Source organism: Thermobia domestica, chromosome 2 (assembly GCF_964235325.1).
Source record: "Thermobia domestica chromosome 2, izTheDome1.hap1.1, whole genome shotgun sequence".
Lineage (NCBI taxonomy): Eukaryota > Metazoa > Arthropoda > Insecta > Zygentoma > Lepismatidae > Thermobia > Thermobia domestica.
The window spans coordinates 69,780,758-69,924,936 of NC_137455.1; the positions used below are offsets into that span (position 1 = coordinate 69,780,758).

General features: G+C 35.8%; 1 protein-coding gene across 2 annotated transcripts; it reads right to left on the reverse strand.

Annotated features, from left to right (window-relative positions):
- Window positions 1–57,164: 57,164 nt before the first annotated feature.
- On the reverse strand, window positions 57,165–117,497 carry LOC145672614 (protein NipSnap homolog 3A-like). Of its 2 annotated transcripts, none has more exons than XM_081741779.1 (5): window positions 117,211–117,497; window positions 97,619–97,841; window positions 81,848–82,003; window positions 74,432–74,656; window positions 57,165–57,322 (listed from the first exon to the last, which is right to left on the reverse strand). In XM_081741779.1, exons 1-5 carry the CDS (start codon window positions 117,262–117,264, stop codon window positions 57,252–57,254), a joined length of 729 nt encoding a protein of 242 aa, XP_081597905.1. In that variant the 5' UTR covers window positions 117,265–117,497; the 3' UTR covers window positions 57,165–57,251. The 2 variants fall into 2 exon arrangements, with proteins under 2 accessions (XP_081597905.1, XP_081597901.1); XM_081741775.1 differs by having other exon boundaries at window positions 97,619–97,844; window positions 117,211–117,493.
- Window positions 117,498–144,179: the final 26,682 nt, after the last annotated feature.

The following is a 144,179-nucleotide window of genomic DNA, read 5'->3' on the forward strand; positions in this document are numbered from 1 at the left end:
TATCTAATTACGTATTCCTTTGTTTATTACCAAAGTGACGTTACCAGTAATTTCAATTTAGATATGGTAAATCACTGTGAACTGAAATTTGTTTTAACCTGGATATATTTATGTTATTCGCTTTAAGCCATTACTGAATGGAGTTGAGTTGAGTTGATTTTAGTTTAGCGTCCCTTTCAGCAGCGAGGCTATATGAGACGTGGACCTACTGATTAACGTGGAATCCGAACCACATGAGCTCTCACCGGGAACCGAACCCGGGTCTCCCACGCCAAAGGCGCGTATGCATTTACTGAATGGAGATAGAGAAAACACATATGAAAAGATGCCATTGTTTGTTTCTAAGAATATGCCTCATTACTTGATGGATTTTTTTTTTTTTTTTTTTTTTTTTTTTTAAGGAACCCACCGAAGTAAGTGGATGCGATGATACTAATGGAGGAAGAACATCTAGTGCCAAAAATGACAGTTGCTGACAGTTCTGAAATCAGTCTCCAAAATTGGCGGGATCTCCATTGGATCAGTCCTTCACAAATGTAATGAGGCGAAAAAACAATGGTCTGGTACAAAATTAACAATAGTTGCTTCAAGTCCTGCTACATCTTCAGTTCTGAATCTTGGATGGATAACTTCCCATCTTCCTTCAACAAGACGGGAAATATCTATCTTCTGCTACAATTCACGAGTATGTCATTGGCTGAATATTCAGTTCCCCAATCACTAGAGCCGTGGAATGGCCGCTTTGCTTCCGAATGAACAATGACGTTCTCGGGTCACTGGATGGCAGTGTGTTCACTTACAGCGTCGTGTTTTTAGATAGATCCTATATATTCTAAGATCTTTGCACATACGATGAATGAAGTATACAATGAGTAGGACAAGCGAAGTTTCATGCGTATTCATAATAACGTAAGAGACAGCAAAACAAGTATAGTTTCATTGACAAAATGTACAATTGTACATTGAGTTAGGAAGTTTTCGGGAGAGACCGGACCCAATGGACGCACCATTCCCTCCGTGGGTTCACTACTGGTAGACGCTCCAATATCTTTGTCTTTAAATGATCCTACTGAATAGAAATTCTGAGTTCTGGATGTCCATGGTAGCCATACGTATTACTGAGCTTTCTGCTACATTCCGCGTCTCTGTCACACATCGTACAGAACAGTATGTGTAATAATTTTATATCTGTACTTTAAATGTCTGGAACATTTAGAGCTGCTGTTTTTTCTCTTCTTGATGTTGAATTTTAACAATAAAGCAATAAACAATAGTGGACAATAAAGCATTTTTTGTAAGCGATTGTTTTTTTTTTTTCTTACCAACCACGAGATAATACCGGCTAATACTTCTATAATTAATTGTTTTTCAAATACAAGACACTACAATTAAGTGTTCTGGTTGCTTATTTTTTTTTTTAAATACAAAACAATATATACATGTTCAGTCTGTTTGGGATGAACCTATAGTCAAGCTTCATTTATCTTCACTCCTATCATCAACCAGTAACCCAGATGACAAAGTCAGGCTGTTAGCTGTCTCCTCCTCCAAAAACGGAGCATGGCTTCAAGTCCTACCTTCTCACACACTCGGCCTACACCTTTCTAATGAGAGCTTTCGTATTGCTACAGCTTTGCGCTTAGGTACTAATATTTGTGAGCCTCACTTTTGTCCTGCTTGCAACGCATATGTTGATAATAAAGGATTACATGGTCTTTCATGTAAAAAAAAGTGCGGGAAGACAATCTCGACATCATATTGTAAACGACATTATTTGTAGAGCCCTCGTTTCATTAGGAGTTCCTTCAATAAAAGAACCAAATGGTTGTTGCCGCTCTGATGGTAAAAGGCCTGATGGCATGACCTTGGTACCGTGGAAAAATGGAAAGGCACTAGTCTGGGATTTCACATGTTCCGATACGTTTGCTCCTTCCAACTTATCCCATTCTTCAATTCAGGCAGGTCTCGTCGCCGCTCACAGAGAATCAGACAAAAGACTAAAATACTCAAACCTATTGGACAAATATTGGTTTGTAACAGTAGCAATAGAAACTAGTGGGTCTTGGGGTCACGAAGGATCTAATTTCATTAATGAAGTTGGTCATCGAATAGAAATCAAAACTGGTGACCCCCGAGCTACTGCATTCCTTTTCCAACGTATTAGCATCGCCATCCAGCGCAGGAATGTGTCATCGATCTTAGGCACATTACCTCCTGGTAAAAAACTGGACGAGATTTTTATTCTATAACACACAATAAGACGGAAGTAGAGACATCCTAGGAGGCTGACACCCACTTTGACTATGTTCATGAAGAATGTTTTGAATACAGTTTGGATAAATATAAATTCTTGGAAGTCATGGCTAATGCCGGTAACTTTGGGAGTGGTAGCAACATTATCTACAGATTTTACTTTGTTGCTCAAAATCGTTAAAGACTCGAAAGATATTGTTATCAATCTGTTTGATGTTTATTTTGGAACAAATATGCTATAAATGCTATAACTAATGTTTAAGAAAATATGTCATACTTTTTATCATGTAACTTTAGTTTTGGTTAATGGTTGTCAAAATATATATATCATATAATTAAAAAAGAATGAATAAATGTTAATTTCATATATAGTATTTATTGAAAAATTGTATTTTAAAGTTTTTAAGTTTTTTTTTTTTTTTTTTTTTTACAAAAACTGCTACAATTTTTTTAAAAAAGAATGAAAAATACAATATATATCACAATTTCTTTACGTTTTGTTGTGTTCTACTGCTGGAATCTCTTGGTATTTGCTTACAAGATTATTTTTTTCCTACAGGTCGAAAAAGTTATATTACATTTAGAAATTGAACAAACACTGTTGTAATTCTCTCAGGGCAAGTAAGTAGTAAAGCTCAGAAGGAGAGGGAGAGAGAAGAGAAAACCCTCTCCTGTGGGAAAGAGGAAATTTCCATGGCTACAGACCAAAATGAAGAAATGGTCTCTCGGCGTGCAAGTTCGATCTAATCTTACGTATATATTCTCACATTTTTATATCAATATTTGTTTTTCCTTAAGAAAAGAAAGGACAGATAGCGTGTCTTTCTTCGAAAAACCCTACAAAATCAGAGTTCGATCTCCACAGTGGCGTATTTAAGGGGGAAATTCTGAGCTTAAGCCCCCTGAAATTGTATTTACTGTTTTACAGTACATAAAATATCTCGCAGAATTTTCACATTTCCAGGAATAAAGTTAGCAAAGCCTCCCTCCCTCCTCCCGAAACAAAATCGTAAATACGCCACTGGGTGTCCATCTATCTTATTATTTCTAGACAATTTTCCTCAAAAGTCTCTAATTTCTCACAAACGAAGAGACATGTCTACAGTGTTCTGTGTATAAAGATAGTAGCATATGACAGACCGTTTTTATTTCTTTTCTGGAGTCAGAGTTTAACGTCTCTTTCAGCACTGAGGCTATATGAGACGTGAATTTACAATTTAACGTGAGACTTGAAATGTCCAATTTTTTAAAGGCAAAAGCAAACGAAAATATTATCACCAGAAGAATGGAAAACATGAAGAACAAAATTTTCATTCGCAAGATAACAAATATTCTGATTAATCTTTGGGAAATAATTTGTACAAAAGTTACTAAGAAAGATTCAGTCTCAGAGTGTCGTAGTACGTTTTTACGCTTTCCTTTTGCAGCATCATAACTTAAAATATATCGTAAATACAATTCCAATACATAAAATTACACAACTATATACATAAATAGTATATATATTGTATGTATTGTATCTATTATAGTTGTATTTTCAAAATATTTTAACTTATGATGCTGCTGATATATATATATATATATATATATATATATATATATATATATATATATATATATATATATATATATATATATATATATATAAAGTAGCAGTGTCACGTGTACATATACTGAAGGCGTTTGCTGTATAGATATACTGGATATCTAACAACAACAACAATAACAATGGAAAGGATTTGGGAATGTGTCTGCCAGGTAGGTACTATCCCGGCATTTGCCTCTTAGGACTGAGGAAAACCCAGTCAGGATAGTCGGCAGCGGGAATCGAACCCATGACCTCTCGTATGCAAAGCCAACGCTCTACCACTTGAGCTACTTCGTTTGGGTTTTCAATCATTATTGAAACCGGAAGTGGGGGTAATTTCTACGACTTCCGGTTTTAGTATAGAGATTAGCGCTGAGATAAAATATATTCGTGAGATTTTTAATTGATTGTAAAAACACCGCTTCTCGCTCTCTACCACTGTTTTTTTACACTATAACAAATAACATTAAAACCGGAACTGGTTGGGTTACACCACTTCCGGTTTTAATAGAGAGATTAAAGTTGAGACGGACTCCGATTCCTCCCATTTTCTTGATTCCACCAGTTCATTCAGTTTTCACCACCAGTTCATTCAGTTTTCATCACCTTTAGCGTAGCCGGCATAATCGTGGGACGTAAAATTTAAAGATTTCATTTTATTTCTATATAATGAAGCTTTTAGCATCAAGATATACCTTTGGAACTCTAAAACCTTTCTCCACATTTTTTCACAATATTTTTAAGCAAGCTGGTACAGTGTGAACGAAAAATTATATTTAGTTCTGTCTCCTCGTCTAGTGGCTTTGCTGTATAAGATACAGTGTTCGATTCCCGATTTGAGAGACTTAAAATTGGAATGCTTTATATTGGTTAGAATTCCACTTTAAACTGTAGATACACTTGGTGCTGAGAAGGGACGCTAAACTTCAACCAACAACACAACTTTTAAGAAGCTTGGTTTACTAAAACTCCTTTATATGCTTATCCTTCCTAGACCAAGCAATTTATCGTGGACAGTGTCACTTCAGTGGATTTTCTCGAAGCACTCAAGTTTCCTCCTATATTCTCATTTCACTAATTTTTACATCATCGTTTACTTGCCTTAATCATTGTCTCCCTTAGCCCAGAAGGGTATAATCGTTGTACGTAAACTAAAAGATATATGTTTACCTTCTCTGAAGTGGACTGCAGTGACTTAGTGGTGCCTTTCCCGCTCGACTAGTGGCTAGCACGTGCGCCTTTGATGAACGAGGTCCCGGGTTCGATTCCCGGTTGGAGAGTTTTTGGAATTTTAACTGTCTTCGATGTTTTTGTGTTCGTTTTCTGTCGTTGTTGGTTATTCAAGAATCAAGTTAAACAAGTAAAATTAAGTAAAAGCTAGTAATAAGTAGTTAAGCAAGCTAATGAGGCTCCGGTGAATCAGTTAACTTTTGGTAAAAGTGGTAGAGCGTTTACCTCTGGTGTATATGGTCCTTAGTTTGATCCTAGCTCAAGCCAAATGAACTTTGTGCTGAACAAACACAGTATACATGGGTTTTCTTCTGCTTCTCCAGTTATCTTATTCATTCCACCATTTTCTTCATTTCTCATGTTCACTGTCTCCTTTAGCCTAGCTGGCATAACCATGGGACGTAAAACTTAAAGATTTCTATCCACTTTTCATTTCGTACGTCCGGAAGGCACAGAATCTTACCTAGGCTTACCATGAATATTGACAATGATATACAGGGTCATTAGTTATCAGGAATCGCGTTTGTTGATGGAAATGATCCGTTCACCGGATTTCACACGGTGTTTACCACCACAAAACTCAATTGGCGCGAGTTGGGATCGAACCAATGATCCCTGCACCAGAGGGAAACGTTCTACCACTAAGCCACTGCGAACTCTTCATCATTTACTATAAATCCGACAAATATGAGCCCACTGTTCTATTCCTCGACAAGCTCACACTTTACTTGATTTTGTGCCGATAATGTTATAACTTATACATTCCAAACTCACATATGTTTTTAAGTCACTCTTAACAAAAAGTCATTATCCGAAAAAAAAACATACCTCATTATTTTTTTTATTTAATTTTGAAAAATATATTCAAAACGAGAAGCAAAACCATAGACACAGAGAGAAAGGAGAAGAGAAAGAATGACAGAGATATATTTAAAATGTTGATAGAGAAGCGGAAACCCCTTTTTAATGCAAAATTAACGAGCACTCACATGCGCTTCAGAACATACACTGTGTGATCTACAAAGCTGATGAGCGTTGCTGGCTGGCATAACAAACAGGATAATTAGCAGAGTTTAGAGAGTTTGCTTTTTGGATTTGAAAAGCGAGTGATGATGGTGGTGATGATGATGATGTGCTGTTTGCGTTGCGTTTTCTACTGAGCTGACTTCGTACCTGTAAACACTAAAATCTTCCCTGAGCTGATCTCTACAGCTCTTATGTATATAATAAATAAAGTTTTGCCCCCCTCCCACTCGTTTGCACGAATTATGCTAACTGGACTGAAGGAATCGTGTTGAAAGAGACTATCAAAGTTACAATAACATTTCGGAGTGTACCGTCTAGAATAAGAGGATGTTTACGTTCTAAAAGAATATAATAATACTATTATTTCTGTCACATTTAAAATCATAACTACTTATTTTCGTAGTTTAGAGCATTCCATTTCAAGACCTTAATAAAAGTGATGTTTGCAGACAATTTTAATTGGTTTGGATCTTTTTTGGATACTAGAAAAGTATACATATCTTATATACTTATATTTTTCGTCAAAGTTACAGTGCTATATCTAGAATGTAGAGTGGATGCTGAACCTCTTCAAACCCTGTTGTTCACTGCAGCCTAGTCAACAATTGTTGCGTGAACTGTAGCCTTTTCATGGAGTATGTGAGCCCAAATCACAGTGGATGATTAAAATGACTGCTCCGAACAAACTGATGCAGCCAAACAGCTGAAATTGATACATTATTTCTTCAATAGATGGCAGTGTATGCCATAAACAACTTATTACCAGTGAGTGACATTTCAGAATCAGGGGGAAACCTTTGGAAATACCCTCGTAAGCCTATTGCTTTTGTTTGGATGTACGAACATACTTATTGAGTATGGCGATATGTGGAGAAAACATGAATAATAAAAAAAATAATGAGTGTAATAAAAAATGAAAAAGGTAAACGAATGATTATGAAACAATGTTTGGAATGAAAATGCGCAAAGAAATTGAGAAAACCCACAAAGATGATGTTGTCCAACCACAACTCACATGACCTGTGCTCGAATTAGATACTTATCGTACCAGATATGAGCACTCTATCACTGAGCCACAGTGTCAAGATAGATGGACGAAATATCAAATAAAAGTGTATTGGAAGTGGTAGATCAAGAAAGGAGAATACTAACGACTATGTCGAAATGATATATATATATATATATATATATATATATATATATATATATATATATATATATATATATATATATAAAATGATGATTAGACACTGAAATGTACTACGAAGAAACTTCGCTGTTGACAATTGAAGGAATATCAGAAAAAAGTACACGAAAGAAGACCACGATGATATACGGATCCAATAATGAAGAAGTAGAGAAGAAAATCTGTGAAGAAACTAAAAGTGTGGCTGAAGATAGGGGAAAATGCAAAGTTTTGTAAAAACGTATCAAGAAATTACTAACACAAGAAGTAGATATTTTAGCTGAAGAGGGATTTAATGTATTGGTAATATCTTGTCATTCTGTAGACTTTGCGAAAACTCATTTAGCGGTGAGCTCGGGAAAGCTCATTTAAGAGAACGATTATAATGGAATGAAGAAAGTCTACAGCTTTCAAATGCGAGAGAAACAATTCAATATGTATATAGCGTCTTTGGAAAACTCATTTAAGGGACAACTTTGGGAAAGTTAAATTTAGTTTGGTAGAAGGGTAAAGTTTCTCTCAAATATGGTGAATCTATTGCTGTTTGTTGAAGTGTTTTGCCTATGTTACGGTTATGATAAATCAGTAATATTTAATGGTGCCTCATCGAAAAAAATAATTTTCCAGCTAAACTATTGTTTATATGAATCAATGATGGAAACTATCAATGAAGAACTGGAGAAACGATGTATGGTGTGAAATTGAAGAAGCATGATTTAATTAAATTCTCAACAAATCATGTGACGTCAGTTTCATACTTCAAGTTCCTATTGCGAGCCTGAATGTCCTGGAGTAAGTATGGGACATATACAACGTCCAAAGAACATCCCATGGATATGTTATGGTTTCTGGCCGCATCTGGATAGACATTAAAACAAGCTCCTTCTCGAAAGTTCCAGAGATAGATGTTGTTTTATTTAACACTGCTATTTGGAACATGTATTCTAGTCTCTTTCTATAGAGTAGAGTAAATCGGAAATAGAGGATGAATATCTCTGTAGAATAGATGTTTACACATGCAGCATTTAGGACATCTCCGTTAACTATCTGTACTGGAAAGGGTAGGCATAATAACGAAATTCTCGTCACTTGTCCGGAGAACGAATTTTTTTTGCAGGTGCTTTCAATTGTTAAACACTATGTATAGGTATTCGCTAGCAACACTGTATTTCGTAGCACTCAGATGTGTCATTATTACACTTCTCGTTTAATATAGTAATTTTAACGGAATGCTACCAGGTATATTCACAGCAATAATATATCTTTGACTTGATAGAACCTGAATGTATTTTCTAGTAGTTTCTCACATTCGTAGTAAATAGTCTGTTATGGGTAGCTACTTTTGCGATTCACAGGGATAAACACTGCTATTTTTCTGTAGCTACCGGTGAATCTCATTGTACGGTATGCCAATAGTTCTTCTACTGTATGTCCGTAGCACAGAATATATATATTTCAACTGTGTATTCTGATATAAAGATTACAGAGATATCCTGTCCATCTCTAAAATCGCACTTTCCAATGTGTCTCTTTACCAACTCAAACTGACAAAGCACAAAATGCTTAGCTGCGTGGACTCTCTTACGATCCCCAACTCTCTCATGAAACAACCACCAAAAACCATCAATTAATTTACCAATAACCTATGTACTCATCCTCCAGGACGGTTCGTTTCCACCAGATTTTGCAGAAACGATCAAACTCGTTTTTTAGGTAGCGGTTTTCAATGTACACTCATGTCCAAAATGATTGTCGCATATCTATAACTGTCTTCTTGTAAGAATATAATTTGATAATAATTTTGCAGTGTACTTTTAATACTAATACTATGTGTATAATCGGGAAATGTATATTTGTGGTAAATTTCGTAGGAAAAGAATTATAAATACGAAAATTAGAATGAGTAAAACAAAATGTTGCTAAATAGACAAGAAAGTTTTATTTTCGTTTTATTGTTCTTATTTACTGCTCTTTTGACATGAAACGTGCCACATACATGTCTTTGCTGATTTTATACACATACTAACATTGTAAGAAATACCGGGCGAATTCGTCATCAAATTATATTCCTACAACAACATATTTATACATATGCGACAATAATTTTGGACATGAGTGTACATTCCCTAGCCTACCTTACTCGCTCGGTAGTCTGGACTCCGATTACACACATATTGTGCATTTAATGTAACAATTAGAGCAAGATTATGTGCACTAAATCCTTTCATGTACTTGTGAAAACATGTCACACTCTGTATAAGAATTCACGATAAGGACAAGTTAGTAAGATAAACAGACAAACCTTTACAAAAACATGGAATTCAAAGAAATTTACTCCCTCTCTATTCACTGCTGCCATCTGAGAAATCATTGATGGTTGACAGCAAAGTTATTCTGTCATCTTCTCAAACTCACTCCTATTGAAGTGTACATTGTTTTAAACAAATATAGTATAAATATGTAAGAAAAATTACACCAAATATGAATAAACAGAGCTAGTAAAGCCTAAACATAACTGGTTACGTGACAAACTATGTATTTTATGAGTTATAATTAGATGTATTGTGCACTCGCCCCTTGTCGGTCTGAAAGCTCAGATAATGTACTCATAAACAACGTAATTGGGGATGCCAGAACCGACAAGTTGCGCCCAGGAATTTGTATTCATGGAACTTGACAAAATGCGAGGTACGGGACCAGACCTGGTTTGCATTTAAATAAAATGTGACAAGTATAAAAGAAACAGACTGTGATGTAAAAAGGGGTAGGAAGGGAGTAACTTTCAGGAGAGGTTAATCTACTCGCACTTACTTGCTGATCTGATCGTTCTCCTCTCGACGATTCCTCCAACGGGCCGACGTCCGTCCATCCCTCTGTTTGGCTGGCCGTTCATCCAAGTAACCAAGGTTAAGGGTCGGCGAAACCCGGACTGAGAAACCAACTTTACGAGGACCGCGATATTAGTTAAACTTAAAACTTCTGTTCAAAAGCAATACATCGTCGTAGATGGCTATCTGGCGCTAGCCGAAACGAAGGTGCTCTATAAGACAGAGCAAGGCTATCAATCGTAAAGTTCAAAATTAAGCTCGCGGTCTACATTCTAACTCGTCTCTCGCTCCATGTCGACTGTCCCTTCCAATAGTCTCTCAATCCATTTTGTCTGGCGTTCCTTCCGGGTTCATATCCTCGGTTATTCACTCTGATTTGTGTCTCGATGAAAAAAGTGCATGCTCGTAGATTAACCAAGGTAAAGTGATGACAGGAATGCGGACGGGGAAGCAATCTGTTATTTTATTAATTGAAAAATTACAACGTTAGAAATGAATGACAGACAGCAAAGGCAAATGAACTTAGAAAAACAAGTCGATAGGTGATTTAATTTGAAACGAATGATGATGCTTTTGACTGAAATGTTCTTTTAAAATAAAATGTCCCATTGTTCAAAATAAGAAATTTTTCCATATGTCCAAATACACATATCTTCACATCCCCCCCCCCCTGAAATCAAAGTCCCGAATGAAAACATTTCGGAGACAGACAAAAAATTACTTTTTAAAATTTCTGTTTAAAAAAAAAACATTAGCATCTTTGTAGTTCCATTTTGTCTTAATGATAAAAACACAGCAGCAAATATAGTCTGGAAAGAATCATATGATAAGAAATGATGAGTACAGCAGAAATTTTCACACACTAACACAGTTGATAGCAGAACAGTCAATGCCAAATGACGTGAGCACAGCAACGTCGATGTTGTAAACACAGCATCACTAAGCACAAATGTAGGTCTGGAAATCACAGGTACAATGTCCTTACACATCACATAACTGGAAAGTTCATTCAGTACAAGTAGATCATAGGAGTAGGGTAGACAGGTATGTAGTAGTGACATCACAAAATTTAGGGGATACAGTCAATGACTGCCCAAAACACGTAATATATGAGAATAGGAACAATAATTGGAAAAAATAATGGAATGAATAAAAAAAATCGACGAAAAATCTGGGGGGAAAATGCAAAAGTAATAACTAAACCATAATCCATACGTATATATCTATATATAGTAAATAAAAACTCCAATTCCAATAAAATTGTAACTTTATAATCAAAATAATCATTACACGGTAGAAGAAAAATTAATCTAGCTACCCATAGAAAGAACAGATAAAACAACACAAAAGAATGTTGATTTCAGGTTTTAGAAAAACGAATTGTGGAGAATTTAGTTCCACAATGACTGACGTATTGGCAGAGTTATAGCCCTCTGCACTGGCTATTAAAACCTCAAAAGAAATCAACATGACAGACTATCACCAAACATATTCCTAAATCCCTAACTAATTATGCGCTAAAAGAAAAGAAACTTCTTTCTTATTATATGAAAGTAAAAGTACGTATACCCACAGGAAAATGTGGAATCAAGTCAAATCTACAAATATACAAAAGTATATATCAAATAAGTTCAAATCTTCGTCATACATAAATCCCAAGTCATCTTCATGATGAAATACGCAAGTTTACTATATACACTGCAGGCGATGAAAAATTGATCATTCCAAAAGATCACTAAAATCACACAAGAGGTTATAACAGTGTATATTCCTTTGAAAAGAATACATTGACTGAGTATGTTCCCAATAACTAATAACAAATCGTAGTATCGAATCAAAAATCCAGGGAAAGAAAAACTTCATTCTTCTTTACATCCACATTTGGGTTATAAAATGCATCTTGAAAAATGCAAAAAAAAAAAGTAGGAATTCCTTCTTCACTATTATAACATAGATAGTATACAAATATCAATTCATAGTCGCGTCTATCTCCCTAGTTTTCTTCTGCTAAACATAATGTATCAATAAGATGTTGATCTGGCGCCTAGATACTAATTTATACAGTTTATAAGCTGTTGATAAGATGACTAGGAAAAAGAACGTGTTCTACAAGGTTAACCAACAATTCTAAGTAACTGAAAGAACAATGATGTCTATATGAGTACTCCTTTTTCTCCTTATCTTCGTTGTAATTGTTATTGCCGGCAATACTTAGAAATACAAACAAACCAAAACAAATTCCATAATGACATAGCCAGTGTCAAAACAAAATTCGTTACCAACTGCACAGATGTTCCTAATCCATCAAATCTTCCTTTGAGAACCGTCTTCTTTTTTCCTCTTTTTTTTTTAAAAAAAACTTCATTGCAGAGAAACAGCTTCCACTTCTTTTCCTTCTTCCAAGGGAAAATACACAGGTAAAAGACGCTGATAGAGATCCCAATTCTCCTTGTCGAAAATACACAATACAATACGGTCTACGTTGTCCACATGATCCTCTAAAAATTTTCGTGTACTCAACAATGCAATTCTCGCAGCAGGTTCCTTAGGGAAATGAAATGCACCAGCAGCGATGCAAGGAAAAGCCACAGTTGAAAACTGATTTTTCAATACAAAATCAAAACAATTGTTATAACAATTCTCCAAAGTCTTCTTGTTCGCATCTCTAGGACCACACGTCAATAATACATGATCAGCGGGGAGATTATAGCCTGGAGCAATCTTCACTTGTCCTGGTTTTAAAGAACGTATTTTCTCGCAATCTTTACGAAATTCTTCTCCTGCAGCTTCTTGGATACTTCTGTCTGATCCTCCTAATGGAATGAGTAATTCATTCGTGGGGTCGACAACGGCGTCAGCTTTAATCATAGCGATATCTCCTCGAAAAACACTGATTTTCTTGTTGATTGCAGAATTGGCACCAAACTTCGGTTTCAAACCAAAACAATTCTTCCCTGTTTCAGCCCAAGTAGGTAATTGGTTGGCAATCACAACTTCACGAAGATTCACAGATGGAATATTTTCTTCTTTTTCTATCATGTTCACCGCAGGATTAAAAATAATCTCATAGTGTTCTTCTTTTTCTTTCCCTCTCTTCTGTTTTTCTTCCTGTTCTTCGGCACAGCAGGCATTCGCAGTAGCATCCTCAACATCTTGTATATCCAAATCAACGTCATCTTCTTCTTCCTCTTCCTCGTTTTCCTTCTCCTGTTTCTCATAGTACTTCTTCAATCTCTGTACTGCAATGGAATCAACCTTAAATCTTCCTCGCGCAGTCCTGAACTTAACAAAATAGGAATTTGGGTGGTCAATATCTTGAATTATTCCTGGACCAAAATAACGTCCACTGAAAGCTCTGGTGGATCCTTTCTTCATGGTGCTGTCCAAAATCCATACCTTGTCTCGGACTTTGAAATTGGGTTTCGAATGACGTTTGTCATAAAATTTCGTTGCCGTCTTATGTCTCTGGAACCATTTATCATGGGCTTTGTCTCGTATTTCTCCAAGTTGCTGTAAACGTTCAGCATTGTCCTGAAATTGACAAGGGGTGTCCAAAATTGCTTCGTGTAGCATTCTACATCTGAATCCATGCAAAAGTTCAAAGGGGCTGTATTCAGAGGATAAGTTAACAGTTAAATTGTGGGCTAACACAATAGATGGCAGCAGTTCGACCCATTTTCCTTGATCTTTATTACACAACGCAGATTTCAGTCTCTGTTCAATGTTTCGGATAGCTATCTCAGCAGTCCCGTTAGCGTAATGAGCTTGAACATTAACAAATCGAATCTTAGCCCCAATCATTGCACACAACTCCTTGAATAGGTTACTTGTAAAACATGGACCTTTGTCTGTGACTAATTCTTTGAAAATACCGTATTTCAAAATTACATTTTCATAGAGAAAACTACTTACAGAAGACGCTGTTATATCTGCTAATGAACCACAAATAGTATACCGAGTAGCTGCATCGACTACGACAATCAAATACTTGTGTCTCAAAATATTACTCGAGGAGTACACCCCTCCAATGTCTACAAAAATGCGATAGAAGGGCGGCACTTGAGGATACGTTTGCAATGTACCATAAGCAGAACCAGGTTTACTTTTGCTGGACTGGCAAATTAAACATTCTTTGCATTTCTGATAGATATATTGTTTCATATTAGGGAAATACACAGATTTCACTAAAAGATCATATGTCTTGGAAAAACCTCCGTGACTTGAACCAATGGCAGAAGTATGAGCCGCATCAAAAACTTTATAGCGTAATGAAACAGGTACAGCAACTAAAAATTTCATACCACTAGATGTTTTTTGTTTTCTATACAAGATTCCTTCTTTAACCGTGAAATAAAATGCCTGTCTTTCAATTTTTGGATTTTTCTTTTCATTGTTTTCTAACCAATCAAAAATATCCTTATAAAACGGGTCCTTCATTTGTTCATTTCTGAGAGAAGGCTCGTCACTTAGCATATTGTTACACTCTGTAACAGTGGAAGAAAATACTCGAGGGTCTTCCTCATTTTGTTGCTCATCAGAAATGTCCCTGGGGGCACGAGAAAAACGTGAAAGTGTATCGGCTTCTATGTTAGATACCCCAGATATGTGTGTCACAGTAAAGTTATACTGTTCAATAAAACTAAGCCACCTAGCAAATTTGCCTACATTTTTTGTCTGCTTTAAGAACAAAAGACTCTTACAATCGGTTTTCAAAAAAGAAGTGACGTCCTAGTAAAAAATACCGAAAGGATCTAAAGGCATATATGATACTCAAAAGTTCAAGTTCATAAGGGTGTCTAGACTTCTCGCTTTTATTTAAGCTACGGCTACAATAAGCAATGGGTGCTAACTCTGGGTCATCTGGAGAGGATATAGGTTGTTTGAGCACGGCAGCCAGACCGCGAGTTGATGCATCACAGAACAAGTATACAGGGTGTTTCGGATTATAATGCATCAAATATGGCGATTTTATGATAAGATCTTTAATTTTCTCAAAAGCATCTTGTTGTTTTTGTGTCCACTTAAACGGTACATCCTTTCTGAAAAGTGAATTCAAAGGCTCCGCAATTTCAGAAAAATTAGGTAAGAATCGTCTTACAAAGCTAGCTAATCCTAGAAAACTTTTCACATGTTTTTTCGTCTACGGACGTTCATAATTACTAATGGAGTCAGTTATTTTCTTGGAAATTCGCAAGCCATCGTACGAAATATCGTGTCCCAAAACTGTTAATGAAAAATGAGCCAATTTCATTTTTTCTGGTGCAAGTTTAAGACCACGTTCTCTAATTCGTTGAAATAACTTCTTGGTGAGATTGATAACATCCTCAAAAGTGTTCCCACCCCAAAAAAATCATCAAGGTACCCGAAAACTTGTTCAGATTCTAATCCTTTCAATGTCATTTTCACTAATCTGTTTAAACCAGCGGAACTCGTGATAAGGCCTTGTGGTAGTGCTGTGAAACAAAATGAACCAACTGCTGGGATTGAAAAGGCAGTGACGTGTTGGTATTCTTCCGCGATTTTCACTTGGAAGAAACCACTGAGCAAATCGGAGCACCACAGGTAGCGACACTTACTAAGACGCAAAAGAATGTCTTCTATCGGTACAGGAAAACTGTCTGGTGCAATGTGTAGGTTAATAGCTCTACAATCCAAACAAAATCTATAAGATCCAGACTTCTTTTTCACGAGAAGAATAGGCGAGTTATAACTCGAGATGCACCTCCTAATAACCTTTTGTTTGAGCAAAGTATCAATCTGTTTTTTAACTTCTTCTCTTAAGTGGAAGGGTATTGCATACTGATTGGTGTGAACTGGGACGTTATCTAGCATTTTAATTTCATGTACGTATCCCTTGGCCACTCCAAAATCATCCTCTGACCAAGAAAAACAATCCTTATACTCCTCTATAACAGAATAAAACATTTGCTTCTGATCGTCCGAAAGTTGAGGGTTAATGTCCACACGCTTGACATCAAAACCAGCAGGAAAGTTATTGTTGTCTTGTTTACTGGCTAAACCATTATTTTGAACAGTATCTGTATCATTTGGGTAATGAGCACCCGGCCTAATGTCAATGGCTTCACCTAAATGAAGATTTTTCTCTAAACACAACTTTTTGTTGGTTGGGTTGACTACTCTAATGACAGGATTAACAGGATCCACTCTAGACTCATTAACAAAAATTTCGGCTTTAGAACAGATTTTTTCATTGGGTTGCAAAACATTTTTAACTCCCACTAAATCATTAATTTTTCGAACAGGTACTGAAACACTGGAATTTGGTGGCAAAGTAACAGATTTCGCCGTTATGAAATACGCTTGCATAAGGTTCGCTGTTTGTTCGGAAACTGTGCCTATAGCATGACTTTCAGGTAAAGCGTGATCAGTAGGCTTCCCAAACCTAACTATGTGAACTACGTGAATATCCTGGTTAATAGTGACATGCTGAGGAAGCAACCAATCATTCCCCAACAAAACAGAAGATGCAAATTTGTCAACTCTAAAAGTATGCGTAAAAGTAGCCGTCAATTTTGAACTTCAGCACAGCTAACGTGTTAGTTTCAAGTCCTTTACCCGAGATGCCACGGATGATAGTACGTCTTTTAACAAGTCTAGTGTTCGGAGGAAGGAGCTCTCTAGTGCAAATTGAAATTTGACTCCCAGAGTCCAACAACGCTTTATACTCTTTATTTCCAATAGTAATTTTGATACAAGGCAGAATTCTATCCCTAACAATAGGCGTAGTAATCGTGTGGGTCTTAAAAACAGGTCTTTCACCATTCCCTGAACTATTTCCGCTATGTAAAACATTACAATTATTACTTCTCCTGACTTGCGCCATGTTGCACTCTAATGCTTTGGCCGGACAGTGTATTTTATTATTCGCGGGAGACGTACTATGATTCTGTTTGCGCTTGTTCTGTTCGTTCTTAACCATAACAGAGGTATTCGTCGCAGAGCCCATTCTATCATGCATATTATTATTATTCTCGGCACTCTTACATTCAGAGGAACAAAAAGAAAAAAAAGAGTTACATTTCTGTTGATGAGGCGGAATAGAATCTACTGACTGTTCATCACCGCATTCTTTCCCAGCGGATGTGATATGATAATGCAAACGTTCAAGCATTTCTTTATTTTTTCCTGTTGTTCTTCGAGAGGAAATGAAACATGAGAATTATCGCGCAATGAAACATCATCTATCTTAGCGATAAATTCCGGTGTACTATACAGCAAGACTTGTTCTTTCGAATTAGATTTAATGAGCGTCTTATAATTTACTATTAACTCAGCTGACTTTTCTTGTAATAAAAACTCACATAACGCATCAACAGATGGAAACGATTTGTTGCATGTAAGCTTAAAATACTGAGGCAATAACCCTTCAATAAGGAAATTAATTTGTTGTTCAATAGGCATGGCTTTATCAAAACTAAGTATGAGATTTAGCTTCTCATAAATATATGTCATAATAGGTTCCCCCTCTTTTTGATCTTTAGAACGAATGGTATGTTCCGTCACCTTCTTAACTACAAAACCACCAAATAATGTGATCATTCGTCTCTTTATGTCTACATACGACAAGTTCACAAAATCATCTGTCCTAGTTAAAGCTAGAAACCACGCTAAGGCTCCGTCCCTTAATAGATATGGGAGCAAATGACGCTTCTTTACTGCATTGAACTCATAAATGACGCAGTAAGATTCGAAATACTCAAAAAAACGAATAACGTCTTCCCCATACTTGCCGTGAAAAAATGTGGGGCGCACAATAGAATCTAGAGACGTAAGACGAGCTTGTGCCGTAATGTTAGTATTCACCATTTTCTCTTAATATCTCTAAATAATATAACTAAAATGCACATAAAACAAAATAACACAACAAATCGGAGGGTGGAGGGAGGGTGGTAAAACAAATAGAATTTCATTAAATTTTAACGGTGGGCGGCAAACAAACTAATGCAAAATAAATCTTAATTATGTTCAGCTAAATGGGAAAAATCAGAGGCCACAAACATGTGTGCATACACACAAGTTAAAACCACATCTCCGCCATGTGCAGTCGCCCCTTGTCGGTCTGAAAGCTCAGATAATGTACTCATAAACAACGTAATTGGGGATGCCAGAACCGACAAGTTGCGCCCAGGAATTTGTATTCATGGAACTTGACAAAATGCGAGGTACGGGACCAGACCTGGTTTGCATTTAAATAAAATGTGACAAGTATAAAAGAAACAGACTGTGATGTAAAAAGGGGTAGGAAGGGAGTAACTTTCAGGAGAGGTTAATCTACTCGCACTTACTTGCTGATCTGATCGTTGTCCTCTCGACGATTCCTCCAACGGGCCGACGTCCGTCCATCCCTCTGTTTGGCTGGCCGTTCATCCAAGTAACCAAGGTTAAGGGTCGGCGAAACCCGGACTGAGAAACCAACTTTACGAGGACCGCGATATTAGTTAAACTTAAAACTTCTGTTCAAAAGCAATACATCGTCGTAGATGGCTATCTGGCGCTAGCTGAAACGAAGGTGCTCTATAAGACAGAGCAAGGCTATCAATCGTAAAGTTCAAAATTAAGCTCGCGGTCTACATTCTAACTCGTCTCTCGCTCCATGTCGACTGCCCCTTCCAATAGTCTCTCAATCCATTTTGTCTGGCGTTCCTTCCGGGTTCATATCCTCGGTTATTCACTCTGATTTGTGTCTCGATGAAAAAAGTGCATGCTCGTAGATTAACCAAGGTAAAGTGATGACAGGAATGCGGACGGGGAAGCAATCTGTTATTTTATTAATTGAAAAATTACAACGTAAGAAATGAATGACAGACAGCAAAGGCAAATGAACTTAGAAAAACAAGTCGATAGGTGATTTAATTTGAAACGAATGATGATGCTTTTGACTCAAATGTTCTTTTAAAATAAAATGTCCCATTGTTCAAAATAAGAAATTTTTCCATATGTCCAAATACACATATCTTCACAGTATCATCTACATTACCTGTCAGAACTCGGTACAACTGTCGCGAGATGTTATGCTTTAGATAGAAGTACCTCTGACACACGGCAGCAAAGTTCTCGTGCCACAATATTAGTTTCACATTATCATAGGTATTCTGCCATTATTGGCAGATCACTTGCGGCAATTGAGAAACTTATTTGCTCCACGGTCCTCCGCTAACCTATTTATCTTCACGTTCGATTTTTCTGTTTTGATATCGTCCATTAATTGTAGCCTCTTTCGCCTCCTCCTTCTCTTTCCTACCACCATACCCTCTATCACGTCCCTCATGATACAGTTCCTTAGTAGTCAATGTTCCAACCATAATGTCCATGTGTCTGAGGCTTTTTTCTCAACTCTTTATTTAAGGTCCCAGAAAATAGTCTTTTATTTCTTCTAAAGGCCTCTTTCGCTATTCTTATCCTTGCTTCTATTTCACGTTCACATGTCATATGATTACTAATAATACTAGCCAGGTATCGAAAACTGTTTCACAGTAGATACAAAAATTCGGGGTGTTCAAAATCTTTTGATCGGTAATGTATATTTAAAATAATCCTAATCCTAATTAGTCCGCGACGCTTGTCTAGGGGCTAGCATACGCACCTTTGGTGCACGTAATGCCAGATTATATTCTCTGAAAGACAGCATTAACATTTGAACCTATTTAAGTGGTTGGGACATCACTTTTAACTGTAGTTGCGCGTCTCATAGCCGCTATGCTCAAAAAAAAAAAAAAATATAAACTTTAATAAACAAAACTAATCTTAATTCTTAGTCTTCACTCTAGCTAATTCCCAGCTCTCCTACATAATCTTTAGAACCAAAGGAGAAAATAAACTGCCCTATTCCTGCTTTAGTCTGTCTCCTTCTTACACTAGGAAATTGGGCTAACATTCACATTCAGGCGAAGTGCTAGACAAGGTAATATTTAAAATATCACTTTCCATCAAGGCAATGTAGTTACAATATTAATATACAGGGTGAGGCAAACAGATGTTAACATTAAATAGGGGTTTACTTACGTGAAATTACAAAGCAAGTATTTGGTCACAGGTTTTTACTTTGGCACCCATCCCGCACAATACACTCGTGGAGTCTGTTTATTGTCGATTGTATGCCCCCCCCTGGACCATTTGGGCAGGGATAGTAGCGATAACCTGAGTGATGCAGTGCTTCAGGTCGTCCAAGTTGCTAGGTTAGTCTATAGAGAAAGTCTGCACGCGGACTTGGTTGGGCTGGCTACCATCGTTCCTTGGACGAAGATGATATTCTCTTCAGTTCAAACAAATCTCTTTCTACCACTGTTTCCTTTGCAATCGCCTTCAATGGACCCCGTCCTTAAAGACTTCTCGTAGATCCTACCAGTTATCAGGCGCGAAGGTGCATCTCGTCCGGTCCAGGCTGTGAACTTTTCTTGTACAATGCTTGGGGACTGAAAAACCTCCATTCAAGCAGCTATTTTCCTTCGTTCCTTAATGGAATATCGGCATGCCATGGTTTTTAATCTGCAAAACAAAAACAGAAAGAACACCCATTTAATGTTAACATTTTTTCCCCCACCAGGTATTTAATTATATTTAGTATTTTATTGGGCGATAATGGTACGACAAAATTACTAAAATGTTCCTGAAATCAAGGACAACTTGTTAAGAACAGTCTATGTTTCAATAAAACGAGAAGATAACATAAAATAGACCGGAAACTGAACTGAGCAAAATAAACAACCTATGTTCCTTATATAACGTTGTATATGGTTAGAATGCTTTTTGCTCCTTCATAGACATCAAACGTTTCCGACAACATCTGAAGGCCTAATGAGTTCTTGAAGCTTGAGATTGTCACTTCTGTGTAACGTTGTTATTTTTCGCTCGGAGATGGAAAGTAGATGGTAGAAAATTTCTAAGTATTGAGTTTTGTTTTTTCTTTTCTTAATGTAACCTTCTGTTGCCTTGCACGCAAGAATAACTCGTCCTTTTGCTTATGAAGGGAAATTGTGTAACTAATTGTTCGACTAGACCGCATTGTACTTGGAGAACAAAGGGAGGACCTGTAATTAGCAAAGTACCAAAAGACCGTCTTTGTAAAGAAGAAAGTGATAAAGTTGGAAAACTGAACGCGTGAACTAACACAGGCAAATATCATTTTAAGAAATAGGAAAATATTATGACGACTAAAATAAATTAGCTTTGTACATAAACAAAAGGGGGAAACATAATACTAATGATTATATATCGTAATGATGCGTTTCTTTAGTCATTAATGCAGTAATTAAATCATTTTCAATTTGCAAATACCTGTAAGTATAGCTACATCCTACTCATTGTAACCACAAAAACACCTCCGCTACCCAATTTATTATCTTCACTATTCAGAGTCAGCACGAAGTAAATGAATTGAAAATTGCACACAACACAAGTAATGGTTTCACAAGTTTTCACACTAGTAAGTCTATACTTGTTGATATAAAATAATTGAGTTTCGACATCGTGCAGAAATACTCCTCCGAAGGAAATGAGTATGTTACACAGTTCTCTCTGATGTACACTCATTCATTTTAACCGTATGCATGTATTCATAGGTGTAACGATATGGCAACATTGGTCAATATATGTGTGCTTTTTATGTAGAAACCACTTCTACTAGAGCAGTACGATATTAAGTTGAAATAAGAGGCCAATTGTAAAATACTGAATATATGTACAATTTAAATCGTATTCCATTATAAAGAATATTTTTGTGTTGCAGTTCGGAAATAGTTATCAAATATCTGCTGCATATAATTACAAGTTACAGCTATTTGTCAAGAAAAGATGGTGACTTTTCTGCGTACAAGTTAGATAGTGCATTTATTTAAGGATTAAATAAATTGTCAAAAATGGTTATGGTATTGGATGTTTGCTCACACTGTAATGAAATGTTTATGAATACCTTTCTTTACCATATAAGAAAATGTTCAGAGCAGTACAATGAGTTTCTAGTGATGGAATTTCAGAAAAGCAGTTTTTGGTTTCAGTAAGACACAACGTTGCATAACATTTCATGCACAAAATTCGACGAGTACCAGACTTGCAAACCGATACTTTCCTTTAGACGTATCGATAGGCCAGTGGTCTATATCATCTGTTCTAATATCAACATCCAGGCGAACTTTCACTGGTCGATGTTCAATTGTCGATTCTACAGATTGCCGTCCCCTCTTTGGTTTCCCACACCTAGCAAATGCGTAGCCAATACCAAAACGATATACCTTCAACTATTTATATACCATTTTGCAGTTTCTCCTGTATATCATCCAAGTGTTTACTTCAGCCAAATCTAGGATATAGCCGAAGGTTGAGGTACCAATGTTTGGCTTTCATTGGCGTACGATAAATTCCAGTTAGCATGCTTGATTTATCTACTGTCCCCTTATGTTTGTTGTATCATTTGAAACTGGCTGGACACTGAACATGCATTTTCTCTTTGAGACTTCGGAGTCAGCATCATAATGGGTTATGTCATCCGGTATAGATATGAGACCTTCCGGAATGCCATTATTCTGAAAAAAAAAAAAGAAACAAAGATAAAATTATTCTAAATCAGATATTTTTCGATTGACTTTCTATCAAGAAAAACCTTCAAACATGTAATAGATTTTGGTAGAAAGAAATCTCTATTCAAAGAACGTGATTTAGAATTTTATTAGGTTATAGATCTATGGACTGTCTACGGTTGTTCATGGAACAGCACATCAGAATAAACAAACCAATTGTGATAGCATTTCTAGATATAGAAAAAGCCTTTGACAACATAGATTGGAATATCATGTTCAGAGCGTTAAAGAATCTGAAAGCAGATTACAAAGACAGAAGAATAATATACCAACTTTATAGAAACCAGACAGCTGTTATAGGAAGAGATCAAAAGGAAGCAAGAATAAGTAAAGGAGTGAGGCAAGGATGTGGACTTTCACTTTTCATGTTCAACGTCTATATAGAAGTGGCTATGAAAGAATTCTTGGATAAAAACGAGAAAGGCGTAAAAGTAAATGGCCAGGTTTTCAGCACAATAAGGTTTGCTGATGACATAGCATTGGTAGCGGAGAACGATGAGGACATGCAGGAAGCACTTTTAAACTTGAACGCACAGAGAAAAATCCCTTCTCCGGACAGCGGTATATTGTATAAATATACGGTGTCCTCTTGTTTACTATAGAAATCAGAACGGAGCATACGATATCCGTATGCTACATAAACACTGCCCTTAGGTGTTACATAATGTCGTTGCAGGATGTCTGACATCTAACAGTTTTCGGTATATTACATGCATATACTTATGTTACCTTCGTCAGCTATATGTTAAATACGTCCATTTGTATGTAAGATCCTGACCGCCTACATTATTTCATACAGAAAGTACGTATAAATGGAACACTTATACAGAAAGTATTATAAAACATGCGTTTTCAGTTATACGTCTGTTGTACGTTAAGTCCAGAAACTACAGGAATTACGCATGTAACCTATCTTTTTAAGTATGCCACCTACAATTTTTTTTCTCAGTGCGACCAACTGGAAAAAACATGCAAAATGAAGATAAATAAGAAGAAAACGAAAGTGATAAAGTGTACAAGAGCAGGACAGAAAAGGGCAAACGTATGACTGGATAGAGAGAAAATCGAAGACGTTAAGACGTTCCCCTATTTAGGAAGTCTAATATCCTCGGACGGAAGAAGTGAAAAAGACGTAAGTTCCAAACTAGCACTGGCTAAATAAGCATTCAATAGGAAAAGAGGACTACTAACATCAAGAAATGTGTCGCTGGACGTTCGTAAACGATTTATTAAGACACTGGTATGGAGCATGGCGCTTTACGGATCAGAGACGTGGACATTGAGAAAGCTGAAATATCCAAGCTGAAAGCATTCGAAATGTGGTGTTGGCGCAGAATTATGCGCATATCATGGACCGCACGTACTAAAGGAAGCTAATAAAGGATGACAGATCATGAAGATAATAGGAAAAAGAAGAAACAGCATGCTTGACCATCTTATTCGACACTCCGATTGGATCACTGTGCTGATAGAGGGAAAGACAGAAGGAAAACTAGGAAGAGGAAGACCAAGGATACAACATCTAGATGCAGTTACGAAGAGGCCTTATCAAAGTATAAAACAGCTCTCCCAAGCGAGAGAAAAGTTTTAAAATTTCCATGTTGCCCACCAACCTATGGTTGAGGTGAACAAGAAGAAGATATAGAATTAACTGAAAATGCCAGCAGCAAGTTAGAAATATTGTCCCAATGGACAAGACTAAATAGTGAAAAAGTAGGAAACTAAAAGGGAAGAGCTTTTATCCATTTTCTTTCTACTAGTAGTTTTGAAATGTATATTCAATATCAAGCATATAATATACTAGAATTTAGCAGCGACACAAAGAAACTTTGCAACAGCAGAATACTTCGACGGGATGCATAAACATATATACATAAGTGTCTAAATGATTCAACATACCTCTTGTCATGTAAATAATGAGGATCAGAATCCCTGCAACTTAGGTCTTCATCGGATTCGGACGAATCAATGTCAGACAACTTCGACGAATCGGGTATGACAGCTGTTGCTCGTTTTCTTAAGACTTTTTCATAAAACATGTTGACCAAGATACCATCTCCATTCATTTTGAGTGACGACGAACTGAACTCTGAATGAACTCTGAAATGAACAAACTAAAAAAATATAATAGATCACAGCTAAAAATATATTTCTCATAGGTCAGCAGGCTTGGAAGCATTCAGGATAGATTTGGGTAAAAAAAAAAAAAAAAAAAGATACATAAATTGTGCCTAAATCACATTTACATTTACCGATATTCTATATAAAAGTATCATTATAAGTGGTATAATACCACAAAACCTTTACTGACAACACCCCTGATCACAGTTCACTGGATTTACGAAAGCGGAAAATGAAAATGGGCATGCCTTTATGAAACAAAGTCATGGACCTAACCATAATATGTAAAATTTCGCAAAGACACAAAGAATTTCCTTCATATATGAGCATCAACAGTTCAGTAAAAACCTTTGTATATAAAAGCGTGAAAAATGTAACGCAAAAATCAAAATATAATGTTATTTCCTCATTGAAAAATGGTTACGCGAGGTTTAACAACCCAAAACGTGCTCATAAATTGACATAACTGAGAAAATTAGATTTAAAATCGTCCAGTTAGGCTTTATAAACAACTAGACTTCAACAAAATAAAATTTGTGCTACTTACCTAATAACCAGGAATATTTCCTCTTCATCCTCTGTGAAGTCTTGCTTCTACTAACAAACACAACAGATCTTTCCCGCGTAAAGTTATCCGAACTCACAACAAGTTATCAGCACGAGTCAATGTACGAAGCGGAAAGTTGGAGCCGTATGGTAACAATAACCAACAACGGAATGTTGAATTAGCTTTCTCGCTAGACAAGTTCGATTATTTTGTTACCATATGATCACGAAACACAGTAAAGGGTATCAGACACAATCCGCTTTCATATGCGCTCTTACATTAAAACCGTTAAGTTACCACTTTTACGACGCACTATTCTGCACCAGCATCTAAGAAACGAAATCTTTTAAGAGTTTGTTGACATTATTTTGTGTAAAATGATGTGTAGTGTAAATAATGTGGAAAACTGAAGTATTAACTTTGTGAATCTTTCGATCTGCTATAATATTAGAACTTTTTGATGCCACTTCAGTTACCCAAGATCAGCTACATTTCTAGTTAGATGTTCTATATTATAGCTTATACTATGCCCAAAAAGTTATTTGACGTGAAATCCGCATCGCTGTTTCAACGGAGAGTCCTTTTCTGTAAACTTAGATATACTAAAAAACACTTGGAAGATGTACATTCACTTTCTACGGAAAATTCATGTTATTGTAAATTGAATACAATATCTGTTTGCTGATTACCGATAAGATAAATGTATGAATGTTCGTGAAATGTGCATATATTGATGCCCTTATCTACTTTATTTAATTCCTTCGAATATTCTTAGATAACTTGTCGTGACTTATATTTTGTTCCTTATACTCGAAATATATAAGGATTGTGCCAACGACTACTGATGTGATGCTGTTCCATTTGGATCTGTGAATTATGCCTTGCCTGTACAACAAATTCTCTGATGGAAGGTTTCTGTGTAGTCGTATATATCTGTTGGAATGAAGAAAACTGACATAAATTACTTACTTCTGAAGACATCTTTCTTTTATTTTAATTAAGATATCTTGAAGTTAATGGTAATGTTAGCTAGAACAACGTTTGCTCAAATATCGCTGGCTCTGAGCATGGCCGTTCCTTGTCTACAACCGATAAGTCCTATGTCTACAAATAAGTTTATTGTCTCTAGACGCTTTCTCTTTCCTCGAAGACATTAGACGCTCTAAGGGGAGTCCAATTATAGTATTCATAAAACGCAGTCTGACAGTATCAGTAATCAATGGCTGCTCTGACCAGTGGTTTGACTGGCTATAGATATACCACATTGGCTTGACAACTAGTCTTCCGTTCCAAGCACTTCTCTCGGCTGCAGGAATTCCACTTCCTTTTGTCATCCGCTCGCTTAGCAACAGCTGAACTCTTATTGGCTCAACGCGTGCGTGTACCGAGGGTATGAGCTTTAGTTCGCCTTTTTTGCCACGGATCAAGACAATTTGGCAGCAATATACCTTTGAATTTTCTGCTTGAAGTGGCTGCTAGTGTTCCCCACAAGATGAGATGAGACGATTTAAAAAAAATTCTGATGTCCTAAATTTCATAGAAGTGTCGTCTAGTCTTAAATCTAGAAGAATTCTATCTCGAACTCGCTCTCTCGGACTCGGGCTCTAGCTAAACACTAATGTAGAACTTGTACTTACATGGGTTCATGAGTTTGGACATCTGAGTGCCTGGTTTATCACCCCCACAAACAATTCATGTTCTTAATTTATATAAAATTCTTCATTTTGTTTGACTGTGGGCAAAAGGTTATGCAACTCGAGAGAAAATTTTAAACACTGAGTTGATAAAATTGTCCACTGGCGTATGATCAATTATCCATAGGCATTCGTGTATTTTTTTAAGTCAAAATTTAAATATTTACAATAAATCTACAATATAATATTCGAAATGTAAAACTCCAGATATTTTTTCCATGTGTAACCATGAGATCTTCCCTATTCATGTAAAAATCTGTTTCAGCTATTACATATACACATAAAATCTTATATATAAACCAGAATAAATTTTATCTTAAAGAGATCTTCCTCTACATGTGCCTATTTATAATTAAAATTTATAAGAGTAATTTTTCTACCAATGACTTTAGAATATGAGTAATAATTACAATCCTAAAGGTTCAACAAATTTTTAACTAAAATTGTGAAACCAGAATTATATTTGTTTCCACGTTTCTCCGTTTTTACAAATTCACGCCGTTTAACAGCTTAAAATTGATTTGTGAAAATCGTTAGCTCGTGAGTTGATCTTGGATTTTGTCACGTTACTTTGATTAAAGCTCGACCCTTAAGTTAAGCATATGAAACTTCTATATAGATTCATTAGTAACAAGTTGACATACGTTCCAGAGTTTTTGAAAATGCCGTTTTAAAAGTGGAGATAGGGAAGTTCTATATTTTTTATTTATTTATTTATTTATTTTTTACGTTGATATTCGCAAAATGACGAAAAAGAGAAAACGGTCGAGTCAGTTAAAATAAATTGCCAAAGAGCACTTAGAGTAGGCAGGTCTGCGTTTCTATCATTTCAAGTTGATTGACATATCTATCCTTAACGAGAAGAAAGAGCTTGTAAGTTTTTCGTAAAGACTAACAGATTTACCGCTTAAAACGATTAAAAAAAAATATATATATAACTAGCACTTGGATCGATATGTGATTTTGTCATTTCATTTCAATTCAAATACACACAGTACGTGCGGAAAAGGGTTCCAATATACCTTTGAAATACCATAAACCATTCTTTCCGAGCGACTAACGGCTATTTCAGGCAGTATTCTTACACTGCAAAGCGTTAAAATTACAACAGCAAACCTTGTCGTGCAAATTTTATATCAGAAGTGTGTCAACGACGCTGTTATATACTGTAGATACCGATGTTGTAAGGTTCTAGCTGAATTTTGATTTTCTTCCTTTTTGGGTCTTTTTTTCGTTCTTTCTTTACTCATTTTCTCGTAGCCATCATCATGCTTATCTTATTTGCATATTTTCCTTCCTTCCTTCCTTCTTAAGGCTGTATCAGTGTTTAACTTGTAACAAATTACTAAAGTTGATCTTTGTGGAGACAAGGTTAATCTATCCACGCTAAAGACTTTAGTTGTCCTAAGTTCAGAACGCTCTTTCACTCCAACCTCTTCTTTTGCTTCAAGCGACATTTTCAAGATTATATGAGCTCCTTGACTTAAACTTGTAGTAGTGTGTTTCTTATATGATTTTATTCCTGTTTCTCTTTTTGGGGAGCAGTGTTGCTATATAAAGAACAAAGTAAAACTTATATAAAAATATTTCTTAAAAAATCCTATTTTTCTTTCTTATAAGTATGCTGGAAGACTTATATGAGTCAGTCCAGATTAAGGAAAAAATCCATCTTCGTTGGTTTTCAGAAAATCTTAATTTTGAATACGCATTACATTTACTTAATGTTTAGCAGGTTCAAATTCACGTTTTACAAATTTGTTTCATATGTTTCATATGGTTTTCATAGTAATTAACTAACTAACTAACTCTATGGCCTATGAAACCCGGAGGTTCAATACTGCGTTCACAAAACCTCTCCTTTTACTTCTGTTCTTAGCCAACTGGATGGAGTTTATACTTTGTATTCCTATTTCTGCGAGATTTATCTTAATATTGTCGTCTCATCTGCACCTAGGTCTTCCTAATGGTCGTTTTCCAATTGCACTTCCAGTTAAAACTTTGAAAGCATTCCTACTTTCTTCCATTCTGTCTACCTGACCTGCCCACCTGAGCATCCTAGATTTGATGGCTCTAACAATGTTTGGTAAACGGTACAAATTATGTACTGTAGTTCCTCGTTATGAAGTTTTCATCATTCCCCATTCCCGTTTCACTTGGGTAAGAACACTCGACTCAGGATCTTGTTCTCAAATATCTTCTGTCTACGTTCTTCCCTCAGAGTAAGCCACCGTCTTTCGCAACCATAACATATAGTTAGTATTATCATTACTATATTGTGAAAAGCCCAAATCCCATATATGATGGTACATTACTTGGGAAACAGTATAGGATTAGCATATATTATCTCTTAATCGGAGTCCTGCTTTTTTTTTTTTTTTTGAAAAATGGGGAATTGTGGAAAATGAGCTCTGCTTTGGGGGTTCAGACAATGATCTTCATGATTTGTGTGTACATATATGCTTAAAATTTCCGTAATCGGCATTATAAGAAGTTTAGTTATATAAATTATATTATTTGCTATGCAATTGAGCACCTAAGGGGAAGACAATGGTGACTTTTCCGATTTTCGAAAAAAAAATCTTTGACTTTTACGTCTCACGATTATGCCGGCTACGCTAAAGGAGACGGTGATGAAGAGAAATGAATGAAATGGTAGAATGAAGAAAGTGGGAGGAAACAGAAGAACCCCGAGGAAACCCATGCATACGGTATTTGTCTACCACAGAGTTCACTCGGCGCGAGTTGGGATCGAGCCAGGGAACCATGCACCAGAGGTAAACGCTCTACTACTGAGCCACCGCGACCCCCCTAAATTTCGAGTAAACTGGAAAAGAATGTTTTACATATCCATACAATGCAATGCAACGATACTTTGCAAAAGAAACTTCTCGTCATTTTGCAGTACATTTCGGAAATTAAACTATCTACATACGTTTCAGTGTTTTGAACTTAACCCATTCCATCTAATAACCGGAACTGGTGCTTAGCATTGTTTCCTCCCGACCAGTAACTCTCACTAAGACCAGTGTTGCTCGGAGGGAGTCAAGACTCTCCGATAGAAGTAGAGATTCGCGTTTCTAATTGGTATATTATTATACTAGTATATTAATATTAGCCCGCGATCAGTCGCGCCTTATGGAGTAACGCAATCGGTCGCGTGTATAGACTTTTTCTAACGCCAAAAAAAAAAAAAAAATTAAAAAATGCAAGAATTTCATCGGTATTAGTCAGCGGACAGTCTCTTAATCCACAACTGTGTATAGTAGCCATTCTATCCAACATTATATTTGTAAACTGAACGATTTCTTGCATTGCATTATCGGGAAAGGTAGTTTCGGTAGTATCGCAGCACCTTTTACATCAGGTAATTGCATCACTAAATTTTGATGGTGCGTTTTAGTTGCAACTGGCTTATGGACATTCCATTTAGTAGTTTTATCCCAACCAACATACTTTGGTTCCTCTCTGTTTCTGGGGGCCGCGGTGGCTCAGTGGTAGAGCGTTCACCACTGGGGTTCGATCCCAGCCCCCGCCAAGTGAACTTTGTGGTGGACAAACACCGTGTGCGTGGGTTTTCTCGTGATTCTCCCGTTTCCTCCCACTTTCTTCATTCCACCATTTCATTCATTACTCATCATCACCGTCTTCTTTAGCCTAATCGGCATAACCGTGGGACGTAAAACTCAAAGATCTCATTTTTTTCTCTCTGTTTCTGGTTAAAGATTATGTAGATCACTTTCGTCAGAACTTGCATTAGATTGCTCCGTGTACGAATTAATGTTCTCTGTGTTCAGAAACAGCGTCATTTTCCATAAAATCTCACTGAAGATAAAAATCTAACTGCACCAGACAATTCCTTATCTAACCACACCCTAATAATATCATTCCGTGAAATAACTTCCGTGAAAAATAACTTCCGTGAAAAAAAGAGAACAATAAAGTTATAGCTAAAAATGTATTATTGTTAGATATTTTTCTAACGGCGGGACCGATCGCGGGTCAAAACCAGAGGGACAATTGTCCCTTTGCACTCCAAAATGACGCATCTGATTAAAAGATTTGTCCAATAATATTAATAGTTATGTGAATTCTAAAAATGTCCAGTTTCTTAAAGTCCGTGATATGGTAATCCTAAATTAGAGGTTTGAACAAAGTAGTATGTCACATACGAACTAAGCAAGATACTATCTATTTCCATTGCAAATTTAGTTAAAACCAATGAGTTTAGTAGACCGCGTATGATAAATGCATATTGGGACTCTATATTTCAAATAGCTATAATGGACTCTTTATTTATTTATTTTTGAGTATTACGGGTATCAATAGCCTTAAGCTCGTTAAGTATGAGGGATGACTTCATTCGGTGAGCACATTATCCGTAGAAGCGGTGAAAGAAGGTAGCAGTCTGAAACGTGTACGTTAGATATCAACCCAACATTTGCCTGATGTAAGTGAGGAAATCACAGGAAAAACTTCACTCAGAATAGCTGGATAGAAAAAACTGTAACATACTTTCTGTCTAGTGTCCCCACCCGCAATCGAACCCGGGAGCACTCTCACCAAATGTGTGAACTATAACTAAAATTACAATTTACCACTTTCAATCGTACTCTCACAAAATCTAGTTCGATCTCAAACTCGTGCCAAGTGAGCTTTGTGGTGGACAAACATCGTTTGCTTGGGTTTTCTTGGGTTTCTCCCGTTCCCTTCCACTTTCTTCATTCCACCATTTCGTTTATTTCTAATCATCTTCTCCTTTAGCCTAGCCAGCATAATCGCAGGACATTTTTCATTTTCTCACAAAATCTGTTGCTATATTTATAATTGAGCGTAAGGCAAGAAATACGGTCAAAAACAACATATTGATTGGTTTGAAAATTATAATTAGCTATTATTTATTTTAATAAAAGTCATATTTTTCGTGTTGTTCTTGATTGTAATTTAACAATTATTACATGACAGTAAAATTGTCGCTGGAGTGTTATAATTTAACGAAAGGTTTAAAAGTTGTCTTTAATAAGGGATGATAACTATTTAACTTGCTCACATGCAGGTATAATTAATCAGAGATTCGGAGGCAAAGCAGAGATTATATATGCATATAAAGTTAAACTGTGATAACATTTAAGAGAACAACGCCCTAGTTTAAACAAGATTAATGATTACGATTAGACATCAGTACGTGTTCTCTGTTTCACTCATTGTTGTATGTGATGTAAATAACTGTGCTCTACTTTCCTCTGAAACTTTTTTCTTCATCTAGTTTTTCGAAGTTTCTCACTTTTGTGTTACTTTCATTGTAATAACAAATTTAAAAAGCCCAAAAAATTTCCGCTTTATTTGATTATCAGTTGCACCCTCATGGTTTGCTGGACAAAAAGCCAGTGGCGGTTCTAGAAGGTATATAAACTGGGAGGCAGCCAGACCCCAGACCATGATAGGTATATCATGAGTTTACTATACACTTTCAAAAATACAGGGTGGCCCAAAAGTAGATATACACCCATGCATTGATCAAGTATAACATTCTAGTTTATGGGTTTATGTGCTTCCGCCCGTCCAAGCTTAAGATATAAGTAAAATCACATTAAGAACAAATAATAAAGAAACTAAATTTACCTAATGGATAACAATTAGAAATTATATAAAATGCAATGAGCTGATCAGTACGGTACTTTATACCTACTTTTGGGCCACCCTGTATATAAATAATAGTTTAAATTATTTTTATCACTCAAAAACTGGGGGTCCCAGACCCCCGGCTCCGGGCTAGAACAGCCACTGCAAAAAAAAAAAAAAAAAAATGTTTTTAACCAAAAATGTTTTCGTAACGTAAGATATACACCAATCAATATTTAATTGAGCAGAACAAAATGGTATCGATTAAATTCTCATGAGCAATTTTTGAGATATAAGATTTGAGATAATTTTTTAAACCAAGAATTGATGTTGTACGGCAGTAATTCCCAACTCTTTCCTTGTGGCGACATCCTCTCAATACACATAGCTTTACACAACATCCATTCACTGATTTTTTTTTTCCTCCACACACCAAGCACTCTGGTTAGTGGCGGATCTAGTCTTGTCAAGGGGTGACCTAGCCTCCCAATTTTTTGAGTGACAAAAGTAATTTAAGTTACTATTTATATATTTTTGAAAATGTATAGTTAACTCATGATATACCTATCATTGTCTAGGTTCTGGTTGCCACCTTCCTCATTTTAACTTCTAGATCTGCCACTAACTCTGATATAGGACATCCTTCATTATATCATGGCAAACACATTTTTAGATGTTTCTCATTATACAATCTCATTTTCGTGTTCTTACAACATTAAGAACAGGGACATCTAGTGTCACCATTGAAAGTCACTTGCACACAATTGTAGAAATTCACATCTCCATCACGTACTTAATACACTGAATGAAAAGAAGGAAATTTTAGCATAATTTTATTAGGTGTTCTTGATTGGTTTAAGAACAATTTATTACAACAAATTTCACAATCTACTTCATGCTACCATGCGACAGCTCAAGGTGTCGCGATCAGAATTGGGCAATTTTGCAAACCCTCACTCACACTCACCCTCAATCTACTTTCTTACACTCATACTAACTCGCTCACACACTCAAATATTACTGATGGCATCACCCTCACCCACACTCACCCCTCAATCAACTGGGTCACATTCACACTCACATTTAGATTTCTGGGCCTTCGGCATCTATGGCCATTTGAGGGATGACGTCCCTCGGCGAGCACACTATCCGGGGAAAGGGAAGGAAGAAAGGATTGGGGAAGCGGCCTGGGACCTATAAGTTAGGTACCACCCCGGCATTTGCCTGGTGTGGATGAGAAAAACCCAGGAAAACCTCATTCAAGGTGGCTGGCCTGAAAAAGCGTGTTACACTTTTTCGACCGAGTGATCCCACCGGGAATCGAACCCGGGACCGCTCGCACCGAAGGCGAGAGCGTTAGCGACTACGCTACGCGGGGCCACACTCACACTCACATATAATTTGTGCCCTCACCCTTACTCACACTCATCCTCAATCGAGTCTGACACACTCATCCTCACTCACGCTCACCCTCATCTACCAAAATCAGGATGAGTGAGGGTAATGGTTGCTTTCTTGAGGGCCAACATGAGTGAGGATTCCCATCTCTGGTAGTGAAACCCAAGTTGGAAAGATCTGCTCTACGGTATCCATACCAGTTAGTAATATTTAACTGATACCGAAGAATACTCCAGACAAGCTACTACTCTTTATGACACTAGGAAGTCGTCAGAACATAGTATGGCTAATATATGATATAACTGTCAATTTTAATTAACTCTTAAACATTCATGTTTGTATAATTATAATATCATCCATTGATTAGGCATTTATCAATCAGTAGATGTCATTAAGCTATACATAGAGAGATGCTTGACGGTAAATCCTCATTAAATCGAATAGTATAATACAAAAGACTTTCTATAATCCGATGTGTCCATTATTGCGACATTTTCTGGGCGACTACTCCAATTTTGAAATGCACTATGCAACTACTTTATTTCAATAGGCTTTTGAAATTTAGAATACATTGTATTTCCATGCTCATATTCAGGGGTGCCCATCTCCCCAAAGCTGATGGCGCACTCCCCCCCAAAAAATAATAATCTCTTACCTCCTCAAAACTCAAGTCCTCTAAAAACAATTGCCCAGTATAGCAGTAGTTTTTATAGTACTAGTAATTGTTATTTTTGTTGTTTATTTCCTGTAGTAGTATTATAGAATGCTTGTAGTAGTAGTAGGGGCAGTAGTAATTATAAAAATGGCATTACTTTTATTAGTAGTCTTGGTAGTATACAATACTAAATATGTTCTATAAGGATATTGAAGGGTATAAAAACTTCTACGCACTGTGTATGGCACAGGTATTCTTTTTTTACAATTAGTAGTATTATTTTTTTCTTTACAAAATATTGATATAATTCCCTTGTACATGAAAAGTAAGACGCAAGTTACAAGTTATTGAGTTTGATACCAAAAGAAAATGTTTTCCTCGAAATTAGCCTACAAAAAGAAGTGATATCCAACAAAAACATTCCTGTAAAAGAGCCAAGTACGAGTGGCCTTAAAAAGAATTGAAATCACAAAAATAGGCGCCAAGTTCTGGTGGACAACAGTTACAAACACTCACTGGCTCACTTCAAATTTAGATTTGAAACTTGGCTGTTGTCTGTATGGTTACCACTAGCTCACAATTATGTCAAACTACTTTATAATTTTCAACAGACAACATAGGCAAGTTTCAAATCTAAATTTGAAAGTGATTCCTTGAGTGTTTGTAACTGTTGTTCACCAGAACTTGGCGCCATCCTTTCATATAGCAACTTGCGCGGTACTTCATTCATAGAGTTTCTAAGCAGGGGGTAGGGGGATTCATTCTCGAGATTTTAAAAAAAATCGCATCGTGTTCCAATGTTATTCTGACGACAGCAAAATTACTTATTCGACATTAGAGTAAAATTCTTCCCCAATTTTTTTCTCGATGGCACAACTTGCGCCATTCATCCCTCCTGTGGGCGGCCCTTCTCTCTTAAAACGAACCAATCTTTCCTTTCATACGGCTACTTGTGCGGTACTTCATTCATCGAGTATTAAAGCAGGAGGTACGGGGGTTCACTCCGGAAAATTTTTGAAAATTAGCTTCTCAAAATCGTGTTTTAATGCTATTTCGACAGTAAAATTGCTAGTTCGAAAGTAGAGTAAAATCCCCCCCCAAATTTTTCTCAATGGCGCAGCTTGCGCCATACATCCCCCCTGTGGGCGGCCCTGCTCATATTTCAGTTTTATTTGTTTCTTCGCACAGGCAGAATACGTTTCATTTTGGACATAAAATAATAAAGTAATGAATTTGGATTAAAATGGCATAGGAAGTGTCACTGTTTTTTTCAGTGACCCCAAAAGCTATGGATTCGACACTACCCCCAAGTTGCGGGACTGAATTTGGATTTTAATGACATCAGAAATGTCACTATTCATCTTAGCGATCCCAGAAACTATGGATTCGACACTAATATGAGTCATTTTCGATCATTTTTAAATATCTTTCTCCACTAAGTTGTATCGTGAAAGTGATACGATAAAAAAAAAAAAAAGAACATCCCAGGTCCGAACCTCATCTACGTGGAAAATTTGATCGAGATCAGTCGGGCGGTTCACGAGTTAAGTTTTTTATTTATTTTAATATACCTCCTCCCCTACTCTCACTCCTAAGTTCTAGCATGAAAGTAAAATGACAAATACTTCCCAGGCCCGAAACCCATCTATGTTGAAAATTTGATCGAGATCGGTCGGGTGGTTCAAGAGATTAAGAGTTGCAAACATAGTCAGTCACCTTCAATATCATAATATAGATTTTATTTCTAATTTTGTAATAAAAGTACGTACCGTACAGTACACTCTCATTAGTTTGCGCACTACACAGTATGTATATAGCAATGTTATTTGTTTCTTCCTTTATACATACAAAAAGTGCTAATTATATTTTATTTTCTAACTTCTTTCCTATTTCTAAAATCTCCGTTATTATCACTGTGAGTAAATTCTTATCAATCCTACACACACATATATATATATATAACTAATATAATTTCAGTCTATTTCCCAATAAATCTTGAGCAGACCATACAAGCTCGTTACCCACTTGAGTTCTTGCGAATTGAATTGAGGTTATATACAACACTTCTCGTTCTTCAACTGGGATATTTTGAATAGAGGCTCACTTTGCGCCCTCATCCATCTTTCTTGACACACACAAACACACAGAGACACACATAAGGGCGAAAACTGAGAGCTAAAACGAAAACGACAGAAATGAGAAAAGAAATGATCCGGTTTCCATATTCAAATATATATCTCTTCTTCCTTCTTTCTTTCTTAAACTTTAGAGGAGATGTTCTAGTTTTTTTCTTTGTGTCTCTTTTAAAAGCCGAAATTTCAAAAAAAAAAGAAAAGAAAAAAGAAAAAGAAAAAATAAATAAAAATGAAAAGTTCAGGTTCTACTTTGGCCCTTGAAGATTCTGTTAATAAAAGCAAAAATGTTGGTCTCTCTGTTTGCAAGCATTTTCCATCTCAAAAACTCTTCCCATATATATATATGAGCACCCTCATGGAAAAAGGATTTCCCTCCTCAAAGCCAAAAAAGGGACCGTTCAGAGTAGAGAATTTGTGATTTAATCTCATCTCATCCAATAATATTAACCAGTGTGTGTGTGTGTGTGTATTTATATATGTCTATATATATACATATGTATTTCTTCAGGCACCTTCTATCTCTCTATATATAACGCTCTCTTCACGTTCATACTGTAAATGGTACAAAGCGTAAACCAGGACCACTAGAGAGAGAGGCTTTTGTACAAAATTTTCTTCCAAAGGAACACCATACACTGAGAGATGCAACACGATGTTCCTTTGAGTTCTTTTCGTTCTTATTTTTAATGGTTTCAAAAGCTACTTTTGTTAATTCATTTACTTTGGCTAACCAAAAATGTCGAAATTGCTATCACAGAGAAAAGTGCTCTCACACACACTTATACTCTCTCTCTCTCTGTCTCTCTCTCTCTCTCTCTTTCGATATATATATATAAAGAGAGAAAAAATATAGATACTAAATGGCACTCTATCCTCTTTCTTTCGACACATAAAGTAAATTTAACTCTTTATGGAAGTTAAAAGGAGATGCAAGAATTTCACAAAGATAAAAATAAAGCAAACAGCACTCCTCACAAAACACGAACTTGCTCATTACAAACTACAAGTTACTTAATGTATTTTTATATGCCGTTCATGAAACTTTATACTTTGAAATAATATAAATACTTTATTTTGTTATTGTTGTGTCTTTACCATTGCCTCTTTCATCCATTATTTGATTTTTCTTTCCTTTTTTGAAAGAATCAACTCACATGGAAAGTGTATATATATTCAAGCTACGCCATGTGTCACCTCAACACATTATTCTTTTTTATCTTATTGTTACGGGCCTCCCGGTACATCTCGATTTCAGCCGAAAGCTCGGTTGAACTCAAGCGGTCGAATCGCACTTCGAGAGAACCCGAAGTGTATAGGATTCTTTACTGGAGCCGGCGTCCATCATGTACCATCGATACCCAGAAATGGTAGAGCATTAAAGTTAATCACTAAACTTGGCACCTACGAGAGATGGGCGATCGAAACACTGGTATTTGAGGATTGCACCTTCATACAGCATGTCTTCCACCATAGGAAAGAAATTGGCCTCCTTACTGCATATAATTTCCCAAGGGATTCTCTGGAAATTAAATTCATCCCCTCAATTAAATAGCTTTATTAAAGAAATTGAAAAATAAAAAAAAATACAAAAATATATTAACAACATACCACTCGGCTATGGCCGAGAATGATACCTCGATTTTAAATTTCTAGACTAGTACTGGCTAATTTCAGATATATATGAGTGGTCATGAGTTTCCCTGAAACACTAGAAATAATCACAGAACCAGCTGTTTAGCTTTTCCATTGATGTTTGCTAGTCGCGCACAAGTTGAGTTTGTAAGAAAGCAGGAAAAATTGAAGTAAATCTCAAAATGAACCAAATTTGCTCTGAACAAAGGGAAAATTACACGTTCGTCGGGCGTTATTAATATTGGTGCTAATAGTTCTAATTCTAGCTGTCAACAAGGGACGAGTACGTTCAGCTCGTTCCGAGACTAGCTCATTACAACAACATGAAAATTTATAAAGTTGTTAAAATTATTCTTAAATTCTTAAATTTTCGAGAAATCTAATTAAAACACATTACAGCATCAATTCAGACTATTTCTGCCTACTACAGTTTGAGTCTACAGTGCATAGACTTTTATACGATGCCCAGCTCGGCTGGGTTCAGTTTATGCTTGTTAACAGCCGACCAACGCGGCCAAAATAATAGGAAAAAACTTTAGATTTCTTTGGGGCAAACAGAGACTAAGTTCGCTTTAAAAATCGCTTAACTGTTAATAATTGCTAACTTGGACAAAATTCACCTTAGAACTCCCGTTTTTGGGACGGGGGAGGTTGCTTACTCTCGGTCTTGTTCCTAAGCTGGCGGACATGGGTGTATGTCGACTACCTTACTGGCTTTAACCACCGAACGCGAGTTTTTATTATTTTCCCATGTTTTTGATTACATACTCACCGCGTGGAGTCTACACGCGTAGCGAGTCCAGATAAACACTGCGAGAAAACTCCTGTCGGCCCCCGCGGGACTCCAAACTCGCGTTTATATACTTGGGAAGTAAGGTAAACCTAACCTTGGGTCGGCCCACAAAAGGAGGGATAGGATTTCTGTAACCTTGGACACTCTTTAGAGTGAGATGGAAGAAGACACAACAATAGAGAGAAAAGATATTATTTCCGTATTTGTCTGAATACCGGAAATAGTATCTGTTTATGAATTTCTGCAAAATCCAATTTTTTCATCAACACAAAGTTTTATATGAGAAAATAAAAGTAACTTGTTGAAGAGAACAACAATTTAGTTGAATGTATTAAAATAAATTTAATGAGAAAGAATATTCTCCATGTCGCGTAATTATTGTTCACAACAGCATTTTTTCTCCCTATCTCTGTTAAACATCAGAGATCGCCGTTAATTCTGCTTGCCATCACTCACATACCAATCTCTCTTTACCTGACTCATCCTCTATTTATCTTCTGTATTACATTCATTGCACTCCTAACGCAAAATCCAGGAATCCAGGTTCCGACCGATTCAAAGCAAGTTTACGGCCTTTTACGGCTTCGCCAGTGACTTACTTCGAATCTAGGATAGAACTTTCACACATTAGGTATGATCGTGCGTACAGTCGGCCAAGATTCCTGTTGCGTTCAGCCAACCAAGTACACTCAGTGCCATACTTCGTCCTCCTATTGTTTTATTACATAACATTTTAATGTGTACCGAGCTCGACTGGGAGTCGAACCCGGACACCTCTCATTCATGTTCCAACCCAGCAGAAAACGCTGTATTTCTGTCCTGGTGTCACTGAGATTTTAAGGTGAACATAAAATCTATCCACATTATCGACTCATTATTATGTTTTACATTTTAATTTTTTTTAATTATTCTTTTCTGTTGCTTATAAGCACTGCTTAAACTTAAAAAGAAGTGAATTTCTTATCTGTCCGCGCTTCCGGTGCTAAACTCGACTACAATTTCCGACAACACTCTATGTTAATGTTTATCGTTTATGGTTCCCTCAACTTCAATTATCCGTGGTACGTGTGTTTGGTACCCGTTTGCGAATCTAGACAGGGCCGTATCCTGACAGTATAAGGCCCAAAACTTGTATCGTAATATATATATATATATATATATATATATATCGATCGGGTGATGCAAAATAAGTGTTACAACTCTTGGGATGTGACTCCTGCCACTAAGACAAGAAAAAAGTTCTCCTAAACTTTCGGTTATCGGACATAGTTTCAGATCTACAAGGTGCCGAAAGCGTGGGAAAATGACTTTCGGACGACAATAGTTCGGAAACTGTCCAACGTAAAGAGGGCGGGTAAAAAATTCACTGAAAAAGTCATACCTGCTGTATTGAATTGTGAATGTTTCACAATCCTACCATCCACGCGCAAGGGATTCCCCAAAGGAACGTAGGGAGTCCCGGATTATCTGCCAAATGAAAATTGGTCTAAGTGGATATGAATTGATAGGATTTCTACCAGGTAACAATAATTCGTTTGTATTAATTCGATATCTGGAACAAATACAAAATGGCGGACACTTTCATGCCCGTTGTGTGTGGTTGCATAATCGCCAGATACGGATGCTGGCCAACAATGACGGTCTGATTATTAAGTGTACTGAATTTATACTCAAATGCTCTAGAAAGACATCTGGAGAGTCGGTAGAGCACAATAGATGAAGCAGGGTGATTCACATTTATGAAAACACGTAACAAAAAATGCCCAGAACTGCACTCATAGGCTACTCAGTACACGTAAGTTCGAAGCGTCGTAAATGTAAGGAATAATATTTTAATAACAAATAATTTTAACGTTCGGAGGTTACCTAATAAACGCTAATAGGAGCAGAGAATCTCAGCGATCCGAGGTTAATTAACAGAAGCTTATAATAATAGGCAATTTCAATGGTCCAGGGCTAGCTAATAATAAATAATCTCAACAGTTCAGGGTTACAAATATACACTAATAATTACAGACAATTTTAACGGTTCTTCATTAGCTAATAAACACTAACAATAACAGACAATCTCAATGGTTCCGATTAGTTAACAGAAGCTAATAATAGCAGACAATATTAACGGTAAGGTATTAGTTACGAGATGCTAATAATAACATACAATCTCAGCGGTCCTTGGTTAGTTAATAGACGCTAATAAAAACAATATCAATTAACAATCCAGGATTCAAAGCTAGTAATAGCAGGCAATCTCAAGGGCACGGGACTAGTTAATACACGCAAATAATAACAGAAGTATTAACTATACCTGATTCGTTAATAGTCGCCAATAATAGCATACAACCTCGATGGTTTGGGGCCTTCTCACTTTAGAAGAACCGAATTTTTGTGTTTCCTGCAAGATCTATGTTTTTGACATATTACCTGTTGAAAGTAAATGTCTCTCATATTTTTTATAAACATTCAGGAATTGCAACACTCTCTAGATAACAGACTTGCAGCAAAAGTGGCTCTCATTAAAAATATTTTTTCCTTTATCATGGAATTCAGTCACCTTAAACTAAGAATATATTTAACATCTGAAACAAAATATATCTAATGCCTATTTTTTCGAACATGATGGTAAAAATATGTTTAGAAACAGCCAACAAATAGCTCAATTCTTCATCTGCTCTCTTCTCGCTAAGAAGCAAGGTTATTTTTTAAAATCTAATTTAATGTTTATACTGATCATACTAAATATTTGATGTCTTAAAAAGTTGATATAGAATATGTAACTTGTATAGGATATATATCAAAATATGCAGACTTCATAAAGGTTTGTCTTCAATTTGATTCTAGAGAAGTAGGATCCAAATATTATACATCTAATCTTATTCTGAATCTGAACTTTTTATATTACCGAGTATGGAGAAGACGTAAACCTAGCAAGGCCTGCTTTTCTTTGGAACGAAAGTACTTTAAAAGAATCTATGAATTTATGAAGACAGCGGATAAAGCAGCGTAGTTTAATAACGGAAAACAGCAAGAAATTATTTTAATATCGTTTTGAGTGTTCAATATGATCTCTTCTAGTTGAAATCGGAAGTCTAGTCATGCAAAATACAATAGTACATACCACTTCCTTATTTATACGTAACTCCAATGCTATCAGGATGGAATGAAACTAAAATTCTTAGAACATTGTGGATCAACACATATAAGTTTGAAAGTGTTAGGTCAGGAGACCAAAGGGACCAGGGCAGAGGGTTATCTTTATGCTTTCAACCATCGACCAGTGATGGTCGTCCCAAAAATTTGTTCTTGCACATGAGCCTTTACTAACATATTTCTCATACCAATGCTCAATAGGGCTTGCGTTTCTAGGTCTTTATCATTTTTTGGTACCAAAATGACTGGTACAACTACCAACATGAAACAGCTCTCTATGATGGTCGCCAGTCTTGCAATGACGGGTCATCTAGTTGCAATAGGTGGAATTGCGCTGGACCATGATATCACAAAGTAAGCATATAAAGATGCTTTTGTTTTTATCTAATCAGTATCAGCTACCATGCGTACCGACTAGGTGGGTGCTCCGAGACTACAACACCCATATAAACAATCTTGTGGGTGCGCCGCACCCACAAGATTTTTAGTTTGATAGAAACAAAATAAAATATTTCTTACTTGCCATTATCAGCAAATAATAAACAATAAAAACATTGAGATGGAAGTTACTTTGTAGTTTATGTTCACAACAAAATCCTTGCAAGTTCTTTCTACAATACTATTAAAATTATTTTTATGAAGATTTTTTTTTTCATTTTAATTTGTATAAATGTGGCATTTTCTTTTAGTAACGTGTTCATAATATCATTGCCTCGTGCAATCATTGTGCATCATGCTGTTTAAAGTATACACTTGATGTTACGATTACATATGCTGAGAATATTCATTACAGTAATTATTCTTAAGCATGGACCCGAGTTTGAACCCGTTTATCTTACGTTTAAGTCAGCCGCGTTACCGACTGAGCCAGGGCAGCCCCAACGAATCCTTATAGTACCTATATATTTTACTGTATCACAGCACAGGCATTTATGACAGTATTCATAGAAGATTTTAACTAAATGGAAATCAATCAGAAAGGAAAGTATCGAAACTCCGCTGAAAATACCGGTATATAACACGTCTCGTCATTGATATGTATCCACATAAATTTTGGAAAGTCGGCGCCGTTGTCAGCTGCATCATTCATACATTGACTTTAAAAGATTTTTTAAGGCAAGATTATGGTTTTGATACATCGTGTGTACAAAAATAGATTTGTGTTGAGTAATTTATATCAAATACCATAAGAAAAGTTAATTAATATTAATAGCTCACTACCAACTTTGAAATCTGAGAAATAGCCGTACACTTGGTGAAGTTAGGTAATATTTATCTTATCCTACATCTTAGGTATGTACCTACAAATATTGTTCATTTGTTAGTACAGTCTTGTTAAAAAAACAAAACTTGCAACCTACCTCTTTCTTTCTCTCTCTCTCTCTCTCTCTCTCTCTCTCTCTCTGAAAAGCCCTGCATACGTGTCTACAGTTGAAATTAACTCACACAAGAGTAGGTTTTATGGGGCTAGATAAGAGATTCATTTAGAATGAAAGTATTATAATTTCTTACGTACGATTGTCAGAATGTAACTTTAAGTAAGGTGGATGGCCAAGTTTTATAAAGTAAGACTGCACATATTCTTTTATCAACAATTTCGTAGTGAATAAAGCAATTAGACTGAATTATTTATTTTTTTTGTAAACTGTAAACCAATATTACGCTTATCTTAAACGAAAAAAACACCTTATCAATACAGTTTTCCTCAAATTCAACACAGAACATATGTTTAATTCTGACAAATCTATTAATATTCTCATGATGCAAATAATTAAAAAGTTAAAACAATATGAATAAAAGATACATACTGCTGTATTAAACTTTCTTGTTCGAATTTCAAAACTAAGTATGCTATGCTTTAGTTAGGAACATACGCAAGGGGAGGGTTCTGGGGGACCTCATCCCGTCAAAATCACGAGTTTTCTGTAAATTTCTTCTAATTTTAGGGGTGATTTACGAATTTTAAAATAATTTATTTTTACATTGAACTTAGATCTTCCGAAAAGCTTGGGTCCATCCAGAAATACATTTCTGTGTACGTTCCTGGCGCAATTATTACTGAAATATTTATTTATGAAATACAAACAAAACTATGTTTTCAGAAGATTTCATTCCAAGGAAACTCAGCCTCAAAATAAACTATCCTTTTTGAACTTTTCCACAAAGTTACCTCTGTCGTATTTGATATAAATAAGGGCCACTGTGGCTCAGTGCTGGAGCGTTCACCTCTTGTACGTGGTGTCCCTCGTTCGACCCCAGCTTGCATCAAATGGACTTTGTGGTGGACAAACACGGTGTGCGTGGGTTTTCTTGGGGCTCTCCCGTTTCCTACCACTTTTTCATTCCACCATTCCATTTATTTCTTATCACCACCTCTTTTAACCTTCCCGGCATAATGACGTAAAACTCAAAGATTTCATTTCATTTCGTTTTATGAATGCAAGAAAAGTCAATTGTGCTACCAAATCAGGCAACTCTTAATTTTAAAATTATACATGTAACAATTTACGATCGAGCATTTATCTTAGTACAGTTTGGCTTTTCCAGTAACAAACGAAACACAGTGAGTGATGATGAATTGTGGGTCAGAGTAGGTCATGATGGGTCAGTGTGAGAAACGGTGGGATGTGAATCAGGCTGGGTTACGGGGGATGGCAGGGGGTCACAGTAGGTCACGAAGGTTAATCCACGACCCACTCTCAAGATTTGAACTATATTTTCGAATTCAATTACGACTCAATGACCCTTTCCATATCTGATACCGTAACATCACCTTTTGCTACCTGGGTAACCCTAATGGAAAATAAAGCTGTAAAAATGAAAATGGTTCTTCCTTGTAAATATTGGTAAAATAACATACATGACGACAAAAAAGTTTGCAATATTGTAAATTGTAGCTTGTATCGTTTATTTGGAATCGTATTTGAAGTTTATACTAAATCAGCACATACCTTAAATAGACTGGAAAAATTCGTTGCTCGGAAATCTAGCAAACCGGAAAAATACACACGATTTCTGTAAATGTTCATATTAAATTATTAATCATGTATTGAATAATCAAGTACAATATGCAGTATGTATTCAGTAGAGAAACCTATTCCAACATTCATAACACCAGAGTCCAACACAAATAGTTAAGTTCATGTGTTATGCGTTGTGTTTATTAGGGTGTATACGTGTTTAGTTCCATACCAAAACACACACACACATACCAATGAATTCAGATATGTTATACTTGCCCATCCCTTCTCTATTCACATATCGCTCTTATATACATATGTACTCACACGCACGAATGTACGTGCACGCTTGCAAACATGAATTTTTTATTACCTTCCGCAGATTGAGTTGCCTGCGAGGTCTCGTCGTCCTCTCTTTCTGTATATATATATATATATATATATATATATATATATATATATATATATATATATATATATATATATATATGTGTGTGTGTGTGTGTGTGTGTGTGTGTGTGTGTGTGTCAATCATTTAGAACGCTAGTGCTTTTTCTTCTTTTCAGTCTTTGCAAAATACAAGCTTATTGCCCTTTATAAATTGCTTATAATCAAATAGCAAAAATCTAATTCTTTATGGTACTACGCACTTAATAAGGTTTACAACGTTGTTAAGCTCGTCCCATAAACACAATTTAGTAATGTTTGTGGAATTTTGCACGTACGCTTAAAAAAGTAAGATTTGTGATTGAATCTATCAATTAAGGGTGGATTGAATTGATTAAAACTGATTTCTCCTTTCAACATCCTCCTGTCTAATCTGAGATCAAAAGCACTACTCTAGTTACAGTGTCCGAGGCAAGTATTTGAACCCACCAGTATTTGAACCCAGAACAAAGCGCACAGAAAACATAAACTTTAACCACTTAGCCACGAGGAGACAATTTAATAGTATTAAAGGTTATTGATCTATACTAATCTTCTTCAGGAAATCCAATATTTTAAATATTATTAAGTTCATAGAGCGCGCATAGCAAAGCTTCTTTCATTATGTTCGTTGATAACAGCAGTATAATTAGAACCGGTCACGAACTTCGTGACCCGTGTGACGCAAAAGCAGTCAGACCTATGGCACGCTTACTTGGTATGATCTGGACAGATCTGGTGTGACCCGCAGCCACAGAAAATATGTATAAGATGCTAATGTAATTTGAGAAACACGATTTTCTTTTCTTGCTAAATCTGTAATTTTCTTTATCTCTCTTGTTGTGTGCGTCTGTCTGTGTCAAAACATTGCACTTAAAGATAACTACAATATCTATCAGATTATAAACGTGTAAAAATCACGGCAAAGAAAAGGTAAATGATTTTCTTATGAGAGATTATAAAAATTTAATCGGGCGCTTGTTACGTAGAATCAACTGCCACTGAGACCATTTAGTGTTTTGTTAAACTTTTTTTGTACACTCTATGTTTGAAACAATTGGATTAATTTTTCAGTGTGGTAAGACGAATAAACATGAAACTATATTTAAGTTTCTCAAGTTATTGTAATTTGATGAAAAGCATCTCAATAAGGATCACACTAGGGTAAGTCTTTACTTTGACTCCAACTGTGACTTTAATCGGTTCTTATAGGTTCAGTTACTTCCTGGAACTGTTTGTGCGTGAGTCACTTGTTAGAACTGTTCGTGCCTTTGGTGTGACGTCTTAGTTCATATTTTTCCCACTAGGTGTTTGTGTAGTCATATGGTAGTTGGTTAGTAGTCACATGTTCTGTGTGCATGTATGTGTGTGCAGCTGTTTGTGGCATGCGGGAGCGCGTAATTGAATTGGTTGAATTGAGTTAGAGAAAACCTATCATAGTTGTGGTCTAAACTGAAGATATTTTCGACGTATTCTAAAAGTGGACGTTTATTGGTTTCTTGTTTGTAATAATAGCAAGTGTGCTCGGTTTAATAAAACGACGTGTGTGCGGAAAGGAACATTTTTCAGTAATGTTGAGTATTGTGCATGAGTTCTTGGTATCTTATTTTTTCGTGTGTGGAATCAGCAGTTATGAGTTCATTATTCATGAGATTTCTCCTATGGCGAAATGGTGAGTGTTTTCTTTTTTTAATTCATATTATTTTTATTCTTGATTTGTTTTGCATTTGAGTATTAGGCAAAGTATTTGGTTTGCTGCTGCTTGTCCTATTGTCTTGTTGAGATGTAATTTTTTTTTCTTTGTCATGCACTGATTTATGATTAGAGACGAGTGTTTTTTTTTAATTTTTCCCTTCTTATCTTAGCTTTATAGTAGTGGTGTGATTATTTATTATTATTTTGGATGTTTTTATGGTACTTGAGCGGGGGGGTTGGGGGGCAGTAGCCCCCCATTTAAATCTCAAAATTCATAGTCACCGCTTCACCTGAATTGATGTTTAGTAACATTGTGGCCCTTGTACTTATAGTATAATTCTTAACTTCGTATAGTAACATTGTGGCCCTTGTACTTATAGTATAATTCTTAACATCGTATAGTAACATTGTGGCCCTTGTACTTATAGTATAATTCTTAACATCGTATAGTAACATTGTGGCCCTTGTACTTATAGTATAATTCTTAACATCGTACATTACTTTCACTGTGTTAGTAATTGTAATCGATTCATGTGATCCGGTTCCGGGAGCAGTTTAGGAATGATTCCTAAACTGCTCCGGGAACCGGATCACATGAATCGGTTGAAGTCACAGTTGGAGTCAAAGTAAAAATTTGCCCACACTAGGACTCGCAGTAGTGCGAACTTGGATATGCTATAACTACAGGGTTGTTGCTCTGATAAGAAAGACAGCTTTCATTGTAAATGTGAGAGGGCAAGTGCTCTTATCCTTTAAGGTAATGCAAGGTTACTGGTCTCAGCAAGACTAGAGATAAGTTTAGGCAATCCACATATACAAAATATGAAAATATTTACTAAATACAAGGTGTTTCAGTCAATTGGTTTCTCTTTCATTTTATTTCTTTGATCAAACGAATTAACGTACACAAATAATCAAAGCATCACTGTAAAGAGTACTGTTAGGATTAGGATTTAGATTTCTGGGCTTTCAGCATCTAAGGCCATTTAGCCCTTCACGTTTGAGAGATGATGTCCCTCGACAAGCACACAATCCGGGAAAAGGGAAGGAAACAGCCTGGAACCTATAAGTTAGGTACCACCCCGGCATTTGCTTGCTGTGAATGAGGAAAATCGAGGAAAACTTCATTCAGAGTGGCTGGCCTGAAAAAGTGTTTTACACTTTTTCGGCATAGTGCCCACACCGGGAATCGAACCCGGGACCGCTTGCACTGAAGGCGATAGCGTTAGCGACTACGCTACGCGGGGCCACTTGTAAAGAGTACTGTTCTAAGTTCAGTTGAGTTGATTTTAGTTTAGCGTCCCTTTCAGCAGCGAGGCTATATGAGACGTGGACCTACTGATTAACGTGGAATCCGAACCACATGAGCTCCCGCCGGGAATCGAACCCGGGTCTCCCACGCCAAAGGCCCGTACGCTAACCGCTTAGCCACGAGGGAGCTCAGTACTGTTCTAAGTTTCATTACTAGTGAAGAGAATATATGTTCAATGTATCCCCAACGCCTGTTGCAAAACCTCCCGCATGTAAATCATGAAGTTCTGCAAAATATTCTACAGATACCTCTATCGACAAGTATGCAGCAATCAATGATTGCTGTCCACAAATCTTGTAGTGTACGAGAAGCCCTAACGAACATTTTCCTCTTCAGGAATCTCCATACGAAAAAATCTCAGGGGTTCAAGTTAGGCTAGTGGGTGGCCATGAATATCCGCAATCACAGAGGGCAGGAAATCGATTTGACACCACTCAATATTAGAACTTGGAATGGAGATGACTGAGCACTTCTGCAGTCGTGAGAGATATAAACCCGTCCTGTTGGAACCACTATCGACGTAATAGGAACCTTTTCCGTCGCAATTTAGGGAGAAAAAAAGGTCGCCAACATTTCCTGGTAATTTTCCGCAGTCACGTGTTCATCGAAAAAGACGGGACCAATCAACCCGTTTGGTTGACAGTGTACACCACGTTCACAGTAAGATCGGGTTAAGGCTGGTCTCCTCGATTACGTGTGAATTTTGCAGTCCCAAGAAACACACATTTTGTCTGTTTACGTCTCCTGTGAGTGGAAAGTTCGCTTGATCTGTCATCCACAGTTTAGCAAACACATTTGGGTTTTCTTCCATATGATCTCCGAATTCGCGTCCGAACGTCTCCTTCTTAACACGGTTAACGTTTGTTAGTCTTTGGAATACATGCATTTTGTAGGGAAACTTCTGCAGACCTTTCCGGAGAATGTGCCAGGTGCTGGTCAACGATACATTATTTTCCATAGACAAACATTTAAATGATTTCTTCGTTGCAGAGTCTACAACACTTCGACGAATGGCATCGATGTTTGCAGATGTACGAATGCGAGGTTTGTTCTCTTCCTTTTTCTTTCCCCTCACATTTCTTGTGACACGGAATTGCTTCACATTTTTTTTGATTGCAGTTTTATCCAGAGGACATGAATACTTATACTCTGAACATACTCTGCACGGTAGTGGACGATTTCGTTTCAAGATAGCACTTGTACAACACGCGATTTGTGTTCAATTATTAAGGGCGGCGCCATTTTGAAGTATGTATAGATTACAAGTGTTGCCAGGTGCCAGAACAAACTTTGAACTGCAGTGCACACAACAATATCACTAATAGCGCTTGATATTTCGTTTAATCAAAATAATAAAATGAAAAAGTTACAAATTGACTGAAACACCTCGTATGAAAATAATCAAAGCGTTATGAAATATGAATATTTTAAAAGACGCCATTCTAATTGAACATATTGTGAAACATTGAAACATTCTTGTTGATCTGTGCGACTTGGTTTAAGATATGAAATTTCATATTCTGTCTTTACTATTTCTACTTATAAAAATAATATTGAATGAACTAATAATTGTTTCATATGATAATTTTGGAAGGTATGTGTTTTAATACTTATACAATAATAATCAATAAACTGATAGCTGCTTTCAAGAGCTTCCTAAGTACGAATATGTGAAAACCTGAATATTATAATGTCAGAAATTAACAAAAACGTACAACAGCCTAATAATATATTTAAAAACATTTTGGATACACTATATTTTTTATTCTCTAGATTTCCAATTGTCTTTATAATACTAGTATTTATTTTGTACTACTATTCATGAAGCATTTTAACCATCTAAGCTTTTAGAAGAGATCTGCAATTTTAAATTAATTTCCAACCAGTTCTTTCTAAGTAATCTTGCCGAGTATTAAACCTGTGTCTACTGAACAAAAATATCACACATACCATCTACTTGTCTGCAAGACAGTTTTATTTTCTGACTATTCAAAGAAATAATCTATTATATAAAAGAGAACGCACAAATCCTTTGTTAGCTCATCACGCTAATACGGCTGAACCAATTTCTTTCATTTTTGGGGGGATATTAGGATTTGGACCCTAGATGGTTTTTATCATATCACTTTAATTTTTAATTACCAGTGTCTTGAGATAATTGACCATTCAAGTGTCCATACGTACAAATCCTTTGTTATTAGTTCATCATAGGTATAAAAATAAACGTATTTATATGCAACCCGCATGACCGTGTCACTCGGCGGGTTAACATAAATGACAGGCGCTATAATGTTAACATTTACTGCAATTTGAAAGCGAAAAAGTAAAAATTATCTAAGTAACAAAGTTTATTGCGTTCCGGGGTGACCGCAGCGAAGCGGGGTGAACGCTGCTATCACTCGGCGGGTTAACATAAATGACAGGCGCTATAATGTTAACATTTACTGCAATTTGAAAGCGAAAAAGTAAAAATTATCTAAGTAACAAAGTTTATTGCGTTCCGGGGTGACCGCAGCGAAGCGGGGTGAACGCTGCTAGTTAGAAATAATAAATTGACGTTGTATTTGTCTCTTCAAGAATTATCAACATAAGGAGAGCACAATGTCATTTTTTTTTTTAAACTTTTATCCTTTCTATGCTGGCATTGCTTCTCTTTGACTATCTAATCAAGCAAGAGCCCAACAATATGAAAATCATTTAAAATCTCAAGGGAGGAATCTGTATACCGGTATATTTCCTATTTATTTTATTTATTTATTTACTTTTGTTCTTGCAGGTCAGAGATATCAAGCTATTTGAAAACAAGTATATTGAGAATGCAGACCCTCAAATATAATAATTTCGATACGTTTTGTCTCTTTTGTATCGTTGTGGTCCTTTTAGCAGATGACAATAATATTTATGTAGTACTTGAATCAAAGCCACAGTCCGCTAGACACATAGGCGATGGTCAAAGCACGCTTTACATTACCACCTCCAATTCTATGTAGCAAAATCAATGAAACTGCCAACTACGAGGGTTTAAAAATTGACCGCCGCATTGAAATGAGACAAAAATTGGAAAGGGAGTAAATTTTAAACAATCCCGCCGTTAAACAACAGGAAATTTTCGTTGTTTTCCAATGCTCTTTGGGGCGTCTAAAAACTATTTAAGGAACTGTTTTTCTCTTCTTTGAGAGAAGGAACACTGACACACACTTGCAAGGTAAATTGAGGTTAACATGTTCAATTTCGAAAAACGGAATATTACTGTTATGGTCGCAGAATGCCCATGAAGAATTTTTGGAAAGAATGTTTGAAAAGAATTTTTTAGTGTATCCATTTCGCATGGATTTTGATTTTAATAAAAGGTTCAGTTTTAATCGTTACGTACTTTCTTAGATGGTGATTAATTTTTAAAAAATAACCGCTAAAAACTTAATTGATTAAATTAAAAATTAACAAAAATATTAATTGATTAATTTAATCGTTTCTTAATGGATTAATTATAAGTCTGCAGATTAATAAATAAATGAATTACTGCTGTCAACGAAACACTTGTATTTTGAAAAAACTAAAAAAATTACTACATCATCCCTCCTTTAGTGATGCACGGAATTGATGTCTAGTCAATAGAGACACCTTTGAAGAAAGAAATATATTCATGAAATATAAACAAAAGTCGTTAGAACAGTTTTCAAGAAATTTGTATTGTTTGCCTTCCCTGAAATTACCCTTATTTTTAGGATAGGAAGAAAATTTAACACCTCCCCAAATCCTCAACTGAAGCAGCTTATAAAAAGCTGAAGTTTAAAATTAGGTTACGGTGCGTTAAACAGTATGATCTCTAGATAAGTGTGCATAACATTGTTATAGACGAACAGATAGACAAATATGAAAAATCACTTTTTCGGCATGTTGGGCCATCATACCTGTTTTCTCTCTTTTCAAGATTATCGCACTTTTTCTTTTCTATCAGGGTTGCTGGCAAAGAAAAATTGAGGTAATTTGACTGGGAAGTGTCTGCCAATTGAAAATAAAAATATTTTTACTATAAATTTTCAATGTATTTACAGGAGAATATATAATTCGCTGAAATTTTATGGTAAAAACCTGACGTTTTCAAATGTCAAACATTCCATCGTAAAATAGAACATTGTTTTAAGGATGTACTGTAAGTTGTCACAAAAATCTCTAATAGTAGGGAAGTTATACCAAATATTGAAAACAGTCTCCATTATCTCTAACTCTCACATCCTGATTGTGATTCCAATCCATTAATACTCGATAGGTGTTGATACGACAAATGTCTAATTTTGAATGCCAATAGCCGTAAATCAACAGTTCTAGGCACACTATTGTTTCAATTTTTCCTCTTTCTTTTTCTTTTTTTTGGGGGGGGACAACTCTAGTAGACCAGTTCCCATACGTAGTTCACAAAGGTATCCGAAATATAAACAAATGTTTAGTATTTCATTAATGAACGTTATTTCTAGTCTTCTATCTGTCATTTCTTTTTCGGAATTAGATTAATTATTTTGTTATTTCACGTACACAAAGTGTTACAAACAAAACTGTAACTTATGAAGCGTGTAATATGATATCGCTTTCCTGCATGAAATGGAATAATGTTTCCATTTTAATTTTAATTTCAATGAACTGAATAACATTAAGGAATAACACAACTGTGTTGGGAAACAGATTTTGCAAGGAAAAAAAATGGATAAGATAATTTAATATGTGCTAAGAAAAAGAACTATTATAATGTTTTTTTTTTTTTTTTGAGAAAACAACCTTGCCTAAGGGATAAGAGAGACTTCGTAATTATCAGAAATATAATTTAAGTGTGATAAAGAGGGAAGATATAAGGAAGATACAGGCTGGCAAAAGGAGGAAGGACGGAAGCAGCCAAAGACGAGGGGAAAATTCAGTCATGTGGGTGAGAGGACACCTTACATTCATGTAAGACCTTTTTCTGTCTGTAAAATCTTAGTTGGAGAAGAATCTGAGCCAAGTAAGGTCTCACGTGTATAATATTTTATAATTACAAAATTTACTTTATTTCAATATAATTTTATTATATTCTTGCATTTTCATATAATCTCTCTCAGTGCTAATAAACTTTGCTTACTTAAATATTCCTCCCGGTTCTTTTACTTACTTCCACAAAATAAATAAATAAATAAAATAAAATAAAATAAAATAAAAACCAATATTTTTAAATTAACAGCGGTAAATAAAAACCAATATTTTTAAATTAACAGCGGTAAATTCTCAACACTGCCGATACTATAACATTCTTACTTTTTTTATTAATCACAACGTAATGTGGCTAAATCAAATGAAAGATCAGATAAAAAGTTTCTCTGTGCTTTGCTAAACATCATGCACTTGCAATGCTGTCTACTAATGTTTAAATTTCAGAACATTGAACATTTCTAAAAGCAGAAGTAATTTTACAAAACACTTAGTTAAGATCAACTTATTTCTTGAAGTATTCAAGTGTCTAGAAGCTGTTGAAACATTATATTAGCTAAAACTTTTGTGAAGCGTTTATTTAGCTAAAAATTTTGAGAAATTTTTAATTTCTGGTACTGTGAAACATTAATTATACAAAAAATATGAAGCGTTTATTAGTAAGACTTTTGTGAAACTTTTAAATTAGCTAAACTTCTTCTGAAACATTAATTTAGCTGAAAATTTTGTGTGGTGCTTAATTAGCGAAACGTTTCGTAGAGCTTATATTTAGCTAAAGTCTAGTTATAGTTAAAACTTTATTTAGCTAAAAGTTTCTTCAAGCAGTTAATTAGGGCTTTGTGAAATATTTAAGTACCCAAAAGTTTTACAAAATGATAAATTAACTAAATATCTTGGGAAATGTTTAAATTGTTAAACTTTTTCTGAAGGTTTTAGTTTGCTAAAAGCTAAAACTTACTGAAAAACTACTCGCCACTCATTTAGTTGGTGAGTACTTCAAACTATATGCCCGTAACCAAACTTCTTTAAAAATGTTTGCGTGAGTGCCGCAGGATTCTAAAACATGTATTTTTGGATAGCACACATTTTAGTTCCTTAGTGAAGTCTTGACCCGACTACGGTAGGTCCCGTAGTATTGGAGCTATGAACCTCTAAAGTTGATTGTGTGTGTGTGTGTGTGTGTGTGTGTTTGTGTTTTGGGCAGTCTATAACTCCGAAATGACACATTTCTGCACCTAGGTTGTTCTATACTTTCTGTCTTATCTTGGTGTCAATAATCATCTCCCAAAAGTTGTCATTGTTGTTTTGAAACACCATGTTTATATTTTGGAGTAGAAAAAAACTCGGAAAACAACAATAGAAAATTTTATAAAAACTTAAAAAATTTCATACGGATAAGTTGAACAATGTGCCTTCTGGGCTGGTGTGCATACATCGAAACGAACAGACAGATATATTCAAAAACAACTTTTTTGGCATGTAGGAGCTATGAAATGTGTAAATCCATAGAATTATCCAATTCATTTTTTTTTTCGCGATCTCCCATCACTTCTATCCTATAATCGCTCGAAAGCAAGTAGTGTTTCACTGAAGAAAATGCTTATATTTAAGGAATTAAGAGTAATCGTTACTTCTTAGCAAGGAAAGAGTGTGGTTCCTGAGTTTACTATGAGTTGAACGTTGTTTGTATGATTAGATGTAATATATATACTTTCGTACTCCATAATTTCATTTACGTAACTCCGTAGTACAGAATAACATGCTTACATAACTCCATAAAGTCAATTAGGTCATGAATTTAAAATTCTGCGAGACCACAGTTAGAACTTGTCTCCCAAAATAATTTAAATCTCATCTCTCAAAAATTAAATCTCATATTCTGTTTTGAGAGATGAGAAGAGACTTCCCGAATATTTTGCATATTTCTATTTTCTTTTAGTTTTGTATGATCGTCATTTTCAAGCTAAGATTGACAATCAACTTTTATACTATTCTTACTTCACGTGACTGCCACAGATCAGCACAAGTTGCGAGGGTAGAGTGAACAGACACTGTTGTCTGGTCTCATAGGTTCTACACAGATATACATTTACGAGATGCAGTCAAAACGTTCCAGAAATTTTGTTTTAACTCGTTATTACCACGCCTTCAAAGTTGACACCTTCGGAACACACACACACAAACACATTTGTTCCCTCGGTCCTGCCATTGCTGAAAACACCGACGGTATCTTCCAAAGTTCAGCCGTTGCGTTAGTTTTGATCTCTTCTACGTTGGCAAAACGGAAAAGGTACAACTCTAGCTTTGGGAAGAACGAAACATCCGATGGTGATAAACTGTTTTTAAGGCTTTCAAACTCTCTGAGTCTGATTTTTTTCCCATTTGCACATGAACTTGATGTTTCCGTGTTGCTCGATCTATGAAATTGTGTCAACTGGTAACTGATCATCGCACACTCCTGCGTTCAGTTACACTACTCGTACACAGAGTCGGATTTAGGTTTGGTGGGTCCCTAAGCTATTGAAGGTAATGGGGCCCTTTAAGTATCAAGATGAACGTAGGCACACTATACAGAAGTGAAGAAACCAGTGATTTTTAGAAAGCAGGCTAGCAGAACGAACCCCATCACTTACGTCATATGAGTCTACACAACACGAAGCGCTGTCGCTATTTATATAGATTTTATTTTATTTATTATTTTTCTTATATTTTGAAGATATACAACCAGTTGTTTTCTTTAATTTTTGGGGCCTCCAAGAGAGTGGGGTCCTAAGCTATAGCTTGTTTAGCTTATACGTAAATCCGGCACTGCTCGTACACTGCCTGTTATGACGTATTCACACTTGTTAAATTCATAATTAGGAAACCTAGAGACGGTATTGCCCAAGATTTATTGTGATCGTATGACAAATGCCAGAACTACAACATTTCGGGAACTTTTTTACTGCTGCTCGTATGTTTGTGTGTGCTCTTCTTCACAATAACCCTATAAGCACTTTCCGTGTTGTTGAGAAATATTAAACTTAGATCAAAATGAGACTGAAAGGGCTAAAATTATATGGATTAGTCGGAAGCAATATTGGTGGTATTGATGTTCTGTATATTATATTGAGCGCTAAGCAATCCCATGGAAAGCATACCGTCGATGTTGTCAAGTTTTCAACTTCGCACACTACTGACGGAGGACGATGTTCAGTACATAATTCACGAAAGACAGCTCACAAAGCTAAACGTGGAAACAATAAAAACAGAGTAGCTATGCATTTCTGAATCTTCGTGATCCTTCGTTCCTGGCATATATTAAAACCTTATATCACACATGGAACAAAGGGTGAAATAATAATAATATAAATAAAAACACAATAGTTAAAAATAAAACGAGTTTCTTTTACAAAAATGAAACATTATTTTACAAAGAAGTTTACTATAAAATGAAAACTAGAGGCTTGATGTTTTATTATTGTAGTGGTGAGAATGAAGCAGGGATAAGCGCCTTACTAGTGGACGTTGTTACATCTTTCCAGAAAGCTGTAAAATATAGAAATAATTTATAAAATGTAATAGAAGTAAAACACACAAGTATGTAACTACAGCATTAAATAAACATATTGAAATATTCTTGTTAATATTTTATTAGAAACATGTAATAATTCCGAAGGATACATAAGATAAACTTTACCGGCGTTATGCAGAGTCGTAATGACGCATGATTAGTGTGATACTAACGAGTTTGATTAACAAATATTTCCTGCACTGGTGAGTCCTTTAGTATGATGCTAATCAATACGTCAAAACGACTCTGCATAAGGCGGTACTTGTTTAACTAGAGACGCTAAAACGGTGGATGTAGTGTATGGATGGCTTGCAGAATTTTCACATGTTTGTTTCCGTCAATCACTATTCTTTTGTCAATCAAATGCTATGAGTAAAGTTTCTCCATTATCATTACAACCAGGGATAAAAGTGTGGGGGAACAGGTGGACGTCGTCACCCCACCTCGACAAAATACGTACGTCGTCCCCCAGTTCCTAAAACATTACAATGGGCAAAGATAGGCAGGGGGAACGGCGTGCCGCTACCTACCGTCCTCCACCTTTTCAGATCCACTTTTATCCCTGCTTACAACTGTCATAAGTAATTCTTGTCCATGGTACCCCACAGTGGTTCTTAATTTTCTCCAAGCCAGTTTGTTTGAGGTCGCTTCCTGTCTTCTCATATCCACTCAAGGATTGATTTTGCGCACTGACCATCAGTCAAGGATTACGTTTCTGTGTCTGTGTTTTCCTGTCAATATCTATCATTCTTTCCATCTTTCTTACACGCGTAATTCTCTTCCAATCTTCGTTGGGAACGCTAGAATATATCTCTCCATACTCAGTGGTGTAGTCTGAAGATCGTGAATGTCAAATTGCTACTGTCCAGGTCCCCAATTTATATATTAAAACAAGTAGAATACTTATTTATACGTTAATGATATGGACATTTTTCTTTCCAATACTATATATTGGTAAAACCACTACTTCAAAATGTGCTTTACAGGCTAGCTAAATGCGCGTGTAAATATATTCTTTAATATCTTTTATTCATGGATATTTTCTGCCCAAAAAAATATGTAGTAGATATTTAACTTTTCTACTTCCGTATATTCAATTTGTATGCTTGACCTTCTAGTGAAAATGAATAACATTTCCTTTTTCTACTTCTGGTAGAGTCATACAAACTTGACCTAATGTGCATTGAGAGGGTGGCGAATTACTGAAAATGTCAAGTTTTACATAATAAAGTATGTGTTATTCATAAACTCATAATATTCTAATGCATATTACTCTAATGAAAGTTCTATGAGAAATGGGGGTGAATTGAAATTTCCACGAAAAGAACAAAATCTGTCATCAAATTCGTCAACAATTCCAGAAATAGGAAAAAGGGACAACCGTAATAAAACTCTGAACAGAGCAGAAAAATCATGTGGACATTCATAGGCATAAATATACACGGTAATTACGATAATACAGTAAATAAAATGTAACTACACTGTTTGGATCGTACAGGCAATTTTAAAAATTATTACAGTTTAGCTATTAATAAACCAGAACATTATTTCACAGATAATGTTCTTCTTGACCTCCAGAAATCATTTAGCGGTTGAAAAAGAAGTAATTATTTAGTTGTATGGAATGTAGAAATATCAGGAATCGAGTTAGCGTAATTATATTATATTGACTAGAACCTGACTTATTTCCTATTGATAGTTCTCGGTAGGGTTAGCAGCACCATTACTTAGGATCTGAATGTGAACGGAAAACATAAAGAAGGATAGAAGAATAACGGTAGAAACCTTTAGGAAGAAGGGGGAGTTTCGTATTTTGTGAGTTGTTAAATAAAGAGTGACAGAAAAGACCAATAAAATGTTTCGAGTGAAGAGTTGATTGTGAGTTTAACGTCTCTTTCAGCAGCGAGGCTATATGAGACGGAACCTACAGATTAACATGGAACCCGAACTGATTAACATGAAGAATTGTAGTGAATATTTGGACATTATGGAATATCGATAAACAATTACTCTAAGCGTTTGAATTATGAACGGTAAGAAGAATGGGAAAAGCTGGATAGAATGCAAAATCCATTCAATGATATTGGTTAAACTGGAGCAAAGAGCAATACTGAAAATAGTTAGAAAGACGAAAAGAAACTGATTATAGCATTAGCTATGATGAAAATATATATATATATATATATTTTAGAAAATGAAGGTATAGCGAAAAGGAACAGACAGAAGAGAAGACGATGACTATGATTGATGGACAATATTAAATAGGTAATTTTTAGGTCAAAACTAAAATATTAGAGCAGGAGCGTATTGGATGGCCGGTTAGCAGCTTAATAGTGATTTCACATTTTAATAATAAGGAACTTTACTTGTTGGAACTCTTTTACAAGGTAATACTATGTTTATCCATGTGTATGAGACAAGAGAATCTCAAAAACTACTTGATGGATCACAATGAATTTTGATCAAGACATACACCGCCTTATTCAGAGTCGTTTTGATGTATGATTAGCGTCATACTAAATGCCTGACTACTGCAGGAAACTTATGTTAGTTGAACGCATTAGTATGGCACTAATCACGCATCAAAACGACTCTGCATAAGGCCCACGAGGTCGTTGATTTAGATGATATTCAAACCGGAAGTGATAGAAATCAATTCTTGCTGCTATGCTATAAGTTATCTGTGATTAACATAGTTTAGAGAAATGTGCGAGAGGTATTGTAGTCATAGCAATAACCAACGTTTTATTAGAAATCTATGTCTATAATTTCTACACCAATATTCAACAACATTCTGTTTATGGTAAAATGGAAAGAATTGAGTTTCGGAGAATTATTTTTAATCCGTGTAATTTATGTTTATTCATCTCTGTAGAAATGTCCTAACTGTAACTGTAATGCACAGGTCGGATTCGAGATTGGATACAAAATCCTTCTCTTACTGTAGTACGTTATAACGTCGCAATGCCACGACTTGGGGAATCCAAGTCGTTTTGTTCTTCGACTAACTCTGAGGTCATGCACTTACTGTACTCGTGGTGAAAATAGTAGATACGTGCAGGCCCGTATCCACGATGGGGGGGGGGCAAGAGGGGGTCGGCTCCCCCTAAATTTTGGCTGCCCCCATAAAATTTCATGGTAGGCTTGCAAATGAACTATAATATGGTGATGAAGTATAATATGATTGGGTCGGGCCCCCCTTACTTCTACCGGGACACCCCTAAATTTTGGGGCTGGCTACGGGCCTGGATAGTGCATCTACAGAAATATACTTCCATCATCATATTTGTCAATGTATGAACTTACACGGTGGCGTTGTGCAAGATAGTTGACTTCGGTACGTGGAAATAAATTCAAAGACAGAATTAAAGCTTTTTTTTTTTGTTTTGTTTTTTGTTTACAGGTAAACATATCCAAAGTTTCCTTTCACCATCCTTTGTAAGTCATTTTGAAAGAGTAATGAACTGAAAATACAATAATGTACAAAAGTTTAATAAACGAGTTTAGCGTAGTCTGTGCGATTTTTTCCTGCTTTTTATGTTGGCCTAGTTAAAACGATAATTTTCTGCAATCGTTTAAGCGTCCCAAGAATAATTATATTTCATTTCAATTCCCACTCTACTAAAAACCGGAAGTCATGGAAGGCCACTACAATTTTAAATTTCAATTGACCTACATAAAGCAAAAATAATAGATAACGAGAACTGGTGTCCTGGAATCGCTTTAGCGTCCTAAGAATAGGTAGTAGCATCTTCTCTCTTAGCGCTGTACCCAAACCAGAAATAACAGAAATCAACCTCTTCTGGTTTTATGTTCATCGCTATAGCGTAAAAATGAAATAAAATATTTCAGTTTAAAGTCATCAATATTATGTTCTTTAGGATAAGGAAGATGGGTGTTTAAGGCAAGAAGAATCGGAGGAATGAGAAGGTGGGAGGAAAAGGGGGTACACCGAGAAAACTCAAGGAGAAAACGTTGCTTACCACAAAGTTACTTCGCCGGGTATCGAACCAGGGATCCCATGCACCAGAGGTAAGCGTTCTACGACTGAGCCACCATACCCCCTCGCTATAGAATAAAAACTGATACATGGCGAGAAGCAATTTTCTGCAATCAACCAAGCGTCCCAAGAATATATTTCATCTCTACTCTAATATCGGTACTAAAATCAGAAATAGTAGAAATTGACAATCACTTCGAGTTTCAACATTGAGAAAATATCATGCCAAAGAAATGAAACTTTTTTGCGTGGTGTACACGTGATATTGTTTCTTGTTTCTTTATTGCAAAAACTGTATATCATTATGTGATCTAGTACCGAATGCATACTTCTTTTCCAAGGGAAACTAGAAAATATCTCATTTTTTAGAATCAAACAACCGAAAATCATCAGAGGATAATTTACTAGATGTTAGATCGAAGTTTTCATTAAGTAATGATGATTCTGTATGAAAAAATAAATGTGGACATTTAAACATTGAACAGCAATATTAAATTCAGGAATAATGTCGCTGTGCGGGCCTGAGAAAACTACGCATATATATTGTAAGGTTCCGCATGTCTCCATAATATGCGATAACAATGTGTGTACTACACGTGCCAATAGTAAACATAAAAAACAACGAAGACGACGGACCCGAAGAGGAGTCGCTCACATTCGCCAGCAGTCGGCATGACGAAGATCACCGAGGATAGCCGACACTCCAGGATAAAAGAGAGGAGCACGCATCAACAAGCATCAATCTATCCAGGTTGATCAAACCACCTAAAACCCTAAGGCGCCCGGCCATTGGGTTTACCTTACCCTCTCAGGACGCTTGGTCACCAAGAGATACCTATCCTTAAGCTCTAAGACGCACGGTCATTGGGTTCCTTTCCTTTCCTCTCTCACGACGCCCGGTCACCGAGAGAGACACCAAATCGCAGTAATCCCTCTTACGACGCCTGGTCAGCGAGAGAAAACCTTACCTATAAAAGCCCTAAGACGCTTGGTCATTGGGTTCCTTTCATTATCTTACCCTAATATATTAGAGGAACTACTTATTGTATACATTTTGTATTTAAGATCTTTTATAATAAAAGGTGATGGAAAAGTCCAAATTCCCGTGTACAGTAATTTGCTCTACCTGAAAGAGTTTTACAATATTATATCTATATAACATATTAAAACTACCCTCTGTATTTTTAAAAGCTTCCTCTGGAAGAAGAAATGTCTTTATTCAACATTGTGCGAATATACTGTACATATTGATATAGAGCTATTGCGATAAAGAAAGTAATGCAAATTTAAATAAAATGAAATCTTTTAGTTTAACGTTTCACGTAACCCTTTAGGCTAGGAACATGTTGATTAAGGCAATTGAACGATGATGAAAAAATTGGTGGAATGAAAAACTGGGAGGAAACGAGTACCCCGAGAAAAACCACGATGTTGTCCATCACTAATTTACTTTGCCGGGATCGAACCAGCGATTTCACGCACCAGAGATAAGGGCTCTAATACTGAACCATCGTGTCCTCTAATGTAAATTTAGAAAGTAGTTTTGTCTACATATAAAATTGAAGTAACTAAGGTTTAATTTTTTCATATATAAATGATTGCTTTTGGACGATACGCCATTGTTATTCACCTGACGTGTTTCTTAAAGGAAGTATTACCTGCTTTCAAAATTATTCAAAGGGTCTGACTTCCAATAACCTAAAAGAACCCCCAACCCTGGTTCAGCCCTGATTTAAATTACAAAATTTTTGCATAAATTACACACTATTTATTCAATATGTTCAGTTTCTCATTATTTTTATCTCCCCCTACTTTGCGTCAGGAATAATTCTTATTGTGGGTACCTCTGTTATACGTAATATTTCTTTCCACAATCTTAGTGATTTAGAATTTCTTGAAGTACAGTATGTTTTCACCGAGGGAAATTAAGCGTCTGCAAATGAAAATGTTCTCTGTAGACAACTCCCTTTTCGAGTTAACACATTTTACCATCTGATGGCAAGGGATCAGAAAAGAGAAGAAGAAAAAAAGACCTTCCACATTCCAGCCAAAGCGATTACGTCACATGACACTCAAGTGATGTAAAAATTTTAAACCCATGCGGTCATCGTGATACGGAACAACTTCGTTTTAGCCTAAACCACACTAACGAACAACTTGGGTTTCGTGAATACACCAACAACTTCCAACAAGATTCTCTACCACAACCATACGCATTTGTTTCCCCTGAGGTTTCCCCCCTAATGGCTGTTACGTCAGAAATCTTTAGTAGAGGGCGGTTTAGTTAAAAGGCAGCGGGGAGATGCAGTTCCATGTAGCCTATAGGGTTTATATATACACGTATCGCGGGGATTTGCTCTTTTCACACAAGAATTCCAGTTCCCACATGTTCTGTACTTAAAGGGTAACAGATAAATTAATCTTTGAGTGGCAGAATGCGGAATGAAGGGCAATTATACTTGTTTACTGCCATGTTTATCTTGCTTTTGTTGTCAATACCCAGTGGTTTGGCAGGAAATTGCCTTTAGCGAGGTTTCAAAGAAACATGTGTCTAGGCTCATGTGACCTTTATACAATGTAATAATATTTTGAAACCAAGTGAGCTTCGTTTCACGGTGTGAACTTACACTAGATTTCCAAATTATGGGAATTCAAATACTCAAATTTGAATTAGTACACCTATTAATACTGGTTACAATAGATCAATAATATCAAAGATAGAATCGGTTCCTCGGAACCTGAATTTACATCCAAAAGCCATTACTCGATATGTTCCTTAATATTTTTTGTTCTATGGTGATAAAAGTTGAAACTGGAAATCGTTAATTTGAACCAGTTCCAGATTGAATAGATGGTTAAGGGAGGAAATAGAACCCACTCTTGGGAAGCTGAATCAATTGCAAAAAGCTGTATCTTGATGTCTCTCACCATATTTCCTCTACGAAAATCAGTATTGAAACCAGAAGTAAGTAGTAAATTTTAACCACTTCCATTCTTGGTAGATTGTTCCCAGTTGTGATGGTATGATCTTTTGACACCCTCAATAGATTCCAGAAAACCGTTTGTCGCTATAGGGTATATATTACCATTTTTGTTCTATGGCGATAAATGTCGAAACCGTAAAACGTTAATTTGAACCACTTCCAGTTTAAATACAGGGTTAATTGAGACGTTGGAACCTATTCTTGAGAAGCTGAATCAATTACAGAGAAACACACCTTGATATCTCTTATCATGTTTGCTCTACGGAAATCAGTATTCAAACCGAAAGTAATAGTAAATTAAAATCACTTTAGATTTTAGTAGAATGTTGGGAGTTGTAATGATATGTTTTCTTGAGACCTGAATTGTTTGGACTAAACCAATTTTTCGCTATCAAATATCATTTAATTCTATGGTGATGAAAGTTGAAACCGGAAATGATTAAATTGAACCCCTTCCGGTTTAATAGAGGATTGCCGGAGGAGATGGAACCTATTCTTGGGACGCTGCGCCAGTAGCAAAAAATCGGTTCTCACAATTTTTGCTCTATGAAAATCAGTATTTAAACCAGAGTAGTAGTAAATTTCAAAACAAGTGTTGTGGGTTGTGATGATATGTTTTTCTCGAAACAATGAATCGATTAAAGGAAGAATACCATTTACCGCTAATACCAGTTTTGTTCTATGGAAACAAATGTTGAAACCGGAGATGACTAATTTGAATCGCTTCCGGTTTGAGTGCAGGGTTGACGGACGAGATGGAACCTATTCTTGGAACAATGGCTCGATTGCAGAAAGCCGCATTTCGATACGTATTACCGTTTTTTGTTCTGTGGAAATCAGTATTGAAACCGGAAGTAATAGTAAATTTATACCACTTCCGGTTTTGGTAGACTTCTCACGATAGTCATGTTACGTTTCCTCGAGACGGTGAATCGTTTGCAGAAAACCGTTTCTCGCTAACTGTTCTTGTTTTCATTCTATGGCGTTGAAACATTGAAACTAGAAGTGTCTAATTTGAACCACTTCCGGTTTGAATAGGGTTAACGAAGGAGCTGGAACCTATTATTGGGACGCTGAATCGTTTTATAAAAGCCGCATCTCGACACCTCCTACCGTTTTTTCTCTGATATCTGTCGAAAGACGGATGGACGGACGGACTACAAAGCTGGTCTATAAGACTTCCGACACTTATGCGTAGCATACTTTTTAAGTCTAAAAACTGAACATAATTATTATTGTTTTGAAAATTTTATGTACACATCTATTTATAAGTAATACTAAAAATATATAGCAATATTTGGAGTGACAGTTAAGTGTTCTACAACATAGCTGCTTTTCTGTTTTGAATTATGCATTCAATTACATATTAAAGCAGTTCCTGAATAGATGTCTCAGTTGCTGTAGCTCCTCAACAACACAAACTGATGATGTGAACGTGTCACTTGTTTTGAGCATTTACTGGGTTAAATCTGGTGTTGTATTACTCCGTTTCCATTCTATTTGAATAATCCCGTGAGTGACTATGCAATCATTTAATAAAAATGTTCTTGGTAATGCGACATAAATGTAAGGTAATGTCCTCTCTGGCTCGGGTGTCTCTGTACAGAGTTATTCAAAAGGAATGGTACAAAATTAAAGCGTATTTATCTTGTATTGAAATGACATACAAAAGCAAAATTAATGAGAAAGAAGAAAACAAAGTTTTAAGTTTTAGTAAATGTTACAAGCGTTGGATACAGAAGGGTAACACAAAATAGGCATCTAGTTCTTAACAGATGCGTCCGAATGTATCCTCCGTTATCTGCCCTACTCCACTAGATACGCATTTCTTCAAATCTTCCAGATTATGTGGTTTGTGGCACACAGTGGCAATACACCATACCATAGTTTGTGGCACATTCAGTTCTCTACTAGCTCAGATTGTTGCTTTTCTTGGACTTCGTTCTAATGGAATACAGATACTGTCCACTATTGTTCTTGATGTTTCTGGTCGATCAAAACTTTTCATGGAACACAAACACCCAGTGAATTTAAACTTCTGTATATAGCGTGAAATGTAGTTCCTATGTGGTACTTGCAGGCAGGTTTCCATGACATGAAATACTGTAATTGTCACACTAGGGGCTCGATCATTCTAAACTATTTTACAGGCAACATATATTGGTTCGTTTAGCCAGGATTTCGTAATGGGGGGCGTGACATGAAATACTGTGGTTATCACACCAAGATGTAGATCAATCTAAACTATTTTGCTGGCAACATATAGTGGTTTGACAGGACAATAAAATTAGGATATGTTAGTAAGTATTTTAATTACAAACTATGAAGAAATCTAGAGTATAAGAATATAAAAAGTACTGAAAAAGATTTTACAATATCTGCGTTCTTTCCTCTGTTCAATTTTCCTTTCATTATGACCTCAACTATTATAAAAAGTACATATCCACTATTAAAAAAAAAAAGTACAAATATTTTACAATATCTGCGTTCCTCTCTCTGCTGAATCAAATGTTAACATAACTTTCTTTCCACACAACTTTTTGTTTTCACTATTCTGCAGACTACTGTCTGTTCCAAATGAGAAATTAAAAGGAGCAGTCGAAAATTGTTTCTGAAATAACGTTTGATACTGCAGAGAAGCGATGACGAAAAATTATGATAAAAAATGTCCACACTATTACAGAACGGCACTATATTTTCGAAAGCTTGAAATTTTCCTGACTAGTAGCAGAAATTTCTGAGAATTCCGTAACTTTTCTCGAAACTTCAAATTTCCTGACTTTTCCAGGATATTCCGCTCATCCGACACTATGTGTTTCAAGTAATTCGGCTAATGCATTCCTCGTAAGGCTGGAGAAGAAAGGAAACTATGAGAAAGGCACATCCCGACAACTTGTTTCTTTTTGTTTCTCCTTTTTTATTTTATTTTCGTTTCTGGTTTCGAAGTGGGTCCGGATCCCCTGAACCCCCCTGGCTACGTGCCTGGTATTTGTTTCTTGAATTTTTAAAATGAAAATATCTATGCACTGTTACGACAGAGCCTGTTAGTACAAATTCCATCATACAATACGAACACATTACCTTCGTGGTTGCCATTTGCAATGTTAACTGTTTACACAACAACTAGTACCTCTGGTGGCTTTCGTGCAATCTACAAACACAGACTACATATTTACAACCTTCCTTTCTTCTTTCCGCCAAATTTTGCTCTTGTACGTTTCAGCACAAAATAAATACGCGTTAGTTTTGCACCAGTCTTTTTTGAATAATCCTGTATTGACAATGAGTCAACAAGGTAACTAAACTAAACTACGTGGTTGCCTAATTTATGTTTGAAGAGAATCACTGGGCTTAAGATGCACTATTGCTAAATCTCCAGCAAGAAGTTTGCTTTTAGCGGACAGATATTTGAACATGTAAAGGAGATTCTAGTCTTACTAACAACATAAAGCAGAATGTCTTGAGAATCAGTCTCCCGCATCACACCGTTGCCAACATAAATGTAAGCGGGTTGGTCCACGTGAGAGCAGCAGTAAAGGTCGAACGTCTATTCGGCTGCTTCGCACAATAGTTCATAAATACCCACCAAAAGGAATAATGCAACCATGTGCAATAACATGCATTTTAAAAATTTAGTAGACGGCCTGTTGTTTCTGTTTTGACCGTATTTGTATTTTCGGGAAGAAAGACAGCTTTGGCTTTCGCTTCTAATCGACTAATACAATTTATCCAGTATAATCGAAAAAATAAGTGAAGATATATATATATTTTCACAAATTATTTTGTAATGTTTCATATATAGTATATATGAATATATCTCCCCTTTAGGTCTAATAAGTGTCTATCTCGTATGTAAAAATAAAAACCGCGATACTTGGTGCCGACTTTCTAGACTCCTACGACGACTTTGATGATTTGTGATACATAAGTGGACCATGGTCTAACTTAAAATTTTATTATGTTACTTTAATTAAAGTGCGTATCCTAAGGGGAAGCGAAATCGTCACAATATTTACGAAACATTTAGTTTCTTACGACCCTGACTGGTTAGAAAGATGAAACTTGGTATATAAACTCCTGATTAAAAGTAAAGGAAAATAGGTCAGAGCGTTACACAAAATTTCCATTTAAAGGAGGAGTTTTCCACCATCTAAATTTTTTAAAAAAAATCGGAAATAACTTATAATGAAAAATCAATTAAATTATGGAGTAACGAAGTTTTTTAAGCTAGTTTAAAGAATAAAGAAGTATTTAATCGACATGAAATTATTTCTCAAAATTCCCAACATTACATTACTAAACTAACTAACACTATGGCCTATGGAACCCGAAGGTTCAATGCCGCGTTCACAAAAGCTCTCCACTGACATCTATCCTTAGCTAATTGGATCCAATTTCTACTTTGTATTCATATCTTTGCGAGATCCATCTTAACATTGTCCTCCCATCTGCGCCTAGGTCTTCCTAATGGTAACATTACATTACACACTACTATATAGTACTTTTACCTAGGTATATTAATGCGATCTGTACAACTTCTGCACATCACTGTTTAAATATACGGTGCTTTTCTGGAGTTATCTCTGGTATGATTCGCCAAACCATTAAATCATATTCCTATGAAACAGAGTTAATGGAGGGCCTATCAGAGATTATTATGACCGCACTGAAAAAAAAAAAAAAAAAAAGGTGTAAATGGCGTACTTAAAAAGATAGGCTACATGCGTAATTCCTGTAGTTTTTGGACTTAACGTACAGCAGACGTGTAACTGAAAACGCATGTTTTATAATACTTCCTGTATAAGTGTTCCATCTATATGTACTTTCCGTATGAAACAATGTAGGCGGTCAGGATCTCACATACAAATGGACGTATATAATATATAGCTGACGAAGGTAACATAAGTATTATGCATGTGATATACGGAAAACTGTTAGAAGTCAGATATCCTGGAACGGCATGATGTAACATCTAAGGGCAGTGCCTACGTAGCATACGGATAGCGTATGCTCCGTACTGATTTCTACAGTAAGCAAGAGGATACCGTATATTTGTACAATATACCGCTGCCCGGAGAACGGATTTTTCTCTGTGTGACACGTTCAATTCTACGAATGACTACAATGTCAACTTGGTACAACATATTTTGACATTGATATTCGCTTTTCCGACAAGACTTATTATTACGTCGTCTCAAAGAACAAATTAAAAGTTAACATATGCATTACTGGATTAAAACAAATTTCCATTGGCTGCTAGATTTGAAGTGCTGGAGAGTGAATGGTGCGGTGCACCCTGTAAAAAATTAAAGCTAATTGACCGTAATATTGCATCTTCATTAACGCAGCTTGGAATGGGGAACGATACGCTTTGATATGTTACAGGAACACATTATACTTTTTGAACTGAACAAGAATTGATACTGCTTATGTTTTTTAAGCAAGACTATTCCGTACGTCACAGATTGAGCCGTTAGTCTCAATCATTACATCTCTAGGTGAGAACTCTTCCAAATTTCTTCAGATCTCACAACCCTTCAATTCATTTCTAACATAGTCTTAAATGACTGTTCCATTATGAGAAAATCAGAAACTTGTATAGTTTGCAAGCTTGCCTAGTTGCCATGTGAAACTCGATAGCTTAGTGCATGTGAATGGAGACTGGCGCAAGCATATTTACATATACCTGTCTCCTCCAACACACCCTGAGACATCATTATTTTAAATTGACATTTACTGTGTTCAAAAGTCTCTCGAGAATAGTTTACATTACTCAGTTTCACTTCAGAGAAGTGGCACTTCAAAGAGAGATATTATCAAGTAATTCTCAAGGTATATTACATTACATGTAAATTCATCAAACATTTTAGTTCATTTGCGCGTGCAAACTTTTAACGTAGCAGAAACTGAAAATTATTGTCAACAGATAACATGCTCAATTATAATTAAGGTGCCGTTATCCTTGAAATGAAATGAAATGAAATCTTTGAGTTTTACGTCCCACGGTTATGCCGGTTAGGCTAAAGGAGACGGTGATGATGAGTAATGAATGAAATGGTGGAATGAAGAAAGTGGGAGGAAACGGGGGAACCCCGAGAAAACCCACGCACACGGTGTTTGTCCACCACAAAGTTCACTTGGCGGGGGCTGGGATCGAACCCGGGACCCCTAGCACCAGAGGTGAACGCTCTACCAGTAAGCCACCGCGGCCCTGCCGTTATCCTTGTACGTACTTGTTACCTAATTAGAATGTCTTTATATTAACAACTTGGATATTCTTTTCAGAAAAAAAAAACTATATCTCATGTCGAAGGGATAAAATTATGACATCTGCTCTCGACTAATTTTGCTTTCAATGTAACATAACAGGACATCTTTAGTTTAAGTGACTCGATTATATCCTTTAAGTTAAAGGGGATGAACGATTAATGAAAGAAAATTATTATGGAAGAATTTTTATAATAAGAACATGGTGGAAATAATAGAATATTGAGAAAATTCACTAACATGTAGTCAGAGCTGATGTTACTGATAGGCCAGATGGTCACGTGTTCGACCCCCCTCCCCCCAACAGAATTACATATATAATATGTATTATTATTTTCTTCCCATGTTGCTTTTAGTGACTGAGAAAGGTGGTGGTGTCCTAAGTGCTTCCACCTCGTAGTGAAACAGGCATAGAAGACATTCTGTCCCTGCCTGTTTTAGTCCACATCTGAGACTTACTGATTCAGTTACGAAGAAGAGACCTTATCAAAATATAAAACAATTCTCTGAAGGGAGAGAAAATTCCCAGGTCCTGTTTGTTTGTTTGTTTGTTTGTTGTTGTTGTTGTTTTTAGATTTTAGATTTGGGCCTGGAAATGTGTCTCCCATATTTCTTGATCTTCAGTTTCCTCTTTTAACTCCCGATACTTTCTTCTATTTTTCAAACCATCAATCAGTTGTGTTCTTTTTCTTCCTATTCCTCGCTTTCCTTCATCTTTCCTTCTATGGCAGTATAAAGAAGACAATTTCTTCGCAAGATGTGTCCAATACAATTTGCCTTCCTACGAATGATACTGGCTAGGAGTGCCCTCTTCTTTCCTATCCGTTCTAAAACATCTTCGTTTGTTATTGCCTCTGTCCATTTTATCTCTTCCATTTTCCTCCAACATCACATTTCGAAGCTCTCTAAATATTTCTTCTTTAACTTCTGTAACGTCCAAGTCTCTGAACCATACAGTCTAATCCTCCATATACATAGCAATGTGCTAACAAAAGACATCATCCAATTGTCCGATTTCAATGTTGTTTTTTTTAAGCTGATAGAGGACATGTATGTAGTATTTCTTATGACAGAAATTTTTGCCATGGCGCATGTTTTCTATTTTTCTATAATTTTTAAGAGTTGTGATCTGGTTATTAGGAATTACTGCAGAAGTCCCTTATTACCCTTTGTTAACGAAGTGTTAATGAAAGAATAACCATGTGAATACATATAAAGCCTAGGGGAAAGTCGTATGGTAGGTATGACCTTGACGTATGGTAGGTATGAAATCCGCCATTTTGAATTAAGGTCAAGTTTTTAAAATGGGAATAGGGTAATATGATACATAATTTCGGGCTAGAATTTAATTAGAAAGACAATGGTAAAATTAGTTTTAAGATACGCCCATTTGGGGAAAAGTTACAGGCATATTAATTGTTTATACTTACTATGTGCGTAAGACCCTTACCTCCTCTTCTAACCCGCGCATTAATGATAATAAGTGGATATAAAAGCTTCGGTAATATATATTATTCCTAGAGAGAAGTGATACGGTAAGGGTATCCTTGACGACAGCCATCTTGAAATCCGCCATTTTGAATTAAAGTGAAGTTTGAAAAATGAAAACCATAGCATGTGACACCGCATTTTAATAGCAAATTTTCCCAAAAAGCCAATGGTATGCTTATTTTTGTTCTATAGTTAACCAGTATGAATTTAGGACTGCTTCTAATGTGCACCAAACGTCCATTATTCGATCTTTCAAATTGGCAACACTCCTAATTTTTACCGCATGTTTTAAGATTCCAACTGGCACATTGCAATTGTTGCCATGACTCATGTTTTCCAAATTTATTACATTTTTAAGAGTTGCGATTTGTCAGTTCGTGAATAGTGTTGGGATAAGCATCCAACAATCTTTCTGAATTTTGAAGACTTGTAATGTAATTTAAACCAGAATACATGAGTAATCTATGGACCTATGTGACGTAAAGAAATAGAAATGAAATTATTACAAATTGGTGTTATACGAACACAAAATTATCAGGAAATTATCCTATATGTTGCGCAAACGACAAACAATAACATATTTTTAATAAATACAACTTTAAAGGAACAGCAGCAGTGATAGAAAATATCAAAGAGGCATAGACCCTGTTTGTACCATGAACATGATATGAAAACAGGTAACTTGTTTATAAAGAGGTGTAACTTAATCGAGTTCCCGATCAATACTGATTATACATCTTACAAACATGAACCATCGACAACAATCGCTGGAAAACAAATGACTTTTGTCTGACTAGCTAAAAAATTACCATAGAAAATAAATAAGTAAATAAATAAATAAATATACAATAAAGAAATAAATATAAAGCAAAACTAAAGACCATTGATTTACACAACAATCATATTTCGATTTCCTTTTTGAAGTGAATTTTTATTTGATTTCTCGTCTCATCTACTGTCCATTACAAGCTACGTCTTCGGTATTAGCTGAATGTAAAATTGGAGTTGTTTCGTTGTGCGATGATTCATGTCAGTAAACGAATTTTTGAAGGGCAGGTATAGGAAGTAAATAATTACAAGCCAAGTCTTCAAAATTCAGAAAGATTGTTGGATGCTTATCCCAACACTATTCATGAACTGACAAATCGCAACTCTTCTAAAAATGTAATAAATTTGGAAAACATGAGCCATGGTAACAATTGCAAAGTGCGAGTTGGAATCTTAAAACATGCGGTGAAAATTAGGAGTGTTGTCATTTGAAAGATCGAATAATGGACGTTTGGTGCACATTAGAAGCAGTCCTAAATTCATACTGGTTAACTATAGAACAAAAATAAGCATATCATTGGCTTTTTGGGAAAATTTGCTATTAAAATGCGCTGTCACATGCTATGGTTTTCATTTTTCAAACTTCACTTTAATTCAAAATGGCGGATTTCAAGATGGCTGTCGTCAAGGATACCCTTACCGTATCATTTCTCTCTAGGCATAATATATACATTACCGAAGCTTTTATTCACTTATTATCATTAATGCGCGGGTTAGAAGAGGAGGTAAGGGTCTTACGCACATAGTAAGTATAGACAATTAACATGCCTGTAACTTTTCCCCAAATGGGCGTATCTTAAAACTAACTTCACAATTGTCTTTCTAATTAAATTTTAGCCCGAAATTGTGTATCATATTACCCTATTCCCATTTAAAAAACTTGACCTTAATCCAAAATGGCGGATTTCATACCAACCATACGTCAAGGTGATACCTATCATACGACTTCCTCCTAGGCTTTATATGTATCTACATGGTTATTCTTTCATTAACACTCCGTTAACAAAGGGTGATAAGGGACTTCTGCAGTAATTTCTAATAACCAGATCACAACTCTTAAAAATTATAGAAAAATAGAAAACATGCACCATGGCAAAAATTTCTATCATCACAAATACTACATACATGTCCTCTATCAGCAAAAAAAAAAAAAAAAAAATCATTGAAATCAGAGCCGGACAATTGGGTGATGTCCCTTGTAAGTGTGAAATTTAGTTTCAGAGACTCAAGCACGTTGACTTGCCCAGGAACACATAATGCTGTTAAAGATGACACTGGTTGTAATCCTCAGCAACTTTAAATGATCTGGAATGAAATTAGGAACCGCTCTACTCGTGATGAGTTCTTACTTACCCTAATCCTGCCGCTTAGCTCTTCTTACTAATTGTATCTATACATAAGAATGTGCACGATAGCTTCGTTTCTAACTTACGTTAAACCCGGTTGAATATTGCTATTTATAAAATATTTATTGAGTAAATACGAACTTAAATAGTGCTAAAAACAATACTTACGTAACGGTTGATGCTTGTGAAAATGTTCTCTTGCTCTGTGTGCCTCATCCAAATTTGAATGCCACCAAAGAGCAATCAGGCAACTCAAAGGTCCAAATTCTGTACTGAATGCGCCAACAACTTGAGATGATTTTAGTTTTTTGCTAGACTCAACTAGTGTTTCTGCGTACCTATGCCATAATAAAGGTGGTGTGCTTAGTGTAAACTGTTGCAGTTCATACACTCCTGAAAAAAATGTCATACAAAAATCATTGTGAGATACAATTAGTATCTTAAATTTTGGTATATTATAGTTATATATGATAAAATCTGTTTAGTAGAATCAATGATATTCATCTCTTCCAAAAGCAAAGTGATAATAATAATAATAATAATAATAATAATAATAATAATAATAATAATAATAATAATAATAATAATAATAATAATAATAATAATAAATACTGTTTGATAAATAAAATAATACGACTTACTTCAACTTTCTAATAATCTAATTATGTGAGTGTATATTGCTGAAAGAATGATTTGTATTTATGTTCATTGCTAACGCCAAGGCTATATAAGACGAAATCTACAAAGGAGGATCTGAATCAAACAGTACATTCGACGCTCTTCCATCGGTAATTGAACGAGCGACTTTCAGCACCAAATGCACGTACTGTAGCCATTAGACTAAGAACGAGGACTTGCATGAATATAAAATAAAGCTTGACTATACTGTGTTGCTGAAATAAAATCCTGATGGTTGGTACGCATACTTATATTACACGTCTTCTTCGTACCATATCAAATAATTCCAAAGCAGTATTTTGATTCAAACCAAATACACAACTGCTGATTTCATTTCTACAACATTTCTAAACTAAAGTAACAAATGGATGAGAAGCTATTGTGTTTCTGACATATTAGTTCACCTCTTATCATCGGCACAAATCTGTCTTTAACATTGGAGGAGACGAGTAAAACTGTTCCCATAATCTTTTTTTTAAGCGATATTCAAAATATTTATAAAGTTGAAAAACAATTCTGTGGAGGATCAAGGAAGCAGAGTTGTCCTCAGCATTGGGAGACGCATAGCTTTGAGACTTATTCTGGAGGGGAGATGAGATTCGTATTACGGTAGATGAATCTCGTTTCTGAGGTGAACCTGTTGTATATTATGCCGCAAGGGACATCAATTTCACCTTACTTTCCTTTGTGGTAGTCAGACACAAATCATCACATTTCTCTCCAAAAATTGTATTTCAAATCGGATTATTGGGGGTTACAGTCCCCCAGCTCCTCGATTGGGGGAGGACATGTCCCTTTCATACCCCAGGGATTTCCACCAGTGCCTCTGACAATATCTAGATCAATAGGTTTGTATAGTCTTGATCAAAAAAATTCTGGACATGTATTTATAAAAATTGTATACAGCTATCCATGAGCGAAGATTGTGAATGTTCCTTCGATGATAAGATTTTTGTCTCAAGCCAGCCGGTATTTTATTAGCAAAACTGTATGAAATCCTGTCTGTGTTCATACGCAAATCAAAACTGCTCCACGTATTTCGTAACGTACAGTACAAGGAAGCTTTGTATGTGTGAGGGTGTGTGTGTGTGCAGAAGGCAGTTTCTACAGCGTCACATACAGTAGTTGTTTGTTTATGGTGCACAAATAATTTATGATCCCTTGATCATTTCCCAAGAAGGAAATGTTCCGATATGAGAGGGGCACACAGCTCCTTGGTGAACATAACAAGTGGACAGATATTGCTAGAACACTGGAACTAAACTAACAACCTCGAAATTTGGCATTCAAGAAAGTGCGAAAGAAAACTAGATATGTGTACGACGGAGACTTCATCCTGTTGCCCACATTTTCTTATATTACTTACGTGTTCAACATCGCTAAATCAGAAATGTGCATGTTTCAAATGCTTTTCATTAACATTACCTCTTACAAGGCGAGTAACGAATAGCTCACTTAGTACGAATGGAAATCATAATTTTAGCCCACGAATCGCCAGTATTCTAGTTTACTAACAGAATTAAATTCCTGGCTGCAAACAATTAAACAAACAAAATATTCCTAATTTCATGATTGCTTCATAAATTGACATAACTATATCTACTCTTTTAATACAGTTCTTGATATTGGCTCTTAGTATATATTGTTCTATTCGTGCATGCAGCCACGTAGCCAGGATTTCGTAAAGAGGGGGTCCGTGACACGAAATACTGTGATCTCACACCAGGGGCTCGATCATTCTAAACTATTTTACTAGCAACATATATTGGTTTGTTTAGGCATGATTTCGTAACCGGGGGGGGGGGGGGAGTGACATGAAATATTGTGGTTATCGCAAAAGGATCAATATAAACTATTTTACTGGCAATATATAGGGGTCTATTGGTTTGTTAGGACAATAAAATACGGATATGTTAGTAAGTATTTTAGTAACAAACTATGAAGAAATCTTGAGTGAAAAAAAAATATATAAAAAAGGATTTTACAATATTTATGTTCCTTCCTTTGTTCATTCAAATATAACAATTTTCCTTCCATTATGACCTCAATAATTATAGAAAGTACATATCCACTATTATAAAAATTACACATTCAATAATGTCTTGCAAAATATTTTACAATATCTCCGTTCCTTTCTCTGCTGAATCAAATGTTAACATAACTTTCTATCCATATAACTTTTTTGTTGTCATTATTTCGTCAACTACTGTCTGCTCCAAAGGACAGGTTATACCAGCAGTGGAAAACTGTTTCTGAAAATACATGTTTGATACTGCAGAGAAGCGACGACGAAAAATTATGATAAAAAATGTCCACACTGTTACAGAACGGCACTAAGCTTGAAATTTCCCTGACTAGTAGCAGAAATTCTGAGAACTCCGTAACTTTTCTCGAAATTTCAAATTCCCTGACTTTCCAGAATACCCCGTTCATTCCCCACTATTTATTGCAAGTAATACAGATCCCTAATAAGAAAGAGTAACCTAATGCATGCTATAGCTTTTTATTTTTAACACTGATTCTTCTTTTTCTCGTTTGTTTTATCCTTCCTTAATTTTTTTCATTTCTGGTTTCGAAGGGGAGTCCGCACCCCCCTCCCTTGGTTACGTGCATGGTACGTGACTCAAAGAACCTGGTTTTATGTTAGAAAATGTATCGACAATATATCTTGTTGAAAGAGGAGTGACAAGTTACAAAAAGAGACTCCTAACTCTATTACGTTTCTAATGTCCTGCAGCAGTCTATCTGAAGGTATAAGAAAAGTCATCGGTGGAACAATTCCAAAAAGTTATAAGAATAGTTCTTACGATATGCTTATATTCAACGTTAGTTACACATTCAAGCACCTGAAAATTATACGCCATATCTACTTGGAACGCATGTGGAAAGGTTTGAAGCACACAAATAATTATCTTTGAGTGATTAAATTCAACTTGAACAAATTTAGCTATGGTATTAGCTGCAAGGCAACGCAGTGAACCGATATCATGCTTCAAATGGCACTGTTTGTATCTACTCTGTGTATATGTATATACGTATGTACGATAGTAATCCTTTTGTGATCTAGAAGTTGCGTATTTTCGATCGCAGAATCCGAATTTGCAATAAAAATAGGGGTTTTCCATTTGCAATTTTTAGTTTCCCTCTCCTCGTTATTTAAGGACGGGAAGAACAACTTCATTTTATGTTAGTTGAATAGATATTTTAAAATCATTGGAATTGGAATTACAAATGCATTTCTCGAGATATTAATTTATTATCAACCTTAGGTGACGTATAATGATATTCATTTTTTTGCGATTATAGCGTCATGTAGATAAAAAAAGAAAGGACTTCAAGTAAAAGTTGCGTATTTTCGGACGCAGAATGCGAATCTCTCAATAAAAATAAGGGGATTCCATTTGAAATTTTGAAGTTGCCTCTTCCTCCCCACTTAGGGAAGGGAAGAGCAACTTGGTTTTATGTCAGTTGAATTGATCTTTTAAAATTATTGGACACGTTTCGTGACTTTTGAATCGAAAATGTAAGTATATCTCGAAATATTTCACTCTCTTAGCCTTCATATACAAAGGATTTGGCTCTTGTACTCTTGTAGTGTAATCGTCTGGAAATCCTTCGTTTCTGCGTCAATTATGTGAAGATCTTCGTGATAATGAGTAAGATAAATTAGCAATAACAATGCTGTGAAGAACTGGACCAAAACTGAATTGTGGCAAAAAGCATGTATTCGTTGTAAAGACGAAAAGACACTAAGTAATCGAAGGTTGCCACGTACACTGCAATGAGAGAGAGAGAGATAGAAGATATAACTATGATGTTTAAGCTTTATTTTCTCGAGGGTGCAAGTAACTAGATAAGTATCGTCGCTATGGACAATAAAGAGAAAAAGTGAAAGTAGAACAAGCGTTTATGAATAGTAGCGCCATGAGATAAAATAAGTCGAGGGATAGATTGTGGGTTTCTTTCTAATATAAGTTACGTTCATCACGTCCAAGTATCCCAATACTTTCTAACCCGAATTCTAGAGTCCGCCAGTATAGCCTTCGATCTCGTGGTTGGGAGTCTTTTCTTGAAGTGGAGGCTTAACACAATCTTTTCATTACTAATGATCTATATCGAAGATTACATCCTGCAGGAGAGATGAGGTTCGTCCTACTCCTAAGTGAACAGATTGCAGCTGTAATCCGAGGTTAGCAAAGTTGGAATAGCAAGCAAATCCCTGTTTTCCAGGTTGATCTTTTCCAGAAATTGGATCAACTTTGCCGGGCTGCGAGATTCAGTATGTCGGTACCAGTGACATCTGGATGCCTTCTCATATTATTGAGGAGATGTGAGCTTCGATTAACGCTTCTGTGTCAGTAGACTCTACTGCGTAGGGAATCTCCTTCCACCAATGAATATAGCAGGCAGACAGACTTTGGTCCATCACTCAGTGGGCGTATCTGTGACAGTCCTAAAAATAGAGGGAGAAATCTATTGCTGAGCTTTAGGCAGGGGTTTCGCTAGTGATCGTTCCATTCAGTGTAGATGAAGCATTTTGGAATCCTTTACGTATCAAGCACGTCCTGATTATCCACTCTATCTTCAGATGACTGGCGATGAGAAAATAAGCTCTTAAAGTTGTCACCGTAGTCAAATTTTTAAGTTTTACTAGGCTAAAGAAGACGGTAATGCTGAGAAATGAATGAAAAGTGTGGAAATGGGAGAACTCTTAGAAAACCCATGCACACGGTGTTTGCCCACCACAAAGTTTACTTGGGATCGAACCAAGGATCATTTATCATCGCCTTCGTATCACCTTATGTATAATTCTCTACATTTAACGGAAACGTACAGCAGTGTTTGTGGAGTACACGAAGAACATCACTGTTAATACTGCTGTGCAACAAACTCCTACTCATAAATGAATGATTTCAGAGAAGAAAGAGAAGTTCCTCATGCTTAATATACATCTCCTGATATTCTAAAAGAAACATATATAAACTTTGTTGTTAGGTTCTATAGTATGGCATTATTAACTTGAGAGAAGTGAAACCTTGAGCAAAATCTTCTTCACATTGACCCTTTAAGGTGGATCACCACCCGGAAGTTAGTACATCTTTCAGCTCGTTCCCTTAACTACTGCGCAATGAAACGTTACATATTTTAAATATTGTACTATAAGATAAAGTTATGTTTCAGCTACAACACAAGTCACTGATTCATTTGGTTGTGTCTTCTGATATCGAAAAAGATAACAAATAAAAGAAAAATATTTGATTCGTTTTACAATGAGTACACAAGATGGCACTTGATGTTTGATCATAGAAGAAGTGCTCAATTTTATGAAATATTTATTTGAATGTGTAAAGTACTTTAAAGTAACGACCTTATTACAAAATAGATATATTGTTTTACCGTTTTTCGTGTTATGTTTCACATTTTATTTAAATACTAATTTACACTTAAGGAAATAGATTTTGAGAAGAAACTTGCACAGAACGCTATAATGCGTTGTTGCCAAATTTGTATGCTTAATTCCTGGATTCTAGCGTTGGAGTTCGAGAAGCGGAACTTAGCTGTGAATTGTAAGGGTCAAAAACTAATTTCTCCAGTAAGTACCCAAGCAGAATCCCATGATTACTTCCTTTATTATCTGACACCAGTAAACATTCGACACTACCTGGCAACGCCGCACTATTCAAGCAGTTTTTATCATAGCACCGAGAACACCTAGTGATCCACCTTAATTACGAAACATATTGCCTGTAAAGAAATAGCACAGAAAAATACCTGGGATGTTTTTCAAAGCCAGTATAGAGTGTCTAGACCAGGGATGTAAATAACCACTCGCCCACTCGACCGGGGCGAGTGGTTCATCGGTGTGGGTGAGTATTTAATATCATACCGAAGGGAAGTAAATTATTTCTATTGTGGGATGTAGGCAAGTAGCTTTTTCTCTTGGGCGAGTAAAATTTTGTTTATTTGCATCTCTGGTCTAGACTATCCAGAATGTGGAAAATTCTTTACAAGTCTCATCTGTGTTTTTTGTAATAATCTTATGTAACAAAGAGAATAGACGGTGTTTTCTTTCCACGTTATTCGAGACGATTCCACACAACCTATCTTTCCCTCACAATGTTATTGAGCTATTAGTGAGCGGACTTCGACCTTTTTAGACATTCCTGGAAACTGGACAAGGAAAGCAGTCACTTTAAGCAACAAATGACGAAAGAAAGAAAGAGAAGGAAAGGAAAGGAAATAATGCAGCGTCTAACAAAGTAAATCAAAACAGAAAGAAAGAATATTAAACTAAAGGGAAGTCGCCTCAAAACCAAGAGAAAACAAGTACAACAACTGACAATTTCAGAACCAAAGAAGACCATAAATGAAGATCGCCGCTGGAAAGAACAAATAAGTACCGGTACATAACTTCACAAACAAAGTAGGATACAAAACATTATCACAATCATAATGATACCCCTTCACTTTCTACACAAGAATTACATCAAATCATCCCCACCAATCACAGACAAACTGTTGCACAGTTTGCAACAGTTTGTCCTTTGCCTGCGTTATTGAAGGACGTGCCATATGAAATACAATTTTAAAGATTTATAACTTCTGTTTAATTTGAAACGGCACAGGTATGAGTTTTGCTCCCCGTTGCTAGTCTGAGAGTGTGCAAAACAACGATTACAAGTATGAAAAAAATATATTAAGTAAGCTAAAACCTTAATGCAAAGCGTTGAAATTACCGCGCTGGTGAAAGAAACTGAATAAAACTAAGCAGACGACACAAGACAGGAAGCATAAATTAAAAGTAATGTGTGTCTGGAGCATAAGTGAAGAAATTAAGTGTATAAAAGCTGAGGACGTATTGTATTCAGTGAGACGACTGAATAACAGAGACGTATAATTCCTTACCATTGTTCTCCGGAGGTCTGAATTCAGTTCCAGGGATTGGTCTCATTGTAAGGTTTTCTACATGAGAGAGCAGTGGATAGCCTTGTTTCAAGAATTCCTGCCAGTCGGTGTCATTTGCAAGTCCTCGGCGGGCTGCAGCTCTTTGTTCTAACGAGTCTGGAAAGATAAAGAAAATATTCATGCACTGGTAACGCTTGAAATACAGAAATATTAAACAATCAAGTACATATATGGAGCAGGCATATGGAAATAAATGGAAGGCCGTTTTCTCATGAATTTAATTTATTAATATCAAAATTAAAGGAATAATCTTAAGATGATACTAATAACATGACAACAATTACTAATAGTGGAAGTTTTACCTTTCTGCGCAAACCGAAAAATGAAATAAGCATATAGACCCTACTGTAGTTCTAGATAGCTACCAAATAAATATTCATTCACTGGAAGAGATAGCTTTTCATTAGTTGTAAAGTTTTACTTCAGTTGACGTAAGCAAAAGAAATTAAATATACTGTTAACTTATTTTCTATAGAAGGGGTATGGTGGCTCAGTGGTAGAGCGTTCACCTCTGATGTGTGGGATTCCTGGTTCGATCGCAGCTCGCGCCAAGTGGACTTTGTGATGAACAAACACTGTGTTCGTGGGTTTTCTCCGAGTTCTTCTGTTTCCTTCCACTTTATTCATTCCATCTTTGCATTCATTTCTCGTCATCACCGTCTCCTTTAGCCTAGCTGTCATAATCGTGGGACGTAAAATTCAAAGATTTTTCTTTCCTATGGAATAGTACCTACATTATCTAAAGTTGTATTTACTTCCTTGTAAGTAGATGTTAGCATATGCCTTTTTGACACAGGAGACCGGATTCGATTCCCGGTGGGAACTCATGAGGTTCGAATTCCATGTTAAGCTGTAGGCCAACGTTTCATATAGCCTCGATGGTGAACAAGACTCTAATAAATCAACCAATCAATCAAGTTCACTCGCGATGGTATGGTTAGCAGCGTTCCTTAGGTGGAGGAGACCCGTGTTCGGTATCTGGTGAGAGCTCGTGTTGCTGGAATCCTCTATTAAGCTGTTCTATATTGCCTTGGCGCTAAAAATGGAATTTCAAATCAAGCAACCTTATGATCTGAAGTTGTAAATGAACGGGAAAACACACCATCTTCAGGCGAATTGAAGAAGAGCATTTAAACACTTCTTGGTGAAGCCCATTATTCTTTATCACATATTTCACTACAATATTTTCTCTTCATATAACGACCTGCAAGAGACATTTTACTTATTTACTAAAATTTTCTTTTATCTCCCTCTGTCTCTGATATTATTTATCCTTTAAATTAAACCGATAAATTTCCAGTACGTACCAAAAACTAGCCACGTGTCACACGTCTTTTTCTATAACTAACAAAAATCTTTTTCTTCCAATCTTCGTCTATAATATATATATATATATATATATATATATATATATATATATATATATATATATATATATATATATATATATATATATATATATATATATATATATATATATATATATATATATATATATATATATATATATATATATATATATATATAAAGTGTCATCGTATATTCTTGATACGTTTTCCTCATGGTTTCCTTAACATCATGTTAATTTTTGATTCAGAGTCCGAGTAGAATAGCCGTAAGTTCCTTGACGATTAAACACTGAAAACCCTCATTTCACTTCTAATAGACTTTCAATGCACGGCATAATGCTTGAAACGGTACTTTACAATTAAAATGAAATGAAATCTTTGAGTTTTACGTCCCACGATTATGCCGGCTAGGCTAAAGGAGACGATGATGATGAGAAATGAATGAAATAGTAGAATGAAGGAAGTGGGAGGAAACGGTAGAACCCCGAGAAAACCCACGCACACGGTGTTTAGCCACCACAAAGTTCACTTGGTGCGAGCTGGGATCGAAGGTACTTTACAGTTAACCCATATTGTTCACAAATCTATCGATTTACATTTTCCAGTAATAATAATAGGCCTAATAATAATAATAATAATAATAATAATAATAATAATAATAATAATAATAATAATAATAATAATAAAAGATGTTTATGATTTTTGACTAACATGTTCAGTTTGTGTATGTTTGCAGTAGAAGTAATATGTACCTAAAAGAGTGTGTGTGTGTCAGTGGCGTATCTAGCCCGGGGCTGGAGGGGTCTAGGCTCTCAAGTTCTTTTTTATTATAATTGAAGCTATTATTTATAAAATATTTTTTAAAAGTTTATTGTAAACTCATGATATATCCATCATAGTCTCGGTTCTAGCTGCCCCTCCCCCGTCCCTCAGGTTTTATCTTCTAGATCTGCCTCTGGTGTGTGTGAATGTCACTGTTAGGAAAACAGCCAATAATAGATACAATGTGTTACTTAATGGAGGATATTTTGTATTATCCTATAGTACTTCAATAATAAAAAAAATGTTTCTCAAAACAAAACTGTCCACTAAATAAAATATTATTGACAAGTAACGACAACATACCTTTCAGAGCCACGAAAGTTTGATTTTATTAATTATCTCGAAAATTAAGCATTATAATTAATCTCCAAGCATGCAATTTTGTTTAGCTTAATGTTAGCTTTGACTGGTGTATGTCTTATATTAGGGTATCATTTAAAGAATAAATGATAATTAAAGGTTATAACTTATTAATTGGAGGCGTGATGGCTCAGTGGTAGAGCGCTCCCCTCTAGTGCCTGGGGGTCTTTTGGTTCGATCACTGACCACATGAATTTTTGGTGGAGAATTTTCGTGTCCGTTGAGAGCTTTCTCGACAAGATTTTGCCATTTCCTCCCAAATTTTCATTCCACCAAGTCTTCCAGAATGATTCAATGTCATCCCCCCTCTTCCTCAGCCTCAAGAACATAATAGTGGATCGTAAAACTTAGAAATTTAACTTCATTTTTCTATGCGTATCTTACCAACCATACACTATGTACTAAAGTCTTCCTAACGTTATGAAAAAGAGCTCAATCAGAATATAATTCAATGTCGATTTCACTTCAATAAGTGGTACGATTCTCGTACAGCTTTTTTTGTTTGTTTGTTTGTTTGTTTACAAAGAAATAGTTATTGTCAATTTTTTTTTTCGAGAATTACGCACGAGCTTTCGAAATTACACACTTATCATTTTGATCAGCTCAACAAGGTATATCGATTACTATATAGAATAGAATATTTTCCGTTAATAATGGTTTCTCTCTTTACAATATTGAGTCTTTCTAACGTGTAGATATACTGTACAACATAATGTGGAACCCACACGTTTACACTCGGATGCAATCTCATTGTATGGAAATTAACCAGCATACCCTTATCCATAGCACACAATGGCCAGAGCCTATTTATCTGTGAGACTGATGCTTTTACTCCCTGATTGAAAGGCCCGATTATATTGAATTTATAGGTGCTTTATATTAATCTATGATATGAAGTGCAAACGTGAAATACAAGAAATTTCAGCAATGCCGAAAGAAGCCTTTAGGAGGAAGAAAACACTATTTTGTGGAACCTTGAATAAAGAGTTGAGAAATTCTTCAAGTTGAGTATTGTATGTACTGTATGGGCTAGAAACATGAACGTTATGCAAAATTATGAAAAAACGACTGGAAGTTTCGAAATGTGGATGTAGAGAATAATTGAGATAATTAGTAAGATCCAACGGAAAATGAATGAGAGGGTGTTAGAAATGGTTGGGGAGAAAAGAACAGTTTTTGATATTATTGAGAATAGGAAGAGAAGATGATTGTTACATTTGCTAAGAAGGAACTATATCATGAGGGGCGTGCTGAACATGGTGGCAGGAAACAGAGGGAGGGGCGAAGGAGGCTACAATTCATGGACGACATCAAGAGAGAAAAATCATACGTGAAGACGAAGAGGTTAGCAAAAGACCGTGGGATACGGAAGTTTCTCAGTTGCTGCAAGTGACCTGCCAATAATGGCAGAATATATGATGATGATTATGTATTAATCAATATTTGTGGAAGTAGAAAATGTATCTTGATACTTCTTACATTTTTACTGTTATCAATACAATGCTATCATCTTGTTCTTTTTTTTTTCGGCGACCATATCATTTACCTTAAACTTAGCATCATTTGCAAAATACGTGAATATAGTAGATTTTTCAATAAGCCAATACATTTAAGATAATCGTAACTTACTGTTTCATAAAATGATTTTCCACGCTTGAGACTACTAACGTTTCTTACTATTGACGCTATAGTAACAAGCTGCCAATCCATTTCCCATATAGCATCGATGCTTAGAAAGAACGTAAATAAAAATTGCAATAAACAAAAGGGTTTATTCAGTTCCATTGCCAAAGCTCCCAGAAGGTAGACGTTCACCAATAGGTGTAATACGAAGTACTCGTCAAGCCCTATCTAGAGGTACTTTTATTTTGGCCTTAAACCTCAGGAAGTTGGTAAAAAAAAAAAAAAAAAAAAAAACAGGGGGGGGGGCAGCAAAGGGTCATTGGTGATTTAGAGAAATAGAGGTTTTAGGAATGAAATCAATATAGGAATAAGATCAGTATGCAACCGTATTTAGCATATGTGAGAAGCATCCATAGAGGATAGCTCTAAGCTGAGATATAGGTAACGGGCCGAAGATTGTTTCAAAACTATAGAGGATATCTTTTTTTTTTTTAAAGATATATCGACAGAAAACAAAGGTAGACAAAGAAAAGTATGTCTAATATAGAATCTTCCATGAGCTTGTATATGGCATGCAATTTGTTTAAGGAAACTTCAGGAACAGGGTGAACTTAGTGAGACTAGTGGTTCGATTTTGACTAATTGGGAAGTTTGCCCAATTTGAAAGCTATCAAACAAAGATTTGGTTAGTGAGCTTTTAAAGGGAACTTTTACCTATACTAACCTATGCAAACAAGTGTAAACAAACTGCTATCCTCTATGGATGCTTCTCACATATGCTAAATGCGGTTGCATACTGATCTGATTCCTAAAGTGATTTCATTCCTAAAACCTCTGTTTCTCTAAACCAAAGACTTCCTTAATTTAGCTGCCCTTTTTGACCAACTTCCTGAGGCTTTAGGTCCAACATAACAGTATATCTAGATAGGCCTTGACGAGAACTTCCTATTACACCTATTGGACACTGTTTACTTTCTGGAACCCTTGGCAATGGAACTGTGAATAAAACCCCTTTCGTCAGGTAGATAGAGAAAGCTTGGGGGAAATTTTCAGTCAAAAATGGCGATTTATATCCCTTTAAATCCAATTGAATTTCTTAAATTTATTTCAAAGACACTGACAAAAGGATAGAGAAATAGGATTGTAGAAAAACAACTTTTGAACCTGACTAAAATATATTTTAAAGTATGAAGACCTTTCTTCATTATTTCGAAAATGAATAACAAATAAGCCTATGCATAAGAACATAAACATTTGGATGTTTACATAATTTAATTAGAATTACTTACTCTGTGTCCTGTAAGCTTACTTTTAGTAAACTGGTAAATTTTATTTAATAAGGAATTCACATGTAGTTCCATAACAAGGATAAATTCCACCAGGAATTAAAAGTTTCTGTAATCATTCTCGTAGCGGCAGAAGATAAATGTATGAACCTTGTTCTGTTATTAATTTCCATTCAAGGCAGAAAATATCAGCAAAACAGAAGAGGGCATTTGTTCACACAGCCAAATTAGTTTATAATGCAAACAAATGTAGTCGTCGAAAATAGATGCCGTCTATTTATCTTGGAAAATTCTTTCGAGTCTTTACAAGCCAGTTTAAACAAAAGCGTCTGACCTACCCAACTTGTGAGAAGTTGGAATTCAGCCACAAACACCATCTAAAAGATGTCTCTATAACGTATGCTTATTGCATTTCTAGTTTTCGCTTTTTTGTTCCCAAAGATTTATAGAAATAGTTTGTTCGTTTGAAAGAAAGTTTGCACAGACAACTATCGTCTGTACATGCTAATTTTTTTCTTTCTTTGTTCAAAAGAGATAAATGCGACTAATGATAGTAGTCCTTCACCAGGTTACCGTCTTAAGTTGAAAGTTAAAATTAAATGGTTTGGAAGAAAATGAGGGTTGGGACCAGTTATGAAAATCGTATTTTGCATATTTCAAATGATAAATCGTTCTATCTTTCCTATTATAAGAGTGATATTTCTTTCCCCGTTTAAGCCTGTTTTTAAATTTATACAGTTCTTTCAGAATAAATCGAATTTTCTTCAATTAAGTTGATTTTTTTTTAAAAAATGAAATGAAATCTTTGTTTTACGTCCAACGGTTATGCTGGTTAGGCTAAAGGAGATGGTGATGATGAGAAATGAATGAAATGGTGGAATGAAGAAAGTGGGATGAAACGAGAGAACCCCGAGGAAACCCGCGCACACAGTGTTCGTCCAACACAAACTTCACTTAGCGGGGGATGGAATCGAACCCAGGACCCCGAGCACCAGAGGTAAAATTTCTACCACTGAGCCACCGCGGCCCTAAGTTGAAATTAAAAAAAACAAAACAATTAACGGTATCACGTGCACACCACGTGAATATGTTTGGTTTGTATTGCGTGATGTATTCTTTTCAATTATTTCTGAAAACGGAAGTTGTAGTATATTTCTATCATTAATGGTTTTAATAGAGATATTAGAGTGGAGGTGGAATATATTCTCGAGGCGCTTAATTCATTGCAGAAAACCGGATTTCGCTACCGTTTTTACTCTATAGCGATCAACATTAAAGCCGCATAGTGGTTGATTTTCTCAACTTCCGATTTGAACAGAAACTTAAGAGAAAAGATAGTACTCATTTTTCAAATTTAAAAGAAGAAAGTACTCTTCTCGTTATCTCTTATCATTTTTGCTTTATGTAGATTGATATTGAAACCGCAAGTTATAATAGATTTCTACAACTTTTCAGTTTAGTAGAGAATTAAGAATGGAAGTGAACTGTGCTCTTGGGACGCTTAATCGATTGCAAGAAACCTTTTCTCTCTATCTATTACTCTTTATGCTGTATAATGATCAACGTTAAAACCGGAAATGGTTGACACATAGGCAGACATAGTTTTCTATCCCAGACAGACAGACACATAAGCAGACATGTTTTTTTGTCTCCCAGACAGACAGACACATAGGCAGACATGTTTTTTTGTCTCCCAGACAGACAGACACATAGGCAGACATGGCTTTGTTTCCCAGACAGACAGACACATAGGCAGACATGGCTTTGTCTCCCAGACAGACAGACACATAGGCAGACATGGTTTTGTCTCCCAGACAGACAGACACATAGGCAGACATGGTTTTGTTTCCCAGACAGACAGACACATAGGCAGACATGGTTTTGTTTCCCAGACGAACGGACACATGGGTAAGCATGGTTTTGTTTCCCAGACGACCAGATATATGGGCAGACATGGTGTTTTGTCTCCCAGACGAACGGACACATAGGCAAGCATGGTTTTGTTTCGCAGACAAACGGGCACATGGGCAGGCATGGTTTTCTCTCTCAGACAAATGGACATATGGGTAACTATGGTTTTGTCTCCCAGACGAACGGATACCTGAGTAGGCATAGTTTTGTCTTCCGGACGATCGGACGGACACACAATGGTCATGGTACGTGTAAATATACTAATAACACCATTATAAATTATCTCAAATGATTCAAGATAAAAGTACAATAATAAATTAAATTTTGGTAAACTAAAGTTCTTGAAAAATGTAGTTACGTCTCCCACTTCCAAAATCTAGATATCAAATCGAAACGTGAGGTGGTATATCCAGTCCTTCTAGCTTCAATAAAAGAACAAAGGCAGAGATGAAATAATATATTCTTGGGAGGCTGAATTCAATGAAAAAAAGTTATTTCTCGCTATATTTCACAGTTTTTGGTCTAGTGTCTGCCGACGGACAGTGCGAATAGACAGTGCGATATTGTGACCGGGTTGTTGTTCACTGTTCTAGTTATATTCTCCTGCAGATCCTGGATTGTCCTTAGATTGTTTCTGTACTTTATGATTTTACGATAGGCCTACAAATAAAAGTCTAGAGGGCTTTAAATCTGGCGAGCGAAACGGTCACAAGTTTTTTTTTTTTTTTTCAAATCAATCAATTCCTGAAGAAGTGTCTGGGTATCTCCATTGACTCATTTGATGTATGGATCGTTGCTCCATCCAGTTCAAATCAATAGTAACGTTTATATTCCTCAAGCAAAGCTACAAATTGAGTGATGATGTTATTCTACACTTCTGAATCAACAGTCATGTTTCAAGAAATGGATCCACAATTCTTCTTCTTCAAATTGCGCATCATACTCCCACTTTCTCAGAATGAAGAGTTCACACTCATATTAATTTATACGTTTCTGTAAATCCAACAGGCGCGGCTCGTGAATTGTTTGCACCCAGTATGATCGAAACTTCAGACGTTTCAAACCCAATGACAAGATGATGAAGATTTTTCTACCTCTTGTAAAAGTCATCTCAGACTTCCTAGGGAAATTCTCCAATTTTTGACAAACATCCAGAAACAAAGTCTTGTGTGAAAATTGATACTAGTCCGCTCCTGCCTTACATGGAACGTTTCCTGTTTCGCGAGACCATTTTTTTAATCAAATCATACTGTGCTATTTCTTCAGATGAAGGAGTGTTAGAATATTTTTTATGAAAGATCTCTGTACGATGTTCATACGATTTAAATTCAAAGTAAGCTTCTAAAACAGCAATCCTATTCTCCCGTGAACTAGTAGTGGTGTTCAGAATAGTGGTGAACTGAATTCGTGTGCGTTTTCAACTGAACTTTTGGTTTTTCATTCTTGCTGTTTACTGCGCATGCATCTTTGTTCATTGTCGTCTAATGTGTTATTTATATGTTCCAAAAACATCAACAAACAATCACAATCAACGGCGCCGACTCTTCAAAATTTCTGCGGGTGCATATCAATGGCGGGACGTGTTAGCGTGTGTTTTCAGGAAAGTCTCGATATTTAATTGATTTATTTTTAGTTAAAATCTTTTATGAACACTGTCATAAAGGGCTGAGCTGTGATAAAGTAAAATATGCCGATACTATAAGGATAAGTTGGAGCTGCCTTAGGTCAGTCGGTAACACGGCTGATTTAAACGCAAGAGAAACGGGTTCAAACCTGGGTCCAAACTAAAAATCTTATGGGTGCCGGAGCACCCACGTAGTTGGCGCGCATGATCACAAGCAAAAGTTTTTGAAAGCTTTCTGTTCTTGTTCAACAACGTTCTTTTTAAAGTCAGTTTGAAAACTAAAGCTGCTATCGATAGTCTTGAGATTTGGAATCACCATCCTAAATCTCCCTTACCATTTCCAATGTCATGACCTCTCCGTCAGTAATGACGTTGAATATCTACTTTGGAGGATTTTGACTATATGTTGAGAAAAAAAAAAGATTGATCGAAAATAAACTTTAGATTCAAAATGAGAATCTGAAAATTATCAAGTACTTTTTAAACGTTATGATCTTTCTGCCAGTGTGATAGTCTATTGTTTGAGGGTAGAGTGTAGAGTGTTCGAATGTACCAGAAGAAAACTGTCAAAGAACAGACTTCAAATTGAGCTCCTTTGTGGCTAAGCGATTAGTGTACGTGCCTTTGGCGTGGGAGATCCGGATTTGATTCCCAGCAGGAGCTCATGTGGTTCGGATTCCACGTTAATCAGTAGATCCTGTCTCATATAGCCTCGCTAATGAAAGAGACGTTAAACTCCAATCAACTCAACTGATCTCAGACTTCAAATTACAACTAGCACACTTGATTTATCAGACTGGCTAACTATTGGTTTGGTTCAGTTTGAGTTTAGCGTCCTTTTCAGAAGCAAGGCTATATAAGACCTTCAGCTTAACGTTGGATTTAAACCACGTGAGCTCTCGCCGGGAATCGAACTGAGTCTCTCGCGCCAAAGGCGCGTACCATGCTCTCAAACAGTTTAGAATGTCACGATATGTTGGCAGTATAACAGGAATCTACTAATTTGGGGAGTCGAGAGTAGGTATTCTTGTATGTAAGATCTATTCGCATTTATAAAATTACATGTAAGTGAGTATGTTTATTTATTTGTTCTATCTAATGCACCGTCTTTACATGTACAGCATATTTATTTTATTCTATGTTATTTTTGAAATTGTATTAAGTTACACGTAATTATCCAGAGTTCTTCAACAAGGATCGATCTTTCAGTCAAATATTAAAATGTATTTGATACATTATGTCACTTCAAAGAAAATTTCCGAAATTTTCCTTTTAAAGAAGTAAATGTAATGAGAGGACCTGTTTTGGAATTTCAATGCTGTAGGAAATTTAACTCATCGTGAAGATACTAAAGAAGTTTTGAAAATATGAAACTTCTAAAAAGAGAAAGAACAATATTATGTATTTAACTATTAATTAGTAAACTTTCTTGTTGAGTTAAATTTACGCAAAAAGCGTTATTGATCAATAAGAACAACCGTGGGGAAGGGAAGTGAAAGGTGTTTTAATGACACTTATTTAAAGGTATTATCTTGGTATTCGTTTGGTGGAACTGAAAGAAGTATCTGGGAAAATTCAATGAAAATAACCGCACATCCGAATCGAACACGGAATCTTCTGAATGCGAAGCGAGAATCATAACACTTTCTTCATATACGTCGTGTAGAAAGCACAATACGGCATAGGTAAAACGTAAATTTAATATGGCTGTGCAACATACCTATCCGTGTATACAAAGTGATGTTTCTAGATCATAGGAGGCAGGCCGGTAGCCAGCCCAAATATGTAGGGGAGGGGGGCGATCCAACCATATTATAGTTCATTTGCAAGCCTACCGTGAAATTTTTAGGGGGGGACCCGGCCCCCTAGGTCCCCCTGGATACGGGCCTGCAGGAGGTTGATGTTGTGACTGACGATAGGAGAACAATAGTTACGTATAAGCGTTACCTGGAATGTAGAGTAATAACGTGATAGTATTAAATTGAGGTTTTCGATCAATTCGTACTCCAGTTATTGGAATAAACGCTAAACCCCATGGAGGTGGATTGTTTGCTTATTTGCATGACACGTACTTGGACACAGCACATGTGATTAATCATCTTCACAATGCATAATTTGAAGTGGATTTGTCGACTACTAAAATTAGCTTCTGTTTTAATCTATGATTTGAATTTAGTTATTGGATTTTCAGCAAGAGATTGTTGGCTTATTTAAATTGCCCTCACTAATATTTTTCGGAGAGATTTTTTGTTTTTATCATCGATGCGTGGTCTGCAAGGCTTGAATTGGAAACAATAAAGGCATTTTGTACTCTTGATAATTCAGGACTCCGAGAGAGCTCCCATCTCCTAATAATATATAACTAATTTCTCAGTCTGTGCGTCACGCTGGCTAATAATGACCAATCATCCTAATAGATGGCACTACCTGCATTAACGAGGTTTAAGCTATGCTGGTAATTCTCCACACTAAAACTATTGTGATATTTTAATTGCAGCTTAAAAACTATTGTGATATTCTAATTGCAATTTAAAAACTATTGTGATATTGAATTACAATTTGAAAACTATTGTGATATTGCAAATGTATATAATTTTAAAACTATTGTGTAATTTTAATTGCAATTTAACAACTATTGTGATATTTTAATTGCAATTTAAAACTATTATGATATTTTAATTGCTATTTAAAAACTATTGCGATATTTTAATTGCAATTTAGAAACAGTATTGTTTCAATTTAATTATTTCGAAGGAGGACCACGGCCATAACTATACGTGTATTTAGATTTAGCATTAATACTTGAATAATCATACGTTTTTCATTTAATAATTTTGTCATTTAATAATCTAACAGTATGTATGAGGTACAAATATGGTTTAGTTACAACCTCTCTGTTTATGGATGCAGGACAAAAATAATATATTTGAATTCGCTCCTATTTTGGATGTGTCGCCCTTTGATGACATAGTGGGCCGAATGCTCCTTTTGCTTAACTGAAAATATCATTTAGCCTCCTTGTTTCTAAATGGTTAACATTCTCGCGTTTTTTTTTTTTTTTTTTTTTTACTGGAGATTCCGGCTCGATTCCTTATTAGCAGGCAGTAGTTTATTTTCTTTTAAAAATAAATAAATTAATAAATAAATAAATAAATATAGATAAAAATCTGACTATCTTTTCTTTGGTCAGTGTATTGACTTCTAATGCATTACTTCTAGCTTCCTAGGTACAGGGTGGTCCGGAATTTAGCGTACCCCCCTTTAGTTTCAACAGTATAGTGTTAGTTATGGTAGAATGTCTGCACACAGTTACCTTGAAGTCTTTGGACTCTTAAGAGTCATAAACATCGGTATGATCACTATTCGTAACACAGCTGAATTCTGCGCCAAGTTCTCGCAGATGTTTTGCGAAGATACTCCGGGGTCACGAGGATGAAGGCGTGTTCCACAGCTTCTCGTAATTCCTGCGTTGTGTGATATCGAGTGTTTCTTACTTGTTGCTTTATGAAACCCCAGAAAGCATTGTCTGGTGTCGTCAGATCGGGACTTCTTGGAGGCCAGGCAAAGGGAGTTGGTGAAGATGCACAACCTCTTCCAATCCAGTGGCCAGAAAACGTCTGATTCAGGTAATTGCGCACGTGAATTGCGAAGTGCGCTGGTGCTCCATCCTGCTGTATCACAACAGTGCCTTTGATACTATTGACTCTTAAGACTTCAAGGTAACTGTGTACAGACATTCTATCATAACTAACACTATACTGTTCAAACTAAAGAAAGGAGTACGTGCACTTTCGAACCACCCTGTAGAGTAGAGTTCGCTACTTGTAAAATTCAAGTGTATCTCCACTTTCTTGATGATAGTGCAACACAGAAAAATTAGGTATTCCCAATGGATAGCGAATCTATATTCATGATCTCAAAGTTATGACACGGAACAAATTTTTTCAAACCCACTCATAGCAAATGCGAATTTTCCTTTAGTGATATCTTGATTATAACCCAAAACATGTTGATAGTGCCACAAATGCAAGCGAAAAATCTTTAATATACAAGGTGGTGCGAAACTGCCTACAAAGTATGAAAGTAATTTTATCTGTTATTAAGTTGTAAAATTTTATAAAATTTATCTGATAATTATGTATATCTACCAGGGATTTATAAGTCGTGATTTTTCGCTTATTTATTTTAGAATTTTGAAATTGAAGTCAGCTACAGAATGAAATTTTTGGTATTGTAACGAATGTCACAAACTGATACCAAATTTTTAGAAAAGATTGCGTAAAACCGTTGAAGTTAAGGAAAGACGTATTTAATATCTTGCAATATAGTAAATGGTGGCATATGTGGTCATTTCTAAAATTTCAATGAAGACTTGATATATTTTCATTCAGTAGTTATTTACAATTTAAGTTGGTAGGTAAACCTAAGTTTCGCGCCATTCTGTACACTCAAGCATTATAAAGGCAGCAAAATGGCGCTAATTTGGAAATGCACGAAAGCCGATTTTTTTTAAGAATAGAGGGTTTTCCCCACATCTTTTCTGGGAAAACCGGATTTTTTCACTTTTTCGACTTTTTATGATTTTCTTACTCAAGTATCAACTTCGTTTTCCTGTAGTGGGTTCTACGATTTAAAAAACGTGTCTTTACAATATTCACTACTAATGAGTAAAATGTCTAGAAAAGAATTCATTATCGTTATTAGTTTTCGAAGTGGCAATTCATTAGTAGCCGGCAAGAGTAAGTTATGGAACACAGCATATCTCAAGGGTCTTGTTGCTTGCCTAACAACCTTATCAATATCAAGAAAGTTATACATGTGTGTTGTACGGGTTGCCTAAATTCAAACTGGCAGACAAAAATCATATCGTAAATCAATTTGATTGATTGGTTTGATTTTAGCATCAGTTTCATCAGCGAGACTATATGAAACGTGGACTTATAGCTTAACTTCAAATTCGAACCATGTATCATAAATCAGGAAACAACTAGAAATCCATATTTGTCTTCGTATACAATTTTGCTTACTGTTCGAGAAAGACTTTATTGTGAACTTTAAATATTCTATTGGAACACAGTATAAGTTCAATGTTCAAAATTAAAGCCATTAACGATCATTTTGGTTATAATGTTATTTTAACATCAAGTGAAAGTTAATTATTTCCAGAATTTATTCTTTCTTTAATATTACATTGTGTCAATATATTTGAAATGGAGAAATTGGGTATAACATCTTAACCTTCTCCCCCTCAAATGTTAACGGCTTCAATAAACGCTATGTATATAGATACTAGATAGATAACACTTGTTCTGCGTAACCTCCTACATAAAAGTTGTCCTCAGTTCCAAAAAAGCAGAAGTTCCAAATGATAAATTTGTTCCATTAAGTCTAAATATTATATTTTCGATACCATTATTGCTAACACTACTAAATTTTCACTAAAATACTTTTGTCCTAGTACATTACTCCAATAGCTCCAAGAAGGAATTAAGTATTATTGGGTTTGCGGCTTCTATGGCTATTTTAGCCCGACACATATGAAGGATGGCGTCCCACTGTAATCATATTACCAGGGAAAGTGGGGAAAGAAGGAAGTAGCCTGGTACCTTTACATTAGGTACCTGGTGTGAACGAGAAAAATCCAAGAAAAACCTCACCCAGGGTGACTGGCCTGGAAAGACTCTTACACCTTTCCAACCTGGCGTCTCTTCACAAGAAATTAAACCTAATAAAACTCCAACTGACCAAAGCAGTATATATACAGTATTTTAAGATTATATATTTGTCTTACAGTTTCGGTTATGTAACATAGCCTTATTCAGACACATTATGAGAGAAATATCCAATTTTGACAGCTTATATACAATCCGGATGCAAGACATGTCCACTTTCTCTTTACAAAACGTAAACTTTTAATTGGCTCTAAAAGTAAAATTTTAATTACTGTAGTCACTTTCTCCTTTTGTGCACCTGTTATGACTCTCTCAATTAGGTGTTTGTCACTAATTTTTAATTACGTTTACAGTAATTAAAAAATTTCTTTTTACAGCCAATTAAAAGTTTACGTTTTGTGAAGAGAAAGTGGGTGTGTCTTGCATCCATATTGTATATAAGCTGTCAAAATTGGATATTTCTCTCATAATGTGTCTGAGGAAGGCTATGTTACATAGCCGAAACTGTAACACAAATATATAATTTTAAAATATATATATATATATATATATATATATATATATATATATATATATATATATATATATATATATATATATATACTGCTTTGGTCAGTTGGAGTTTTATTAGTAATCTTGAATTTTCCAAAGCTACAACGAATAATTTACAAATTAAACCTGAGACTATGCTACACCGGCTACTTCTATTAACTCCAAAAATAATGAGTTCGAGATAGAAAAGCAATTGTATCCACTTATTGGCTATTTTTCTTTCGCATCAAGTGATTAATTTGTTTTATTATTGAACTTCTTATATTTCACCCCTCAAAATGCAGTAATTAAATGTTTTTTCGTGTTATACTGGTGGAAGATTGGTGGAACGTACTGTTATTTCTTTAGTAAAGTTCAAACGTTCAAGAAAGCCCAACATTTTGTAGGCAATAAAGTCGTAGAAAACAAGCTGTTTTCTCCAAGCCCTTCCATCTTTAGCGAATTATTTTTAAACACTCAAAATCATTATTTCAAACTGTTAAAAAACACATAACAACCAGTTTGTAACTTACCATATGACCACATATGATAAACTTCAAATATGCCTCCTAATTCGGCAGTCCAAAATCCCAACATAGGTGAGTATTTGGTACGATAATGTAAATTTTTCTCAAACAGTGTCATGAACTCTTTGTATCTTTCAGGAATAACATTGTAATGCCGTAATTCGTAGACTTTGTTGTGACCATTCTCGTTTTGTGTGGTTACAGAGTAACTTGCAACTGGACTGAGCTGCTTCTGAAAATAAACAGTATAGTAAAAATTAAAATTAATACGTAATAATAAATTTCTATAGCTACAAACAGTAGAACATCCAATTCAATATTAAATAGAAATTAATGAAAACTAAGATTTTTAAATGTCTCTTTGAGCCAAAGGAACAAGGTTATAAATGAAATAATAACGAAAAAGCTGATATGAGATCCGGGATTTTCTAAGGGGGTGCACCAATAACTACCACTACATTTGAATTGAATTTGAATTTTTTAAATGCTTTTAAACATTTGTGATGTGAATGAGGAAACGCCCTGAAAATGCCAAGTGTCTGTTCTCGGTGAATCCCTTTCTTTCAACTTTTAGAAAAGTTACTCAAAGTATCGATTTTGCAAAACTTCCCTTTGTTTTAAGCCCAAAGGGAAACATGACAGCAGAAATTTTCGGAAAGTGTTTCTATTTTCACTTCTAGCTTCTCACTTTAGGTAGTGTATATATATTTACAACGAAGAAGGGGGGTTCACGTGTGCCTTTGCACCCCCCTAGATCCGGCCCTGTATATATATCTATATCTATCTATCTATCTATATATATATATATATATATATATATATATATATATATATATATATATATATATATATATATATCGGATATATTCAGCTGTCTGTCGAAAACTATTAGAGTAAAAGTGGTAATAAGAGATATTGAGAAGTTATTTATTTGAATCTATTTGGTACCCCAACTACAGGTACCATCTTCTTCATTAAACTGGGATCCCTCGTAGCTAATTGGATTACGTACGCGCCTTTGGCACGGGAGACCCGGGTTCAAATCCCGTCGGCAGTTCATATTGTTCAGATCCCACGTTAAGCTGTAGGTCCACGTCTCCTATAGCCCTCGCTGGTGAAAGGGACGCTAAACTCAAATCAAGCCCAAGCAAATCCCTCATTAACCCTCTACTGAAACTAGTTGTGGTAGAAAATCTAGAAATCCACTATCACTTTTAGTTTCTATATCGATCTCCATAGAGCAAAATGATGAGAGATAGAAAGAAATTGCTTTTTGATAGGGATTCAGCGTTCCAAGAACAAGTTTTATCTCAATTTTATCGCTCTATTCAACTGTAATGCACTATCACTTCTAGTTTTTATATTGATCTCCATAGAGCAAAATGATAAGAGATAGAAAGAAATTGCTTTTTGATAGGAATTCAGCGTTCCAAGAACAAGTTTTATCTCAATTTTATCACTCTATTCAACTGTAATGCACTATCACTTCTAGTTTTTGTATTGATCTCCATAGAGCAAAATGATAAGAGATAGAAAGAAATTGCTTTTTGATATGGATTCAATGTCCCAAGAACAAGTTTTATCTCAATTTTATCTCTCTATTCAATTCGAAACCAGTATCAATTCTATATTGATCTCCATCTCCGATTTCTGATTCAACACTGATCGCTATAATAAAAAACAATAATAGATAATGATAAGTAGACTTTTTTTCTTATATCACTGGTTGGATTCAATTTTAGTGTCCTTTTCAAACGCCGGGGCAATATGGGACCTGAACTTACAGCTTAAATATAGGATCCGAATCACATGAATTTCCACCGGAGATCGAACGAGGGTCTCACCCTTTTTTATATATGTATTTAGTTCGTCAAGCATAGGTTACATTTCCGATTTTATTGCTCTATTGCAAGCGGAAGTGGTAGAAACCTACTAATACTTCCGATTCCAATATATCTCTACACAGCAAAAGTGGTAAGAGATAACGAGAATCGACTTTCTGATATACATTGAATGTATACAGAAAAACTGGAAAGAGATAACGAGAATTGGCTTTCAGATATAGATTGAGCGTATACTGCAAAACCGGTAGGAGATAAAAAGAATCGGCTTTCAATTTAGGTTGAGCGTATACAGCAAAACCGGTAAGAGATAACGAGAATCGGCTCTCTGATATAGATAGAGCGTATACAGCAAAACCGATGAGACATAAAAAGAATCGGCTTTCAATTTAGGATCATAGGATGAGCGTATACAGCAAAACCGGTAAGAGATAATGAGAATCGGCTCTCTGATAAAGATTGAGCGTATACAGCAAAACCGACGAGAGATAAAAAGAATCGGCTTTCAATTTAGGTTGAGCGTATACAGCAAAACCGGTAAGAGATAACGAGAATCGGCTCTCTGATATAAATTGAGCATATACAGCAAAACCGATGAAAGATAATGAGAATCGGCTCTCTAATAGAGATTGAGCGTACCGGTATCAGCAAAACCGATAAGAGACAACGAGAATCGGCTTCCTGATATAGATTGAGTGAAACGTAGTACAATTTTTGACTGCAATATTGATTCTTGTATAGTAAAAATTGTAAGAGAAAGCGCAAGAAGCTGTTTTTGATATGGATTCAGCTTTCGAAGAACGAATTCCATCTGTGACTAGTGTTGCATACAAGACAAGATTTGATATTTTCTGATCTCGGAAAGGTGTCCTAAAAGTGCAGTTTCGTCTCAAAAAGAATATATGTATGTAGCTCTTGTCTCGTCTCGTGAGCAACACTTTACCCTTCTATAGCAACCGGAAGTTACAGATTTATTACGTACTTCCGGTTTGAATATTGAATCAGCGCCGTTTTGAAGACTACCGTAATTTCATAAGTAAAATAAATCTCACCTGTCTTAAAAATGTAATCAAGCATTCATATCTCAAGAACAGCTCTATGAGACACACTAAGGACTATAATGTTCGCTTGGGGTCAAATCACTCATTAATGTGCTGATACCCTTCAAAAGCCACATTGAAAACTTAGTTCAAATAGTCTGAAATCATTTCAGTCTTCAGTTCCAACAATCTGAAAGCCTACGGATATATGATCCAATCTGAAGAAATTGGGAAGAACCACCATTGTATTTCATGAGCACTAGAAACTAAAATGCTTTTGATCTGATAGACTAAACGTATGAGAGTTAATACGTTTATGTGGCCTAGGGTCAAGTTTGAAGCTTTCAGTTCAAGAAACAATCATTCTACTACTGAATTTTCGTACTGTTTTGCACGATACGAGAAGTAAGGTTTATCTCGTCTCATTTCATAAATATGGTAAAGTTTCGTCACGTCCAAGTTCTCGAAGAATTCGTATTCGTCTCGTCTCGTCTCGAATTTGTAAGGTCTGGCTTTGTAAATTTATGTACAAAATTTGTGGCCTGATTTTTATTATTATTATTATTATTATTATTATTATTATTATTATTATTATTATTATTATTAATAATAATAATAATATTAATATCATTTATAAGTTATAAGAATGCTTTCGTATCTCGTTAGGTCCAAGGAAGTATATGATTTAACAGTATTTAATCTGAATTTATTATTGAAGTACGGTATATTTTGTAATGACTTGGGTATTTTTAAACATTGATAAATTGTGTTCCCATAACCACATTATCCAGGTATTTGTACTTTTCATACTAAAGAAAAAATACTGAAGAAACTAAATCAGTGTTTGAAATCTAAGATATGAGTGAACTACGTTACCCTCGAGATTGGTGAAATTCATCGTCTCCTCTTTGTTATTAGCACCAAAACGAGGTGAACATTGCCTTGTTGTTTCCTGTTTCGTCTAGAATTTAAAAAAAAAATGTACTTCCTGTCTCGTTTTCGAGACAATAATTGAGACGAGATTAGAAAATTTCCCAACTCATGGGTAACACTAGTTGTATTTCATTTATGAACATTTTTTTTCACTGTTCACTCAGATATCAATACGAAAGCAAGAGAAGACAAAAAGTTTTGATATCCTACTAATATATTTAATAAAATAATTCAAATAGATTACATTCATGTTTCTATAGAACGATTCAAATTTAAGAGTTTCGTACGTTGAAATTGAAAGTCTATGTACCCTCATGACTAGGGCCAGCCCTCCGCCCCTCTTTCTACACAAAGAACAAAAGTTAAAAGCCATGATTTTCAGTATGCTACCCTATCATGAACAACGAAGAGGAAGGAAAGTGTACTCGCACTCAGAAAGACTTAAATACTACAAATCCAATCTTGTTTTATCTGTTCTTTCTTTAAATAAAAATCTATTATGTTAGTGAAAGATAAAGCAAACACATCTGTTCAGGAAAGATGGTAATCCTTTTTATGGAATTCAATATCGAGCTTCAATCTCAAAATATCAGTTTGCAATACCAGATCAACTAGCGTCTTTATCTTTATTTCTTGATTTTCCTTCTACATGTGGTAAATTAAAAAAAAAAAAAAACTTCTTTCCACCTTCAATGTTAAGGAACTTGTTTGTGACAAAGACAAGACTAGTTTTCATGTTTAAACTGGGATAACTTACTAAGTGGAAAAGGTATTTGCTACTGTTCGAAAATTAAGTTCTTGTTTTTGAGAAAAATGAAGCAATTCATGCTGGGATTTGCTTGACCATTTGCTTTAGTACTGTCCATGTGACCTTAAACTAATGCAATCTAAACATGATTTATGAATGTAGTATTCAAATAGAAGATTAGCAACTAAATTTAACTACCATCATCATAATGACTATGGCTATTTGAGAATGCGTTTTCGATTCGTTATTTCCCGCAGCGAACACAACCTACATGGCTAGTCGGTAATTTTGCTTTCGCCAGAGTTATAAAGCATACTATGAGCAAGTCAGGGTGTCCAGGCCTTACTGCCACACCCTTATTCTCATTTATGCGAATCGTGACAAATAACCCTCTTGCGTTACATAGATTTTTCTGTAATTAGCCATTTTTTTTCCGAGTTTTCTTGTGTTTTTATGAATTTTCTTTTGTTATACACGCACATACTTTAATAATAACAAAGTGCCAATATTCTGCACAAAGCACCTTACAAGCAGCTGTTTCTTGCTAAAAATCCCCTTTGCCTAACCACACGTCTTTTCTTTCTTCCTTTAGACATCTTTTACTGATTTCGAAATAGCAGGGGGTCTATTGGTCAGAAACGCACCAAATACGTTCAAGCCGACGTATTCTGCGCGTGCTATTTTTGCTTCCACATTGTGATTGTAGCACATTGTGATTAGTCATGCACATATAAATACATGGTCAGAGTATTCCAAGCATACGCATTAGCCATAGAAACGCGTTGCGAACGCAGCGAATAGCCATGCACTTAACCTTATAGGTTGTTGCAGGTAGAAAACTTTTTAAAAAAAAGAAGTCAATAAAATAACCAGTCCTTTTAACACTTTGAAAACAAAATTACGAAAATATTTTTTCGTGCTGTGAACGATCAATAACTTACGAGTAACAAGAAAATGTAAACTCAATTATATATGTATGCAAGAGGCGGGAGGATCCTTGATTACGTAGTATGCTTTTAAGTAGTTTGTTTACAACATTATGAGATTTCTAAAATGTGAGAAGACAAGCACAAGAGAAATCCCTTTTTAAGTAAAAGAAAACAAAGTTCTTTTATGAAGAGAACAAAATGGGGGCAAGACATACGAGATATCTGACAACATACTTAAGTAGCTCGTTATTTTCTTACGACACGCTCGAGACAACGTTTTACTTCAAGTTTCTTCCATCTTAAAAAAAATACATAGCTATTATTACGCCTCTAGCTCATATACACGAATTACTGAGGGCGAAAAAATACATTGCTTAAAGTTTTAACTTTTTTTTTTTCATGGGATATGTAGGTATCCTTATACAGTGCAACTCAAGCAATATAAAGCTATATAACTTCCATGATATATATATTTATTAGATAGCTTAAAATTTCATGCAACTACGGCATGAAAAAAAAAGAATAATATACAAACTTTTAATCGTCTGATTTCTACCATGCGTAAATCACATTGAAGAAAAAGAAAGAAAGAAAATAGTGTTCTTCTGATTTATCATTCGTGCGATTGTATATGTTTGAAAAACTCAAAATGCTGAACATATTTCAAAGAGCTTAGAATCCCACAAAATCCAGCTTAAATTTAATCCAGCACTTAGTTTCCTTAAATAATGCTTTAAAGCATTACTTCATATTACTTTACTGGTTATGTAGGTAAACTAGAATTATGTCCCTTTTCTTTTTTTCATTTCTTTTTCTTTCTTTCCTCTTTTTTTTCCCCTAATAAGTGATTTTGTTGGAAGGGTTCGTATAAAACATGACATAAGTAAGAAAGTTTTTTTGTAAGCTTGTAAGCTTTCTTTTATACGAGGGCCAATAAAAATGTTCCCAGAATGCCATTGTGGTTTTGGCATCACAATGATTCTTAGGTTTGCTAATTGTGAAATGAACAAGTGTAAAACAGGTCATAACAGGCAATGTACGAGTGGTGTGGCTGCACGGAGGAGTTGTGTAGTGATTAGTAGGCGCAATTTCACAGTTCGAGCAACGCGCAAACATCAAGTTCATATGCGAAATTGGGGGAAATTCTGATTGCAGAGACTTTGATAGTCTTAAAAACAGTTTAGGACCATCGAATGTTTAGCTCTCTCCACAAAGCTAAAAACGGGCCTTTTCCGTTTCGCCAACGTAGAAGAGATCAAAACTAACGCGACGCCTGACCTTCAGAAAATACCAAAAGGAGGGGTGGAACAAGTATGTTTGTATTTTGAAAGTCCCAACTTTGAAGGCGATTAAGAGTCTTCATCCCGGCGAAATTAAAATACCGCTAATTTTACAGTAACTATGTGATATCTTCAAATACATAAAAGATAATCGAAATGTGGAACAAGAGCGCCCTAGACAATATTATTTTACATGAGAAACCGTTATCACGACTCACTTATCTGCTTTCGATTTCGAGCCATTTTGAAAATTTGGCATTTATTTTCGCGTTTCTAAACAGCTGAAAACGGAAAGCCACTAGGTGACTTATGATAACGGTACCTCACGCAAAATAATATTGTCTAGTGCGCTCTTGTTCCATATTTCAATTATCTTTTATCTATTTGAAGATATCACATAATTACTGTAACATTAGCGGTATTTTAATATCGGCGGGATGAAGACTCTTAAGGTGTGGTAATGAAAAGCTACAACAGAATTCTGGGAAATTTTTGACTGCTCCTCGTATAATGATCCCAATATAATATATTTTTAAAAATCTTTAGAGCGACGTGCGTCTTAGTTGAAGGACCTCATAAAATGTTTGCTGTGGAGTATTGTACTAGATGTAGAAAAAACATGGAGATTCACAAAAGGAATTTTAAAAGTGGAAGCTTTCCAAATGTTAGTACGGAGAAGAATGGAAGGAATTAGCTGGTTCGAACAGAAGACTAATGAGAAGGTGTTAGAAGCAGTGACAGAGAAAAGAATAATTTTAGATGTAATTGCAAAGAAAAAGAGAAACTGGTTGAGGACATTGGCTGAGAAGAAACTGTATCATAGGGACGCGCTAGAAGGTACGGTAGAAAGAAAAAGAGGGAGAGGCGAAAGAGGTTACAATAGTTTAACGGTATTGAAACAAAAAAGAAAGTCATACGTGAAGAGTTACATGGAAACTTCTTGGTTGGGGAAAGTGACCTTCCAGAATACCTATGATGATGATATTGACACTTTATCTCAAAAGTATATACACTATTTGAGACGAGGGATCTACAGGTGAGAGCACATTTTCTTGACTTCAGCACGTTACAAAAAGCGATATAGTCAGGATACCGGCCACTCCGGCCGCATTTATCCCTAAGGTTTTTCATTCTAACAAATTTTAAAATGAAAAAAGGAAATCATGTTTGCTGTCCATATTTGTGTCCTATAGCCAAAAGGAGAGAGATGGTTCATGAAATTGACTGATTGTGCAAGAATTCGTAAAATGAGAGTGTGGAAGGAAACTGGGAGAACCCCGAGCAAGTTCACAGACATCATGTTGTTCACCACAATCTCCCATGATCTGGGATCCAACCAGGAATCCCTGGCACCTTAGGTGAGCGCTCAACCACTGAGCCATCGTTCTTTCCGTCCTCCAGATACAGATGGTGTAACATATTAAACATATAAACTATCAAAAGTGTTTATTTAAAGGGAGAAAACGTGTCATTAAACTTGTTTCAGCTATTTTTTTTAATGAAATAGGAAACAGTGTAAAAATGTTCCAAAAATCTAGTTACTATAATTATTTTTTCTTTTCTTTTTTCTTTTTTTTCTTTTTTTTCTTTTTTTGAAAAAATCCTTGTTAGTAAGCATCTGTGGATAAGAACTTACGTATATTTTTCCAATATCTTAACTTTTTAGCTCCGCCACACAGAGAAAAGAAAACGTATGTGGCATACGTAAAAACGTAGGTTACATGCGTAAATCTTGTAACTTTTAGACTTAACGTATGATTATAGGTAAGATCCTGCAGGAAATGTGTAACTGAAAACGTGTGTTTTATAATACTTTCCGTATAAGTGTTCCATCTATACATACTTTCCGTATGAAACAAAGAAATGTATATATAAATGGTCAGGATCTCATATACAGATAAACGTATATAACATACAGCTGACATATGTGACATACGTATATGCATGTAATATACGGAAGAGTGTTAGATATCCTGCAGCAGCATAATGTAACATCTAAGCAGGAAAAAGACAATAGGCCCCTATGTATTTAGAATATGGATAGCGTATGCTCCATACAGACTTCCGTAGTAAACATAAGGATACATACATCTGTACAATATTAGGGTGACTAGACGTACTGTTTTGTGCAGTACAGTACTGTTTTTTTTTTTAAAAAAAAAAAAAAAAGATCTATCCTGCGTGTTGCGAAGACGAATAGAAAATCGTGAAATGTCCTTTTTTGAAATGTCCTGTGAGATGTTCTGAGTTACAATAACTTATTTGCAATATTTTAATGTTTCATTCTTTATTCACAACATTTTGAATCACAGGTACTCTTTTCCTGAATGATGAAGAGCTGTATTTTATAACACTCATCAAAAGATTAGGGAAGGAGAACAATCAACAAACCATTGTTTTCCAATACATTATTTTTACTGAGAAGGGCTTGTTGAGATATCGGAAAGGTACGAAAGGTTTCTACTTCAAGTTACGACAATGATACTAATGAAATGAAATGAAATCTTTGACTTTTACGTCCCACGTTTATGCCGGTTAGGCTAAAGGAGACGGTGATTATGAATGAAATGGTGGAATGAGGAAAGTGGGAAGGAACGGGAGTACCCGGAGAAAACCCACAAGCACGGTGTTTGTCCACCACAAAATCCACATCAACGACCAAAGGATTGAACCAACGACCCAAGCACCGGAGGTGAACGCTCTACCACTGAGCCACCGCGCCCCCTTGATACTAATCAAGTTCAGTAGAAGTTCCCTCGTGCCGGTCTAAATTTTCCCTCATTCCTTAAAATAATCCCACGCTCCGAAAATCGATTTTAATCTTCAGCCTTACACGAAGTTTCACTGTATGTTCATAAAAATTAACTAGTTTGTCACTCGTCAAAGCATTTGGGGTTGTGGTTAATTCCCTAAACACTTTTGTTCACTACTTTTCCTTTTAACAAAAATGAATGATTAACTTGAGGTTAACGTTAAATGAAATAAAAACATGTGTATTGCCGACACAGTAAACTATCATATACTATTATTATATCTGTGTCTTACTTTTCGCTTGCCAGAATCTGGTCACCCTATACAATATACCGCTGTCCGGATAACGGACTTTTCTCAGTGCATTCAAAGAAATATTTTCTGCCCTCTAGCTAACGACCCTCCACCTAAAATTTGCCTGTCACCTCCGAAAAGACAGTTTAGGTTCTGCATACATTCCCTACTATTATCACTACAATTTACTTATATAATGTAGATGTGATATATGTCTACGAATTAGGCAGGGACGTACGCAGGGGGTGGGTTCTGGGGGTCCAGACCCCCTCCGAAATTTCTACTTTTGTGTAAATTTAGCCTAATTTTAGGGGCAATTTTAGTAATTTTAATATAAAATACCCTCATATTGAATTTGGACCCCTCCCGAAATAAATTCCTGCGTACGCTACTGGAATTAGGAATACAAGGGGTGCTCATCCATCCTATGATCCCTGATCGTCCCAAAATCTTCTGATCTTGCCTGTTCCAGATCAATCCAAATTAGAATACGATCTTACTTTAAAAGTACGAGTAGTACCTTTTTCCGGTACCTTTCCGCATGTTGGTGCTCGTAGATTTCTACAACTTCCGGTTTCAGTAGGTAGATTAGAGTGGGTATGAATATACTGGTATTATCGGGACAATTGATTACAGAAAGCCGCTTCTCGCTATTGTTTTAATTTTTTTTATCATTTTTACTCTATAGCTCTCAACTGGAAATGATTTTCTGCCCCTTTCAGTTTGAATAGAGAGTTAAATGAAACGAAATGATTTTTTAAAAATTTGCGTCTAATGTTTACTAAGGATAAAGGAGACGATGATTCAGGCAAGTGAATATTGATGGACGAATTGGTGGAATGATAATGAGGAAGAAAACGGAAGTACCGCGAGAAGACCCATGCACACAATGTTGTCCATCACAAACTTATTTGGTCGGGGATTGAACCAGGGACGTCACGCACCAGAGATAAGCGGTCTACTACTGAGCCACCAAGCTCCTTGTCTGATTATAGGAACCAATGTAATTTAAACTCAATTAATAATGAATTACAAATCACTAGGAATTTTTAGTACATCCGCAGAGAATTTGCAGTGAAAAAAGAGTTTATGTAACGAAAAAAATCCCAATGTTAGGTTGCTCCCAAATATGTATATACAGTAAGTGCAGATTGAAATAAAAACCTTTATACTCTGCAGCCATTTAATAGGTGTTTTGTGTAATAAAATATAATAAATATAAGCATTGTTGTTCATTCAGAATGACTGTAAGCTAAGGTTGCCAGATCATACATTTTTATAGTAAGATGTTATGTTTTTATGGCACGCTTTTTTTTTTTGTTATAGTTATTATTTTTCTCCGTCAAACGATTTCTTGCTTTTTTCTTTTTTAAAAACTAAAACCAATTACAGTCCTGGACACTTTGAAAATGTGTTTACAAGTTAATGTGATGAAAAATAAAGTAACTTATTTCTCCACACTAACAATGCAACCCAACGAAGTAACTTTGTATTCAGAGAGAAAATACATCAGGTTAAGTTCCTAACTCCTATGCAGCCGGCACTCCAACCTTATGTTTAAAATTAAATTAGTGTTATTATCTTACCCTGCTTCTGTCAACATTGTCTCGATCATATCGCAGTTTCGATCTATCAAGATATACTGATGTCAGAAACAGATGCAACTGTCAACTAATAAAAGCACTAATGCCAGTAACAGAAACTACTGTGAACTAATAAAAGCACTAATGTCAATAACAAACTATTATGAACTAATAAAGAGACTAATGTCAGGAACAGAAGCTAATGTGAACTAATAAAAGTACTAATGACAGGAAGAGAAGCTACTGTGAACTAATAAAAGCACTAATGACAGGAAAAGAAGCTACTGTGAACTAATAAAAGCACTAATATGACGAACAGAAGCTACTGTAAAATTAATAGAAGCACTAATGTCAGGAACAGGAGGTACTGTGAACTAACAAAAAGCAATAATGTCAGAAAGAGAAACTACTGTGAACTAATAAAAGCACTAGTTATGACCAGAAGCTACAGTGAATTAATAAAAAGCACTAATGTCACGAACAGAAACTTCTGTAAACTGAGTAAAACAGAACTTCAAGTCTGTTGTGAATCTTAATGCGCAAGGATTGTTTGAATATAGCTATATTTTGAAAGAAAGGACGTGAAACTCTTATATAGATGGAAAGTTTTCATTAAAATATAATTAAAAGGCAATAAAGATTCGGTAATATACTTGGTTGGTTAAATTTCAGCTCCGAGACTATATGAGACATGGACCTGCAGCATAAGGTGCTATTCGAACCACATGAGCTAGGAGAATTCTAATACGTCTGCGTGTTTTATGTGTTTCAAATTGTTTTTAATGACACTATCCCAGTTTACAACTAAAAATATTATACATTACTACATGAAACCTTGTGTGTGTTTGAAGGGATACGGTGGTTCAGTGGTAGAACCCTTAGCACTGGTGCGTAGGGTTCCTAGTTCAATCCCCGGACGAGTAAGCTAGTGATGGACAATATCGTGTCCGTTAATTTTCTTGGGATATTCTCGTTTCCTCCCACTTTCTCATTCCACCATTTTTTCCATTATTATTCATTTGCCTTAATCATCGCCTCCCTTAGCTTCAAAGGCATAATTATGAGACATTCAGTTGAAAGATTTCATTTTTTCTTTTTTGTGTGTTTGCTATATGTAAATACTGATTATCAGATATCTTCCTTTCTTCTCTCTAAAAAATTGTAAAAATCTTCATTCTCTCTCTCTGAGACTACAGTGAGACTACAGTTGAAGTCGGAATGAGAAAATTAAAGAAAAAACGAAAAAAGAAAAAAATACTGTAAAATGTTGATATTTAGGTGCTAGGTAGTGGCTAATATTCTTCAACATTTACCTTAGGAGAGAATGTGTGTTTCATAGTGTGTATGTGAGAGTGTATACGTGATGACTGAACCTAATAATAATGGCGTCTTGCGTTGTTTGCCTGTCACGTAATTCCGCGTGACCTGAGTGTTGAAGTCGCGATGTGGAAAAAGGGCGTCGGAAGGGTTTTTAGAGCCCTTTTGTTAAAGGCTTTCGTTTCTTGTGCTGATAAATTGCAAGAGAAAACAAGTTAGCGGTCTCTTTATCTAACCTCCTCCGTACGATGTTGGTGGCTCTTGAGGAAGAAGCAGGCTTTTAAATACAATACAATAAATAAAAAAAGGAAATATCTTTTTCTATTCCCTGCCTCTATTCTTCTATTTCTTTCAAAGAGTAGGCAAGACGTGTCTATTTGTCTTTGTCGACTTGTGGAATTATAAGCTTTTCTTTCTCCCATGGTGTTAGTTTTTTTTTTTTTTTTTTTCGAAGCTACTCCAAACAGATCAACGTGAAAGTTCGCGTGTCTGTTTTATACTAGGAACATCATGGCTCTTATCACTTCTGATGTCCACTTTGATTAAGTCTTTGCTTAGTAAATAATATATAGGTTGTTCATGTGAAATTAAGTGATTTTTTGTTTTTAGATTTAATGTCCCACAATAATACACCGAGGCTAAGGGATACGGTGATGATGATAATGGATGAAATGAAGAATAAAGAAAGTGGGAAGAAACGCGAGAATATCGAGAAAATCCAAGTACACGGTGTTCATCGGCCATGAAACATATTTGGCACGAGCTCCCGCCAAGTGAACTTTGTGGTGGACAAACACCGTGTGCGTGGGTTTTCTCGGGGTTCTCCCGTTTCCTCCCACTTTCTTCATTCCACCATTTCATTCATTACTCATTATCACCGTCTCCTTTAGCCTAACCGGCATAACCGTGGGACGTAAAACTCAAAATTTCATTTCATTTCATATTTGGCACGAAGCGAACTGGACTTCTACCAGGGATTCCGCACATCAATTATGAAAGCTCTACCGTTGGGTTCCGAGAACCTAAAGGTGTTCCATACAGAACGCTTGCGGAATAATGACCCAAAGTTACTTTCCCATCACCATTTAGTTAAGTGAACACCTATGGGAGCAGATGTGCTGATCATAGATGGCCATTTTGTAATTGAAACTCGCACGGGCATAGAATCAGGATAGTTTAAACTTGTCCTTGATTAGTTTCGGGTCTTTATCACCAATGAGGCTCGAATTTGTTCCATTTCGCGATCAGGAACTTCACTGGGATCGCGCTTACTGAATATTCGCACTAGCTATTCGTAATGGTGCTCACACTGTTCTGGCTCGCTATCCATTTGCGGGTCTCGCAGTTACAGATATGTTCCCTACGAGACGAGACGAGAAACAAGACTGTCCCGTCTCGAAAATTTTGTAGAAGTCTCGTCTTGATTCTCTAAAGTTTTTTCGTCTCATTTCCGTCATCCGAAAGCTTCTCTCATCTCGTCTTAAAATATTCTAGTATTGTTTTGTAAATTTATGAACAAAAGTTTTCTCTTGACTTAATTTCATATAGAAGTTATTAGAATCCTTCTGTGTCATGGAAAGTCCACGAAAAGGTGTGGTATGAGAACATTTAGGTCGCCTTCACACTAGGATCTTGTGACTCGCTCGCGTGAGCAGCTCATGTGAACCTGTAGTTTGAAAGCACTGAATACTTCTGAGCCCCTCAAAAGATCATGATAACAAAATGGCAGCCATGTTAGAGTCAGAAGAAGCTTGCAGCTTAATCTTTGCGATAAATTGCAAGAAAAAAGGAAAAGAAGATATAGAACAATGTATATTAATTCTATAAATCGATCAAGACTGGAAGAATGCTCATTTTACAGTATAACGAACGTTATATTTTGCCTTAATTGTGAAGTATAACTTATATGTAAAAATATGACTGCTACTCACTACGATAAGTATATGTTGATTATATACTATTTGCAATCATTTAAATGCACTATATTTCAGAATATTTGTTATTTGTTTCACAACGATTCAGTACACTTCTGCATAATAACATGGCATCCTCTTACGTTATATTTTTAGCAAGCATACATAAACACTGGCAACGGAACTACCGTACTATTGTCCTTAACAACAAACCAACAAACACTTATATAATTCTACTGAAAATATAACATCTACAAAATAATGTTATTCACAAGGATGTTATAAATAGAGGTTTTGCCCATATGTATCTTCATCCTATTAAATCGATGAAGCCAAAAACAACCGAGCATCGGCATGTCTGATTGGCTACTCCCGTTTCTGCCATTGTCTGATTGGATACTTTCGTTTCCGCCATGATTGTTGGCTCAAAACATTGCGATCCTATTGGGCGGAGGGGGCAAAGTAGGGGTGGCGAAACTGTGATGCATGGCTTCAAGATTTTGTAGTAAGAGCAGATCCTCTATTTTATAAGATCCTCGGTTATTCATGACAATATATCATTTTCTTCTTCTTTTTATATTGTATAGCAAATGCATACGTTAAAGCACTTTTGCCCTACATATTAAATGAAATAACGTAAATACAGGTTATCGTTGTAACAGGCTGTTTCCTAAATTGAGAATGGATGAAAGAAAATTTGTCAGTTACTTCAGGATGTTTATATCTTCGTTTAACGAACTGTATAATAGTATAAAATGTGCACTGTATTAGAGTAGCACCAGAGTGAGAAACTTTTTAATATAGGCCTATGTCGAGTTTTCTTTATTCTGAAAAGGCTGCGTGTTATTTTCTTCTCCGACAGCAGTCCGCTCGAGCTGGCTACTGGCGGGGTCATCGCAGCAGCTTAGAGCCGCGGCTCACTTGCACCGAAGCGCGTGTGTGAAGGTGTAGATTTAGGCCTAAGACAATGTAAAGCTAGCAACTGCAGCTCACTGAGGGGCTCACAGAATCCTACTGTGAAGACTACCGTAAATTATATTCATTATTGGTAGAGAGAGACAAAATATGAAATAATGGCAGAATACCTATTATATTCCCGTTCAAGACCAGCGTGATTTTCGCATGTGTATCTTAATACTGTATATTAAATGCTACTTTTCCATAATATATAACTAAAGAACAGTTAAAATCCCAATGCCCCTTGCTATGCCGCTGTTGTTTCAACACAACACCTACAACGTTTAAGTAAGTGATTCCGGACACCAAGATAAGACAAAAATATAGACCAACCTGGGTGCACAAATGCTTCCTTTCGGAGCTATAGGCTGCCGAAAACATGAAGAAAATGAATTTTAAAGGTCCATAGCTCCAAAACTATGGAACCTACCGTGGTCGGCTCAAGACTACTTAGGAATTAATAGTGCGCTATCCAAAAATACGTTTCAGTATCCTAAGGTACTCACGCTACAATTTTTATAAAGGCAGTTTAGCTGCGCGCATATAATTTGAGTTGAGTTGATTTTGAGTTTAACGTCCCGTTCAGTTGCGAGGCTATATGAGACGTGGACCTCTGATTAACGTGGAATCCGAACCACATGAGCTTCCGCCGGGAATCGAACCCGGGTCTCCCACGCCAAAGGCGCGCACACTAACCGCTTAGCCACGGAGGAGCTCGGCATATAATTTGAAGTACTCGCCAACTACCTCTATAAAAATTGTTGCGGAAGTATCTCAAGATTCTGAAACATAGATTTTTGGATAGGGCACATACTAGTTCCTAAATAAAGTCTTGACCCGACTACAGTAGATCCCATAGTATTGGAGTTATGGACCTTTAAATTTCATCCGAAAGAAAGCAGTTGTGCACCCAATATGGTCTATACTTTTTTAAAATCTTATCTTGGTGTCAGGAATCATCTCCCAAACATTGTCGATGTTGTTTTGAAACAGCCTGTATATATCATTCATTTTAATTAAGCATTTGATTTATTTCCTTTAGGCTGCAAAACATAAAATATTTCATAAAGGACGAGAGGCGTTAATTTTAATTAACCGAAAATTACATTTTAATTCGAAAATTAAAAAAAGAATGCACTGAAATCTCTTACATACGCCTTAAAAAGCTTCCTTCTGGTAATATGGTAAGCGTAAGCGCTAGAGACCCGGTTTCGACTTCTGGTGAGGGATTATCTTTGTAGGTACACGTCTCAAATATAACTTCGGTGATTAAAGAAACTTTAAACTGAACACCAACCTACAAATTAATTTTAAATAATTCAAACAAAATACCTCTGGTGCACAAAATATTATGCGCTCATGAAAAATGTAGTAATTACTGAATTGTCAACGATGAGTATTTTTAGTAGTTTGTTATGTGTATTACCTACTTTTCTATACACAAATGTTTTTAATGTTACAAAAACTAACGCATAAATGTAGTCAAAACATGTATGTTGAAAGGCAAAGTGACATTGAAGAATATTTACATAATCATGCAACTGATAAAACAAGTATGATGCACTTACGTAGGTTATCAAGCTATAAATGATTTGGATTCTCAAGAACGTTAGACGGAAAAAGTATTCAGAAGTCAATTGAGTATATTATCCCTTATATCAGTGAAATTTATTTAAGGACTATAGTTTCTCTCTCTCTCGCTCGCTCTGGTTTTTCGAGGAAGAATAATGGAAACTAATTTCTATCAAAATGGGGTACGGTGGCTGAGTGATCGAGCGCTTACCTCTGCTGCGTGCGGTCCTTGGTTCGATCCCGGGACCAGTGTTTCTTCCAGACATATTTTTGGGGAGCACTGTCCCCCGGAGCTCTGAGAATGCCCCCCGTAGGAGGAGACCAAAATAATATGTCTATAATATAATAATAAATAGAATAGTACCATCAGTGCCCCCCGGAACATTTTTTCTGAAAGAACGACTGCCCTGGACAGTAAGTTTGTGGTGGACAACATCGTGCCCGTGGTTTTTCGCGGGATACTACAGTTTCCTCCCATATTCTCATTCTCCCAATTCTACCACCATCATTCACTTTCCTTGGCTCATCGTCTCCCTTAGCCTGGAAGTCGTGGGACGTTAAACTAATTCCGAAGATTTCATTTCGTTTAATTTTTTATGTATCAAAATTAATGGATAATACATTATCACATTATGTATAAAACAAAAGATGAATGGAGAGGAGCTAGTTGCATGAATCTTAGAGAGCTAACCTCTACGTACTTTGAAGACTTCCTGATTCGAATTTGAACCACCTAACTTTCTAGATGACAAAATTATATTCTACTTATTAATTATCTCTCCTTCACTCTCACTTTTTTTTCTAATTCCGAAGACCTTTCAAAATAAAAATAAAACTTTTATTTTCCACAATCAAGGTTAGAGCATCAGCGCCGTAACTTAGATTTTTTTCTGGAGGGGCAAGCATTAATAAGCGTATTTGGGCCCCCTAGAAAAAGTTTTTCCTAATTCTTGGGCCCTGTCTTTCCATCTTTCTCTTACTCTTTATGGGCTCCTCGGAGCCTGTGGGCACTTCAGCACAGCAAAGTCTACGGGGCGTTGGATAAATAAAAAAATAAATAAAGATGTAACCATCTTTCATGTCTAATAAAAAAATATTTTTGTATGCTTATATAATATATACATGTTGAGATTCCAAGATTTTTATAAAGCCTTAAAAATAATTTTGGAAGTCCTATATTACAATATTAATGCCATTATTATAATACGGAACGGGATCCTTCAATTTATAAAATAGGAGACCAAAAATCTACATTTTTCAGTGTCAGTATGCTTTATGATTTAGATATCTCTCACGACTCTTCATGTGGCAGACCAGGATTTGATTCGCGGTTTGGACTTTACGTTGAACTGTGAGACCACATCTCATATGAAGAGAGACACTAAACTTCAAACGAATAAACAAGCTTTCGACCCTCAAAAGCAGTTTAGTATATTATCGCATGCTATTTTACGAAGATCATTGGGATTAAGCTTTAGTTCGATTTCCAGGTATTACTAGATTAAGAAGAAATTAACTCCTTTTGAATATATTTAATAATAACTTCTACAATTTCAGTGCAACAGACTTTTTTGCAGAAAATTTCTATTAATGTATTAATGCATATATTGTTGTAACCTATTGGAGTAAGGGATAATTGCTCCCCTAAGTTTGAGACATACGTATATTTTAATCAATACGAATATAGGCCCTGCTATTGAAAACCGTAAATTTTTATTCATATTAGTAGAGAAGTTTGACTTTTCCTCCACGAGCTTCGTCGTCTCTAAGCAGTTAGAGTACGCGTCTTTCCGGTGGAAGACCCGAGTTCGATTCCCGGTGGGAGCTCATATGGTTCGGATCCCACGTTAAGCTGTAGGTTTACGTCTCATATAGCCTGACTGCTGAAAGGGACGCTAAACTGAATTCAAACCAATTTTAACCAAGCCTTTCCCACCAAGTAAAATTTGAAATGACGCTCCTAAACTATGAAATGAAATATTTCAGTTTAACGTCCTACGATTATGTTCTTTAGACTAAAAAAGACGGATGATTAAGACAAGTGAATGATGATAGAAGGATTGGTGGAATGAGAATATAGGAGGAAACAGGAGTACCCCCGAGAAAACCCACGGACACGATATTGTCCACCACAAAATAACTTGGTCGGGGATCGAATGTGAAATCTAAAAATGTTCTTTCTGTCATATGGGCTGATCGTGATGAAACAGATGGGTCACGACCCACTAAAGTATGCTTCGGCTCTCTAGAATTTGGATATATTTGCTTAAACTTCCCTCCTTCCTTTCCCCCCCCCCCCCACACACACAAAGAAATATGTAGAAATCACCGTCGATGGTAACTCTAGCAGTTGTGGTATAGCAGTGACACTGCAATTTTGATGCCTTCACAGGCAGGAATTGAAAAAATCTATTCAAAATAATTGTACTAAACCACTCACCGGTGTCTTTCTGAACGCTTGACCGATGATTTTTCTTCCTATGTTGAGCAACATTAGATATGCGTTAAATATAACAATATTACAACAAAACAGACACTTTCACACTCACACACTCCTCTTCACCTACACAATGCACGTACGCGTAATATCAACACTTGTTTACAACCAAGATATGAAAAGTATAGATTTCCTATCGGATCTGCTTTCCTTTGCAGTCACAAACAATCTGTTGCTTCATTGAAAACTTAAAAATACCACAAAACCACTGAATTATACTTAAAGCGCTGGCACTGTGCCAACGTACGTATATTCAAGTACTAACTTACAAAAGGTTAATCTGTGACGTAAGAGCTTGCTTCCCGCTTCTCCTCTCTTCCCCTCGTAAATATTTATATTGCCCTTCTCACTCTGTTTTAAATCGCCCTCTGTGATATCAAGCAATTTACAGTTAGATGTTACGTCACAAACTGGATGGAGGCGTGCGATCTCAAGCAAATGAAGATGTTTGTTCTTTGCTTAAGTTAGTTCTTAGTTGTTAGTCCACAGCAAATACTTGCTGTATATGGAATGTCATTAAGCTATTATACCGTTAAAAAGAAAGCAAAAGCACTTGAATAAATTCTCCACTTCCACACGCCTCTAGTTTCCTTACGAGATATCGAAATGTTTTATGACAAGACAAACAGGCCTCTTAACTGAAATGCATAAATAGATGCAGTTGGACCCGATAACTCGAACTACGATAACTCGAATTCCTCGATAACTCGATTTTTTTTCACATTCCCTTGAAGTCTCCATAACAGTCAATATTAACCTCTGTAACTTGAATGTTTAAAAATTACAACTTCGATAAGTCGAATTTTAAAGGTTTCATAATCATATTTAAAATCCTCGGTAACTCGAATTTTCGTATCTGCGAGCTTCTACGAGTGGAAGTTTAACTCTATAAACGAATTTTTCTATTGATGTTCGATTTCCGGAGGGAGCTCAAGTGGTTCGGACCCCACATTAAACTGTAGGTCTATCTATCATACAACGTCAATGCTGAATGGGACGCTAATCTACAAATCAAATCAAATCAAACCAATTTTCAATTAAAAAAATATATCAAAATATTCTCATCGGTGCAACCTGCGCCTTAAAACCCACCTGTGGGCACCCCTGTATACGTGGTATACTGGTATTACGGTATGCGTATGCCGTAACAAGCAGTGGAGTACGCAGATGGGTTTTCCAAGTTAAATCCCCCTCCTTCAACAAGATATTATGAAAAAATATACATTTACAAAAAATATACATATTAAGACTATTTATTATATACATATATAAAATTCCTGAAAAGATGTGAACTAAGAAGGTTTCAATTCCTTGACGGAATTGTATGTACACTCATGTCCAAAATGATTGTCGCATATCGATAACTGTCTTGTAAGAATATAATTTGATAATGATTATGCAGGGTACTTTTAATACTGATGCTATGTGTATATAATCGAGAAATGTAAATTTGTGGTAAATTTCATAGGAAAAAATTACAAATACAAAAATTAGAGTGAGTAAAACAAAATGTTGCTAAATTGATAAGAAAGTTTTATTTTCGTTGTATTGTTCATATTTACTACTCTTTGGACATGAAATTTCCCACATACGTGTCTTTGGCTATTGTACACATACTAACAATTTAAGAAATACCGGGTGAATTCGTTATCAAATTATATTCCTAGAACAACATATTTATAGACATGCGACAATAATTTTGGACATGAGTGTACGTCACTGCTAGAATGAACACGTAATATAAACTTCCACAATATCGATTATCGTAAATATTAAGTATCTTTTCTTTCTTATAGAAATATGAAGTTTCTTTCCTTTCTTACTGAAATATTAGGGTTCTGTCCTTTCTTACAGAAATATGAAGTTTCAGCTGGGTGGCATTTCCTCGGAAACTGAATATTGGAACAATATTAAAATTAACATATCTCTCTCTCTCTCTACAGTGGCGGATCCATATATATACAGTGGCGGATCCAAGGGGGGCTATAGGGGCTACAGCCCCCCCCCTTGACGCTCAGGTATACACTGGATAAAATGGGCTTCAATCCTGCTTTACACTGGATAAAACGGCAAAATTATGGTTTAGCCCCTCCCTTGATCATATCCTGGATCCGCCCCTATATATATATATATATATATATATATATATATATATATATATATATATATATATATATATATATATATATATATATATATATATATATATATACATAAAGTCCTGAGTAAGTGACTGACTGGCTGATAAACGTCTAGGTCAAATCGTTTAATCTAGAAACTTTGAAATTTGGCCAGCCTTTATAATTTTTGTCATAAGGTTCCATTAAGGAAAAATCCTTGGAAGTTCAACGGGAAATTGGGGAGAATAGGGGTGGCAATTATTATACTATGTTAAAATACCTCGTCTCATTAAATGTTCAAAAATAGAGGAGAAATTATGTAACAAAACTATTATCTTATGGTTACGAAACTCATGTCAGGATTGTTGTATTAAATGTAAACTAACATTAACATAACAGGATTACTAGCAAACAAATGAATTAGGATGAGCCCACTGTTTCAGGACTCCATCTATCAAACACCTGACAAAACAATGAATCATCAAAGCAGAATATTGTATGGAGAATAAATTAGTTTATAGGTAAACAATAAGAAGAATCGACTGTAAAATGTATCCTATGAAAGATTAATGTGGTGAAATTTTGCAGATGATTGCAGTTATCGCTCCCAAAATGTATTGCCAAAGGATACAGGATGTCAGAGAGAGAGACAGGACCTTTAACAAAATGTTCATAATAAAAATAGTTACCTTTCGTCCATTATGTTCTGAGTGAAGGTTATTATGCCATGGTTAAATTTGGCTTCTCCATTAAAACTGAAGGACAAAGGACTACAATAGAGTATGATGAATTGCGTGACAAAGGGCGTGAATTTGATGACGAAACCCTGTCAAGCGCTTCCCAATTATACATAGTTATCCCCCCTTTTTTGCTTTACTACGTAAATCAAGATTATCATAGCATTGAAATTTTCCAAGCTTTTGTATTGCTGTAGATACATATATACGTGATTACTGGTTAGTCTCGCTTATATCCTTAAATTGTTTTCTCTTTCCGCGTTTTCGTAAAACAGAATATTTCCGTTTTGTAATATAGAATGGAAAAATTTTAAAACTTATTATTCAAGTTCTGTTGCTAGTAAATAGACTTTGAATCGATATGCACTGGAAAACAGCAAAATATGCATGCAAATATACGCTAAAAATTACGAAAATGTGCACTGAAAATATGCAAACATCGACTAAAAAGGGTAAATATACAACTAGGGGGATCTATGCATTTTCGACATTTTCTGGCAAAAAACTTCTGCGTTTGTCGATCAAAACATTTCTGTACAACGAAAATATTCATTTTTATGTCATTTTAAGCGACAGTATTTCAAAGAAGCAACGTTACTTGCCGATAAATGTGCAAATTCGTGAGTCATTATTTTCAGGAATATTTTTTTTTTTTACATCAAACAAGAACTTTCGCGACTATTGATTGTGCTTTTCGAACAAATGTTTGTTCGACTGGTTCTAGTAGAATCTGTTTCGTTATTGACTCAAACAGTTTAAATGTACGAGAAAGTTCTAACCCCGCTCTTCTAACCTCGTTATCATTGGAATTGAACTAAAATGAAAATTGATAAACGCAAGTTAGCTTTTAATGTTTTCAGCTCCACAAACGTCTATAACTTCTTGAATACATTTGACTTCTTCGAGTTTCAATATTCTGTATATGTACAAAAAAAAAAAAAAAAAAAAAAAAAAAGATTAGAATGCTTGAAATATCTATGAATAAAAAATATATATACTGATAGAAATAAATAAGCATTTCTGGCGTAAGCATATAGTAAAACTTGTCCAGCGAAATTGAACGATAAAGACAGATTTTTGGTTAACGAGATTAACGAGACAGACTTTTGGTTAACGTTTGGTTAACGAAGGTAGATCTATGCTTAAAAAATAAATAATCCACATGTTGAGATAAAATAAAATACTGTATTTAAAGTATTCAATTATAATTTATTTCTGCTAAAAATTAATATATATATAAAACTTATAGTAAAAACAAAACATACATTTTCCAAGGCCAAACCAAAAAAAAAGAAAAAAAATAGATGCTATGTCATTCCCCGCACTTTCCCGTCTACTTTTGGCTCCTTTTTGATCTATTTTCTATATTGTGCTTCTTGTTCCATGTCTCTAGACAAACTAATCAAGTTACTGATTTTTGAAAATAACTCTACGAAAATTGCACATCATTCATAAACTCACGCGCTATTTAGGAACAGGCGTTCCGTTACATGGTGGAACGGGGTTGGTCAACTCAAGGTTAAATGTGTAAGTAAGGTAACAAGAACACGAAAATCTTTGGTTCATATACCTAACCTCTCACAGAATGTTCGAGGTCTAGTATCTAAAATAGCTAAAATCCAAAGACCAGTAAGAACTTTAGGTTAAAGATCTCTAATAATTGCTCGTAGTTATAATAATAGAGATACGAATGTAGATGAAAATAAACATATTTTACAAACATTTTTTGAGCCCATTCTATTTGTTCATTGTTTGTTCGTTTTTGATGTTTAACCAAAGCACACTTATAAATTCTATTTTCGATTATTGTGTATTGTACTTGTTGAAATTTGATTGTCTTTGAAATATATTGCAAATTATTATGGTTACTTGTTTAGTTATTTATATCAATCTCATGATTATTAAATGTAAATTGAGAATTAATTGTTGCTTCGATGTCCCGTACTGCTTCAACTTTTCTCCGTAGTTTTACTATTAATGTTATAATGAATTTCTCTGTTGTACATAATATGTTTATAATGATGCCATTATCAGAAACCCATTTATAGATACTGTCTAATGCCTTTTGAATATATGTAATATCATTTACATTATTTACAATTTTAAGTAGGTTTCATATCGTTACACTATAATAGAACGTTTACATTTTCGAGATTGTAAATTATATCATTAATCAAAACTGTGAATAACAATGGTTCTAATATGGAACCTTCAGGAACGCAATTTTGAATATTTTCTTCTTCTGATAAAACATTATAAGCTTTTACCCTGAAAGATTTATTGAGCTAAAGTAATATTTGAGCGACGATAAAAATAATTGAGATAAATTATATTGATATTTGCATAATAAAGAGTGCTGTATCATTAAAAATACTTTTGATAACTCTTTTTTCATTTTATGCATATGTAATTCTTCTGACATATATATAATCCAAAATTTCAACCTTACTTAGTCTTCAAGATTCGTTTTTGGCAAATCCATTGTATTGTTCTTTTATAATGGATTTAGGCAGAATTTAAGGTTATTCATAACAGAGGCGGATCTAGAAGTTAAAAACTTGGGGACCTGCCAGAACTCAGACTATGATAGGTATATTATGAGTTTACTATAAACTTTCAAAAATATATATATAAATAATAGATTAAATTATATATGTCACTCAAAAAACCGGGAGGTCTAGGCCCCCGGCCCCCGGCTAAATCCGGCACCGATTCATTAAATAATTTTTCCGATTTAAATATCCGATTTTTCAAATATCTCTGCAAGCAGTCAGAATAGATATAGGTTTATTGTTGTTGATATTCATTTTGTCTTTCTCCTTGAATATTGTACTGAAGTATACTTTTCAAAGAGTTCTGAAAAATAATTTTGTAAATATAAGGTACTTGAGGCAAATAAAGCTCAGTGCAAAATTTCATAGGTTAGAATCACTGTAAGAGAAATCTGACAACATCACAAGTATTATCGGGAACTAGCTTGTTTACCAGCGGGGCCTGAGGTAGAGGGGAAAAGTTTTCAACATTTTTTCTGACTGACTCTTGCGACACTCCCTTGCCCTCCTTCTGTATGTCAGTGTTGCCAGTCGTAAAAAAAATGTCACATGAATGTCATTCTGAAGAGTTAGTTGATTATTTGTTGGGTGTTGTTGTGGTCGCGTTTTGCTGCTTATTATTCATTTGACAATGGTTTCACAGCGTAAGAGAGGGCAAACTATACACAGCGAAGCTAGAGAAGTAATAAGGAAGGTCATAGTGCAGTGCGACGAAGAAGCGAGAGAGAAACAACTTAAGCATCTTTTATCACAGTCTAATTTGCGTGTGTTCACGTATACACGTTTCTATATTCTTTCAACATTATTTATGACTTAATTTTTTAAAATTGTATTAAGTATTTATCTTCATTGTTTTCTGTTACATTTTAGTGTCTATTTTACTACCTATTTTGTAAATTTTAAGTGCCTATTTGCCCACCTATTTTCCGGGTTTTTAATGCCTAAACATCTGGTCTCTAGTGATAATGATTAATCGAACTTAAACATAACACATAGATATATTCTTCATTGCACTTCTAAACTGTTAATAGGAAATTGTGTATATAATTTATATATTTCAAGTATTATGTATAAGCTCTGTAATTAGATTGTAAATAAATGTATTATACGAAGACAATGCTATTTTTAGAGCCAACAAAATTTCTTCGAAATAGCGGAATATTCTTAGATATAATTATTATAATAAGAATTAATATTTATTATTATTATTATTATTATTATTATTATTATTATTATTATTATTATTATTATTATTATTATTATTATTATTATATTAATAAGAATTAACGCTCTAAACAAGCTTAGAAGCTTCTAAATGTAGGACCTACATTTTTCTTGCATAAAGCGGGGTTTGAACCATCGCATTCACCCATCCCCAGCAGAATTGACCCTTTATGTTGCAATCGAAGACTCAAATGCTAGACCGCTCCGCCATTCGGTTGGTTATAAAATATAGAAGGTGAGTAATATGCAAAATATATTCAAATACGGTAACTGCTTATGAAAATTAAAAAAAAATATATTTCAATAGGGATTGCACAGTTTGCATAAACTCGAGAATTAAATGAGTATTAGGTGATTTTTTACAGCGCACTGGCAACCCCGCCCAGGACCATCGAGTGGCCGTTTCTTGATGACGGGGGTGGGGCACCTGTCAATCAAATCTGAATTCCTCAGCCTCGCATTAAAGTCAGCTCCCAGTAATAGCGAATACTCACACAATGCTTGCTTGAGAGAGTTCGTCTTCTTGTTCATGGTTAGGCGGAACACTGGCAGTGTTGAAGCATCGACATGCCAGTTTCCATGTGTAGATATATATTTTTTTTGGGGGGGGGGGCAAAATAGGTTAATTTTTTTCTGTGTATAATAAAGCTATCCCGAAACATCTTCTATATTTGTGAAGATCATAGTGTTTAGTATTTGAGATAGTAGTTACTTCGTTTTAGTTCGAAACATGTTTTGTAGATGATGATTTATAAAATGACGAATACATGGTCCGTAAATAATGCCCATCAAAAATCTACTGGCCCTTATTACCCTACAAAACTTGTATGCATTGTTAAATACGTAGAAACTGGCAATTTGAATGTGCGTTAGTTTGTTATTCTTCCTTGGCCAGTGACAGCCTCTGTAGTAGGGAGGTCTATCGTGTTCGGGTCTAGTTGTTGACTACGGGGGTTCGCAAGTTCGAGTTCTACATTGGTGTCTTTCATAATGTAAATCTCTATTTTTAATGCATGCGAATGGCTCATATCACTGTTTTGGGGTATATTCTAAACACAATTTTGTGCAGTTCTGAGCGTTAGAGGTATCGTGGTATCGTTCATTATGCGACAAAGAATGGATCGGTGACATGCAAAGCTGTAAAGGATGCAATGTATGGGTACATTACGAATTAATTGGTTTGGTCGACACCAATGCTGAAGAATTCATTTGCTGCAAGTGTTATCAAGTGTAAACATTGTTGAAAGTTAGTGTGAACTCTGTTTCGAATGGTGATTTATTAATTATGTGTCCAAGTTATTATGTTTCTTCAAATTTAAGTAAGTTGCAACGATTTAACTAACAACTGCATAATATAAAGGAGATTACCTATATCCTTAATATTTCATATCCATATTGTCACTAAATATCGTTTTATTATTAGTACTTGAAATGTTGTAAAAATGTTAATTGTTAATTGAGTTCCAGTGGTCTCTCAGGCTCTAAAATTTTACTTTTCAAATGGTGGGCCTTATTTTCCTACCGTGCGGGTAATAAGGCCATTTTTGTATGTTTCTCTTTCAATACATTTTTCATACATTTAGCTCAATGTTTAAGTTAAAGTAAATATAGCATAAGATAGACAAAACATTGACATATAAATTTTTGTCTACTACAGCATAAGTATTTAAGTAATAAAGCATTTAGCGGGCCTTATTTGCCACAAGTACCTTATTTACAAGCGCGTAATAATCTTTCCTTAATTTGTATTTCAAAATAGTTGATTTGTACACAAGCTTCCCTCAAGTCCGAGAAATGTTTATATTTTTATTGCTTATACAATTAGTTAATCATCATTTACCATTCATCAAATTTCATGAACAATTGTAGTGATTTGATACTAACGTGTTTTCTTATGGAACCTTTGTTTCTTTGGATTCTGGTGGTTAGTATACAGCGTTCGCCTCTGGTGCATAGGATCCCAGCTCGCGCCAAGGGAACTTTGTGGTGGACAAATACCGTATGTATGGGTTTTCTCGGGGTTCTCCCGTTTCTTCTCACTTCAATCATTCCACCATTTCATTCATTTCTCATCATCACCGTCTCTTTATTGTAGCCGGCATAATCGTGGGACGTAAAACTAAAAGATTTCATATTATTTTTTTCCTATTCCTTAAATTTTTAAATTTGTTTACGCAAGGACATTATGTTAAAGCTTTCTTAGTATTTTACTAGGGAACATTAATTTGAAAACTGAGATAAAGTTTTATGTATACTTGGTTGACTATATTATTAGCGCGATTACTAGAGATTTGTACATCAAATTTGACAAGATTTTGGTAAATTGCAGTAAACCTATGTGGCTTATTTATAATTATAACTTAAAATATTGTCTGTAATTATTTTACAAGACTTTACACTATGAATTTCAATAAAGAAGGTGGATGTTGATAATCGATCTTTACTTAAGCAGCAGATTTTAGTAAGTAAGGTTATTTCGTCTAGATCAGATAAGAACATATCTAAAATCTTGGTGTTAATATTAGGATCATATGGATAGTTGTATAGTTTATATTCTAGCATACTATAACATTCAATTAGTTTTCCTTCTTATTATTTGATGTAGAAATGCGTAGAATAAATTTAAATTTCTTTCGAATTCAACTTAATGCCAGGAACATTCAAATTACCGAATACAATTATTTTGCCTGCAAATACATGTATATTTATTTCTAACATATTTACAAAACTAGTACATTTTTTAACACTAATAATGTTGAGACGTGTTATTAAATTATTAGAATGTGATTTAAGTTTGATACTTATTTGTGAATACCTGGCTGAAGTATATGTGTATAATCTCTCACATTTATCTCCCAAATTTATATCTCAAATCTCATGCTTTTATTAATTAAAAATATTTTTTCTTTGATCTTATTTGTTGCTTTGGTACATTCATCTTTCCTAATTATTGAATCGTCATTCTCCAAGTTATTTAAATATCTACCTTAATTCTTTAACCAACTTCTAAATACGAATTAAGTCAATATATATTATTTTATAGTGAATGATTAATAAAACATACTAGTTTCCTCTTTATACCACTAACGTTTTGATAATACATATCTTGGATATGTACTATATAATAATGATGATTACGAGGGTGGTTCCCAAAGTAATGCCTCCTATTTTTTAATGGAAACTAACGGAGATACATAAATAACAACAGCACAGCTACACATTGTCATTTTTCCACATAGTTCCCATCATTCGTTAAGCACTTTTGCCAACGATGAACCAGAACCTGCATGCTATCTTGTAAAAATCGGAACCAGATGAGACTAACCGCTTCCTTACAGCTTTGACAACAACTTCCGAGTCTTGAAAATGTTCGCCATATTAAGCTTTGTACACAATTCTCTGGTCGTTATCCGGCCACCAGCAGGGATGAGTTGATCAAGACGCTCTTCATTGTGAGGAATGACAGCTGTGCAGGGTCGACCGCGCTTGTCATGGCAGCTGTACACCCTGCTTGTCATGAACACCCTTTTCACCACTTTGAAAATACCGTACCCATCAAGGATGTTATAAAATAGAGGATCTGCCCATACAACAAAATCGTGAAGCCATACGTCACAGTTCCGCCACACCTACTCTGCCTGCTCCGCGCCACTAAGATCGCAATGTTTCGAGCCAACAAATATGGCGGAAACGAGAGTAGCCAATCAGACGTACCAGTTCAGACGATGCTCAGTTGTTTTTCGGCTTCACTGAGTTCATAGGATGAAAATACGTATGGGCAGATCCTCTATTTTATAACATCCTTGGTACCCATCGCCTCACATTGCTCACATCTATTGTATCGTCTCCATAAACCTTTACCAAGCGTCGATGGATTTCAATCGGCGCAATTCCTTCAGCAGTGAAGAATTCAATCACACATCGTTGTTTTATACGCACGTCCATATCAGGCTCCATTTTGGAACACTCCTATGCTGGCGCCAACTACCGCACAACAACAGAACCAGCTGCGAATAAAATAAGAAGGTTCAGACATTATCACTACACCAACGGCATCTAGCACGGACATACTATACAAAGTCAACACAAACAAATAGAAGGCATTAGTTTCGGAACGACCCTCGTACAATAATAATGAATTAATATTTCATCCTGATTTATGAAACTATAGCAGACTTCCAAACTAGGGGAATTCACTATTGAAACCGGAAGTGGTAGGTCTATCACGTCCGAGGTCTATCACTTCCGTTTTCAATAGAGAGCTAACATCGGAGTTGGTACTTGTTCTTGAAACTCTGAATGAATATTAATAAAGCGTTCCTCACTATTTTTCTTACAATTCTTGCATTATGGAAATCAATACTGAAACCGAAAATTGTAAGCTTCCTAATACTTCCGGTTTCAATTAAAGGATAAGAGCTGAGATAGAAGATAATATTCAGATTCTGAACCCACATAAGAAAACTGTTTATCTCTATCTATTATTATTATTGCTCTATGGGGATTAAAATTGAAACTAGAAAAAATAGGAAACATCTACCGCTCCCGATTTTATTTTAGTAAGTATGATGGTGTGCATACAGAGATAGAACCGGTTCTTGCAACGCTAGAACCTATTCATATCGGAAAATTGCTTCTCGCATTTTACTACCGTTTTGTCTATGGGCACACCCACGGGGGGAGGGGGATCCACCAGGTTCGGAAACCCTTAGAAACTTCCTAACTCAACATACATTTGTACAGTTTCTGAATAAAACGATACTTGTTTAACAGGGAAATGATAGATGTGACATGAAAATTCGATCTTACACTTCATCTGCACTCATATATATATATATATATATATATATATATATATATATATACAGTGGCGGATCCAGGATATGATCAAGGGAGAGGCTAAACAATAATTTGCCGTTTTATCTAGTGTAAACCTGAGCGTGAAGGAGGGGGCTATAGCCGCTGTCCCCCCTTGGATCCGCTCTTATATATATATATATATATATATATATATATATATATATATATATATATAGAGAGAGAGAGAGAGAGAGAGAGAGATACATACGTAGATAGATAACAATCTAGTTCTATCACTTCTTCCTGAAAATATAGGTAGAAATATTTTATAATTACATATTGTTTTCTCGAGTGCAGAACAATATCTGTTAATACTAAATAGACGTAATAACTCTTATAGTACTGGACTCCCCTCCCTAAAACTTGGACCCTTCCTAAGAAAAAAAAATTCTGGATGCGTGGTTTCAAAGTGGTAGATTTCTACTATTTCCCGTTTGAATTGATAGGTAACGGAGGAGAAGGAACATTTTCTTAGAACACTGATTCCCTATCGAAAAATCACTTTTCGCAATTTCTTACTATTTTACATCATGCCTGTCAATAGACGGATGGAAATAATCGTTCAATAAGACTTCCCATAGTTATTCGTAACATAGTTTGAAGTCTATTACTATGAATTAAAAAAAAAAAAAAAACTTCTAACTTTACTTGGATTTAGCTCCCTCAGGTTTACATCACTAGCGTACACGCCTTCGGGGTAGGAGATCTGGGTTCGATTGCCCGTAGAAACTTATATCTCGTTCGGATCCCACGTTACTCTTTCAGCAGATTACCCTCACAATTGTGAGTGCAGAACACACTACTTATAAACGTTATGATTTCCAATATACTCAACAGATGGCTCTTCAGTACCTGACAACTTGTCATTCAGATAGATACTCTCAAATGTGCTTGTAGCTAATTTGTGTACTAAAATCCTTTGATTGGCATTTTTGAGAGCTGAAAGCAGCATTCAAAATTGTCAGGGTATCTGCTGGAAGGGTTAAAGTATAGATTCACTTCTTATATAGCTTCGGTGCTTAAACGGATATTCAAATCTAATCCAACCAATTTACTAGGAATATCACTACTTTGAACCTTATTTACTGCTTATGATTATCAAAAACAAAATATAAAGAAAGAATGAAAGGAGAGAGTAAAAGAGAAAAATAAATCTGTGATGTCTCAGGAATATGCCCTTCAGTCTGAAAGGGATGGTTGATTAATGAATGAGAATAATTATGAAAGAATGCTAAACTGAGAATGTGGAATGTCATGAGAAGCGTCGAGAAAATCCACGGACACGGCGTTATTCACCACAAACGCACTTGGTTTATAATTACAAGTTACCACCTTCTGTGTGTTTTTTTCTTCTTCTTCTTTCTGTATGCTACCTTGAAAAGAAACGCAAAATACCCTTGAGGTCAAGCATCGAGTGACATGTTCCTTACACTCACACGATGCTTTTATGATACCTTATGGAATTTATTGTAGTGTTTTAGGCACGTTTTAGTGAACTTGAGAAAACAGGACTCTCCATACATGTTTTATGCATTTTCAGTGGGATCGTCGAAAGCGTATATTTCCCTTTGTTAACATGGTTCTGTACGTGTGTGCGTGCGCGCGTCAATACAGAATGTATTGACGAATGGCTAAAGCGCTCTTACCCGAGGTACTTATTCCCTTATAACCATATGTTAACACAAACTATAGATACCTTTCGTTTCGAGATATCATTAAAGTGTAGAGGACTTTTCGCACCAACATTGCCAGATACTATAATTTGTTTTTACACATTTTGTTGCTTTGAAACAAATCAGACACTTATTTAAATTCAAAATTTACGAGCGGCGATCATTATATTTTAAGCCTTTAGGCGGCACAGCAACTATGGGTTGAAGAAATTGGATAAAATTATTGCATCATTCTTCTAAGCATAAAAAGAAAAAAATTGAAGGCGTTACCATTTATAGTTCGGCTTTAGTACCCAGCGATGTCTGTAAGGGTGCCATGATGTCTACGATACACAGTAAGGTGCTGTTTCCAAAGCTGCTATTTAACTGTGCGAATTTCAGCTTCTTCCTCATCCACCCTATTCTCCAGATTTCGCCCTGAGTAGATTTGGGCGATTTGGCCTTTTTTTTTCTTACTTCAGAAATTTAATAATACAACATTTGAGTGGTTTACGTTACAGTGACGAATACACAACTATTCATGCTAACATATACATCTATTTCGATTACGTCAAATATACAGCTACTAATAAATTAGGCTTATTAGTACTTATTGAAAACGCCTCATAAAGACTAGTTTATTATTATTATTATTATTATTATTATTATTATTATTATTATTATTATTATTATTATTATTATTATTATTATTATTATTATTATTACGTCCATAAAGAAGGCACGTCAAATTTTAAGATGACGTATGATAGGTGCTGCAAATGCTGTAAATAAAACAAAGGAGAAACTTGTTCGCCAATCAGTGCTGTATTCATTCACGTTACTTCTAGGCAACCAAAGGCCATTTGCTAGTTGTTGAGTCTGGAATCTTCTGTCAAATATTTCAAGTATATCTACTGTTAGTTCTGTTATTACGATCATAGATCATAGAATTAACATGTTATGACTTGTTAGAAGTTTAAAATTTGTCTGTGAAGCAATTGATGCAGAGCTTTTAGTAATAGCGCCGCAACGCAATACATGTCTAACTATCAGACACCATCTTCCCTTAACCGTACAGTAGAATATTAAAAATAATCCCCCCTGAGCAGCAATAATCACTCACAAATTCTCGGTAAGATTACGAATGGATCACAGAGTGGTGGAACTTAGCGAACGTGAACCAGAGTAAATAGTCATCCAGTATGTGGTCAACTCATCAAGTGGTCAACTCGTAGGAACTATCGTCCGTCCCAGCAGATGGTTACCTAATGCAATGGTTCCCAATCTTTTCTTACTGAAGACAAACTTTGCTCAACATTCATATTTTGCGATACATTTGCTTGGTTTTCACCAATAATAGTAAAATTATATAGTGTAAGACTGTAAGTTTCAATAAAGAAGTGAATTTATGTAGTACTGAGCGTTGCTGCTGCCACTCGAGGCATTGACTGGCAATCAGTCTCAAAATAGAAGTTTAACTACTTACTAAATGCTTCATGATTTTTAAATTCTAAAATATCGTGACACACCGTATGGGATTGTGCGACACATCGGTTGGAAACCACTGATCTAACGAATGGAATAAATAATAACCCGACGATACAGTATCTACGAAATATTGGGGTATTTTAGTATTTCCCACCTTAGCAAGGTTAGGCTTCGCATTGTCTCGAAGCAAAATGACACGTTTACGATTCATGGTATTCTACTTGTCGTGTGCACATTCTAACTCCTGCCAATATACACAGTTGAATTGTTCGTCTGGTAGGTGGCGATGGCTCACGCTGCACGATACATCATATAGCTAATCAAATACAGAAAACTTTCCGTTGATGAATTAAGTGGTTTTGATTCTTGAGAGTTTTGTGTGGTGCCAACCTAATAATAAAGACATCTGTGGAGTATCGTAAGAATTCACTTCTTCTATCGTCGGTCGAAAGCAGAGGCGGATCCAGGGGGCTATCGGGGCAATCGCCCCCCCAGAACATAATATTTTTTTTATTTTAGAAATAAAACCTATCCTAAGAATTTTCACGTTTATATTATAAATGTAAAATAAAATCTATTGACTTCGAACGACGGTCCCCCTCCAAACATTCAGCCTGTATCCGCTCCTGGTCGGAAGTACGTATAAAAAAATGAAAATGGGGATGAGCACTTTTAAAGAGCGAACTCTGGTATAGGAGACCAAAATACCGGTGATGTTAACGGTTTGGATACAAAACCTCGTGGTGACAACCTCGCTGACCAAAACCTCGCCGCCCAAAATCTCGCCGAGCCGAAACCTCGCCTGGCCCAAACCTCGCGTCCCAAAATCTCGCCTGGCCAAATCCTCGTGTCCCAAAATCTCGCCTGGCCAAAACCTCGCCGTCCTAATCTTGGGACACAGAATCTTGCCTGGTCTAAACTACGCGGGACGTAATCTCGCCTGGGAAGAAATGTCGTTAGTATAAAACCTCGTCACGGCGATTTCTTCGATGCAAAATGCTCTATATATTGCTATATGTATATTTTTTGTAATAACACATAATTGCATTAAATGAAAATGAAAGTGGCTGCGTTCGTGACTTAATAACTCTTGAATCAACCGACCGGCCTCGATCATATTTTCACCATAGATGGGGTTTGAGCCTGTTTTTTTTTTTTTTTTTATTTCACTTTGACGGTGACCTTAGGAAACAAAATCGAATAACATTTATGAAAGTATGTAATAATATCTGAGTTTTTATGTCCTCTATTATGTCCTGTAGGTTAAGGGAGACATAGATGATAAGAATGAAGGAAATGATGGAATGAAGAAAATGGGAGAAAATGGGAATATCCAGAGGAAGCCCCCCACACACGATGTTTTTCATCATCATCATCATCATCATATTATTATTATTATTATTATTATTATTATTATTATTATTATTATTATTATTATTATTATTATTATTATTTGTAATATGGAATTGGATATTAAAAAACCCATTGGGTAAACTTTAAGGAAAGGTTTCATTCCGCAAGTTTTTGCCCAAGTGAGATTTTCGTCCGCGAGGTTTTGGAAAGGCGAGGTTTTGGCCCGGCGAGATTTTATCCCGCGAGGTTTTAGGCGGCGAGGTTTTGGCCACGCAAGGTTTTGAGCCGCGAGATTTTGGGCTGCGAGGTTTTGGGCCGCGAGATTTTGGGCGGCGATGTTTCGTCCACGAGATTTTGTCCGTATTCCGATGTTAACGGCTAATCGCCCATTATTAAACTAGAAGTTGTTTGACCGGTAATGGTCCTCCATGGGCTGCGGTTATACCAGAATCTTAATTTATTGTTTCTTTAATCATAAACTCATTATACGGTAATGTCTCGGTAGTGACCCCGCGTAGCGTAGTCAATAACGCTCTCGCCTTTGATCGAGCACTCTCACTTTCGATTCCCGGTGAGGACACACAGTCAAAATAGTTAAAAAGCATTGTCAGGGCAGTTAACCTGAGTAAGGTTTTTCTGGGTGTTCCTCATTTACACCAGGCGAATGCCGGGATAGTACCTAACATAATGACCCAGGCCGCTTCCTTCCTTAGAATTAGCTCAGAAATCTAATTCCTAATTCCAATGCCTCAGAAATCTGAATACCACAAAACTCGAATGACTTGAAGTCCGAAGTAAAATTTTGAGCAACTTTTGCCTCGGAATTCGGACACTGCTTTGGAAATCGAGTGCCCAACACGTCTCGTGGATTCTTATTCCTAGAAACACAATTACGTGATGATATTAAGGACTTGCATTCCAAGCAGTGCTAGTTTATATATATATATATATATATATATATATATATATATATATATATATATATATATATATATAAAATATTAGTAATTACTTTTTATTAAGATATTATCATTATTATTGGTAAGATACTATTTTATCGCAATCCCCTGTGTATTTACCGTCAAAATCACTTTGAAAATTCCAGTTCGTGAAACTTAGTAACGGAGTAAAAGTTTTTATTAGGAGTCTATATTAAAGGGGAAAACCTATCTTTGAACTCGAACGGATTTCTGGAACGAATTAAGTTCGGATTTCATTGTATCGTTGCATTATTGTTATTATTTATTTTCTAAACTTCTTTTGAGATTTATTTTCGTTTTATACTACAAAAGAATCTATAACAAAATCATCACTGAAATTTCCATTTCTCAACATTCTATTACTCAGAAATGAACAACTTTCTCTTTTTCTTTTAGCTCTTTCTCTCTATCTACAATTTGCTTTGTTCTCTTGTTTCTCTCTCTCTCTCTCTACCGTTAATCGTCGTTTTGTCTGATCCCCACGAAAAAGATCTTAGGTTTAAAGAGAGGCAAAATGCACAACCGCCGGAAATATTCTTAAACAGAGAGAAAGGGGAAGGGAAAGACAAAGTCCAGAAGTAAATAATAGTATTTTTTTCCTCTTCTTATTCTCGTTCTTCTCAACTAAGAAAAAGGCGGGCAAAAGCACATAATCCTCTCTGTATGTATCTTAGGAATAAAGTTAAACGACAAAGTTCCTTAACAACTAAGAAGCTTGGGATGAGCAGATATGTACATAACATGCTTTTACATATATGTATATCTATATACATACATACATACACACTGTGCTGGAAACAACAAAAAGAGCTTACAGAAATAAAAAAAAATAATAAGTTTTATATACACTACAAAGAGCTGGCCGGAATCTTTCGCGCTCTTTGAGGTCATGTAATTAACACAAAGAGCTTTAACTACTGGAATTTTGCCTCAAAGAATTTGTACTAATTTTGCGACATAGCCCTATGCACATAACAACTTTCTTTAGAAAATGAAACGTTGCATAAGATACAAATATGTACATTTATGCAATAACCCAACCTAAAGGATGCACATACTGCGAGAAATTTACCCCAAATAGAAATATGAATATTTATTAATTTTTCCTTTAAATTTTTAGAGACAATCGTAAATAAAACTTATTTTATTAGGTGTATTTTATTGTTTCGTTATGAGCTATAACGTTGAAACGAGTCATAAAAATATATCTTTTTCTTGGGTCGGCAATATCACGACTTGTTTGATGTAGCTTTCGAATCTTTCCTATTTCGAAGCAGAGTTTTCGTTTCTCTGCAGACTTTTCATTTCCCTGTAGACTTTCCATTTCCCTATATCTTCTACTATTTGGTCCTATACTTCAATCGCAGGATCTCTATAGGCATACTTCTTTCGCAATTCTTTCTATAGCCTATAGTATGATTCCTCTATGACGCATAATGTGTCCAATCATTTTATATTTCTTCTCTTCTTCATTATCTTCAGTAGTATACACCGTCTTCTCCTATCATTTTCATTACTCTTCCACTTCACTTCTTACCAACTCATTTAATTTTCAACATTCTTCTATAGCATCGTGTTTCGAAAGCTTCCATTCGACGTATATCTTCTTGTTCTAAAATCCATGCTTCACATCCATACAACGCCCCATGCCATACTTAATGAATTATCAATTTATTCTTCTGTCGATATTTTCCGTCAGAAGCTGTTCTTTACCCTCTAATGCTTTCTTCGCCTGAGCTGTTCTGAACTTTTGCACATTGATTTAGCGCGTATGATTTAGATTCTATGTTAAAAAGTAAGTCTACATCTTACATGTAAAGACTACGTTTCGGTGAATCGAGTTGCTGCCCGAGATACATGTGATAGCGTAGTACTAAGTGTGCTCAATGTCAGGAAAGTTTTAGGTGCGAAGCTCAAGGGGTTTAGGAGATATATCCACTAGAACATTACACGGAGGCACATGTTATAGTCATAATACATAGCCCAAATCATAAGAGAGAAGTCATATCTATTATTTCCTCTAAACTAGATTATATTCGTGTTTCCAGCATGTTTAAATGATGAAACACAAGAGAAAGTCGTTTGTTTTGCAAATCCGAAGTTGTTTTGTTATTATTGTATAGAAAAGTTACCAATCACTTCAATCAATATGCAGTTCAGAAAAGAGTGCATGCCTCGCACAAACACTCTGCTCACAGTAAGCACATCTGACAAACGGAATCAAGTCGCACTTGAAACATTTGTTGTTCACAATTTTGTCAAACCAGTAGTCGTAAGGAACGATCCAACTTTCAACGTATTGCGAAAACGAGGAGCACTAAACTGGTAAATTGTGAAGTTGTATGAACCTGTCACGATGTTAAATATTCACGTCACTTCCTGTTATTGCTGTATCAGTGATGAAACGAACAAAGGCTTTGTATGGACGGAAGAAGTGAACATCCAGAGGCTGAATCTTGCCACTACATCCAGCAGTTATCAGCAGTTTGATCAATGCGAAGCCTTCTGGCACCACTGTGACGAAAGACTGTAGTCTTTGTTTGCAGACTATGAATCAAGTAACATTAGGGACTTTCTTCCTATCACTTGGAATTCTTTCACATGACGTCCGAATAGAATTGATTGATTGATTGATTTTTGAGTTTTACGTCACGTTCAGCAGCGAGGCTATATGAGACGTGGACCTACTGATTAACGTGGAATCCGAACCACATGAGCTCCCGCCGGGAATCGAACCCGGGTCTCCCGCGCCAAAGTCCGAATAGAAAGTCTTCAGATCGTGCTTGTTCATGTTTGCTATTTTGCCAGCAAATGAGATTAAGATTACATTAGCCGGCTCAGTGCTGCAGGGAAACTACTGTTTGGTTCAAGCACAAGAACATACATGGAACGCAGAATTTATCCGTCCATAGACACAGCCGGCATTATCATATAGGAATGAGATGTTGCATTCACACATCCCAATGTTGTTTTGATCTCCACTAATTCTTTCTCCCTCAACATCCAATACGAATGCAATTCCTTCTCGAAACGATTTTGATCCGCATTGAAGACACTGGCAGCTGGAATGTTATCAGTGATCGTAAGATCCATGTAGCATATGGATAATGTATGTTCCATACCGATTTCTGTAGTAAGCAAGAGAATTCTGTATAATTGTACAATATGCCGCTGTCCGGAGAAAGGATTTTTCTCAGTGAAGGTGTTTCTCAAAATCGTGGTACGAGGTGAGTCACATAAGTTTGAAGATGACAAAATTTGCAAGTGAAATGAAATCGTTAATGTCCAACGGCTAAAAGAGACCGGTGACTAATGAAAGTGAATAATTATGAATGAATATGCGGAATGAGAATGTGGAAGGAAACAAAGAAGGGAAAATAAGCAACGGCTATGTTGCTGTTCACTATAAAAGAAGACATTAAAAATATTTACCGACTTCACAAAAAGTAGAAAATAATTTTGAAAGGGTTAAAAATGAGAAAACAAGCTTGATTGGGCTAAGAAGGAGAAAATAATTTTAAAGGGACTAAAAATGAGAAAATAATTTTGAATGGGCTGAGAAGGAGAAAATAATTTTAAAAGGTCTGAAAAGGAGAAAATAATTTGAAACGGTTGAAAATGAGAAAATAATTTTGAATGGACTGAGAAGGAGAAAATAATTTTAGAAAGTTTAAAAAGGAGAAAAAATTTAAAAGAGTTAAAAAGCAGAAAATAATTCTTATAAGCATTGAGACATTATTGGTATCAGTTCAAAAATTTGTGCCAAGCCAAACAAATTATTCCGTAATATAAAATGTTGGTTGCAATAGTAATTTCATTAGGTATTAATCCGTTTGGCTTGCTACAGCCTTCATATATTTTTTTAATTTAATAATAGTAGCGTTTTAGTACTTTTTAAAAATATCTTCCTTTTTCTAGCGCTTCCTAAATTATTTTCTGCATATTGGCGCTTTTTAAAACTCGGTTAATACATTTAAAAAAAAGTTAGATTTGTTTTTCCTCTTTTTCATTGCACCAATAGTTTAGATATGTACTTAATCTGAAGGTAGGTCACTAACGTCCTATAAAATGAACCAACCTAATAAAGCGTGTAAACAAATATTTTTCTTCAATTCTGTCGACGCATGCGAAATTATACATAAAAGTAAGTACACTCAATTACAGTATTAACAATGCATTAATTGAGGTCTTTCATGACCAGCGCCACAGACTATAACTAGATCGTAATGAATTTTACATGAGACCACCGGGAAAGTATGTTCTTTCAAACAAAAGCAGAAATACTAAGGTTTGTGGTTATGTGGAAGTTCCGCGTGAACATATCCACAACATGTACGAGATGTGATTGGAAAGTTTTAAGACTGGGCTTGTAATTTATAAATGGCAGTACTTACAGGCTATTGTGATAGATTTCCTTCAAAGTAGTCCCTGTTGAATGAACACACCGATTCCAACGGTGTTTCCACTTGTGGAAGCATTCCTGAAAATTATTTTCCGTTATGGTGTGAAGCACTCTCTCCGTATTTGCTTCAATGTCTTCAATTGAGTCAAATCTCTTCCCTTTCAATGACAATTTTAATTTTGAAAGGAGGTGGAAGTCGACCGGTGCCAAATGTGGGAAATACGTGGGTTGCGGAAGCTGAATGTTGAATTTGGCCAAAAATTCCTGGATCGAGAACGCCCAATGCGCTGGTGCATTGTCGTGGTGGAGAATCCAATTCTTTTTTTTCCAGAGGGCAGGTCTTTTCCGCCGCTCAGTTTCGCGCAGACGCTGAAGGGCACTTTTGTAGTATTCCTAGTTGACTGTCTGCCCCCTAGGTGCAAATTCATGATGCACGATATCCTTAATATCGAAAAGAAAAAAAAACACCAACATTGTCTTCACATTCGACCGACTTTGTGGCGCTTTCTTTGGTCTTGGTGAATCTGGGCTCTTCCACTGAGAAGATTGGGCCTTTGTTTCTGGGTCATACCCATAACCCCATGATTCATCACCTGTTATTACCTTATTCAAGAAATCTAAGTCCACTTCGGCTCGATTAAACAGTTCTTGGGACACTTCAAGTCTGAGTTGTTTCTGCTCGTGTGAGAACACTTTTGGAATGAATTTCGCAGACACTTGACGCATGTTCAAAGCATCAGTTAAAATTGACTGAACCGCATAGAAACTCTTCAGGTCTTAAATTCAGGTCTTCCGCCATCTCCCTAATTGTAAGTCTACGGTTCGAGCGCAGTAAATCGTCAACTTTCGCATTGTTTTCGTTAGTTTTTTGATGTTGAAGGCCGGCCAGACCAGGATCATACTCTACTGACTCGCGGCCATCTTTGAATCTGTGAAACCAGATAAACACGTTTCGCCGGCTCAGACATTTGTCTCCAAAAGCTGTTTTTAAGAGTTCATGAGTCTCCAAAGCATATTTTCCAGTTTTAAAACAAAATTTCAGACAAACGCGTTGTTCCAATTTTTCATCCATTTTGCAAATTTAAAAATCCGCAAAGACACACACACACACGCCCCCACTCAACTGGTTGCTACGCCGTACTGAATAAAGATATTTTTGTGCATGTTTCAACAGATCTCAAGGACGCTTCCATGCTAACGGGCGATTATATCTACTCCTCCTGAGCAGTGTTGCCAACTGTCTTAAAACTTTCCAATCACACCACGTACATACCATGTACGAGGGCTATTTTTCTCAACCTCCGTTATGCCACCAGAACAAAACCACGCGAGATTGCGAAACGGTGTCAATGAATAGTACACTGAGAAAAATTAATTCTCCGGACAGCGGTATATTGTACAGTACAAATATACGGAATCGTCTTGCTTACTACAGAAATCAATATGGAGCATACGTTATCCACGTACTACAAACGCACTGCCCTTAGGTGTTACATCCCGCCGTTACAGGATGTCTGACATCTAACAGTTTTCCGTATATCGCATGCACATACTTATGTTATATTCCTCAGTTATATGTTATATACGTCCATTTGTATGTGAGATGTGTGTTATGTACCGCCTATATTGTTTCATACGGAAAGTACGTATAAATGGAACACTTATTCGGAAAGTATTATAAAACATGCGTTTTCGGTTATGCGTCTGCTGTACGTTAAGTCGAAATCCCACAGGAATTACACATGTAATCTACCTTTTTAAGTACGCTATGTACATTTTTTCTCAGTGTACGTCGCTTGTCCCTCCTATGCCTCCAAACGAAGGACATAACACAAAAGCAATTGATTATCAAATGAGTAAGCATTATGGTGGGAACTTTATGATTGATGGATGTGTGCAAGAGTGCTGCAGGAAGTTTAAAGAAAGACTTATTGGCATACACGGCGAGAGTGCCCAAGGGTGGAATTCTATGGTGACAGACGATTTTGATTCATGTGGTTCATGAAAGGTGTAGATTATGATTTCTGAACTGCTTGATCTTGGAACTTCGGGAAAAACTCAGCAGCCGCTTGCAGAAATCGAATTACACCACGTAATTAGTTCACATTTGGCAGATGTTCCGATTGCACTCGATGCATAGAACTCAGGAAGCGCATGGAAAAATCGAATTACATCATGTCACTCACACTTGGCGAGCGCTTTGATTGCAGTCGATGTGTTTTCATACTTGCCATTTCACAAGAACTGAATAGCAGGGTCTGTCTATCAATGTAGGAGGATGAACGACGTCCAATAAACAGTTTTGTCTCATCCCCATTTCGTCATCTCACATAATTTTTTTCTGATGACTTAACGGAGGTTGAGAAAATAGCTCTAGTATATATAAACGGATTAAGTTGATAAGCTCTTATTTTCTAAGTCGGTTAACATATTCACAAGCTCTGGGACCGAACCAGGGATTTCTGTTAAAAATTAAATAGACCGCCATTACTAACTTCGCATATACAAGAAGTAAATGTAGTCATCACCCCTACCGGCCGCCTTTATCTCTCACATTTCTCCAGTTTCCACTTTAAACATGCTACTAACTAACTAACTCTATGACCTATGGAACCCGGAGGTTCAGTGCCGCGTTCACAAAAGCTCTCCACTGACTTCTATCCTTAGCTAATTGCATCCAGTTTCTACTTTGTATTCCTATCTCTGCGAGATCCATCTTAATATTATCCTCCCATCTGCGCCTAGGTCTTCCTAATGGTCGTTTTCCTATGGGTCTACCAGTCAAGACTTTGAAAGCGTTTCTACTTTCTTCCATTCTAGCTACATGACCTGCCCACCTAAGCCTCCTAGACTTGACGACCCTAACAATGTTGGGTAAACCGTATAAACTATGTAGTTCCTCGTTATGAAGCTTCCGCCATTCCCCATTCTCGTTCCTCTTGGGTCCGAATATTCTTCTCAGGATCCTGTTCTCAAATACTTTCAGTCTATGTTCTTCCCTCAGAGTAAGCGACCATGTTTCGCAACCATACAGAACAACAGGCATGATTATCGTTTTATATATTTTAAGCTTCAAATTCCTCGACAGAATTCGCGACGACAAGAGATTTTGAACCGAATAGTAACACGAATTCCCTGCTTTTAGTCGACATTTAATTTCTTCGTGATTATGATCTGTTAATATTGATCCTAAATATTTGAAAGTATCCACTTTATCAAAAGTATTATTTAATATTTTAACGCCTCCACAATTTGCAGTATTACGGTCCCGACGCACTTCCATGTATTTAGTTTTCTCTGCATTTACTTCTAAACCCATGTCCCTGCAAGCGTTTAATAAGATCTCTGCATTTCTTTCTATTGTTCTCCTATCATCCCCTATTAAATTTACATCATCAGCATATGCCATAACCTGGTGAATGCCGTTCAACTCTAGGCCCTGGTTGCTATCTTTGATTTTCCTTATGGCGTATTCCAGCACAAAGTTAAATAATAATGGCGACAACGCATCTCCTTGTTTCAGGCCATTTTCGACGTGGAAGCTCGTGGACAAAAATTTTCCTACCCGGACTTTACTTTGGGATTCACTTAAACATATTTTAATTAATCTAATTAGCTTTCTCGGTATTCCAAGTTCTGTAAGAACGTTGTATAATGTTTCTCTCCTAACCGAGTCGTAAGCCTTTCTAAAATCAATAAATAGTTGATGTACCGGGGTATTGTATTCCCACTTCTTTTCGAGTATTTGGCGAATGGTAAATATTTGGTCGATAGTTGATCGATTTCGTCTAAATCCGCTCTGATAATCTCCAATAATTTCATCTGTGTATGGGGTCAATCTTGCTAACAGAATATTTGAAAGGATTTTATAGGATGTTGACAGAAGAGAAATCCCTCGATAATTATTACAGTCAGTTTTGTCGCCTTTCTTGTGAATTGGAACGATGATTGACTCTTTCCACTCTTGTGGCAATTCTTCCTTGTTCCAGATAAGGAGAATGAGTTTGTGTATCTTGTTCCACAATTTTTCGCCTCCAGCTAAAATTAACTCAGCCGGAATTTCATCTACACCCGGAGATTTGTGTTTCTTTAATTTCTTTATAGCGGCTTCCACTTCTATTCGATTTTGTTCTGGAATATACGGTTCTGCGGTGTGTATCTCCTTTTCTCCACACACATTAGTTTTTGGCTGCGTGTTCACTGAGAAAAAAAAAAATAATGGTGCCGCTAAAGTAGGTATACAACACCATACTGATAAGCTCATTGCATTTTATAAATTTCTTTATTATTTTTTCTTAATGTCTTTTTCTTATACCTTAAGCTCGGGACAGCCGAATCAAATAAACCCATAAACTATAATGTTATACTTGATCAATGCAGGAGTGTACATCTACTTTTGGGCCACCCTGTATATGTGGAGTACGTAAAAACGTAAATTACATCCGTAAATCCTGTAGTTTTTGGACTTAACGTAGAGTCATATGTAACACCCTGTAGCAGACTTACAACTGAAAACACGCTTTATATGTATCGATACTTTGCTTATAAGTGTTCCGCGGGAGCACGGTGGCTCAGTGGTAATACGCCTAAATCTGGTGCGTGAGGTCCCTGGTTCGATCCCCTGCCAAGTAAGTTTGCGGTGGACAACATCGTGTCCGTGGGTTTTCTCGGGGTACTCCCGCTTCCTCCCACTTTCTCATTCCACCAATTCTTCCATCCTCATTCACTTGCTTTAATCATTGTCTCCGTAAGCCTAAAGGGTATAACGTGGGGGTGGGGTGTTAAACTGAAAGATTTCATTTCATTTCATTTCATATAAGTGTTACAAATAAACGTACCTTCCGTACAGGAGAAAGAACTGTATTTAGGGGGTCAGGATCTCACACACAAAAGAACGTATATAACATATAGGCTGACATACATAACATACGTATACGTATGTAATATACGGAAGACTGTTAGATGTCAGATATCCTGCAGTGGCATGACGTAACATCTAAGCGGGAAAAAGTGTAGTAGTTCATGTGTGTAGCATGCGGATAACATACGCTCCGTACAGATTTCCGTAGTAAACGTAAAGATTCCGTATATTTGTACAATATACTGCTGTCCGGAGAACGGATTTTTCTCAGTACCCCCTAAGTTACATCAGAACGAGAAAGAAATTTTCATCCAAACGAGGAATCTATATAGGACGCCTAATTGATCAATAATATGCTATACCGATTATGCTACGTAACTCTAGTGTACTGTATAAGGATGCGCTTTTCTTAAAGTAGTGACATCTTGTATAAATTTTGCCCTCTCAAAAAATTAATATTGTCCCCCCTTTCCCTTACTCATAAAATTTGGTGTTGATTATAGGTCTAACTCGAAACAGTGAACTTAAGTAGTGATTAACCCTCTACAAATACATCTATAGATGAAGTGGAATTAAAAAAAAAAAAAAAAAAAAAAAAACTGGAAATAATACGTACTGATTCATCATTTAAATGGGATAATGGCATTCCAATAGAAGACAGTCTTTTTAAGATGATTTTTTTT

What these genes read in the sequence shown, in the direction of transcription:
- LOC145672614 (XM_081741775.1), bottom strand. Translation starts at nt 117,264, where the DNA reads ATGTTGCTCAACATAGGAAGAAAAATCATCGGTCAAGCGTTCAGAAAG. An exon ending in TTATCATATGTGGTCATATG is followed by an intron (nt 82,004 to 97,618) that starts GTAAGTTACAAA and finishes TTATCTTTCCAG; the next exon opens with ACTCGTTAGAACAAAGAGCT. An exon ending in TCACAAGCATCAACCGTTAC is followed by an intron (nt 57,323 to 74,431) that starts GTAAGTATTGTT and finishes TATATTTTACAG; the next exon opens with CTTTCTGGAAAGATGTAACA.